Source organism: Fundulus heteroclitus, chromosome 21, assembly GCF_011125445.2.
Source record: "Fundulus heteroclitus isolate FHET01 chromosome 21, MU-UCD_Fhet_4.1, whole genome shotgun sequence".
NCBI lineage: Eukaryota > Metazoa > Chordata > Actinopteri > Cyprinodontiformes > Fundulidae > Fundulus > Fundulus heteroclitus.
In genome coordinates this window covers 24,801,179-24,923,074 of record NC_046381.1, presented here as the reverse complement: position 1 = coordinate 24,923,074, position 121,896 = coordinate 24,801,179, and the positions used below count along the sequence as shown (strand labels likewise).

At 43.0% G+C, this 121,896-nt stretch overlaps 1 protein-coding gene and 1 long non-coding RNA gene across 4 annotated transcripts; one reads left to right on the top strand and one right to left on the bottom strand.

The window, feature by feature from the left end:
- Positions 1-291: 291 nt before the first annotated feature.
- lancl2 (LanC lantibiotic synthetase component C-like 2 (bacterial)) lies at positions 292-65,484 on the bottom strand. Of its 3 annotated transcripts, XM_036125437.1 has the most exons (11): positions 65,090-65,483; positions 63,993-64,010; positions 58,762-58,966; positions 53,197-53,314; positions 33,480-33,687; positions 31,264-31,411; positions 30,113-30,259; positions 20,578-20,760; positions 10,084-10,260; positions 9,918-9,990; positions 292-4,308 (listed from the first exon to the last, which is right to left on the bottom strand). In XM_036125437.1, exons 3-11 carry the CDS (start codon positions 58,924-58,926, stop codon positions 4,232-4,234), a joined length of 1,296 nt encoding a protein of 431 aa, XP_035981330.1. In that variant the 5' UTR covers positions 58,927-58,966; positions 63,993-64,010; positions 65,090-65,483; the 3' UTR covers positions 292-4,231. The 3 variants fall into 3 exon arrangements, with proteins under 3 accessions (XP_035981330.1, XP_012712550.1, XP_035981331.1); XM_012857096.3 differs by lacking the exon at positions 63,993-64,010; XM_036125438.1 differs by lacking the exons at positions 20,578-20,760; positions 63,993-64,010 and having other exon boundaries at positions 65,090-65,484.
- A 7,763-nt stretch (positions 65,485-73,247) lies between these two features.
- On the top strand, positions 73,248-75,373 carry LOC118556944. Its single transcript, XR_004927513.1, has 3 exons — positions 73,248-73,775; positions 73,949-74,113; positions 74,916-75,373. It is a non-coding gene; the product is annotated as an uncharacterized LOC118556944 (long non-coding RNA).
- The last annotated feature ends 46,523 nt before the right edge of the window (positions 75,374-121,896 follow it).

Sequence of the window (121,896 nt, the reverse complement as noted above, 5' to 3'; positions counted from 1 at the left end):
GCCACACGCAAGCTGGAAAACAGCGGTTTGAGAAAGCTAGACTTTGGCCTGAGTTTTCAGAACTATTCCCTTTTTAGAGACATACAACGGAGAAAAGCCAAACCGCATAATGTGTTCGTTTTCCAGCTATGTGTGGACTAAGCCTTGGTTTAACCAGCCGCTCAACTGACCAGACAACATGCAGCTTCTTCATGTCCTTTAAACCTTTACCAGCGTGTTAATTTGCTACAGTACAATCAGAGGTGTCGATGTTTAAAGAAATAAAAGGTCATTATAGTTTGGCATCAGAAATGTTAATAGTACATTTTATTTACATGCCCCTTTCATAACACTCACCGTACAATGAAAACTAAAAACAACGAAAACAATAAATATGGAGTAATTGTCGGGAACAGGTGGGTTTTAGGTCTGGATCTGAACAGGGGAAGACAACACACATGTCTGGTGGGAACGGGATCCAGAGTTTGGGAGCAAGTTCTGCTGATGAGCAGAGGGGCCGGTGAGGTGGATAGAGGAGGATCTGAGGAAGCGCAGCAGGGGGTGGTGACATGAAAACGATCAGATGAATAAGGGGGAGCAAGGGTCTGGATGATCTTGAATGTAAACAAGGATTTGGGATTTGGTTCTGGATCTGACTGGGAGCCAGTGGAGTTACTGGAGAAATGGACTGTGGTGAAATGAGCAGCTGAGTTCTGGACCATTAGAAACTTACAAAAAGTTTCTGAGGGAGACTTAAAAAGAGAATTTTAATAATCAGTGCAGATGACAAGGCTGTGAACAAGAACGGAGGTGGAGTTATGGGGAAGGGAGGGACGGAGACGACGAATGCTGCGTAGATGCAGCTCAGGTGATGTTAATAATGCCAGAGGTGAATGATAGGGAGCTGTCAAGGATGTCGCTCCTTATGCCCTCTGGTGGATCTTAAAATGAAGAAACTCCTTCAGCAAACAGCAGCAGAGGAGGGTGTACTGGCCCAAATCCTGGAGGGACAGTAGATGTTGAATATCTGCACTGTGCAGTTAACATGAGGCCACCTGAGAGTCCATTATGACCTTCACGTAGAACATGTTAGAATGGGAGCGAGATTTGGGTCACTCGTTTGGGTTGTAGATTACCCACACAATAGTCTTAGTGCAGTTTTATTTATATCAGAACTATGCAAACACAACATTAACCAACTGTTTGGTCCCCATTGTTAGCCTGTGTTCTTTCTTCTCCCTAAAATGGATCTCCTCTCTCTTTGATATCCACTGTGAGGCTTCCAGTTTAAGATTGTTAAATGTTGGGAAATGTGTTAATAAATGTCACTTCTGATAGAAGTATTTTTGTCACTCTTGCATTTCAACAGAATATGTTATGTTACTTTGCTGCATCCCAGCAGTTACTGCATATAAGAAGAGAATAGAAACATGGGAGGAATTCTATTTAGTTTATTTTTATCGCGAATTCACAACAAGGCCCAGTACTAAGTTATTTCAATCAAATCATACAGACAGAGCAGGTAAAGTTTCTATGTTCTGTCATTTTTCTGTTCATAGAAGATACACCTTTACACTTTTTGGCCAATCTGTATTGAATATGACTTCATCAAGTACCTTGAGATGCTGTGTTGTGAATTGGCCGCTATATAAATAAAATTGAATTGAATCACATTAAGGACACTGAAAGCATGTTGCAGTGCTTTAGCAGCCATTGAGGTGCTGTTTGGAGCTCTTTTACATTGGATTAATGTGTTGACCAAGGGTCTGGCAGCGCAGGAAGGAGCAAGAGCTTAATCCAACAGGGCCTTCAGTCAGAGGCTTCTCCAGATCAGTTGTAAGACAGACCACCACAGGAAATTCTTCCTGCCGGCAGCCATCCGCATCTACAACTCGTTGAACCCCCATCACATGAGTTACACCAGCACCTAATTTCCCTTTGGGATTAATAAGGTATGTTTGAATTGAATTGAATCCTCTAATGCTGCTGAGTTGTTAGCCCAGTATCACTTCGACAAAAACAACCTCTTCTCAGTCAGTACAGGTTTTATGTTGGGACTGGTCTTCAGACCTTACTCATCCAGTTTTCTTTTACAAATTTAGTTTCAAGTTTCACACATTGCATGAATTCCAACATTTTGTAATCAGACTTAAAGTTGCTTTCCATTTCATGTCTGCTCCTACTCTGTAGCCAATGGAGCAATAATACACAGCCACATCTTGACACAGCAGTTAGGTTGATCAGTTATACTCGGACATGAGCAAAGGTCAGAAACTGGTCTGTCTGTTGTAAGTAAAACCAAACACAACCGGCACATTAACAAGCTAAAGAAAGAATTTAGCTTTCAGTGTGATAACCCTGCAGTGAAATTCGTCTAGAAATCTCTGGCAGAGGATGAGGCATTTAATGTGCATTCAGGTGCTGTCGGGATTTCTGCAGGAACTGCAGGCGGATCTTTCGTTGGCGTTTGTCCGATGCAGGTCAAGATCCAGATCATATCAACAGCAGACTGACTTGATAGGAACCTCATTCCACCCAGTGCTGAGAGTAGTTACCAAATGAAGCTTAAGCAATAAAGGGAAAACAGTTATTTCTGCTGATGCTTCAGCAGCACTCAGTAGATTGAAATGCCTTGGAATCTATAATAGAGTGAGAGAGCAGCCAGAGACTGAAAGCAGCACATTTCTTTCCTGATCAGCTTTGATTGATGATTAGCTGGTCAAAAACAGGACAATTATTTTTCTACAAATTCATTAAACGCATCCAAATTTAACCCCCAACTTTTTAGTCAATAAATCCATTAGCCAACAGCTTGGACTTTGAAGCACTATATGCTTAGAAAAAGTTATTATAAAGGTGATAAACATAGTGCTTTGATGAATAATGGGAATAATCTTGTAATTCATTGATTTTAAAACTGATGTTTGTCATCTCTTTTGCATTACAGCATTTAGGGAAAAAAATCTGTCTAAATCGAAATCAGTCAGAGCTAAAAAATAAAAACAAAAAAACAACTTATCAGCCTGATCGGCACATCTCTGACTGGAATCTGTCCAAATTGGCTATACCTGCCCCAATGGGTACCAACACCAGCTGATCATCTGGATTTGTGCAACCTCCTGTGACATCATAGACACAAACACCCCCCAAACGGACTGGAAGTTTTTTCTGACCGGATTCAAAAAATTTTGTATTTGTGTGAATTCCTGCAGTGAAAATCCAAACTCCATTAATCAAGCAGGGATTTTTGTTTTGTTTTAGTAACACCAACAAACTAAATAAAACTGGCTAATAACTTTAATCCAACATTAACTATTTAAAAACCAACTTAAATTTAACTGTAAATTATGAGGCTGGAAAGGAGCTGGAATCTGTACTGTTAAATAATTTTGGGCTTTCCCTCAGATTTCTGCTGGGACATTACCATCAGCTATGGTCCTATACCACACCCTGAGCTGCCTCACTGTTATGACATAAGGGACTGATGGGACAGTTGCCAGTGGTGGGAACTTTGACAGCGGATTTATCACCAACACATGGTGCTGATCGTAGGACCTCTGTATGATGGTCTGCAGCAAGACAAGAAGACTCCTGCTAAAACTCCACTACTGCCAGGGGAACCTGTTCCCATTGCAGGATCATTACAGCATGCACAGAAAAAAAGAATTCACATCCATACATCGACCACTATATCTATCACAATTAAATAAAAGACGACAGAGGAACTGGAGCACAACACGACAGACATGGAGAAGTGAAACATTACAGACAGGACATGAGGCACCAAGAGCGAACAACATTGAGCATGCAGAGGTATTTAAACAGCTAAACAATATGAGACCCACACCTCCCTCTTAGGCCAGGTGCTCCAGTGTCAACAATTCACGGGTCAGGGTGCTTAGATCATTGTCTGCATAAGCAAAAAATTAATCTTAACGAATGAGAGGACTTCATGTATTCCTTTCTTCAGCTCAAACCACTGCTGGATGAGAGTACAAAGATACGGTTTCCATGAACTTCCTACTGTTGATCCAATAGGATGAAAATGTCCCCATTTAGCCCCCCCCCCCCCCACTGAGGCACCAACATTCATCCTGCCGTTAATCCATGAAACAAACTGATTTTACGGCAATTGACCCACCACCGGTCTGACTGTTCTGTTAAAAAATTTTGTCCAGCAACAACAAAGTCATCCAAACGATGTTCTTCTCCCCTTTAAGCCCCCTGGTCCTCAGCCTCATTAGTTGGTGGGTTATAGTTCAAAGGCAGGGAAGCAGGAAGCTTCAGGGTTTGCCATGTCTGACAGGTAGTGGATGGTTCCTGCCATACCTGAGAAGAGAACAACAAAATACAGCTTACTTACAACTTTGTTGCGCTCATTGCCTCACAGCAAAGAGAAAATAATTCAACTTAATGCATCTATTTATAGAAGAGAAAAAAAAACAATGGCTTCCTGCTGGGTTAAAAGCGATTTATTGGATTCTGATCTCCTGGATCCCGGGATTGTTTATATCCTTGATTTGTGATTTCATTGCTACCAATTGAGCAATGACGTCACCTACTAGCAGTCTGTTGAGCCAGATGCTAATGTGTTTTGGAATGTATCTTTAAGGTTATGACATTTCCAAATTTGCACATAACCTTATTAATTTGTCTGTGTGGTTATCTCATCTTAAAATTTTAAATCAGATGTTATGATCAAACAGTTACTACTTGAGTAGCCATTTTACCAAATAATTGAATTAATATAATAAATGTCAGTAATCAAGTTTGCTAAAATCCACCATTTACTTACTTTAACAAGCTACATTAAGCCGTTGGCTGCTGCACGGCCAATGTGCTTGGACTCCAGGTATCTTTACAATACATGTTGGCCCAGCTGTTTGATTTTGGTTCAATTCAGAGTTTCATTGAACTTGAGCCCGAACGGTCCAGTCACTTTAGAACTGAGTTCTCTCCTGATAAAATCCACTAGTCTAAACCGGGTTGTGTGAGCAATTTTTGACAGGACACGTGTTTTGGAGCCATTTGCACCGCACGAGTGACATTAATCAACTTGTGGACATTTAATTTTTATAAGCAGTAGTAGGCTTCTAAATTGCTGTTTTTAGCGGACTTACTGGTTGTTTTGCTGCAAAGTGTTGCTAAATTAGCATTTTCCCACAACAACAGCTGCACTACTGTTGTCGCACATGGACCATCAAGTGGAGTGATACGGACCGACCAATAACATGAAAGCTGATTGGCTGGCTGCGTGTTTTTAGTTGTAAATACATTTAATAAAGCACAATTCGGAGTCAAGGGAGCATTTTATTGTGCATTTGAGCAGGGACGTGCAGAGACCGTTGGAGGGAAGATGCTCAAAGTTAAAAGCAGGCACATGAGGCACGGATTTAAAACACGATACAGAAACATACCTTGCTATACAACCGGTTGAAATGTACCAACCGATACTATAAAAAATGTAACATGGAATAAAGGTCATAGGTTTGATTTGAACTTTAACCGTAGGGACACTATTGGCCCAAAGCTTCATTGGTCTGACATCACTGGTCCTACGCAATATGCATGCTCCTATTTCTTTATGCTTTACTTGAGCGTCATGACGCGTTTTGTGTGTCTAAAGAGAAAAGCAGTATTTCTTGCTACATTTCTACAAATTTTATAAGCATGACCCACACTAGATGCTTTTTGTTAATCTGGTGGCCCAGTGGTTAGAGGATTGAGCTTGGGTCCGAGAGGTTCTGAGTTCAACTCCCACAGACTACCACTCTGGGTCCCTGAGCAAGACCCTTAACCCCTGATTGCTCCGCTGGCACCGCACAGTGGCAGCCCACTGCTCCCCGAGGGGATGGGTAAAGATGCAGAAGTGAATTTCTCCATTGTGAGATCAATAAAGTTAAATTATTAATATAAATTATAAAACAGCTCCCAATCTGATGAATGTTGAATTGGGACTATTTTCCCCACTTTGAAAAAGTTTGCATTTGAACTTACCAGCAACAGAGCCAGATGGTAAAAACTTGTCAATTAAACCAAATATATTAAAAATATGTATGTTGTCTAGATATATCCTGTATTTTCTTTTGAAGATATGGAAATGAGGAGAGATAAACCCCACCCTTATTTTTTCAATCTAAGATACTCTGTCTGCATCATAAAACACAGCAAAATTATACATTCAAGGGACTGCAAATAAATTTCTTGTATTTACTCTGCACTGGAAGTAGAAATGTCACTGACAGCATTTAAAATATTAAATTCAAACTTCAACAAATGTACAACTGGGCTGTAGTGGCTATGTGTAGCCCATTACATGTAATTTATCTTAACATTCCAAACACATTTCTTACATCATATATCTGAAGTGTAGATAACAGCTTCTCCTTACCTACAACCTCCCTTTAGACAACTAATTATTTCCCTAACAATGGTGAGTTGTCAATGTTTAAATGTGCAGTAAATCTTAATACATAAGGAGCATGGAGGAGCCAATGCTGTACTTTGAGTAAGATGGGTGACACCAAGACTGATTGTTACATGAGTGGTTGTCCATTTCATCATTCAAATGAGAACAAATTAATATACTTTTGGTATATACTAGTACAATTATTAAAGAACAGTAGAATAAACTTTAAGATATGTAAAGGCCTATATTAAATAAATTTTACAACCCCATCAACAGATTAAATAATTGCTTACTTTTTTGGTGTACCAAATTACCCTCGTAATGAAGTAATATTTTATGGGCTAAGCCCCTGATGATGAGAATGTCTAACTCCGCCCCTGGTTTGCACTAATTTACTAATGGACAGTGTGGAAACCTTTGTACAATAAAAACAATGTGAATGGCGTTCCTCGGTTGTATTTGTCATAATTCAAATTCTAAAAGTAGAAATAGTAAAATAAATAGCACATTTTGTGGAATCCTAATTATGATATAAATACGCAAAAGTCTAAACAAAATATAGCAGTTGTTTAGGCAGCATTTAGTGTTGTTGTGCTGTATATTATGTAAAAGAAATATCACCTGCTATTTATACCTGAACTGCATCAAAGGGTCAACAAAAAATTAAGCAATAATAGCAACGAAATATTGGTAAAAGGGAATCCCTCACCTTTTCTTTTTTTAGGCATCTGTGGCTAAGAATCTGAATTTTTAATAGCCTACAGTCTTTGCTTTTCCATCTTTCCAGCAGTCTTCAGAAGTCCTGTCTAACATAGAATATTTAGTTTTATAAAAGAGATCAGGTTTCTGTTGATAAATGCATTATACTTCGGAATTAGATGCTATTTTGAGATGCTAACATCGGTCACTTACATTTCTTAAGTTCCACAAATATACAGTCTCTCCTGCTTCTTTACAGAACTGTACTCAGCGGCGTTCACCTGTTTTAGTGCAGATAATATTTAGTTTCTTAACTGGGACTAGTTTCGTAGCCTAGTATTAATTGTGGTAACCGCAGTATCCCAGTATGAATCAAAACATCTCGCTATCCAAGCAAGCACGCATGCACTAGAAAATAGCCAATCAGAAAGAGGGAAGGCGTAATTTAAAGCAGTATAACCAATGACAGTGGAGTTAAACAGCACAGAGCACATTCCCATGTGCTGCAGATTTAAAGGGGCAGGACAGACCGTGCAGAGCAGTAGTAGCAGCGCGAGGCAGCAGAGCTGCGGGCTGTGAGAAGAAAAGAAGGGCAGAGTGAGGGCAGGTTATGTGGATCATGTAACAGGCCACGGTTACCATGGCATGGTAGATCTAAATTATTATTACTTTTGGATATGCACACACACAGACACACACACATAAAAAAAAAAAAAAAAAAAAAAAAAAAAACACTGACAAAAGGGCACTTTGGGCATCAAGGGGCAAAGGGGCACCCTCCACCCTCCCCTCTGCACGTCCCTGCATTTGAGGTAGCGTTAAATCGCCAGGAGATATTTAAAACCTATAAAAAATTTAAGATTTGAACATTAAAATTCTATGAATTAAAGAATATTTAAAGCCTTAAATTTTGATCTTCAAATTCAAGACTTTTTAAGACCCCGCTGAACCCTGTATATGTATCTCTTGCCTGGCCAGGGCTCCTTTTGCATGAATTACAGCATCAATGCAGTGAAGCATGGAGATGGAGCCTGTGGGTCTCTCGAGGTGTGGAGGCACCCAAGCCACTCTAACAGCAGCCTTTCACTTGTCTACACTGCTGGTTCTGGTGACTCTACTCAGTCTGGGGTTGGGTCAGGCTAGTCAGGCTAGTTATCAAGCACAGCAATACCGTGATCATTAGAGCAGGTGTTGGTACTCTTGGCAGTGTGGGGTCAGAACCAAGTCCTGCTGGAAAACAAAATCTACATCTCCATAAAAGCAGAGGAAAGAATAAAGAGCTCTAACATTTGCTGGTAGATGGCTGAGCTTATTTGTGCCTAGAAAATAGCAGAGGACCTGGCTCCTTGGATGATCTTGAATTGTGGAAAATTAAAACAGAGGCCATCAAACAAGTTGGATTCTGTGCCGCTCCACTCTTACCCCAGACCCTGGGATTGATTTTCAAACAAAATGCGAGTCCAGGTCATTCTGCCCTAAGCCCAGATAAGTTGCTTTTGATGTTGTCCGTAGCTAAGGAGTGCTTCAACAGTTGGAACCCTTGATATACAGATTGGTCAAAAAATGTCCTATCTAAGGCAACCCAGTAGATTGCATTGAATTTAATTGAATCTGTATCATATCCAAGTTTCCCTAACTTACCGAGATGAACTTGCGCAAGTACAACTTAGATTTATTAGACATAAGTGTCTGCTATCACCCTCACCACTAATGCTTAATCTGAACACACTAAATTTATTGATCAGGTACACTTCATATTCTAAACATGCAGCCCAACAGTTGTCTGATTTAATTTTTTGTAATTTCAATGTTTACTTTTAAACTGTTTGGATTTAGTCCAATAATTAAGTATTTGTGTTCAATAGTTCAATTAATGTTGCATAAAATAAAAAACAAAACATGCACAACACATGTTTGCCTAATGTGACCGTCCTAAAAACCTACTATAGCAGATTATTGTCCAGCATCAGGCCCCTAGCTGCTACTGTGTGGACCCTCAGAGAAGCCCCTGTCAATGATGAAGGCAGAGAGAAACAGGCCAGTTTCATCAGACTGCCAGTAACAGAATATTACTAATCTGTGGGTAGCCAGGAAGCTGAACCTCTGAGGAACCATAAACCAAAAAACTGGTCCGACCCAAATCTCTAGCACCCATTTAGGGCTTCTTATTGTCAAGTGTTCGACTTTCTGGTGGAAAATCAACAAATGGGGAGTCTTTTTCATGGTCTGGCTGGTTAGTCACCTTGGGTCTGTCCCGATACAGTCAGTTTTTCTTGCTCAGAGTTTCTCAGTCAGTTCTACACTTCAGGGAGTGAATGATCAAATGTTGACTCCAGCGAGCTAAGCCTACATCCACACAAAGCCAAATACTGTGTCCACACAGAGATCTTTGAGTGTAAAGATGAAACCGCATGAAGCAGCGGGAATAATAGGTTTTGTAGTAGCCATTATAGCACGCCAGTGAGTGATGCAGTGACGATGACACAGAAGTAAAGAAGGGTGAAGAGCTAACACAACAAAAACAGGACAGAGAAAAAAGTAGAGGAGCAAAATGTGTTTATGTAAAATCTACAACGGTTTCACTGCTGCTTCGTCTGGACGGGACGAAGCAGCAGTAACAAGAAGTTTGGCGGATCCAGCTAAACCGGGCTTTATGTGGCCGCTGGAGATTTATGTGGCCTAAAAGGCAACAGTTAGTGAGGCAGCTGGATAACAGGGGAGCCAGTGTTACCAACTACATCATATTGATTAATAAGATGTGACCGTAGCAAAGCAGGAACAACCCCAAAGCAGAGCAGCTGAGCAGGACACCAGGAGAGTCATTTTGTACCTTCAAACAGAGAGTACGGTCTGTCCGGGATGCGACAGCCATGAGTCCCATAGTCCAAACACCACTCAGCAAACTAGAGAAAGGTGATCGCAGCACTAGGTCAAACACTGGTACAAGTCAAGTCACTATAATGCAGCTGGGTTCTGTTCCTGAATCGCTGCCTTACCTTGCATGCTCGGTACAAGTACTTCTTCTCCTGGGTGATCTTATAAAGGGTTAAGAAGGCATAGCCGTTGCCGGCCGTGCCATGACAGATACCGTAGCCTTTTCTCAGCAAGCCCCGCTGCCAGATGACCTCAGCACAGTCTACTGCCTCCTTCAGATACTTCTCCTCTTTGAACACCTGCCAGGACACAGTCAGGGATTCATTCAATTCAGTTAAATTTCATTTATATAGCGCATGATACATGTCATCTCAAGGCACTTTCCATCAGATTATACAGATTGGTCAAAAAGTTTCCTATCTAAGGAAACCCAGTAGATTGCATCAAGTCTTGACAAGCAGCATTCACGCCTTCTGAAAGAGCGTAGAGCCACAGGGACAGTTGCCTTCATTGTCCATGGCTTTGCAGCAATCCCTCATACTGAGCAAGGATGAAGCGACAGTGGAGAGGAAAACTCCCCATTAACAGGGAGCAAAACCTCCAGCAGAACCAGGCTCAGAGTGAACGGTCATCCGCCTCGAACAACTTGGGGTTAGAGAAGACAGAGCAGAGACACAATAAGAGAGACAAAAAAAACACAGAAGCACACATTGATCCAGTAATCTGTTCTACATTATATGGTAATAGCGGGTGATCTGTATTCCCTGGATGATGTCACAGCTAACAGAACGCCAAACCAGGTGTACCTACTATGAAGAAAAAAAGAGACAGAACAAAAAGGTAAAAGATGAAAAAATCAAGCAATGCAAATTGGAGAACAGTAGGAGAACTCAGCATAGTGACAAAAATAGACCCTGATGTCCTCCAGTAGCCTCAGCCTATAGCAGCATAACTATAGAGGTAGCTCAGGGTAACATGAGCCACTCTAACTATAAGCTTTGCCAAAAAGGAAAGCTTTAAGCTTAGTCTTCAAAGTAGACGGGGTGTCTGCGGACCAAAACTGGGAGTTGGTTCCACAGGAGACGAGCCTGTTAACTAAAAGATCTGCCTCCCATTCTGCTTTTAGAGACTCTAGGAACCACCAGCAGACTTGCAGTCTGAGAGCAAAGTGCTCTGTTAGTAACATATGGGGTAATCAGAGCTCTGATATATGATGGAGCTTGATTATTAAGGGCTTTATACGTTAGAAGAAGAATTTAAAATTATATTCTTGATTTAACAGGACGCCAATGATGGGAAGCTAAAATTTGTTGATTTTCATCAGAACTCTTGCTGCAGCATTTTGGATCAGCTGCAGACTTTGAACTGCATTTTGTGAACTTCCTGATAGTAAAGAATTACAATAGTCCAGCCTTGAAGTAACAAATGCATGGACTGGTTTTTCAGCATCACCCCTGGACAGAATGTTTCTAATTTTGGCGATATTCCAGAGGTGAAAAAAGGAAACTCTGGAAATCTGTTTAATATGGGATTTAAATGACATGTCTTGGTCAAAAATAACACCAAGATTTTTTACTTTATTACCAAAGGCCAAGTTAATGCCATCCAGATTAAGTGATTGATTAAGAAGTTTATTTTTTGAGGACAACGGAGACGACAGCTTCTGTCTTGTCAGAATTTAAAAGCAGGACATTTAAAGTCATCCAGGTTTTGATATCATCAAGACATGCCTGTAGTCGAACATCAGTTCCTACTGATGGGTTCAACCCAAAGCAGAAAAAGCAATCGTTTGATTGATTTAGCCGTTTAATATAAAAGCGTCTTCCTGACAGGCCGCCAGCATGTACCACCTAGACGTATGTCAAAAAATTAGAAGGGTGTGAAAAAGCTCAATATTTCTATCTAGAATAATTATCCGCAGAGTGAAATATTTCAAGCCTTAATCTCTTGTCATTTTCGTGATCATGGCTTACAGAAAATTCATTGTCTGAGAATATTAAGAATATCCCATAAGATCAATAGAAAAGGATATTTAAAAACAGAACTGTCAGCGTTCTGAAGAGTGTGTTTATTCTTTGTGGACCACAACCAACAGATGACATGGCACATCAAGCCATCACTGACTGTGGAAACTTCCCGCTGGACTTCCAGCAACATGAATTCTGGGTCTCTCCTCTCTACTCCAGACTCTGGGACCTTGATTTCCAGAAGTGCAAACTTTACTTTAATCTGAAGAGAGGACTTTGGACCATTGAGCAACGATCCAGGGTCTCTGGATTAGAAGTGCCTTGATATGAGGAATGCGTTCTAGTCCATGTGTAGGAGTCATCTGTGTGTAGCGGTTCTTGCTGCACCGATTTTAGCCTGTGTGAGCAACCAGCTTCTTTAGCAATGAGGCCTTGATCATCAAAATGACAAGAAATAATGGGTTGAAATATTTAATTTCTTGTGTAATGAAGCAATTAGTTTCACTTGCAGCAATGAATGACAAAACAAACTGAACATTATATTTTTTTAAATGTACCTGTCTCTCTAGAGGACTGAAAACAATGATATCCCACTAAACACTAAATGCTCCAGTGGTTGGCACAGCTAACCCAAAACTTAGCTTCACAAACTCATAGTCCACAAACAGAAAAAGGAGCTTCACTACAGTTAAACCGAAGATAAATAAGGACATATGAAGAAGCTAACGCTAGCCACTGACTCACAACCAACAACTGTCAGTCTGTGTCACACGTCTTCAGACGAATGTGAGCAGCGCTGTATGTTTGAGGGGATAGCAAACAGAGTTCTTTGATGAAACATTAAAAAGCCTAAATGCAAATAACTGCACAAGCATAACCTTAGAACCTGCGACTACTACTTGTTATCCATAATCAAAATCCAGTCATATAATCGAAGACCTTTGTTATTTGCAACTCAGAAGCAAAATATAGAGACAGAGACATTAAAGCTAAAACTCCAGAGATTGCTTCACACACCCTCTCCATTTCTATCTGGGCTGCAGGTGAATTCAGAGGAATGCAAACTGCTAATATGTTTTAGAAAGCCGGGCTAAATTTTAATAGACCTGTATCCACACCCTTTACGGTGCAGAGGAGCAACTCCAATATGAGCTGAACTAGTCAGTTTACATGTTAGCAGATGCTGCCAGAGCAAGACTGTATTCATAAAACAATACCAGACTTGTAATAACTCAAATAATAAATTGACTTTCATCTAAGCCATTTTTTAAATAATAACTAACTGTGCTGCAGGTCTTTTATTTGTATTGAACATTAAAGCAGTAGATATGTGCGTTCCTCTATAACACACACTTCTATAACACACACACACACAAGACCAGAACAGGTGATGTATTTCTTACGTAAAACATCTTTGAACCTCATTCTTTCACCCATGCATTGTTGCCAAAATAAGGAAAATAACCCTTTAGTCTAGCAGTGTCAGAACAGAGACTTTATTTGTCCATATTAGGCTATTACCTGTTTTCATCAGAAGTCCAAACAATGAATGACACTTAAATAACACAGACATAAATATAAAGCAATTAATGACCAAGTTTCAGCTTATATTAATGATCTGGACGGTGAATATTTTTCTAACAGAGCACTTTGCTCTCAGACTGCAGGTTTAAGAGGCAGATCTGTTATCAGGCTCCCTTCCTGTGGAAAACTAGCCTAAAGCTCTTCTATGACATCTTATCGTTACAGTGGTTTATATAGTCCTGATCCATACTTATACTGCTATAAGTTTAGGCTTGGGATTTTTTTGTTACTTTCTATTTATGCATTAATTGCAAAATATGTTTTACATTTCCATTCAAAATATTTTGGCCAACTGCTTGTTTTTTCTTGACCAAGGCGGTCATGCTGAGCCGGGTTCTCCTAGAGGTGCCTTCTTGTTCTTCCTCTCCACAGCTGCCGTGTGGTTGATCAGGGGATTGCATCAAAGGAAGTCTGAATGCAATTTGCAGGATTCTTTGGATCGATGTCAGTAGAACTTTACTGAAATAACACTGACTGCTGTGGATTCTATAAAATTGGATTTCAATTGAAACTGTTCACCTTGCTAAGTGCTTCTTATACAAATGAAACCTGAATTAAAACTGAGCTGGACTGTCACAGATTTTTTAAGTTTCCTCTGAGTGGAAACTGCACTAAACAAAATATTAACTAAAACACAACTGACTGAAAGAAATTGGAAGGTTTACATGGATAAGGCACCTAAGTTGATGTCACTGTTAATCCATACAGTCTCCATACTAACAGGAAGGAACCCGTAGTGGTATCAAAGTGAAGTGTGTCAACATCGCTCAAACCCGCCCACTGAGCATCATTTGTGATAATGTTCGCATAGGAAAATGAATAATGTGTTGGCAAATTTTAAATCCACTTCTAATTCGCTGGCAGCCGGCGAGCGCCTGGTGGTCGAGCCTTGGCTCCTGGGGCTTGGCTAGGCTCAGCCCAAATAAGCTACTGGAGGCCCTCTCTTTGTGGGCCCACCACCTGCAGAGAGAAACATCAAGATCTGGTGCTATGCAAGTTGGGTAGCAGGCGAGGGCCTGGGTGTGCTTATCCCTGGCAGCATAAACTGTCTTTAGGTTGAATGGCACCTCATAGGTGGATAAGGAGCCGCAGCTTTTAAGATAAAAAAATTCTTTATTGTCTCACAATGGAGAAATTTGGGCATGGCGGGGGCAAAGAGAGTTACACAAAATGTATAGTACTGAAGGTTGTGTCAGGTTAAACAGTACTAGCTAGAAATAGTTGGACTCACATCAACACACAGCGTGGGCTTTGGAACCCAACTCCTGGAGAGGGGCTGGAGACTCTCAATTCAATTCAATTCAATTCAATTCAATTTTATTTATATAGCGCCAAATCATGAAACATGTCATCTCAAGGCACTTTACAAAGTCAAGTTCAATCATATTATACAGATTGGGTCAGATTATACAGATTGGTCAAAAATGTCCTATATAAGGAAACCAGTTGATTGCATCAAAGTCCCGACAAGCAGCATTCACTCCTGGGGAAGAGTCATCTGCATTGTACATGGCTTTGCTGCAATCCCTCATACTGAGCAAGCATGAAGCGACAGTGGGAAGAAAAACCACCCATTAACGGGAAGGAAAAACCTCCGGCAGAACCGGGCTCAGTATGAACGGTCATCTGCCTCGACCGACTGGGGGTTACAGAAGACAGAACAGAGACACAACAAGAGAAACAAAAAAGCACAGAAGCACACATTGATCTAGTAATCTGTTCTACATTAGATGGAAGTAGCGGGTGAGCCGTCTTCTCTGGATGATGTCACAGTTAACAGAACGCCAGACCAGGTGTACCTACTATGAAGAAAAAGAGAGAGAGCAAAGGTTAAAAGCTGAAATGACGACAGTCATTTCAATGTAATACAATGCAAAACTGGAGAACAGTAGACTGAAGAACAGTAGAAATCAGTAGAGTGAGAAAATTAGACCCTGATGTCCTCCAGCAGCCTAGGCCTATCACAGCACAACTATAGAGATAGCTCAGGGTATGAGCCACTCTAACTATAAGCTTTGTCAAAACGGAAAGTTTTAACATTAGTCTTAAAAATAGATAGGGTGTCTGACTCACGGACCAAAACTGGGAGTTGGTTCCACAGGAGAGGAGCCTGATAGCTAAAGGATCTGCCTCCCATTCTACTTTTAGAGACTCTAGGAACCACCAGCAGACCTGCAGTCTGAGAGCGAAGTGCTCTGTTAGGAACATACGGGGTAATCAGAGCTCTGATATATGATGGAGCTTGATTATTAAGGGCTTTATACGTTAGAAGGAGAATTTTAAATTCTATTCTTGATTTAACAGGAAGCCAATGAAGGGAAGCTAAAACAGGAGAAATATGATCCCTCTTGTTGATTTTCATCAGAACTCTTGCCGCAGCATTTTGAATCAGCTGAAGACTTCGAACTGCATTTTGTGGACTTCCTGATAGTAAATAATTACAATAGTCCAGCCTTGAAGTAACAAATGCATGGACTAGTTTTTCAGCATCACTCCTGGACAGAATGTTTCTAATTTTGGCGATATTCCGGAGGTGAAAAAAGGAAACTCTGGAAACCTGTTTAATATGAGATTTAAATGACATGTCTTGGTCGAAAACAACACCAAGATTTTTAACTTTATTACCAGAGGCCAAGTTAATGCCATCCAGATTAAGGGATTGATTAAGAACTTTATTTTTTGAAGACTCTGGCCCAAAGATTACAACTTCTGTCTTGTCAGAATTTAAATGCAGGAAATTTAAAGTCATCCAGCTTTTGATGTCATCAAGACATGACTGCAGTCGAAGTAACTGATTGGATTCATCAGGATTTATGGATAAATATAGCTGAGTGTCATCAGCATAACAGTGGAAATTAATCCCATGCTGTCTGATAATTTTGCCAATCGGAAGCATATATATAGTAAATAGAATTGGTCCAAGGACTGAACCCTGTGGTACTCCACAAGTGACCCTAGAGTTTGAGGAAGATTTATTATTAACATGAACAAACTGGAATCTGTCCAACAGATAAGATTTAAACCAGCCTAATGCTTTTCCCTTAATCCCTACAGTATGCTCAAGTCTTTGTAGGAGAATATTGTGATCAACTGTATCAAATGCAGCACTGAGATCTAACAGGACAAGTATAGACACAAGTCCATCTCCTACTGCGGAGTTGCAAGACGGAAAATTCTGGACAGTTGTCTGTACTTATGCACCAAACAGCAGTTCAGAATACCTGGCCTTCCTGGAGTCTCTGGAAGGGGGGGCCATCGGTGGATTCAGTAGTGCTCATGGGGGACTTTGCCATGCATGTGGCCAATGATGGAGATACCTTCAGGGGTGTGATTGGCAGAAATAGTCTCCCTGATCTGAAGCCAAATGGTGATTTGTTGTTGGACTTCTGTGCAAGGCAAGGAATGTCCATAACAAACACCATGTTCGAGCACATGGTGGTCCATAAGTACACTTGGTACCAAGCCACCTTGGGCCAAAGGTCGATGATCAATTTTGTAATCGTACAAATACCAGCGCTGGCTGCTCTTGTCTGCTGTGGTGAAGAAAGGGCTGAGGCAAAAAGCAAAGCACTCGACTTGATTGTCCATCTATGTTCAGACCCTCACCTATGGTCATCATGTATCATGGCCAAAAGAATGAGATCCCGGATAAAAGCAGCTGAAATAAGCTTCTCCAGGAGGGTAGCCGGGTCAGCCTTAGAGATAGGGCAGGAGCTCTGTTATCCAGGGGGAGCTTAAAGTAGAGCCACTGCTTCTTTGCATTGAAAGGAACCAGCTGAGGTGGTTTGGGCTTCTGATCAGGATGCCCCCTTCGAGTGTCCCTTTAGGGGTTTTCCAGGCCTGTCCCACTGGAAGAAGACCCTTGGAAAACTCAGAACTTAACGGAGGGTCCCCCAGAATGAGCAGGAGGATGTAGCTGAGGAGAGGGATGACTAGGTTTCTCTCCTAGACCTGTTGCCCCAGTGAAACAATCTCAAATAAGAGGAAGATGATGGATTCATAATTACAATTCTGTACTAAATTATACCGGTGCCAACAGCAGCTGACCAGAAATGCTGCTCTGACAAAGCAGCTAGAGCTTTAAATTCTCCCAATATTAAAACAAAAGGCAGAATTGTAGTGCGGTGCTGTAGCAGAAGAATAGTGATGGGAGATCATGTCTGTTATGCGCTTTTTCCTTGTGCTGCAGAGATCTCGGCATTAGTGAAAGGCATGAGGATGCCAGAACAGCAGCACCTTCAGCTGCCAAGCAACCCCCCTTGTGGACCAACAAATAAAGAATCTAGCCTGCAGAAAGCTGCTGCACTGTGTTTGTCTGACTCAGCGTTAAGCCACAGAGAATTCAATCTCAGCCGAGACATTAACTGAAGAAGGTTCAGATGTTTAAGAAATTGAAAACATAAAGCTTTTTAAATGAGACTGTGTGCAACTAGGGATGGGTACCTTTCACATTTAAACTGATACGGTACCGATAGCTGGTGCCTATGAATCAGTACCGGTACTTAACTGTACCTATTTTCGGTACTTTTGAGTGTTCATGCAGTAATAAATGTTAGTTTGAGAATAAAATCTAAAAATTTTTCAATTTAACATATTTATTTCTCAATATACAAATTTGTTTGGATCTACAAATGAACCATATGAAAGCACATACAAATATTTTTTACCAAAACAACAGTTATCAGAGGCACACAGTGAACAAGGTGAATAAGGGATTGAAGCTGCGTTAGAGTAAAATTCATGGAATTATTTTAGTGCAACAGTTTAACAGAAGAAAAAAACTATATTAAAAACATATTTTTCTTTGTAATTCAGGGCGGGATACATTTGTGGTGAGGCTCTCTGCTCTCTTTGGTCTGACTACAGGTGTATGTGGGAAGGGCCTAACAGCAGCACTCGCCACTGCCACAAGACAGCAACTGCAGATCGATTGTTACTTTCACCAGAAGTCACCAATAACAGAAGAAAGTCGCTAGATTTTTCACTAGTCGCTTTTTTTAAAAAAACGTTGCTGGATGGGTTTGAAAAGTCGATAAATATAGGGTGAAATTTGCTAAACTGGCAGCAGTGACCACGTGCTTCATCAGATTAGAAGTATTCTCACTGCTGGCTTGCACTTGGCCTCACGAATGTTGCAGTGAGTGTGATCAGCTGCACATTTTGGAATGTGGAGGCATACTTTGGACCACTTTCTATGAGCCATGCCTGCTTTCTCTACTGGAGCAGAGGCTACTGACGTCATTACGCTCTTGAGCACGCCATGCTGTTTTCATGTTTGGCATGGAAAATCGCTCACTCTTCATCTCTCTCAGTGTCACAGTGATACATTTAGGTACCAAAACATGGAACTGTTTTCATTTTATGTAAATTAATCCTCCGTAGTACCGACAGGATTCGGTACCCAGCCCTATGTGTGAGCTTGCCAAGCAGAGCCAGCAAGGTCAGGTGTCAGTACTGTGTCTGAAACAGACAGAGAGGCTACTTTACTCTTCAGACTGTTATGCCAGAAGCTGATTGAATATGATTATTATTATTTATAATTTGATATTATAATTTTATTAATAAATCATTCAAACTCAAATAGTAGCTATAACAAATTATGATTCAAATGGTAGTGATGCTAGAGCTATAAGCTTGTAATGATTTATACTACTAATGCATTTATTAATTAGCTGTTATAAACTCAGTTGTGCTGGAACAAAATGATCTGATCGGGTTCTGACTGATTCGATTTATCCAGGAACGGTGATAACTCAACCTATAACTGCAATTAGAGTTTAAACCGTTACCCTTTTTATCACCAATACAATGAAAATATCTCTATGTTAATATCGGATGTTAACTCAAACAGGAGGTAATTCTGAATTCGGAATAACCATGCAACTCTGAATTGGAATAAACACAAACAATTACTATTCCACAACTTGGCTTTATTGAACCGAAGCAATTCCCTGTTACAGTAATTATTCTGATTCCACAACCTTGGAAACTCTTTTCGCTACTAAACTAAACATGCAAATATATGTGGAAATAAAAGTAAAAAATTGACTAAAATGAGAGGTAGCAAATCTTAGTTCAACTCACAGTTGTTTAATATCACATTCAAGACGTCGGCATTTGACGTCGCAGCATTGAAAGGCAGAAATAGCTCTGAGGACGGGGATGGGCGCTTCAGACGTTTTTTAGCAAGGTAGTTACAGCTTAACCACACTGTACCTTCCCAAGATGGCGACAATGAAGACACGTGACCCTTATGCATCACCTTGCGTGATGCGTAAGGGGAGGTCTTAATGACGTAACCACGCTTATGCTAATGGCTGAGGAGTTTAAACAAACCGCGAACTGAGTTTTAACACAAAGAGATTGAATCCGCTGATAAGAGAGAGCAACGAAAAGGGGGAAAAGATGGGAAAGAGTTGAAGAAGCGACCTGCGGCGGAGTCACTTATGAACCACAAAATCAGCACAGCCAAATTCACTTTCAAAATGCATGCATATACAACAGAAAATACTCAGCAAATAAAAACAACTCCGTCTTGGAGTAACAACAATTAAAAGTTCCTACTTCTGCCCAAGCACTAAAAGAATACCACCTTATAGGTGAAAAGAGAAATAAAAGGGGAAATTCCCGTTCACTTGTGTTGTCTCTGGCGAAAGTCGTTCAGACGCTTTGTTCGGCCAAAACAAAAGCGTGGTCCTCTTTCGATCACCGGGAGACCAAACAGCTCTCAGTCTTTGATCAGAGGGAATACAAAAGTACTTTTTAGTCGACCTCCTGTCCAATATAGGGATAGTTTTGCTTCGGTAATCTTCGGTCCAGCAAAGAGTTATCGAGCACGTGGCGTGTGGGGGTTGAAACCCACGGAGTGAAACAGCTGTGGTGTCTTCTCGAGATGGCGGCGTGCCAAAAGAAGACAGAACGCTTGTGCGGCTGGATTTTATACTTATCACCAAAGAAACCTTATCTCAGTCAGCGGCCACATTGCATCATGGGAAATGCAGTCTGTCACGTCTGAACGGGCGTAACAAGACATATGCTGCCATGCCTATTAAACATGCGTCTCACCTTATAGGCCATGATGAGCATGTGGATGACACCAGGAGCTCCATGACACCAGTGCACCAGCCGGTCACTCTCGTTGCTCAGTGATGAGGGGAAGTTCCCTGATCTAAATCTTTTGTGGCGGACGTAGTCGATGCTTGGGCGAACCAGCTCTGCCAGCAAGGTTGCGTTGACCCTCGCTCCGGGCTGAACAGAGAAACACACAGGTCACTTTCAAAACTCCTGCTCAGACATTTCTATGCTTATATAGGAAGGAGACAGGACTATCAGAACAGAAATTCAGGGTTTCCGCCAGAAAATTGTGTAATCCCGGCGGTAGGTGTCGTGGTGGGCTCGAATAAGGTGCATCATTCTTCTGTGGTGTGCAACAAGCTGATGATAGCTACTAGTGTAGCTTATTTTCACTTGGAGGTTTTCTCCCAGGTGGGAACTTTACTTACTGTGTTTTTTTTCTTAAAATAAACAAACAACACTTAGTCTGTGTGTGTGTGTGTGTTGGGGGGCGTGAGGGGTTGGGGGAAGCTGGGCTGGTGGGGGGGGGGGGTCGCCAACCATATAATATTTATAATCTCAATGCCAAATGTGGAACCAATTAAATCGTTTGACCTACAATTGTCACAAATCATGAGCATTGTGTCATCACACCCTCTTCTAAAGTGATGGATACTTTTTTATGAACCAGTAAATAAAAAACTCATTTGATTAAGCAAATTAAATAAAAAGCTCTCTAAAAGGAAATGAAGGAGCCATCTACTGAGGGGTGAGCAGCCACTCGATCTGGGCAGTGCCCGTTATTTATTAGCTGTAAAAAGGTCAATAAAGTCCACCTAAACTGAAAAATGGTTAAATTGTGATAGGTTTGTTACACTTAAATTACTGGACATGAATGGGAATCAACATGTGAATTCTCCAGCTGCTTGGTATAAAATTATTCATTTGAATCAGATTCTGCAGGAGGAGGTTTCTTTTAACGTCCACAAATGTCTCAAGCTTTCACTGTTTAACAAACAAAAACAGACGCCATTCAGTCAGGTCCGATTTAAAGGCAATTAGATGCAGTCCAGTTCCCACACAATATTACTTACCACATTCTAAAATGCTAATTGGTGAAACGTTGTCTCAGACAACCAGCATCACTGGGTTTTATCTCCTCTGGCCCGACTTTTAAGCTGTTGAGGACTCTGATACCTGCAACAATGTGCTTACTCTGCAGCCACTTGGTTCTGACAGCAGGCATCTTTTCACATGGTTCACAGCCTTTTGAGGAAAATCATCCAAACATTCGGCAACACATCAACTCTGAGATGCTGCCATGCTTGATAATTTAGAAGTTTTGCTACACTTTTTAATTTGCCAGCTTAGCATCAGAATTGCTTTCTTACAAATAAATGTAATATTAATCTAATTGTTATTGCACTATTTAGGCAAAAATATTTATGGAGTGCTGCACAAAATAAGCCTGTACTTATTTCCTGTACTGGAAAATACAGATAAATGGTAGGAAGTAAAGAATTGTTAAAGTCATAACTCCTGTTTAAAGGAGCCATGAAGGGGACATGGAAGATGTTCCTTGTTCTACCACATGCATCATGGTATACAGGGTTTATACAGGAATGAGTAACCCTAATTGAATGCTTTTTAATGCTATTTTATTGCTCATAGAAATAATTTTAATGCCATCAAAAAGTACCCATGTGTTATGCCAGAAAACTGTTTGAATATGCTTATTATTATTTATTATAATTTGCTTTTTTAATTTTAATAATAGGTCATTCAAACTCAAATGGTAGCTATAACAAAATATGGTTCAAATGGTGGTGATCCCAGGGCTATAAGCTTGTAATGATTAATACCAATAATGCATTTATTAATTAGCTGTTATGAACTCATTTATGCTGGAACAAGGTGATCAGATTGGTTTCTGACCGATGAGATTTATCCAGCAAGCGTTGATAACTCAAATTATAACTGCAATTAGAGTCTAATCTTACTCCTTTATCACCAATCCAATGAAAATGTCTCTATATTAATCTCAGATGTTAACTCAAAAGAGGTAGCTCTGTATCCTGAAGACCATGCAAACTCTGGATCGAAATAAACACAAACAATTACTATTCCACACGTTATTATTTATTGAACCAAAACAACTTCCTGTCACAGTAATTATTCTAATTCAATAACCTAGGAACTCTACTCACTACTAAAATAAACATGCAAAAATATATGAAAATAAACAAGTCAAAAATGGATTAAAATGAGAGGTAGCAAATCTTAGTTCAACTCAGTTGTTTAGCCTCACATTCAAGACGTCGGCACTTGATATAGCAGTATTGAAAGACAAAACAGCTGTTAGAAACTGGATGGACGCTTCAATGTTTTCAACAATCTAGCTATCAGCTCAGCTATGCTGCACCTTCCCAAGATGGCACCTATGACGACACCCAACCTACGACCTTGCGTGATGCGCGAGGAGGAGGTCCTAATGACGTCTTCAGTGCACAGCTAGTGTATAGGGCGAGCTTTGGAAAAGGAGCGGTCTTACTCCTAGACAAAGGATTGTTGAAGGGGCATTCGCAGGGGTCAAAGTTCACCTACTCGCCACAAAAAATAAAACTGTTATATCTCCTACACAGAAACACACAGAGGCACCAAACTTTCTGTGATTGATCATCATCGTGTCTTCTTTAATATCCAATGGTCAAATGATGACATCACTTAGGCCACGCCCCTTGACAACAGGAAGTGTCATGTTTTATTGTTAACAGTCGCTATGTTACCCCTCTGAGCTAATCAACATGAAACTGTGTCCACAGACAGAAGACATGTTGCTGTGTTGTGGATTCCAGGCCCAACTGGATTTCATGTAGCAGTGCGGCGTGGTGGCGTGGCGAAGTCACCTGAAACGCTGCTGCCATATGTCCAGACTTCCATAAGATATTGACAAATTTAATAAAAAGTAACTTAAAATTACCTTAAAAGGACAACATTTTTAAAAGTCAAAAGGCTTATTTAATGCTTTGAGAACATCTCTTCTATTCGGCTACAAAATCAACCAAAACAGGATGATCTTTTAACCTATAAGACCATTTTTAAGATGTCAATACATAGATTTTAAGCTGGTGGGTCACCACTGCCTCCGGTGGCCAAATGCATCGCTGCATCAACTGATCTGCACCAGTTTAATCTCGTCATGGCAAAATTATTTTTTCTCTTCATGTGTGGCACTAATACTCCATCGTAAGAACACCGCTGTCGTTACCGCGGGTCCTGGAAAAAAAAAACGCTGCTCCTGGGGGGAATTTTTGATTATGCTCACGCATAGATGTGTAATACTTCTCATTGCAATTCAGACAGGCGCAGACTGCACCGTGCAGTTCATTTTAAAGAGGCAGTTTTGGCGCATATTCCGATAGAAATGGGCTGCGGGGAGCCTAAGTGTGTTGTCGTGGGCGTGTTTACCCGCTGCAGGTAACCGCTGTGAAACAATCAGAAAGATTTCCCTAATTAATAACATCTTTATGGAGCGCTAGACTTATTGTTACTATGTGCTGCTTTATCAGTTCTCTCTCTCTCGCTCGCTCGCTCGTCATCGGACAAAAATCAAACTGCTTCGTGTTTGTATTTGAAATTGTGCGTCAGACTCAGATTTAGAAGTGTTGTTACGACGTTTGAGCTGTAACTGCAACCGTTATATATATCTTGTAACTTTACTGAATTTGCAACTTAAGAAGATTGGGTTTGACAGACAACACCAACTGTCCCCTAAATCCAGTGCGCACAATACCACAACAGACCTCATCACACTCTACAGTACATCAAGAAAACTAAATCAACTAAAACAAGTTCACGAGTGCACTTGAAATGAAGTTAATCCATATTTGTGTGTCAGGGTGTCTAAGCACTCTCCAGAATTTGACATCTCAGCAGAACCTGTAATAATTATAGAAAGTAACGTTATAGTTGTTCTGCCTTTTGTTAAGACAGCAAGGAATTCATGTCGTGAATACATTACATAAATAAGATATTAATTAATTCTTAGTCAGAGGAAATCCACGGTAAAAACAGTTAGAAACGTTTTGGGTTCATATTTAATCAGAGTGAGACATCACAACTTTGTTAGATCTCTATTTGAATTACGTGAGATAGTGAGTGCTCTCACCTTAAAAAAAGATCTTTGACGTATTTTGCTCCGGTTGAAAGCTGCTTTTCAGCTATGAAGCTAGGGAAACTGCTAATGTTGAAGTTGAATTTGTTCTACACGCTTCTGCCTTGGAAAAATATTTGTCTTTTTACAAAAACAATGTTTAAAGCCAGATTTGGGAACAAAGGTTATTCAGACAACGCAAGAAAAGGAAGCTTTGTGTGGGGAACTTTTGTCCTAGCTGTCTAGCTGCATATGGCCCCAGGACAGCACAATAGTTTTCTTGAAGTATAATTTTGGAGAAGTAGAAACAAGTATTAATTTCAAAAGGTAGGTAAAAAAGAAAAAAAGTTTTTACAAAATCTTAAAATGTTGGATAGTCGTTATTTCAATCTTGCTGTGAAAATTGGTGAAATATTATCATTTTTAATGCTTAGATATAAAATTGCAAGGCAATTACTAAAATTGCCTTTTGTTGAAAATGTTTTTTGGCATGCCATACTTTATATTTATAGGTAGCCTAGATGTGCATAATAAAAGAGTGGAACTAAAAGCTGGTCTAAAATTTTTATGGAGCTTTAACTTGCTAAGAGTAATAACGATAGATGATTATATCTTTAAAATGAGATAACTGTCTCATAAAATGTGATAGTTTACGTGGTCTAAAGAGATGATTAAATTCAATGTTATTTATATAGCGCCAATTCATGAAATATGTCATCTCAAGGCACTTTCTTTACAAAGTCAAAATCAATCAGATTATACAGATTGGGTCAGATTATACACATTGGTCAAAAAAATTCCTATATAATGGAACCAGTTCATTGCATCAAAGTCTTGACAAGTAGAATTCTCTCTTGAAGAAGCGTAGAGCCACAGGGAGAGTCGTCTGCATTGTCCATGGCTTTGCAGCAGTCCCTCATACTGAGCAAGCATGAAGCGACAGCAGGAAAAAAAACTCCCCATTAACGGGAAGGAAAAACCTCCAGCAGAACCAGGCTCAGTATGAACGGTCATCTGCCTCGACAGATTGGGGGTTAAAGAAGACAGAGCAGAGACACAACAAGAGAGACAAAAAAGCACAGAAGTTCTACATTAGATGGTAGTAGCGGGTGATCTGTTTTCCCTGGATGATGCCACAGCTAACAGAACGCCAGACCAGGTGTACCTACTATGAAGAAAAAAGAAAAATCAAAAAGTTAAAAGCTGAAATTAAACCAGTCATTCAAAATTGAAGAACAATAGACCCTGATGTCCTGCAGTAGCCTAAACGTATAGCAGCATAACTATAGAGGTAGCTCAGGGTAACATGAGCCACTCTAACTAGAAGCTTTTTAAAAAAGGAAAGTCCAAAGAGCCAGCTTCTAGTGGAGAAGTTCAAGTATCTTGGGGTCTTGTTCACGAATGAGGGGAAGATGGAGCGGGACATCGACAGGCGGATTGGTGCGGTGTCTGCTGTGAAGCGGGCGCTGTACCGATCCGTTGTGGTGAAGAGAGAGCTGAGCCAAAAGGCGAAGCTCTCGATTTACCGGTCGATCTACGTTCCTACCCTCATCTATGGTCACGAGCTTTGGGTCGTGACCGAAAGAACGAGATCCCGGATACAAGCGGCTGAAATGAGTTTTCTCCGTAGTGTGTCTGGGCTCTCCCTTAGAGATAGGGTGAGGAGCTCTGTCATCCGGGGAGGACTCAGAGTAGAGCCGCTGCTCCTCCACGTCGAGAGGAGCCAGTTGAGGTGGCTTGTGCATCTGGTTAGGATGCCTCCTGGACACCTCCCTGGAGAGGTGTTCTGGGCACGTCCCACCGGGAGGAGGCCCAGGGGAAGACCCAGGACACACTGGAGGGACTATGTCTCTCGGCTGGCCTGCGAACGCCTTGGGATTCCCCCAGAGAAGCTGGCCCAAGTGGCCGGGGAGAGGGACGTCTGGGCCTCCTTTATAAAGCTGCTACCCCCGCGATATTGCTAAAGTGTTCCTTTAGCAATAGTCCAATTGCTACAGTGTTACTTTTACATTACTTTTGGGTGTGTATCCACAAATTTAGATGCTAAACTTTTATAAAAGCTGTCTTAATGCAAGAAACAAAATCCTTAAACACATGAAATAGCAAGTAACTTTAAAAAACTAAAATGGTTTTGTTAACTTTTCACATTAAGCTGGATTAACAGCTAGTAAGATACCTTTGATTAAATTGGTATACTAATGTTTAAACCAGGGGTGTCAAAGCTACGGCCCGCCTTCCGAATTCGGCCCGCCGAACGATTTAGTCCGGTCCGGTGGCCAAATGCATTTTTATTATTCAACGGCTGTATCTCCTCGCTGCATCGAGCGATCTGCACCAGATTTTTTGTGAGTCGTGGGGGAGCGCTGCCGAACACGTTCATGTGAATCGCCCAGTGGACGGGCGGGCAAAATGCGTGACAGCATCTGTGGTGGCGGGCGGTCGGCGGTGCGCAAATCCCAGCGTTGGCCAATAGGCCAGAGCGGCGCTTTGCTGCGAGGGCCGATCATCACCGCTTGCGGTTTTAATTCTCTTTATCTCTGAATCGGTCAGTCTTCACTCAGATGTCTGCAGCTGGTTCAAACGCTGCTGCACACCTTTTAATGGAAAAACATAAAATAAAGCACATTACCCGATCCTGGCCTCCCTTCACCGGTTGCCTGTTTATCTTAGAGTTCAGTTTAAAGAACTTCTGTTTGTTTTTAAGGATTTAAACAGCTTATTATTGTTGTTGTTGTTTTAAACTGTTGAGTTGACCCAAGCAATTTTATTAGATGTTATTTTGTTTTATCTCCTGTTAAAGTGCTATTTAAATAATGATGACAATGATGATGGCTATTATAACAAGAAACTTTTGCATCATCAGAAGCTGGAAAGAAAAGAGACAAACTGTTTATTGGTTGTTGATTTTTCTTCAATCCCACCTTTATGTTTATTAATTCTGCCAAAAGCTGCAGCATTTTCATTTAATCCATCTGAATGGAGTATTTGCAAGCCATACTCTTATTGGATGGAAAGAAACCTGTCTGTGATTGGCTGGTGAGGTGGACAGTTTTTGAAGTCACGAGCGCACCGACAGAATCCAGCAAGCGCACAGTTGGTATTGAGCGTGGAAGTAGCAGGTCACGGGCAGACACGGAACCAAAGGCGAGGATAGTGGATTGAGAAAAGTTAATCAGAGTTGAGCGCGCGGCAAACAGGTTTTGAGTGCACGCGCGTGATGTTTAAACACTGAATACCTGTCTCACTGCGCGCTCAAACAAAAGACACAAATATCGCTCCAGAAGTGGGTATATGTAATTCTGACTGAAAAATAAGTGGGTATACGCCGTATACCCGCATATACCCTGGACTACACTGTCCGACAAAATCCTTCGTCATCTTTACCGTTGACAGGCTGCAGCCTATCCCGAATTCCTCGTTTTCCATCCACTTTTGTTGAAATTTGCATTTTCTCATTCTCTAGCTCTTTCTCCGCGTCAAGCTCCTTTTCTGAACTTTGTAGTTTGCAGTTCCACGCAAACCCTGTTATATGTGACTCTGAAGTAACATATCATCCTATGTGCACATCCCCAATGTGATACATGATTTTTGGCAGCATCATCCTGTAGCAATGCTCCAGCAGGGAAAGGAAAGCTGTTCATAATTGACCGAAACCTTTTGGAGCTAAATACAGGTGTTATGCCATAAGTACGCCATGATGAATAATTGATCTCAGATTGGATCCTGAACAGTGGGGAAGAGGTGACAAAAATAATTCACTCCTGCTGCAACATGAGACCCTCAAGGCTTGGACGGCCCCTCCTTCTCTCACCAGGGGTCCTGCTGTGATAACACCTTCCTCCTAGATCTCTTCAGCATTCTTCAGCTCTCTTCTCTTCAGCCTTCTTCACTTCTCGGACTCCAAGCTGCTCAGATCACCTCCAGCTCAGACCAGGAGACAGCTGCTTCGGACCATGGGCCCTGCACGGGCCTGACCGACGCACATCCAGCATCTGGAGAGGTCTCTTATCGCCTGGGGAACATGTCCGGGCAAATACAGAGCTAAGTTGCTGTCTTAACCCCATAACAGTTTTGTTGCATTTCTCCTCAGCACACAGGGAAGAGAACCCCAGAATTCGCTGAAAGCCAGCAGCAGAGCCCATGCTGTATACTGAGAAAAACCCCTGCTCAAATCGGACTGCATCCCGATCAAAGAACGTGGCCTCCAAGCTATCCAGACCACGCGTCGACAAGCTGCCCGACCAGGCTGTTTGGTTAGCTCTTAGCTACAGAGCTAAACGCTAGTCTGCCAAGAAGAAACCGATGGTTCTCCCTCCTTCAACGCTTCTTCCGCGAATAGCCAAAACTGGACAGAACTGACACGAGACGAAGGACAGGTTTTCGGCAGCGAGCTGAGGGTGGAGTTAAAAGGTTTATTGGGAAATGTTTGTAAACCATGGTGTTTAGAACAAAAGGGCTAACCGGTAGCTTGCGCTAGCCAAACTGCTATTAGCCTTGCTAACATCCGGTTTCGGACATTTCAAAAGGAGTTTGTTTTAAAGCATAAAGCGTAACTGTTCTGCTCCGCCATCCTCCGATGGTGTTATGAGCCTTTTTCCCGCATCAATATGGTATATTAATGCCGGTTTTCAAGGCAATTTTGGTAACTTTATGTTGTAACCTCTTAGCCACCAAGTTGTTACAGCGACCCCTAGTGCCCGGAGGTAGAATCGCATAAACAAAGGCAAGCGATTCCGAATTAAATGATTTTACAGGACAAACCGGTCCTAAGAATGTTATTTTCTCAAAATAATGTTCTGGTTAACTTGTGCTTTGCATTGTGAATGAGTTGAAACACATTTCAAATGAATTAGTTAAGCAAATTTAACCACAATTCACATTCTTTAAAGTGAACTTCGATTCTTTAACTGAAGAACTGTTAAGGTTGGTGAACATTTTGGACAGAGAAGACAGAGGGGGGTGTGAAGGAAGCCATCTATGTCAAGAGAGAGGTTAGGTTCCAACTCTCAAAAACTTACAACACAGCTATAGGGTTAATTACATTTGTTTTAAATGAGGACAAATCAAGTGGTTGAATAACACAATATGGAAAAGGCCTTCGTGATGGATCTTTAAACTTGCACCCATTAATAATCTGGTGTTGACAATGCATAATGGCCTCAAATATTGTGAATTGACAACTGTAGCAACTAATAAGGCAACTTCACTATATGAATGTATCAAAATCTTCTCTCATCTATCAACAACCAGCTCTTCAGAAGGGCCATTCTGTTATCTACACCTACAGGGTGAGAGCAGGTCAATGGTTTTCAGACTTTACCACTTGATTTGAACATTTTCTGATAATGTGCAGCTGAACCAGCAGAGCAGCTCTGGGTTAAGTTTTTTTCCTACCTGCATTAACATGTAATAGATGCCAGCGAGGCCATGGGCAGCGCCGATGTACTGCTTCTTGTGCCATTCATAGATGAGAGGGCAGCGATCTGTCTTCTTCTCCTCTGCAGACAGTCTCTTTCCGGATTCCACAATGGCCGTCACCAACTACGGTTAGGAGAAAATGGACAACCATAAAACACTGGCAACGGAATACACATGCTCTGGGCTCCGCAATCGCTCTTCGCGCGTGAATGATCCCCTGACAGATGTGACGAGCCTCATGCTGGTCCTTGTCGTGAAGCCAGAAGCTGTACCAGAGGACAGGGACGAATTAACCGCTGCTTCACTTGTGTTAGCTTTATGCTCATCCCAAACAACGAAAGTCAGATCGGAATACTGGAAGTTGGTGCTTCGTGGACAGACACGCCTACCAGCAGGCAGCAGTGGCTAAACTCCAACAAAAGCAGGTAAACTAACTTCAAGTAGCCTAAAAAAAAAAACACAAAGCTAACCAGCAGCAGCTAGCTAAGCTGACTCCAGGTGAACAGCGTAAGAGCGGAGCAATGACGGCGATGACAGAGATACATAGCGCATGGGAGGTTTGTCACTTGTCAACTTGTCATTTGCCTGGGACACACAGAGACATCCCATACTGGTGTTGAGCTGAGTAAATCGACTGACAGAGGACACCAGATTCCACATTGATAGCCCAAATCATTACCTGTAGTGACTTGTTCTTAACAAAACAAAAACGAACCTAAGCCACAGTGAGGCTGCTGACTGGCACTGAATTAACTTCATGTATGATTGAAGAGCTTTTATTGAGCCAACGCTCTCACAATAATGCAACTTCCAATGGTGCCCATTGGCTTACAACCAAAGGATCTATCATTTGTCGCAACGCAGTGATCAATAACAAAACAGCAAAACCGACGACAACAACGGTCAAAAACTGTTTGTTTCTGCTGCAATCAGCACACCTGCCATGCTGTGAATACCTGTGACTCCATTTAAAACAGATGAAGCCACCCACTGTCCATTTTAGGTATTACAGCAAACAGGAAAACAAACATGAAACTCAGATATATGGCTCTAATATTACCTCTGCACCCCTGTGCTTGGCAGTAAATTTTAAGCTATTGACCATGTCATTATTGAGCGGGTCTCACCTGTGTGATTGTACCTTCATCCACAGTATCAGCTCCGATCTCTTTGTTAACAAAGAGCAGCGCAAAAAGGTATCCAGCTCGACCATACAGCAGTTCATCTGGCATCTCGGCATCTCGATTTAGGACTGAGCGCTGCAGCTGGAGGAGCCTGAAGGACACCCAAAAGCTTTGTTTAAGGATGTTTCATTTAGGACCAAACTAATTAACAAACCACAGACCTTCATTTGTCATTGAATATGAAGGACTAGAAGAAGATATTCTACAGTTTACATATGAACTAAGACAGGGGTCAGCAACCTGCAGCCGCAGAGCCAGATGTAGCTTTCGGTCCCTTCAAAGTGGCTCTTATAAAACTAAATGCTTAATTATAAAAAGATAAAGGATGGTTTTAGCAGTAATTCTGCATCTGCCTAGTACATCTACAACAGATGGGCACCAATGGCAAAAGGCTTTTAAAGTAATTCATCTTTAGCTATGTGCTGTTTAGGTAGCCTACCTTAGGCTTCATTTGAGGGAAAGGCCTCACTTAGCTGGCCTCATTCCACAAAATTATTTTCTTTTCTTTGCAAAAGGAAAATAATCTGGTTTGTTCTAAAACTTGAAAATAAAAATTATTTTAGTTTCTCCAATTCTAATTGTAATTTCTTTAGATTTCAAAATAAAATGTTTCATCTGGTCATCATTTTTCAAAATGAATATTCTTTGTAGCTCTGGACAAATCTTATTTTGTACGAGCAGGGACAGAAGTGTTAACCTGACTCTCGCCAGATGGATGTCGTTCCGCCGAGGCCTACACGGCTGCACGCGTACATCTGGGATTGCTTGATTGGAGATGTATTTCAGAAGAAAAAGAAACTCCTTGCATATGATTGGATGAACCACTTGTCCGCCATCTTTACTCACGTGGCACACGTGCTACAAGCTTTTGCCAAACCCGGTCAGGAGAAGGGAGAAAACATTGTTTCCACTAACAAAAGCCTTCAAAGCCATTCTCTGGTGTTCTTTTAAATAATTAAGATTCAGTAGATTATACAACACCGACGAAATAGCATCAATGTTACCAGTTGCTTCCTCGCAACGAGCCGCCATTGTTGTCTGAATCAAAACAGTCGCTTTTTTGATACATTACATCTACGAAAATCCCACTTGGCTCGTCCAGTCTATGTGGCATTGTAATCCCCCCGGTGGCAGCGATTCCAGATGGATGTGTGTACGGTGTGTGGAGCTCGGCGGAAATATGTCCATCTGGTGACAGTCAGGTTACAGAAGTGGCTCTTTGAACTGCAAAGGTTGCTGACCTCTGAACCAGGGCTATCCAGAGATCAGAGCCGACTCTAGTCATTTGGGGCCCTAAGTGAAATCATGTTGTTTTTTTTTACCATCAGTTGGGTGAATTATACAGGCCAGCTAGTCTAGTTTTAATATGTCGTGTATACATTTTCAACAAAATTCCAACCAATTGTTATTTGATATTTCATCACAACTTTTACCTTAACAATAGGAGTGTCTGAGGTAGTGTTTAATAATAGCTACTGATGAGTTTCTTAAAATGTGATTAGATATGTAGCAAATTCTTTCTGGTCATAGTAAAGATAGACCCCAGACAATAAACAGCCTTTGAAACTACTCGGGGAGAAAAAAATCATTATTTCCATCTTAACAACATGGTTTTATCGAAAAAAGTTGTTTCAGGCTGGCTTCTGCTGTTTTGGCAATGCAACAACTTCAGCTGGGGGCGTGACTGAAAGACTGGGGACAGCTATGATCTCATGGCATAACAATAGTAGACTGTTAGATGGACCAGTCTGCTTCACAACCACAAACAAATGCAGTACTCTCATTACTGGAAGCAAAGCCACGTTTTGCATAAAGCCTTGTTTGTCCATCTTTTGCGTCATTCTCACATCACTTGGTATTGTTTTGAAACCATGAAAGAATGTGGTGTGTGGACTAGTCCTGCTCCACTATGAAACAAGGGCTATCATGCACAGAGGGCGTCTTTGTGGCAAACCCAAGTGTCAGAAATGTAAGGATTGGCCACTGCAGCTGTATTCAGTGTTTTCCACCTGCTCTTCTCAGCTCTTTGTGGTTTTCCACAAAAATCAAGAAAGAAAACTGAATTCCTTTAGAGTGTAAAACGGACACAGTGAACTAGAAGCATTAAGACGCTCGCTGATGTCACAACATGGTGAACAGCCTCATAGTTCACCACTCACCTGGACACGCAGTCTTTACTCTCTGCACTGTTGCTCAGCTTGTGGTGGACCACAGCACCAACAGCCAGAGGCCCTGCATCGCCACACAGAAAAGTCACTTTGCGACCGTTCAAAATTCTCATGGCCCTCTTCACATAGTCCAGCGCCCTCTGCAGGTGGGAGGCCTCACAGGAGACTCGGTGAAGATGAAGGTACAGCAAGGCAATGCCTGCAGAGAAAGGGAATATTTTTGACATGTTATATATATTCAGAAGATATATACATGGTTACACACTACTAAAATCATAGAGTACAGGTGATAGTAATGTCAGAGAGAAAAACGTGACAAAAAACGTTCAATGTCTCGAGAATTTTATTTTAATTTTATTTTTTAACATGTCCTGTACGGCAACGTAACGCTTAGAATTGTTTTCTTAGTGCCAAGGAGACTTTGACAAGTGGAGCATTACGGCTTCAGCTATAGTGGGAGAGAAGTCAGGCAGAAAGTTAAAATGGAGAGAAGGAGATAAGAATAGAGAGACAGAAGAATAAAGTAAATAGAAGATAACATCCTAGGATTCTGCTTCTATGCCGAGAGAGAGAGAGCAAGCAGAAAAAGTATCACCTATATAACAACAGTGAAAAACACAGAATTTTATTTAAATGCAAGAATTTTACTTTACTAGTAAAATGAGCAAATGACCCCACAAGGGATAGACATGTTAGAAAATGGATGGATGGATGTTCTCACTCAGCTGCAAGCACAAGAACACACCAGTGACATGCAGTCAGGGGAGGTAAGTGAGGCCAGGCCTCACTTGTCATCATGGAAAAAAAGAAAATATATAACTAGAAAAATTTCTGAAGAAATTTAGCAAGGCGCTTGCCTCTTGGTGCGTACCGTACCGTCAAAAATACTAACAGGAAGTAACACTGCGAATTTCAGGTTCCTACGGTCTTCACACCCCTCGCAGCGGACGTTGAAAGGTGCCATGTTAAGTCAATGGACCTCCTAGGAGCCTCTTGCTAGCAGCGTTGTCATGGAGACTCACTGACAGCTGCAGCCCTGCCCTCTCTGTCTGTAAAGGCAGAAGAACTCTGGCTAAGCAGCAGTTGGTAGGACCTTCCTAAAGCTATTTCCGGTTAGCAACATGCTAACGGTTAGCCGCTAGCATGGCTGTGTTCAGTATCACCGGGTGATGTTACTCTGTTAGTTTGGTTGAAATCATGTACTGAGAAGTGCCTAAAAAGGGAGAAAATACTAAAATTCACCAAATCTTTCAAGCAGAAGTTTGTACAGGCTTCCTAGAGCTACTTCCGGTTAGCAACATGCTAACCGTTAGCCGCTAACATGGTTGTGTTTGGTATCACTGAGTGAGTGTACTCTGTTAGTTTGGTCCAAATCCTGTACTGGGATGAGCCTCAAATAGGGAGAAAATACGTCATTTATAACGTTGCCATGGTAACTCAAAATGGTGGGTGGTACAAAAAAATACTTCATGGGATCAGCACACATGTTTTAATATACACACTGTGGGGATTATAACACAAAAATCTTAGTCTCCCACGCCGGGTTTCGATCCAACGACCTCTTGCATGCAAAGCCTGCACTTTCCATCTGAGCTATACTGTAGCGCCATATATGGGTATGCATTATTGGGACCATAAGGGGTTTGGTCCCCCATTGAAAAGCATTGGATGTTTGACGCCTCATAGCTTGGAGCCTAGAACTCAACATTTGACCAAAATGGTGTGTAGTGCCATTTCCCACATGTGGGTGGTGCTGTATTGGCCAATTGGGTCGTGTCTGGGCATCATGCCAGGTCCTGTTGGAAGCAAAGGCCCAATAGGAAAGCATGTAAAATCCAAAATGGGACAGAAAACTGACACATGGCTGAAAGTCACATGAAAGTTTTAAAATGTTAAGAGGAAGTGACTGTGCGAATTTCAGATTTCTACATTAATCACAGCCACTGCAGTGAGCGATGAAAGTTGCCATTGTATCTCAATGGAGCGTCTCCCTCTGGCCCTCAGAGTTCCGTCGTCATGGAAACTCACACACCTGCAGCGGCCGTCTACAGAAGTGCAGACACTTTGGTCACAAAAAGTCCCATTGGATTATAATGGAGAACTTTGCCCCGAACAACGCTTCATATCTCCTGATCCATAAACGGTAGAGACGTAATTTTTTCTGCGTTTAGCTCGTAAACGGATAGGGGAAGAAGAAAAGCTATCGTTTTTTGCTAGAAAAGGTTTAATAAAGGCGTAAAAATTTATGATCTAAATGGGATTTTTATGGAATTTCAGAAATCCTCTAAAAAGGGTCCCGAACAAATCGCTGTAACTCAAAAAGTATAAGAGATATCAAAATAATTCTTTCACCATAAGTATCAGCACGCTTTTGAGGACCAAGAAGCTCATTTTTATGTTTGTACAAAAATCGGTGTAGACACAGCGACGATGTAAAAAAGCGGTTGATGTGAGAAAATGCAGCTCCAAAGTGTTTTTTAGGATTTTGCACATTCGCTACTCCCGAACAAATTGTTCCTGCAGAAAAACCGTAACAGCTATCCACAAAATTCCTTTTTTATGAGTGCCCGAAGGATTGGGACATTCATGTGTGAAAGTCTCATGTCTGGACATAAAACGGTTGAGGAGTAGCGACGATGCTAAAACATGTGACGTTTTGGATTTTTAGACGTCATTTTTCAAAACCGCTCCATTGAAGAATTCCGTCATTGACTTTCATTATAAACAATGATTTCATTGATTTTCAGACATGAGCTTTGAGGAGTACTTGTGAGGAGACGATAACAGATATCCACATCCCGTTTTCACTTCTGAGTAGTTCACAGATATATCTACAAACTGGAAGTTAAACGGTGTTCATAGGTGAAAGCATGGCGACACAGTACAGCTTTGAAAATGGTCATTTTGAGGCTTTTTTGAGGCTTTCTTTCTACCCGACTCCATTGATTATTATGGGTTTTTTGGGGGTTGGTTTTTCGCTAATTTTGTTGCCATGGTAACTCGAAATCCCAATAAAAGTAGTAGCGCACTATTCCCGACCGAGCCGCACGTTTTGATACCTATATTGTGGGGGTGCACACTATGGTTCGGGCCGCATTAAGCGTCAAACAATTAAGAATATTAATAAGATAGAGACACGTTTAGAGGTGCATAGTAATAGGTGCCTCCATGCATTTGCATGGGAGGCAGTGGTGTGCTTCGCACAGCACTGCCTCCTCATTGCACATGCAAGGCAGGCACCTAATAAAGAAGTCAGTTTAGAGGTGAATAGTAATAGGTGCCTCCATGCATTTGCATGGGAGGCAGTGCTGTGCGAAGCGTCGTCACTATTCACCTCTAAACTGAGGTGAATAGTGAGGTGAATAGTGAGGCAGGTGAAATGCAAATGCATTTCACCTGCCTCCCAGAGGTGAGACAGCCTTATGCCATCAAACAAACCAGGAGCTCAACCCTTTTCATTAAAGACACCCAGAAGGATTCCACTTCCTTTGATGGACAAAGTCAAGCAAGAACTGTCCCGTATGGAAAGTTTGGGTGTGATCAGCAGAATTGAGGAGCCAACTGAGTGGTGTTCAGGAATGGTGGTTGTTTCCAAAAAGACAGGTGCTGTACGCATATGTGTTGACCTCACAAAGCTGAATGAGTCTGTTTGCAGAGAGAAGTATATTTTTCCTTCGGTAGACGAAACACTCGGTAAGCTAGCAGGGGCTTCGCACAGCACTGCCTCCTCATTGCAAACGCTATGGCCTAATGATTGTGGTGTTAATGTTACACATGGTTAGAAACTACAAATGGCCACCTGTGATGACATCATAAAAGAGCGTCAGACTCAGGTATTCCAGGTGACACTGATTGCTATCAGGAGGCCATGCTGGAAGTTTGTTGATCTGGGAATAAACCAAGAACGATGACAGGAGTGTCAGGAGTGCTGTAAGTCATCGTCAGGGTGCAACTCTTTTCGGCTACTGGAGACATGGCTGATGACAACACACAGAGAGTCGCTTCTGCTGGTCCATGTGCAACGTTCAGCATCCAGCCACCAGAGTCTTTCAACTTTACAAAGCCGCAGGAGTGGGCCAAGTGGATACGAAGATTTGAACGGTTTCGTCTGGCAAGTAACTTGAACTCTAGCTCTGAGGAGAACCAAGTTAACACGCTCATTTATTGCATGGGAGATGAGGCAGATGATATTCTGCGAGGACTAGTGTTACCAGATGACCAAAGAAACACTTATCAAGGATTTCGTGATGGTTTCCAAGCTTTCTTTGTTGTCAAGAAAATTTTTATTTATGAGCGAGCCAGGTTCAACATGCGCAAACAAGAGGAGCATGAAACCGTAGACGCCTTTGTTACTTCACTGTATGCGCTAGCAGAGCATTGCAGTTATGGAGCGCTACATGATGAACTGATTCGTGACAGACTGGTGGTGGGACTGCAGGATAAAAGATTATCTGAACATATGCAGCAATCCTGTCTGCGTAGTGATACCAGATCAGAGACAGAAAAAGGAAAATCTGTCGACAGGGTGTACAAAAGCAGTGTTAAAGCATGCCACAGCTAAATATCGACCTAAGTTGCACACTACGACAACTAATAAAAGGGAGGTTTCTCAGTGTTATAAGTGTGGCAGCTCTCCATACCATTCCAAACGTGACTGCCCAGCCAATGGGGAAAAATGTCATTTATGTGGGAAAAAGGGACACTATAAGCGGGTGTTTAGAAAGCTCAAGAGTGTATATGCTGTTGAAGAAGATGATTCTTTGTTTTTAGGCAGCATTACGAATGGAGATGAACCTTGGAGGGTGGATGTTGAAATAAATAACAGAAACATCTCATTCAAGATTGACACTGGTGCTGATGTTACGGTTCTGCCATACGCCATGTACAAAGACATCTACAGAGACAAGAGTCCCCCCCTTCTGAAAAAAGCCACCAGGCAGCTGCTGGGACCAGGGAGAAATGCACTGGATATTGTGGGAGTTGCTGAGATGTTAATGAAAAAAGGAGAAAAGGAGATACAAGAAAGTGTGTACATTATGAAACACCTGCAAACTGCACTTTTGGGTAGACCAGCTATTCAGAAGCTGGGGCTGGTAGCTAGATTAAATGAGATAACTGCTGAAACATTAAAAAATAGCTATCCAAAGCTATGCAGTGGTCTGGGAGAGGTGAGACAGCCTTATGCCATCAAACTGAAACCAGGAGCTCAACCCTTTTCATTAAAGACACCCAGAAGGATTCCACTTCCTTTGATGGACAAAGTCAAGCAAGAACTGTCCCGTATGGAAAGTTTGGGTGTGATCAGCAGAATTGAGGAGCCAACTGAGTGGTGTTCAGGAATGGTGGTTGTTTCCAAAAAGACAGGTGCTGTACGCATATGTGTTGACCTCACAAAGCTGAATGAGTCTGTTTGCAGAGAGAAGTATATTCTTCCTTCGGTAGACGAAACACTCGGTAAGCTAGCAGGGGCTTAAGTTTTCAGTAAATTAGATGCTAATATGGGGTTCTGGCAGATCCCTTTAACTGAAGATAATGCAAAATATACGACTTTTATTACACCTTTTGGTCGTTATTATTTTAAACGCCTACCCATTGGTATAGCCTCTGCTCCTGAGCATTTCCAGAACAGAATGGTAACAGAGGTTACATAGGGACTAGATGGTGTCGTTTGCCACATGGACGATGTGTTAGTGTGGGGAAGAACACAGAAGGAGCATGATGTTCGTCTGCATGCCATTCTTGGAAAAATTCAAGAAGCCGGTATTACACTAAACATTGATAAATGTGATCTTTCAAGGCAGAGTGTAACATTTTTGGGCCACATTATCTCCGTTAATGGAGTTAGTCCAGATCCAAATAAAACAGAAGCTGTGAGAAAGATGAAGGAACCAAGAAACGTGAGTGAACTACGAAGCTTCCTTGGAATGGTTAACCAGCTGGGGAAGTTTATTCCACAGTTAGCAGAGCGAGACAAGCCTTTGAGGGATCTCTTGTCAAAGAAAAACTGTTGGATATGGGGAGTTGGTCAGGCCAGAGCATTTAAAGAACTGAAAGAGATGCTTTCATCCCCGCCAGTGTTAGCCATGTATGACACTAACCGGGAATGTAAAGTTTCAGCAGATGCGTCAGCTAATGGTCTGGGGAGCGTGCTGCTTCAAAAATGGGGTCAGGAATGGAGACCTGCGCATATGTGTCACGATCTCTAACACAGACTGAGCAGAGATACGCACAAGTGGAAAAAGAAGCTTTGAGTCTTACCTGGGCTTGTGAAAGGTTCAGTAATTATCTCATTGGCAAACATTTCCAAATGGAGACTAATCATAAACCACTTCTGAGTCTGTTGAGTTCCCAGATGTTAGATGCTCTTCCACCACGTATTCAGCGCTTTAGAATGCGTCTTATGAGATATTCCTATTCCATCTCATATGTGCCAGGAAAACATCTGTGGACAGCTGACACACTGTCACGTAGCCCCATGACAGAAAACTTAACAAAAACTGAAAAAAAGTTGGCAGAAGACTCAAATATTTAAGTGGATAGTGTGATACAAAACTTGCCTGCAAGCACTGGCTACCTTTAAGAGCTGAGAGAGGAGCTAAAAAGGGACAGCATATGTGCCCGGGTGATGCAGCTGTGTGAGGAAGGATGGCCTACACACTTTAACAGTGAACCAGCACTCAGACTGTATTGGGCTGAAAAGGCATTTATTACAGTGAATGATGGTCTTTTGTTAAAAGGAGAAAGACTTGTTATTCCTTCAACGATGAGAAATTATGTGCTCATGAGATTACATGAGGGACATCAGGGAGTAGAGAAATGTCGAGAACGAGCGCAACAGTCAGTGTGGTGGCCTGGACTGAGCCAGCAGCTAAAAGAACTGGTTCTAAAATGCCACACCTGCAACAAGGAGAGAGAAAATCACACTGAGCCACTGATGCCATCACAGTATCCAGACAGACCATGGCAAAAACTTGGGGCTGATCTGTTTACTTTGCAAGGGAAAAATTATATTCTGGTTGTGGATTATGCATCAAGATTTGTGGAAATCGCTCAACTAACTCCCACAAGATCATCAGATGTGATTCCTCACCTGAAATCTGTGTTTGCACGTCACGGCATTCCAGAAGTAATGATCACAGATAATGGTCCTCAGTTTTCCTGTGCTGCTTTTGCTACATTTGCAAAGTTATATGGATTTCGCCATATTACAAGTAGCCCAAGATATCCACAAAGTAACGGGGAAGCTGAACATGCTGTTAAAACAATAAAGAACTTGTTGAAGAAGGCAGCTGATCCATATCTCGCCTTACTCGCCTACAGAGCAACACCACTTTGGAATGGGTACAGTCCAGCAGAGCTCCTTATGGGAAGAAGACTTCGCACAACGGTGCCAACACTTCCATCTTTGTTGAGGCCAGTTCTTCCAAACAGTAAGATTGTTGCTCAAAAAGAAAAGGAGAGAAGAATGAGAGGTGCACAGAGATATGATTCGCGACACAGAGCAAGAGTTCTTAGCAAACTTATTCCAGGACAAGGTGTGTGGATTAAAGACCAAGGTACAAGTGGAGCAGTTTTTACCAGCTATTCTACTCCACGCTCATACATTGTGGAAGGACCCCATGGATCCATTAGATGAAATCGTCGTCATCTGGTTGCCATGGAACCTTCGACAGAGCCAGATGTACCGGAAGGGGATGTTGCTGCAGAACAAATTCAACCGAGTTCTGAAGAACCTCTACAGCAGAGCATTCCTGAACTTTCACCTACTCCTAGAACCAGGTTTGGGAGACGGGTTGTGAAACTAGATAGACTGAACTTGTAGCTAAAGGAAGTAAAATAATTTCTGTAAATATTATGCTAAAAGTTCAAGAATGATTAAATATGTATTTCTGTTTATATTGTTTTTCTAGCTCTAGGTAGAAACAGACCTTCCAGCTATAGAGGCAGAATAATCCTCTAAGGTCTGTTGAATCAATGGTAGTCCACCCATTGATTCTAGAGAGGGGAGATGTGGTGTTAATGTTACACATGGTTAGAAACTACAAATGGCCACCTGTGATGACATCATAAAAGAGCGTCAGACTCAGGTATTCCAGGTGACACTGATTGCTATCAGGAGGCCTAGCTGGAAGTTTGTTGATCTGGGAATAAATCAAGAACGATGACACAGTTTGACTCAGCGCACTCTTTTTAATAATACGACAATGATAACATAATTTAAATTGTGCTTCGCTCAGTCAATTGTAAAAAAGTTATTTTTTATCTAATTTCCTCATTTCTAATCATATTCTCTTATTAAAATCGCAGACTTTTCCCTATTTTTCATGCAAATCCTTGGTGGCGCTTGATAGCGAAGCCAGTGAGGCCGCAGCAAGCGCTGGCTTCCATTCTGTGAATGCATCTTCCTGTCTCTAAATCATAATTCCAATTGTTCAAACAGTTATGAACTGATTTTCCATAACTTAATGTATGTGGATTACGAATTGTTTTTTGGTCATCAAACTGTGTGCAGGTAACATGTTTTCGTATGCTGCTGGGCATAAACGGCAAAGAACTGGTTGTAGGTGTTGCCGGCAGTTCCTTGGCCTCTAGGGGGAGCTCAAGGGGCACCGCTCGTGATCCCAAAACTGTCGAGTGACAGCAAGTTATGGATGTAGTTATGCTAAACAAGTAAAGCACTAAAAATACTCTAAACATACAGCCGGAACAGGACTGATCAAGGAAGGCTTTTCCTCCCTGGCAGTGAGTTTTAAAACTGAAGAAGATAAAGAGAACCTTTACCGGAAAGTGACTGATATTTCTGTGCTGAAAGAGGACTTAATTTATAAGTAGAGGTAAGACAGCGCTAATTATTCATGGTTTGTTTTTCAAATGAAATGTGCGTAATGTGTGTTTTAGTTTTTGAATGAGTTACAAATGCAGAAATCCATCATAACTCATAAACTGTTACCCATCAAATGACAAATAATTTAGTAATTTTTCATCAAAGAATCAATATTTTTTCCATGTCTCTTGGTGAATTGATTTGGCTTTGCCAGTCTCCTTCAGCACTTTGCAATGAGTCTACTCTGTAGAGTGTATATATTTGTAAATCTGACTCTGATGACGTCATTGCCTCACCAGCTATGAACCCTACCGCACGTCACTGGAACACACACACTACACTCCCAGGCACGACCCAGGAGGTGATGCACTTCATTCCTGGGCGCTTAAAAGAATCTGAGACCAGGGCTAGGAACCACCCAAACCCCAGCAAACAAGAGCCCAAGCCCAGCGAGAATTTACGCTTCACTTTTAAGTAAGTTGAACGGACACAGCACTACAATCAGTGTCGCCACATCTGACAGAAAGTTTCCAGCCTAGACACAATGTAAAACACGCCCAAATCTCAACCTCTCTTGAACTCCAGTTAAAAGCAGCATAGATTAGACACAAGACCCGACTGGTAAAATGATCAGACAGCACAGGATTACTTTTTGACTAATCGGTCTGGATGATATAATTGAAATGGAGCTTAAGCGAAAATTCAGACTGAAGAAACTCTATTGCCTACCTCCATCAGTCAGAGACTCATCTGCCTCCGACGCAAGCCAATCAGCTTTGAACTGCTCCTCAAAGCCAATCAGCATCCTGGGTTCATCTTAAAAGAACTCCACATCCTTGTCTCGGCCTTCTCCTCAGCGAGCAAGCGATGGCTGCGCGTGTCTGGTTTGGACTCTGATGACCGGATTCAAGAGACAATAACTTATCCTGAAATCCTCCTGCCATAGGAATACGTCTGGCCGCACATCTTCCTTTCCAACCTCTGTTTTCGTCAGCTCCGATTCCTGGCGCAATGAACTCGCAAGCGACGCAGACACGTCCCAACTCTGCCTAAGTTCCGGTCAGCTTCGCTTCATAGCGCGCCGGGGTCTTTCTCAAACTGATCCCGTGGGGCTGGCTCTTGGTTCGCGGATCCGCCGTCTCATCCGGGACCTTCTCTGGTTTTGATCGGCTTTGCGGCACCACCTTGCCGCTCGTCCCGGCCGCAACTTTTCAGCCAGATCTACTCTCTCATTCACTCGCTAATGTGTTCGGAGCCAGCTCAGGTAATATGTATTCACCCATGTTCGTCCTCTATTCAGGCGAACGTATTTCATTTTACTGTTTGTTTTCGTTTTCTTCTTCTTCTGGTGTTGCCGGTAGCCAGCGGGCTTATGGTGGCATTGCTGCCACCTACTGGTTGGAGTATGAAGTGCATTTTAAATTCAGCAATTGATACCAATCGTTATTAAACCGCTGCAACTCTGGTGCAATTTGGCATCGCTTGGACTGGTCTGTATTGGGTTCAGACTTCTCATTCATGCTGACCAGGCCACTTCTGTGGGGATGGTTTGAGTATTGGGCGATCTTTAACAGCAACTTGCTCATGTATTTAGGGATTGTTTATTTCTTCTTTTAGGTTCAAGAATTCATTCAAGATGAATATCCTGAGAGCATCACTGAAGGTGCTGTTGTCTGGTTGATACCATTTTCAATTACGGATCCTCTCTGCAGGCGTGAGGCTAACTAAAGCTACTAAGCAATGAGATCATCAGTTAGCAGGATGCAGTGCAGAATCTGAATTAAATTATTAAATTTATCCAAACAACATGGAATAAGCTAAATAAGCTAATCGATTCATAACAGCATTTGGTATGCGTTTGGCATTCTACGCATTTATGAGCCAAGCAAACATTATCGATTATGTTTTAAGAAGTGTTACCCGTGTTTAATGGTCCTTCATTTTCTGGTTGTTTTCTTCTTATAGATATTCTTTTCACTATTCCCAGTTGTTTTTCTCAAACCAAACCTGTCAGCCTGCAATTGAATTCTACGTATTGATCTCAACCTAGTTCCAGGATGGCTTTTTGCCTGCAGACAAGCTCTTGAATTCTCGAGATATCAGTTTAATTCTCATATCAGTTATTTCTGAGCGTCAGCTGCTCTCCTCGCTCGGTCACCTCAATCTCGCAGGTGCATCATTTCAAGAGTCACGTTTTTATTTCCAGGCAGCTTGAGCTCACTAATTCCATTCCCTTCCCTCCTTGAACAGGATACTCTGGTTAAGAGTTGCTGTTCTGAACTTTCCTTCTGGTCTGGCATGCTTCTCGTCCGGATTTGAAATATACTTTCTATAATGATGTCTTTTGTCTGTAGATACGTTTAATTTTACGGATGTGCATCCGTAAGTTTTGGGGGATTCTAAAAACAGTTGGTTTGCAGATTTGTGAAATTGTCAAAGAAATCATTAATCTTGTGGCCTTTCATCTAGAGTTATTTCAGCATTCAGGATGTGAGCTGCGCAACAGCCAGTGTTGTAGTACTCGAGTCCGAGACTCGAACTCGAGTCCGAGTCATTAGCTAAATTTAAAGACTCGTGACTTGACTTGGACTTGAGCACTGATGACTCGAACTTGGACTCGGACTCCTACATTCAGATCATTCTGACTCGGAGATTGAGAAAAAGACTCGACTTTTTTTATATCATTAGGCTATAATTTTAATATGTCATTAGAATATTATTTGGTGTATGATTTTAATATCTAAATGTCGTACCGCGCACGTGACGTCACCATCTCATGAGCAACGCCCCTTGCCGCTAAGGTTGGGCAAACAGTGTGAGAGCGCAAGTAGCAACCAGCCATTACACATGCAACAGATACAAGGATATGACCGACTTTACAGCTGTTAAACTTTCACAAAAGGATGTCCAGGCGCCCAGTTTACTGGTAGAACTGTGGAACAACATACCAACGTTCAGCTCAAACGATGGATTGAGTGTCGAGGTCTTAGAAAGACTGGGAAACGGGCCGAGTTGATAGAAAGGTAAGTCGTTGTTTTTCTCCTGCTCGGCGTTCATCTGCCATTTTTTTTTCTGTTTGTAGTCACCGTCCAGGAATCGGTATAAATTTTCCGGCCCGCCGAACAATTTAGTCCGGTCCGGTGGCAAAATGCATTATCATTATCCAACGGCTGTATCTCCTCGCTGCATCGACCGATCTGCTCCAGATTTGTTGTGAGTCATGGGGGAACGCTGCCGAACGCATTTGTGGGAATCGCCCGGTGGACGGACGAGGAAAATGCATGACAGCATCTGCGGTGGCGGCCGGCCGGCGGTGCGCGAACCCAGCCCGCCGGCCGGCACCGCGGCGGTGTGCGAACCCCGCCGGCCGCCCGGAGCCGCGGCGGTGTGCGAACCCCGCCCGCCGGCCGGCACCGCGGTGGTGGCCAATAGGCCGTAGTGCGCTTGGCTGCGAGGGCCGATCGACGCCGCTTGCGGCTTTAACATCCTTCATATGCGGCCTATCAGCATACCTCGAGTCGCTGTTGCACGTTCCATAACAACAATATTTAAAAACCATGGTTAGGAGACGTCTTAGACTTGGAAAAAGCAGTCGTTTTACCGAGTAAAACCAGGGTAACTACAGCGAAAGAGTTATTAGTGCAATGGACTGTTACTGATTCATGTCATACATCACACGTCACGGCATGTTCCTACAACGAACTTGGATCAATAAGTGACTCGACTTGGACTTGACTCGGATGAGTAGTGGACTCGACTCGGACTCGACTCGGATTTTTTTTTTAATGACTTGGACTTGACTCGGACTTGAACACTGGTGACTCGAACCTGGACTCGGACTCGAGGCATAGTGACTTGACTACAACACTGGCAACAGCAGACGCTCGTGGAGCCCAATCGCTGGGCGATGGTTATCATCAGCATGCCTCACATATCTGCTCTGACTTTTCATTCATCTTAGCCGCCTAATGCTCATCTTCAAGGTAATCTAACTGCGAATACTGGTGGTGGATTCAAATCTCATTCAAGTCTCATTAAGCCCGCGTCCTGTCCTGTTCATTCCTTCTTGGTCACTTATTCATTTATGTGCATCATCCCTAAGCATCCTCTGTCATTTATCCTGTCATCCAGGCGTCCCGCCATGCAGTTGTCCTATCATCCTGTTCATTCTTTCATGGTCATTCATTTATTCATTCATTCATGTGCATCACCTATAGGCAACTTCTGTCATTCATCCTGTCAATCGTCTTGTCATTGGTTCTGTTGACAAGGCATCCTGTCCATTGTCCTCTCCTTTGTCATGTCATATGCCATGTTCGTTCCCCGCATACTCCTTGCCATGCTTCCTGCAATGTTCCCTTCTATGCTTCCTGCATGCTCCCTGTGTGTTCCCTGCCATATTTCCCGCCATGCAGCCTTCCCTGCCATACTCCCTGCCATGCCCTCTGCCATGCAGCCTGCCCTGACATGCCCTCTGCCATGTTTCCTTCTATGCTCCTTGGCATGTTTCCTTCTATGCTCCTTGCTATTTTCCCTTCTATGCAGCCTGCAATGCCTCTGCCCTGCCATGCCATGCCCTCTGCACTGCCATGCGGCCCGCTCTGCCATGTTCCCTGCGTTCTCTGCCATGCTCCCTGCCATATTTCCCGCCATGCGGCTTGCCCTGCCATGCGGCCTGCCCTGCCATGTTCCCTGTGTGTTCCCTGCGTTCTCTGTCATACTCCCTGCGTTCTCTGCCATGCTCCCTGCGTTCTCTGCCATGCTCCCTGTGTGTGTTTCCTGCGTTCTGTGCCATACCCCCTGCGTTCTGTGCCATACCCCCTGCGTTCTGTGCCATACCCCCGGCGTTCTCTGCCATACCCCCGGCGTTCTCTGCCATACCCCCGGCGTTCTCTGCCATACCCCCGGCGTTCTCTGCCATGCCCCCGGCGTTCTCTGCCATGCCCCCTGCGTTCTCTGCCATGCTCCCTGTGCGTTCTCTCCAATGCTCCCTGCGTTCTCTGCCATGCTCCCTGCGTTCTCTGCCATGCTCCCTGCGTTCTCTGCCATGCTCCCAGTGTGTTCCTTGCGTTCTCTGCCATACCCCCTGCATTCTCTGCCATGCTCCCAGTGTGTTCCCTGCGTTCTCTGCCATACCCCCTGCGTTCTCTGCCATACCCCCTGCGTTCTCTGCCATACCCCCTGCGTTCTCTGCCATACCCCCTGCGTTCTCTGCCATACCCCCTGCGTTCTCTGCCATACCCCCTGCGTTCTCTGCCATACCCCCTGCGTTCTCTGCCATACCCCCTGCGTTCTCTGCCATACCCCCTGCGTTCTCTGCCATACTCTCAGTGTGTTCCCTGCCATGCTCCCAGTGTGTTCCCTGCGTTCTCTGCCATACCCCCTGCGTTCTGCCATGCTCCCTGCGTTCTCTGCCATGCTCCCTGTGTGTTCCTTGCGTTCCCTGCCATGCTCCCTGTGTGTTCCCTGCGTTCTCTGCCATGCTCCCTGCGTTCTCTGCCATGGTCCCTGCGTTCTCTGCCATGCTCCCTGCGTTCTCTGCCATGCTCCCAGTGTGTTCCCTGCGTTCTCTGCCATACTCCCTGCGTTCTCTGCCATGCTCCCAGTGTGTTCCCTGCGTTCTCTGCCATGCTCCCTGCGTTCTCTGCCATGCTCCCTGCATTCTCTATCAGTGGCGGCTGGTACTAAAAAAACTGAGGGGGGCGCACACAAACAAACAAATGAAAAACAAACAAAACAAATCTTAAAAAATAGCACTATTTGAACATGAGTTTCGCCCTCCTTTCCTTCTGCCCAGCAAATTTCTCAATTATATTCTTGTTAAAGTCAGTCATCTCTGTGACTAGTCTTTTCTCCATTGACAACATGGCCAATGCATTCAGCCTGTCCTGAGTCATTGAGTTTCTCAGAAAAGTCTTGATTCTTTTCAGAGTTGAAAAGCACCTTTCAGCTTCTGCTGTGGTCATGGGTGTGGTGATGAGGATCTTCAAGAGCGTGACAGTTTCTGAAAAGACTTCTTCTAGATTGTTTTCCTGATTTTAATAACATTTGCTGCCATTTTTTAAGGCTGTTTTATGAAATGTGTTACAGCATTTTTGTGGGACAAGATTATACAAAATTCAGTAACCAAATGTTTTATTCCCCATTACCCATAAACTTCAGTATAACTTAAATAATAAAATATCTTGCTGACAAACATTATATCAACATACCTACACAGCATAGACACAACTAAAGGTATTTCTAACTACAAAGCACATCTTCCTAATATATTAAATAACATTACTATAAACCAGTGTAACAGTGATTTTCCACAACAACTCACCTCTGCAGCAATCCTTTCATGGTTTTCTACACTGAGTATCCAACGCTTCTTCACTGGCTGACTACTACCTACACTGCTTTTTACAACCATGGAGTGGGAGAGATCACTTGCCTGCTGCTGAATTTGTAAATTAAGACGATCCGGTCCATGCTTTGTGGATCTGGAGAAGGCATTCGACCGTGTCCCCCGGGGGATCCTGTGGGGGGTACTCCGGGAGTATGGAGTACTGGACCCTTTAATAAGGGCTGTCAGGTCTCTGTACGACCGGTGTCAGAGTCTGGTCCGCATTGCCGGCAGTAAGTCGGACTCGTTTCCGGTGAGAGTTGGACTCCGCCAAGGTTGCCCTTTGTCACCGATTCTGTTCATAACTTTTATGGACAGAATTTCTAGGCGCAGCCAAGGTGTTGAGGGGATCCGTTTTGGTGGCCTTAGGATTGCGTCTCTGCTATTCGCGGATGACGTGGTCCTATTGGCCTCATCAGGGCATGATCTACAGCTCTCACTGGAGCGGTTCGCAGCCGAGTGTGAAGCGGCCGGGATGAAAATCAGTGCCTCCAAATCCGAGACCATGGTCTTGAACCGGAAAAGGGTAGAGTGCCTTCTCCGGGTTGGGGAGAATGTGCTGCCCCTAGTGGAGGAGTTCAAGTATCTTGGGGTCTTGTTCACGAATGAGGGGAAGATGGAGCGGGAGATCGACAGGCGGATTGGTGCAGCGTCTGCTGTGAAGCGGGCGCTGTACCGATCCGTTGTGGTGAAGAGAGAGCTGAGCCAAAAGGCGAAGCTCTCGATTTACCGGTCGATCTACGTTCCTACCCTCATCTATGGTCACGAGCTTTGGGTCGTGACCGAAAGAACGAGATCCCGGATACAAGCGGCTGAAATGAGTTTTCTCCGTAGTGTGTCTGGGCTCTCCCTTAGAGATAGGGTGAGGAGCTCAGTCATCCGGGGAGGACTCAGAGTAGAGCTGCTGCTCCTCCACGTCGAGAGGAGCCAGTTGAGGTGGCTCGGGCATCTGGTCAGGATGCGTCCTGGACGCCTCCCTGGAGGGGTGTTCCGGGCACGTCCCACCGGGAGGAGACCCAGGGGAAGACCCAGGACACGCTGGAGGGACTATGTCTCCCGGCTGGCCTGGGAACGCCTTGGGATTCCTCCTGAGGAGCTGGCCCAAGTGGCTGGGGAGAGGGACGTCTGGGCCTCCCTACTGAAGCTGCTACCCCCGCGACCCGACCCCGGATAAGCGGAAGAAGACGGACGGACGGACGGTCCAAGCTCCTTTATCCTGTTTTTTTTCTTCAAGTGAACGCTTTGTAAAAGCATTTTTTGTAAAGACAAAACAGAATTTTCTCTCATTTTAAAACTACTCCACTTTGCAAACGTAACCGTGAATCAACCTAACGAACTGCAGCTGCGCTGAGTCGAATTGGGGATTGTCCAATCACACAATGTTTTTAAAAAAATTAGCCAGTACTGACACTCTACCAGTAATGACACAACAGAATGGGTGTGTCCGGGACTCAGAGCTATGCGCCCTGTGCAAAAACCCTAGATAACCAATTAAAAGTCAGCCTCAGATCGCGTGCTTGCCCAAGTTGCTGCGCCTACATTCACTCCCATTAGACCGGCGCCCTGCACATAGGAAAGGAAGTGTGCACAATGTGAGCAATTAAATAGAATTATGTATTTACTATTTTAATAAGTTCTAACATGTCTATTGGACACACAGTATGAATAAATACATTTTTAAGTACTTTGCAGTTCAGAAATCATTTATTATCTAAACGATTTAAAGGGGGCGGCGCCCGAGCGCCCCCTACTGGCCAGCCGCCACTGTCTACCATGCTCCCTGCGTTCTCTGCCATGCTCCCTGCGTTCTCTGCCATGCTCCCTGCGTTCTCTGCCATGCTCCCTGCATATTCTATAACATGCTCCCTGTGTGTTCCCTGCCATGCTCCCTGTGGTTCCCTGCCATATTTCCGGCCATGCTCCCTGTGTGTTCCCTCCCATGTCCCCTGCATGCTTCCCGCCTTGCTCCCTGCCATGATTATTCATTCATCACGTGCATCAGCCCGAAACTGACCATTCACCTCACCTTCCACCTCTCCATTAACTTCACCTCATCTTTCCATTCATCTTGTTTAAATTTTGGTTAGCCTTTGCGGCAATGGCCCTCTTTGCTAAGCTTTCACATCTTTTCTCCTTCATTACTCATCCTTCTCCTTCTCTCTGCCTTCTGAACTTGCTGATGCTCTGGCCTGGACCTCGGCATTTTTGGGGGGGAAAATTTCCCTATTCTCATACATCTGCTTATCTACGGTTAAGTATAAATCACTGTTTATGTTCCTGCCGAGGTCCGAGCGCCAAAGTTTAAACTATTGTATCAATAAATTCTTCTAATCGCTTTTCTCTCTTTGTGAGTCTTTAGTTTGAATGATGCGAAAGGCAGAAATACAACCGAAGAACTCTTGCTTACTTCCATTCAATCAGAGGCTTGTTTGCCTCCAATGGAGCAATCGCTTCGAGCCACACCTCCTCGAAGCCCAATCATCATCCAGTGTTCACCTTAAACAGCAACTCCAAATCATCTCTCGGCCTGCTTTTTGGCAAGCGCAAAAACCATTGCACTAATGTCGTATTTCGATTCAGACGTTCCCCTTTGCAAGCCTTTCAGTTCCAAGTATCATCCTGAGACTGACCATCTCTATTCATGCACCTTACCATACACCTCACCTCATCTCCCCATTCATCTCACTCAACTTTGGTAGGCCTTCACGGCAACCGGCCCTGTTTTGGTAGGCCTTCGCTGCAACCGGCCCTGTTTTGGTAAGCCTTCGCAGCTCTTCGCCTTCACAGCACGTTTCCTCTATAGCTCATCCTACTTGTCTCTGTTTTTAGTTTTAATCCAAGTCTCATTGTCTTTCGACCATACAGACGCACCGGCCTCGACCTCGGCAATTTTTAGGGGGAAATATCCCTATTCTCATATGCCTGCTTATGCATATTGAAGTATAATTCAGCGTGAATTTTTCCTGCCGAGGTCTGAGCGGCAAACTCTTAAAATATTGTATCAATAAAATTCTTCTAATTGCCTTTTCTTTCTGTGTGAGTTTTTCAGATTGAATTTGACTTTGTAAAGTGCCTTGAGATGACGTGTTGTGAATTAGTGCTATATAAATAAAATGTATTATGAATTGAATAAAGACCACACCATTAGCGCACAACTGGACTAAAGTAGAGAGAAAACATTACACATGCAGGCTTCCCACCATAACTACCATAACAACTAAACTAGCTTTACAGTCTCTGGTTCTTTCACAGCTTGACTATTGCTCCATTATCTGGTCAAGTGCATCAAAAAAAGTTAATCCGGAACAGAGTGGCTCGCCTTGCACTGGGCTGCCCATTTAGGACCAGGGTAAGTGTGATGCATGAGAGACTGTCGTGGTTTAGAGTGAAGGAAAGACTTTCATGTAGTCTTACGTTATTTTTAAAGAATGTTTTTGACATCTCAAAAACCTGCAAGTCTGTTTACTCAGCTTTTAGCCACCAGTACCTGACATGTATTCAAAACAAGACAAGCTTCACAGAGACATTTTATACCTCCTTTGCCCAGGACTAATGCTTTTATAGTCCAATGTGTACTTTGTAATGTTGAACTGTATGTTTTATAATATATGTTGTACATACAAATGTTTCTGAATTCAAAAATGTATTTTATGGTATGTAATTTAGTATGGATGTACTGGTGGACCTCAAAAAGAGCAGTCTTTTCTATGGTAAAGACTAATGGGGATCCACATTACACAATAAACAAAATATGCAATCAGGCAACCATAGCAACCTTGAGCTGACCAGTAGAACTCAACCCCATTTCGGGTGTTTACAATTAACATTAACAAATACTATTTCACAGTGACAGTTACTATTAATCATTGATGATGGCAGGCTCAACACATTCCACATCTTTCAAAATAAATTAAAATGAGTGCAAGGATTCAGCATTTTCTTAAAATGTAGATTTCTTTTCCTTTTTCTACACAATGACAACTATTTTGATATAAGTTTCTTATTAATTTGTTCTAGACACCTGCCAAATGTTGTGAAAAGCTGGCTCAATGTGTTAAAAAGAAGCCCAGTTAGGTGAAAACCCATCCAAACTGGAAATTCAGACTACACTTCTTTTTTGTTTTTTAGATTTTGGGATTTTACTGATATAATTTTTTTCGTCAGCACTGTAGGAGTGGTCACATGCTCTGCAGAGCCACTGTTCAGCCTGAAGCAAATATAATGTTGGCTGAAATAGTGTGTGTCCCTGTTAAAACAGAATGTCCCTCCTTTAATTTCTTCCTGCTGGGTCTGAATCAACGGCTTTGTCGACCAGGCGACTGCATCCTTCAGCATCTGAACACCGATTACATCACAGCTTCGCCACAAAGGGCATCCCAATTTGAAGAATCCTCCATATGGAGCATTCAAATATACCAGTTCTGGGTCAGCAACGGCACCGAGCCTGGGTCAGCACTGGTATTACTTTGATATAAGAAAATCCTTCTAGAACAGACCTGTCCAGCCGGTGTAAGTGGTGAAGTCATGAGGGTCGGCGGTCTTCAGTCCCTCTTCCATCTGCTGGAGAAGATCTTTGATCTTACTCTGGACCTTCTTCTGAAATGCTGCATGAACCTGAACAGAATAAAGGAAAAACTGCTAGCAACCATGAACTACAACTTCAGTCAGGAGTTAAAAATGGCCATGAGTTTCACTACGTTCAGGCTTTCATCGCGTTATTCGCACCAGTTTGTCCCCAAGGTGGAATGATTAGAATGAGTAAACCTTGTGCACAGTTACTAGACCAGTGAGCATTTTGGCTATATTCTTATTTTATGCACATTTTCAATAAAACAATGAATCTACATCAATGCTTATTAGATTTAAGCTTACCAGGTGATGTATATTTATGTAATGATAGAGGTGAATTAAGGTGTGCATTATTACTATTATTGATACTACTAGGCAGCTTACATTTATTAGAAAAATAGTCACAAAAAAAGAGATTTACCGTAAGCCAAAAATGGTTAGAAGTCCTTGAGAGAGGTGCAACACTCTTGAATTGTGGCAGATTTAAGATTTAAGGACATTATCACTGTAATGCCCGTTCAGACGTGACAAACTGCATGGGAAAATGAGGCAATGTGGTCAAAATGGCCACTAACTCCCATCATGCAACACCGCCAAACGGCCGCCGATCGAGATAAGGTTGCTATGGTGATAACTATAAAACACAGCCGCGCACGGCAATCATCCTTCTTCTTGGCGTTCTGCCAGTCCGAGAAGGAACACAGCTGTTATACTCCGTTGGGATTACCCCCCCACGGCACGTGCTCGATAACTCTTTGCTGGACCGAAGATTACCGAAGCAAAACTTTCCCTGTATTGCTGATACAGGAGGTCGACTTAAAAGTACTTTTACTTTAAAGTCGATTCTTATGAAGACATTTTGAACCCCTTCATGCTTCCAACTGTGTGGAGACAGTCCAACATGACAGTTTCCATAAAGACATGGATCAGCAGGTTTGCTGTGGAAGAACATCCCAGAACACATCTGGGATAAATTAAAGTGGAGGCCTTCTTTTCCAACATCAGTGTGATCACCTTGCAAATGCTCCTGTAGAAGAATGGTGCAAAATCCTTTAAACACCCCCAGAACCTTGCGGACAGCCTTCTCAGCAGAGTTGAAGCTGTGGGCAAGCTGTGGGCATGATGTGGGCATCATGGATTCAAAATGTGACGTCATTTAACTCCAAAAAAATGTTTATTGGTTCTTTGGGAGCCAGTATGGAATCTAAAGTTGAAAGATGAAAAAATGGTGAAAGAGGTTTTTGGAACTAATGATTTACTGGGAAAAAGGGTAGAAAATGGCTGCAATACAGCCAGCTGAACATTCAGCACCTTTTCCTGAATGAGCAGCTTTCTTTTGTAGACAGACAGAACCAAAGCAGACCAGCTCGTCATCACCTGCGGTCTCATTTAATAAAGCTTGCTTACGCACAAAATGGGGCCTGAAACTTGGGTACATCACTCTCCACGAAAAAGTTGGGATCAATAAAAATAAAAAACTTGACGGGAACATGTGCGGTCCTCATGGCAAATCTGACCCAGGCGTACGCTCATTTTGGAGACTGGGGAAACTAAGCTGTCTGCAATCTGAAAAAAAACTATGCTCATTTCATCTGGGTTTTCTACTATCCCATTGCTCTCCCCGGTGATCACCAGGGTGAGATTAATAGATAAATTGTAACAAGATTTATCTTGCAATTACTGTAATTGCATTCAAATACACTCCTGCGTAATGCTGCGTGGAGCGTTGGCACTGCTGGAGGACCTGCAAAAGGGAGCGTTAGGGAACGTGGTGTCAGAGCCCAAAGATTTTCTGATCAATGATGATGACTGGCTAATGAGCCTCTTTAGACTGTATGCATTGCATTCTTCTACAACATACACTCACCGGCCACTTTATTAGGTACCCCATGCTAGTAACGGGTTGGACCCCCTTTTGCCTTCAGAACTGCCTCAATTCTTCGTGGCATAGATTCAACAAGGTGCTGGAAGCATTCCTCAGGGAGTTTGGTCCATATTGATATTATGGCATCACACAGTTGCCGCAGATTTGTCGGCTGCACATCCATGATGCGAATCTCCCATTCCACCACATCCCAAAGATGCTCTATTGGATTGAGATCTGGTGACTGTGGAGGCCATTTGAGTACAGCGAACTCATTGTCATGTTCAAGAAACCAGTCTGAGATGATTCCAGCTTTATGACATGGCGCATTATCCTGCTGAAAGTAGCCATCAGAAGTTGGGTACATTGTGGTCATAAAGGGATGGACATGGTCAGCAACAATACTCAGGTAGGCTGTGGCGTTGCAACGATGCTCATTTGGTACCAAGGGGCCCAAAGAGTGCCAAGAAAATATTCCCCACACCATGACACCACCAACACCAGCCTGACCCGTTGATACAAGGCAGGATGGATCCATGCTTTCATGTTGTAGACGCCAAATTCTGACCCTACCATCCGACTGTCGCAGCAGAAATCGAGACTCATCAGACCAGGCAACGTTTTTCCAATCTTCTATTGTCCAATTTCGATGAGCTTGTGCAAATTGTAGCCTCAGTTTCCTGTTCTTAGCTGAAAGGAGTGGCACCCGATGTGGTCTTCTGCTGCTGTAGCCCATCTGCCTCAAAGTTTGACGTACTGTGCGTTCAGAGATGCTCTTCTGCCCACCTTGGTTGTAACGGGTGGTTATTTGAGTCACTGTTGCCCTTCTATCAGCTCGAACCAGTCTGGCCATTCTCCTCTGACCTCTGGCATCAACAAGGCATTTCTGCCCACAGAACTGCCGCTCACTGGATGTTTTTTCTTTTTCGGACCATTCTCTGTAAACCCTAGAGATGGTTGTGCGTGAAAATCCCAGTAGATTAGCAGTTTCTGAAATACTCAGACCAGCCCTTCTGGCACCAACAATCATACCACGTTCAAAGTCACTCAAATCACCTTTCTTCCCCATACTGATGTTTGGTTTGAACTGCAGGAGATTCTCTTGACCATGTCTACATGCCTAAATGCACTGAGTTGCCGCCATGTGATTGGCTGCTTAGAAATTAAGTGTTAACGAGCAGTTGGACAGGTGTACCTAATAAAGTGGCCGGTGAGTGTACATGGGAAAGTGGCAACAACACCCCAGTTTCTGGATCCAAACCCCAGAGTGCAGAGAAAGCGTGAGCTCACAATGCAGCGCTTGGCTGAACATCCTGTCAGTTTCAAATTGCTTTTTGCTGTGTTTTTGTTTGTTTTGTTATGGGGGGGGGGGGACTCTCTCATCCTTTCCTCTCTGAATGTTGATCTGAACGCACAGACTCAGGGGTATTTCCACACAGAGTAAAGCAGTCATCCAGCTCTTAAAACGGCAATGAAGTTTACTTTTTAACAAGTTCTTTTAATGTGGACACCATCTTTGCTTTTACCTCTGATTTTCACATTTAATAAACTCCTCTCTGTGATTTTTTTTCACTGTTTCTTTACTTTTTCACCGCAGTTGCCACTTCACCATGAAAGAAAAAGGATCAGCTGACCCATTTTTAATACACACTAGTGTTCATAAAGTGCCTTACGTTGTGTATTAATGGTTGAATTTGGGTGTGAGGGCAGAACATGAGGCGGAACCTGACATGCAAATGTTCAAGTACAGCTGTGATCTGTAAAGGGAAATTGTGGATGAGGAGGAAGGTGGTGGGTCAGACCAGCTGTTGGGAGCTGCAACTGCTCAGTTGGAGAGGCTGTGCAGAGTTAATTCATAAATTTCACCGAAAGGACCAACTTGTGGAAAGACCTTGCCTGGGGTATGTGAATGGAACAGAAAGACAACTCAGGTAGATGAGGAGGAGGAGGAAAAATGGAAAACCGTTTTGTATGGGAAAGGAAGAGGTAGTGGTCGAGAAGAAAAGAAAAGAAAAAAGGGTAGGAGGTGGTTTGACAGGGACGTAAACAGGACTTATAGGAAAGTAGCTCAGATGAAGAAAGAGTTGTTCTTTGGAAGGCTGTGAGGGAAGAGCTCAAAAATAATAATAATAATAATAATAATAATAACAACAATAATAATAACAACAATAGTAATAATAATAAGAAGAAGAACAGGGTCACATGAGCCCCATTATGATTCCCAGAGAAATAAAAAAATAAGGCAGGAGAAGTTGAAATAGTGAAAGTGTTGAGAGATGGAAACTTGTTGATAATTTATAAAACCGAGGTTTAAAAAAACCGAGCCATTACATGTTGGGCACAGGGGAAAAAGTGATATAGAGAAAAGTCAGAGGAGAGAACAAAACAGTTAAAGGAGTGATTACAGGAATACCAACTAATGAGGCTCTAGATAGTTAAAAATTAACATGGATGGAGGCAAGGTTAACAATATACAGAGATACTATAAAAACATACAAGGAAAAAGTGTCAAGCATGTCACTTCTCATACAGTTTTCAGAGCAAGCTTTGCCAGAAAGACTTAAAATAGGATATATGAGCTTCCCAGTCAGGCCTTTCATTCTGCCTCCACTCAAATGCTACAGGTGTCAGCGCTATGCAAATGTGGCGGCAGTTTGCAGAGGAAAGGTGCTCAAAATGTGGTGAAGAACACAGAATGGAGGAGTGCAAGGAAGAGGAAGAAGAAAGGGGTTGCAACTGTGGAGGCCAGCACAAAGTTAACTATGGAGGATGTGAGGAAAAAGCACTGGAAACACAACAAATTAAAAACAACCAAAAATATAAGCTGCCTAAAAGCAATGAGGAGCGTTCAAGGACAAATGACATGATAAATAAATCAGGTAGAAAAGCAAGTAAAGTGGAAACAGAAGAAAACTTCACTCCAACACTGGAGAAACCCATTTTATTCACATTCACCCGTTATGCCATCAACTGCACTGATCAAACCAAGCATAAGACAGAAAAAAATAGGAATTATTGCAAGAGGAGCTGAAAAGTTTTTTTGGACTTCAAGAAGTAACTTGGGAAAAGATTGTTAAGAGGTTGGAGAAAGTTGGAAGACCAGGAACGTCTGGTATTTAAACCAGATGTTAATTATTCAAAAGAATGTTTAATAGCTAATGCATAGAGAATATAATGATAGAAAAAAATTAATTGATAGATAAAAAGGGATAATAGTGGTATATGTATTAAATAAGAAAGTAAACAAACATTTAGGAAAGGGAATAGTATTAGACTAAATAGTAATTAAAATATTAGAGCGAGAATAAGATAACTATTATTATCAGTGTAAAACAGTATAGCAAATAAATCTATTAGATAGAATAAAGCCATTTCCACATTTCATACAGTAGGTGGCGGTAATGCACATTTAAGTGTTTTGCCAACCACCGTTAAACATCACAAAGAACCTTTTTTATTTATTTAGTTATTTTGGCGTACATCGTTTTCTTTTTCTTGGCGTACGTACACTTTTAGTAAGGATTCTACGCAACGTTTTACAAATGAGACCCTGGCAACCACGCTAGCAGCAGCTACCGTTAGCCGGCAGAAAAAGCATCAAACATGTAGAAACATGGTGTCACGTGACCTTTCCTTCAGCGTCCAGCGGCTCGTCAGGATCCCGCTCAGCTCCGGCATTCGAGGCGGGCCCTCCCTGCTCCCAGTCCGGGTAGTGGTTGGGGAAAGAGCGCTCCTCCATCTCTGCCTCTGTAGCCGACAGCAGCTTCAGCCGCTTTGACATGTTCTCTCCCATGGCTACGGCGGCTCGGCAGGCCCACTAATCCTCGGCGACGCTGTAGGAGGGGACAGTTTTCATTGCTGGGTGTCAGTTCTTTAACAGGTCATTCTTGGCAATTAAAAAAAAGGAAAACATTAAACCTAAACAGCTGATATTCTCAACAAAAAGGATTTTACTTCCAGCAGCTGGTGGGCAGCAGTTGTAAGACAGTTAGTTGATATAACTAATGGCCCATTATTGTATTTGTTTATAATCATAAACACAAAACCTAGTTTATCTTGATTTAAAATGCAACATTTAAGCAAAACAAACACACGACTGGTGAGTTAGTGGTGTTGTTTATTGGGTAAGAGCGCTTCCATAATAAACTTGCACATAAAAGGATAGTTGTATCCATATTAGTCAGAAGTTGTGCATAACAAACATTTGTAAACTCATAATAATTTAAATCACATTCAAAAGATACAACATACAGTTTAAAGTTACAACTTCAATAACTAATAAATACAAATTTCAAGTTTAAATTTGTGTTTTACTCTTTATGAACACAAACAGCAGCGGCTGCTTGAGAATACGGATTTTTTCTTTGAGAATACAAATTCACAACAGTGGTCTGACGTCACGGTTTCCAAGGCTGGTTAATGGAGCACAGAGTGCGAAGATAGGAGCCGCGCATGCGTTCTTCAGACTGACCGTCTCTGAATGCACCACGGTTGCAGCTTGATTCCAGACAGCGCAGAGCTCACAGTGGTAAGTTAAACACTCCCTTTTCTGCTGCTGTTGTTCTTAAAAAGTACGTTTTCAGATCGTTTGAATCGAGAACATTATACTTTTAAGCTTCCCTATGTGGCCTGTTCACAGAGTTAGTGCGTAATTAATTTTAATAAAAAGTCCGACGTTGAGCGTCTGTGCCAACTGGTAGGTTTTTTAAGATTGACAGCCTATTTCTTACTTTTATCTTTAAAAAACAACAACATTGAGGATGGTAATAAACATGTGATCACGTTGAAATTGTGACTATTTCTGTACAGAATTAAAATGAACACATCATTTTTATATATTAGTAACAGTAAAGGGAGTAGGGTTAAGCTACTTTGTTGCACTTACTAACCTTCACAGCATTGTTCATTAAGGAAAAGTTTTTTTCTGTCTGCCCATCTTTACAGTGATTAATCTATAAATTATGTGCAGTTAGTTCAGTTAATTATTTCAGTTAAATGGTAGAAACACCAGAGAAGGGAAGCCATTTGTTACATTTACTACTATACATTTTACCTTTTCTTTCTTGAGAACTATAATAATCTGCATGTTAACCACATATAGTTTTATGGTGTGAAAAGGTGAGAATTGAAAAAACAATTATGGTAACATTTGGCATGTTTTATTTACAGGAAGAAACAGAAACAAAATATGTGAGGATAAACACTTCTGTGCCGATCCTCCAAATATTTTTTAATGAAGGGGACCTGAAACCAGCCGTCAGGCTAAACAGGGCAACCATCGTCCTCCTCCTTCAGCTGCTGCCCATCAGAAGGTCCATGGATGGCCACTGGCTGGCCTGCAGTGCATCCTATAGGGCAGGGTTCTGCAACCTGTGGCTCTGGAGCCGCAAGTGGCTCTTTGGACCGTCCACAGTGGCCCTTAATAACTTTGGCTATAAATTATGTTTTTATTATGGCATTTAAAAGTAGTAATGATAATAAATGCGTGTTTTGGCAGTTTTTTTTCTTGGAATAATTGTGTTTAATTTTCACAACTGAATGATGCTAAAAGTGTCAGTAATATTTAATTTTAAATCAATGTTTCTTCATTATGTTGGAAACTATTTTTTTTTTACATCATTAGCCAGAAATAACATCCCGCCTATCTTCTTTGTTTAAACCTCAAAATAGACATAAAAGGGCGTTTCTTTAACAATGAAAACACATTTCCTACAGTAGATCTTTATCAAAAATTAGAACTTGTCTTTTTTCAAAAGGCTAAGCAACATTTGCAGCTCTGAGTTAGTTTAATTCCAGTGGACTATAGGCAAAATGGCTCTTTAGACTGTAAAGGTTGCAGGCCCCTGCTATAGGGAAACAGCTTGCCAGTAAGATCTCTTACCTTCTTGTCCTTAAATAGAGCTTACAATGACACACAATTGATACATAGATTATATCAATTGGATAGAAGATTAAGACATATCAGCATATTACCTAAATTACAAGTTAATTTTATATTTGGTACAGGTCAAGTGGAGGCACGCTACAACAGGCACCATGCCAAGGCGAGAAACATCATTGGGCGTGCCTTTGGTGGTCTGAAGACACGGTGGCGTTCCACCTTCTTAAGGGCGCTGAAGGTCCGCCTGACGTTTTCCTCAAAAGTAATCGCCGCCTGCTGCATCCTCCACAATATTTGTATAAAGGCAGGGGACCTTGATGTGGAGGACGAGGAGGTTGATCTAGAGGATGACCATCCGGCGGTTGAAGACAGGAAGCTGCTCCAGCTGGCTGCATGTTTAAGTGAACATGACTACATGCGACCTAACGTAAATCAGTTGTAGTAGTCATGTTCACATGCTGCTTCATTTAATTTTTTTTCACTACCTGTAAAAATACATAAAATAATCAGTAAATTAATTTCCATTCCAACTATTTTTAATTGTAAGTTTGTAGGTGTTGTCTATTTGTATAAGATGTTAATAGAAGTTATTTCTTTGTTTTAAACCACGATAGTAACTTAATTTGTTGAATATGTTACACCTTCATTCTGTTCCAAAGTTAAAACATTTGTCTAAAATAAATCTGTATTTTTTTCAAATATTGTTACTATTGTTTTCTTTCCCTCTTTCTTCTCTCAATTCTTCGTGTCCTCACTCAGAGGAAACTCACTTAGATAGGAAAAACATTTATAGAATTTATTTATTTATAGATTTTATATTAGGGCTGGACGATATAGAAAAAAGCATATTGATAAAATAATGTATATTGATCGATAGATAATAAAAAGATTTAAAACCTGGCTCTTATAATATTGATAAATGACTTACTTTTAATATATCACACACAAACAATCACTATTAAATTCCTATTTAACCAACATTTTTAACCATAACTGATTTTTTTTTTTTATGAAAAATGACTCAACTTAAGAGACCTGGGTGATGTTATTAAATACTGACAAAGAATAAACTAAAGTGACCGGCGCTGTTAGGGAGCGCTGTTAGAGAAAAACTTGCAGCCCGGAACTTTGTATCGCGGATCAAGAGTGGGGAATAATTCTTTGAAGCCAGGTTTTTCATGTCCATCACTATAAAGCATGTTACTGCATGCGTGATGTCCTTACGCCGCCAGGACGCTTTGTCATTTTAACACAAAGAAGGGAGCCCAGTTTAGCTGCTATACCTGCTTTGTTTTGGAAGAACTTCCAGAAGATTCCTAAGAAGATGACGCGGAGTCGCGCAGGGCTAAAACGGCTCACGCTGCTGCGGGTGTGAGCGGCTTACGTGATGAAACAAGTTGGTTGCGTTACCAGACTTTGTTTTTACCGGTTCCTTGCAAGTTTTACAAATCACTGTAGTTTATTTCTGTCAGACTGGCAAACTAGTAAAACCCCGTTTTGGGACAATTTCCCCCACCGCTCCTTGCTGCGACATATTCACGTGCTCTGTGTTGTGGTTTGAGAGGGCGGGGCTTTGTGACGGCGTGCCTGGGTCCGCGATTACGATTGGTTGAGAGGAAGCAGTGACTGCAGCATCAACTAAGAGGAAGGAAGGAAAACAGTCTCTATAATAACTTTTATCGACCCTTTTTCCCCCTTATTGTGCCACACGTCTTTCGATTGATATATATTGTTATTAAATTATCGTCCAGCCCCATTTTATATGCTGCTGTCATCCTTGGGAGACATTTACAATTTATTCCAGCAATTATTGAGTTAATAAAGCAGCACGCGTCAGCCTGATAAACACAAAACTAATAAATCAGACTCTTTTTTTAAATTACGCACCAACTCTGTAAATAGGGAAGCTTAAAAGTATAATGTTCTCGCCTCAAACGATCTGAAAACGTACTTTTGAAGAACAACAACAGCAGAAGAGGGAATGTTTAACTTACCACTGTGATCTCTGCGCTGCCTTCTTCTTCTTCTTCTCTTTTTTTAATGGCGGTTGGCAAACAACTTATAGGTGCATTACCGCCACCTTCCAGAATGGAGTATGGATCAGACACTCTGCGCTGTCTGGAATGAAGCTGCGACCACGGTGCATTCAGAGATGGTGAGTCTGAAGAACGCATGCACGGCTCCTATCTTCGCACTCTGTGCTCCATTAACCAGCCTTGGAAACCGTGACGTCAGACCACTGTTGTGAATTTGTATAGGGTAGTTCACGCGTGACGTCAGCGCTACATCCGGGTCCCGCGGGTAGGCAAAAAGCAGTACTGTTCTCGTCTACTACATGACAAAACGGGTGATTTAGAGCGTACTTTTAGTTCGTTTATTTTTGGAATCTAAGCAATGCCTACGACTTGTGCTCCCGGTTGCATAGAGAGGCATTCCAAATCGTCGGATGTACGTTTCTGTCGTTTACCGAAGGAGGAAGGACGAAGAAAGAAATGGATATTTTCAATGAAAAGAGCGCAGGCAGACACTCCCAATGGACTGGGGGAGCCATCATACTACAACAGAATTTGCAGTCTACACTTCATCTCCGGTATATACAACTTAATTCTGCACTAGTCATTGTTCTACTTAAATAGCGGCGGAGGGGAGGTGGCGATCGCTACACGGGCAACTGTATGTTGTATCTTTTGAATGTGATTTAAATTATTATGAGTTTACAAATGTTTGTTATGCACAACTTCTGACTAATATGGACACAACTATCCTTTTATGTACAAGTTTATTATGGAAGCGCTCTTACCCCATAGTTGTTCTCCACTTGCTATAGAAATTGCAGCTCAGATCTGACAGTAGTAATACCGCCAATGACAGACCGTCATTGACAGTCTATCTAGTTCCTGTCTCCAGTGGTCATTGGAGGCAGGGTACACCTTGGACAGGTCACCAGTTCATCAGGGGAACCAAAGCACAAGTCCTACCTGGGAGCTTTAGAGAGCCTGATACAGAGCAGGGGAGAACATGCAAGAAAGTCAGGCCAGGATTCAAACCCAGGACCTCCTTACAGGGCAACAGTGCTAAGAATTGTGCCACCGTTTAAAAACAAATAGTATTCATCTTCTTGTACTTTCCTATATAAATTATGTGATGCATTTTCGATATTTATGTCCATTATTTACTTCAATTGGGTCATTCATTTTTCTGAAAACAACATACAGAATTCCCTTTAAGAAAACTAAAAAGTAACAGAAAAAACAGTTCAACACACAAAAAGTGGATTGATTAGTTCCAAATGGGCAATAATATGATAATAATATGATAATAATTACTATAACCGGGTTTATGACGCTGTGCTGTTCAGTGTTGGGCAAGTTACTTTGAAAAAGTAATTAGTTATAGTTACTAGTTACTTCTCCCAAAAAGTAACTGAGTTACTAACTGAGTTACTCAACTATAAAAGTAACTAGTTACCAGTAAAAGTAACTATTGCGTTACTTTTTCGTTTCTGGCTTTTTTATTTATTTTTTTACAAATTTTTAGCTGCCATGTCATTTCAATGCAACCGCCCCCCCCCCCCCCCCCCCACACACACACACACACACACACACACATACTCCCCTTTTTGTGTTGAACAGTGAAGTGTGGTGAAAGCAGCTTTAATTCTCCATCACATAACTTTCATATTGTGCATGCGCTATATATAATTGAATTGAATGACAATTTGAAAAAAGATTTTGGGGTTTATTGTTGCCATACTTTTACTTTTGATGACTACAGGAGAAGCAAAGCTTTAGGAAAAAGAACTTCTATGAACATCTCTAAATAATAAAATGGGTTGGTGATCTAAAGGCACTTTAGTTCTCATTCTGGAAAACCACATAAAGTCAGTTAAAGTCACCTTCGATCCATTCGGTTTTAAATGAAAAACGATTGATGAATGTGTTGTTTTTGTTTAGATGTGAGAACAAAGTCAGAATGTGGAAGATGCTCAGTGAAAGGATGCTACAGTGAGATTAGGCAGGCTGCAGGCTGGGATCATAATGCAGGTACTGACAGGCGGAGCTAGAATAGAGCTTACCCGAGCCAACGTGTTCGGCTGTATTTTTTCAGTCCTGACAGCTTCCAAGTGACAGTTTGTCCGGATCGCTGCTTTTCAGCAGCCAGCCTCTGAGCTGGCTCCCTCGGTGTCCCGCTGCAAGCCTCCCCTTGTGCCCGTGGAGTGGAGGGTAGGGACCGCGGTCAGAGCATCACCGTGTCGCTCCCTCCTCCGCATTTTTCCAGCTCCTCGCTGAGCGAACGGAGCAACCTGAGAGCTTAGATCCGCTTAGTAGAATCAGTCCCACCCACCCCAGCTATAAAGACAGGCGCGGCTGGAATAAAGAGCCAAGGCTGTGGAAGGGAGCTCAGCCTCCTGACCGGTCCAGTGTGACAAAAACCCACATCGGTACCCGTCCCTCCCTCCCTCCTCAGCATGAATGGTGACAGATGGCGTTAGTGTGTGATGCTGCGCTTGCTGGATTAGGAGCAAACAAGTTCCTGATCTCCAGCCTTTTCACTCATCGCACCGCCCCCAGGCTCTGCCGTCCTCCTGCCCCTGTTCTCGGACTTTCTCTTCCGCCATCAGTCTAGTCTGCATCCACCTTCTGTCTGTCAGACGCATTCCCCCATTAACAAGCATTATCAGGAAAAACGAACAAAAATAATGTGGTCTCAAAATAAACTTAGATGAAGAAGATCACGTGATATCCATGTATTGGAATTTGTTGAGCAATATTTAATCATAATGCAGATAAAGCAAGAGGAAAAAACTGAGACCACTAAAGCTTAGAATGACTTGGAGCTGCAGTTACTGTAAATATGTGTTTTCTTGTTTTAATGGATGCTAATTTTTCTTTCAGTGTGATGAAATGATGTCTTTCAATAGGGCTCTTGGCCCTTGAATTTTTCCACATTACCAAAACCTTTAATGTAATTTCTTGATATTTTACAAGATAGACCATCATAAGTATTGGATGTGAAGGGCCAATGCTTTGTAGTGCAGCCTTTGAATGCTACTGCAGCTAAAGGTCTTGGGAAGGTTTTATTGAGAGTGGCTGGGGAAAATCTTGGATTTCAATTAATTTGTAGGCTGGTCTTTGACAGGGCAGTTGTAACAGCTCAATGTGCTTTGGCAGAAACCATCCCACAGTAGCTCCAGTGGCGCCTCCAGAAAATAAGCTTTCATAGGGGTGGCCAGAAGGAGCCACTTAAACTTTTGGGGTGGCACACTGAAACGAAAAGCCATCATTCAGGATTTTATTCTACGGTTGTAGTAAAGCTGCCTGTAGAAAACTATCAGAAAGACTTAAGTAAACACCTATTAATATATTTTGTTTTATTGTGTGATTTTTAATGTTACTAATGATCTAATGTGCATAGACACAGACTAATAACAGTACAGTTAACATTTTGAGTTGAATAATAATTGCTTTGTATTGTGTAGTCATGTAGGATTACAGGAAGGTATAAATGTATTCATTTATTTAAAACTACTGGGGAAAAGCAGATACTGGCAGATAAAAAAAAAAACAAGAACAGAAATGATATCTTTATTTATGCAACAGGAATTTCAGGGAAAACAGGGAACAGCAGTTCTATTTTGATTACAAGGTTATACTGTATGTGTAAGAACAGTTATACCTTTACTTAGTCTGAAGCAAAAATAATAATTACTTTTACAAAAATAACTTCCCAGAAAAGATCCATATAGTCCGTGGGCCAGAATCTGTAGGACGCTTCCTTAAGAAGTTTCGTATGAACTGTCAGGGGGCAACTTTCTTCCACCGGGAAAAGTTGCTACACATAGCAGTGATCTCAAAACACCAATGTTCCCACGTTTTCACTTGCACATTAATAAGTTATAGCCGATAAAAAATCTAAACTGTGGCGCTCCGGTCCAAGAGGCCACGTGATTCGATTTTTGCTGTTCAGCCAATCAAATCGCTGTATTGTCAGCTGAGCGAGTTTACTACGTCATCATGGCTGCGCCCGTAAGATGTTTGTATGCATCTGTTTCCAGACGAAGAAAGCCCAATAATAGCATTTTGTGGCGCCAGCTGGCAGTGATCTTGATGGCAAGAAAAAATAAATAGCCCAGAACATCCGTCCATCATCCATTTTCTAACACGCTTATCCCTGCGTTCGCAAGGTGCCGGTCCCTATCTCCAGCTGTCAATGGGCGAGAGGCGTTGTATAAACTGGACAGGTCGCCAGTCCATCGCAGGGCAGAAATAGTCCAGACCTTTGCCCAATTTACAGTGATATCACCAAGACCTGCTGCGCCAGAATAGTACAGGTGTTGTGCCAAACAACTTATCCCCGCCAGAATTTGTATTCCCTGCGCCGAGAGCGCATTCAACTGGAAGAATGAATCCAGTCAACTCCGCCTCATTTCCAATCTATTAGGCGTGGAAATGAATATGTTTTACTTTTCTTAAAGAAATATAGCAATGGTGTCGTTACATTATCGTTCAGTTAGTGGGTTAAAACTGAAATTGTAACACTTGTTAGTGCGATCGAAAGGGATTGCTATGTCAGTTAAACCTCGACTGATCACTCAGTATAACACGTTCTGAGAAAGTAAACGGCTCAGTGGTCATTTCCAGATGTGTCACGAAAATATTAGCTTTATGTTATTAGATTGTCGCATGTCTGTCTGCTTAAACCAAAAATCCACCTTCCTGAGTCCATCGCAGCTGTTTACTGGTTTTTCTTTTTTCCTTTTTCTTTTCTTTTTGACCCGCATGAATGGATCATATAGAGCGGATTTCATGTGTGATCAAATAAACACTGGTAAAGCCAAAATGATCAGATTTAATAAGATTTTAATTCAACCAAGAACCATATAGAGATATTAACCATATTAAGAAAACGAGATATGTCTCTTTTAAAAATAGAACAATGTATTAGGAGTTTAAAAAAATCAATTTCATTTTATTAGAATGTGATGTTTGAAATATTTAGACTTCACAAAGTGGAGGTTAAAAGTTTTATTGATTTCAAAAATACAGTACAAAATTCTACAAATTCCGAAGGGGACAACTCGTTTGGCACAACGAGTTTATACAACGCGTCTCGCCCATTGACAGCTGGAGATCTGCACCAGCACATCGCGAACCCAGCTGGGATAAGCGTGTTAGAAAATGAATGGATGGATGGACTGGGCTATTTCTTTTTTCTTGCCATCAAGATCTCTGCCAGCTGGCACCAGAAAGTGCTATTATTGGGCTTTCTTCGTCTGGAAACAAATGCATACAAACACCTTACGAGCGCAGCCATGATGAACTGGTGAACGCGCACAGCTGACAATACAGCGACCTGATTGGCTGCACAGCAAAAATCGAATCACGTGACCTCTTGGTCCGGAGCGCCACAGTTTAGATTTTTTATCGGCTATAACTTATTAACGTGCAAGTGAAAACGTGGGAACATTGGTGTTTTGAGATCACTGCTATGTGTAGCAACTTTTCCCAGTGGAGGAAAGTTGCCCCCTGACAGTTCATACGAAAAGTCGCCCTACAGATTCTGGCCTACGGCCTAATAGTCTCCAACTCTGGTTACCAGGCTCAATGTGTTGTACCAGTCTTTAGAAAAGCATCCTCTGTCTCCTTGACAGGTTCGAGAGAAGATTTTCAGTTGTGGCTGCCTTGGCCGCTCTAGTCTTGACTGGGATGTATCTATAATGAAACAGGAGCAAAAGTCTGTTATTCGGACATTAAAATGATGATGACAATAATAATAAATAATACCAGCCTCTCCATAGTAATGATCGATTCTAGCTGTATTAATGGCCTATCTGCATTTCGATTCAGACATATAAAACACACATACACACAGATGATATATATATATATATATATATATATATATATATATATATATATATATATATATATATATATATATATATATATATGTTGGTCATGCAAACACTAAGAATTACGGCAGAGGCGGCTGAGACTACTTTTCAAAATCAAAGCAGTATGTTTGTGGTGTATCGACCACGTGTTTCAAAAATTTTCCATGCTTAATGCAATACTTTATGTGACACTCTTTAGCCTAAAAAAAATCTCAAAACACTTTTTTCTTTTACAGCTGACTACTTTCACTTACAGATGACAGATTATGATGAAGTTATTCATCAAACTCCATCTACATGATTTGTGCTTTAAAAATAAAGGCATTTAAAAATCTCTACATTGACTCAATTTTTGCTGTTATTTGTTGTAAATGTTGCTATAGAATTGGGCTTCTGCAAATACTATAACATCAGCATGACAATAGAAAACCTTCAGATATCGCTCAACCACTTTCATCCAAATGTTTTTTTGGATATTGATATTCAAGTAATTTGGACCATAGTTGCTGTCACTATATTAATTAAACCATAGATAATCAATCGATGGAACCACATCAGCATTACAGTAGACCTCCAGATGTGGCTCAACAAGTTACAGACATTTCTGAGGTGGAATTTCAAAATAAGAGCCACTTGAAATCTGTATATATTAACTAATTTAGAACAAAGTTGCTGTCACTCTAGCAACTAAACCGTAGATAATCAATCGATGATTCCACTTCAGCATGATAGTAGAACACACCCAGATGTGGCTCAACAAGTTTCAGCCAATTCTGATGTGGCATTTCAAAATAAGAGCCATTTGAAATCTGTATATAGTAACTAATTTAGAACAAAGTTGTCGTCACTCTAGCAACTAAACCGTAGATAATCAATCAATGATTCCACTTCATCATGATAGTAGAACACCCCCAGATGTGGCTCAATAAGCTTCTTCCAATGGCGTACCGCGAGCGAGCTATTTTTAGAATGTGACGTCACGAGACATCATATCACGTGGTAAGCGGTAGGGCAAGCTTGCTCTGTCCTCCGCTGTTTCGCTGTAAAAGAGCTGTGCGTTACCCTTGGTTTTACTCGTAAAACGACTGCTTTTTCCAAGTCTAAGACAATAGTTTTTAAACATTGTGGCTATGGAACGTGCAACAGCGACTTGAGGTACGCTGATCGGCCGCATATGAAGGATGTTTTCTTCAAGACTGCCAAGGAGAAATGTGTGCGCTGGGTATACCGGCGCGGTCGGCCTACACAACAGTTCAACCCGGAAAAAGATACCAAATTCCCGTACATATGTAGCAAGCATTTTGTTGGAGGAAAGGGCCCAACCGAAGAACATCCTGACCCAATTCCAGCGACATCATGTAGTGAACAGGTAAGAGTTTTTTGAATACCATTTACCTTTGTCAACCGAGCGCCTGCTACCATGATAGCATATAGGCTATCATGGCAGCTGAGATGTAAACTGTTGTTTTGTAGCTACCTATTGGCAACATCGATTCCTGGACGGTGATTACAAAGAGAAAAAAAACGGCCGACGATATCATGAACGCCGAGCAGGGAAAAAAAACAACGACTTACCGTTCGATCAGCTCGGCCCGTTTTCCGGTCTTTTTAAGCCCTCGACACTCAAACCATCGTTTGAGCTCAAGGTTGGTGTGTTCTTCGACAGTTCGACCAGTAAACCGTGCGCCTGGGACATCGTCTTGCGAAAGTTTAACGGCTATAAAGTCGGTCATATCGCTGTTTCTGTTGCACGTGTAATGGCTGGTGGCTACGGGCGCTCTCTACCTGTTTGCCCTACCAAAGCGGCAAGGGGCGTTGCTCTTGAGGTGGTGACGTCACGTGCGCGGTACGCCATTCTGATGTAGAATGTCAAAATAAGAGCTACATGAAATCTCTACATATTAACTAATTTTGACCAAAATTGCTGTCACTACAGCAACTAAATAGTAGATAATCAGTCGATGGTGCCACTTCAGCAGGACAGTACAACACCTCCAGATGTGGCTCAGCAAGTTTCAGACAATTCTGATGTGGAATTTCAAAATAAGAGCCATTTGAAATCTCTACATATCAACTGATTTTGACCAAAGTTGCTGTCACTCCAGCAACTAAATAGTAGATAATCAATCGATGATGTCACTTCAGCATGACAGTAGAACCACTCCAGATGTGGCTCAATAAGTTTCAGCCAATTCTGATGTGGAATTTCAAAATAAGAGCCAATCAAAATCTCTACATATTAACTAATTTTGACGCAAGTTGCTTTCAATGTAGCAACTAAACCATAGATAATCAATCGATCGATACTGTCACTTCAGTATGACACTAGAATACCTCCAGATGTGGCTCAACAAAGCTCATTAAGATTTGATTTGTAATTTAAAAATAAAAGACTGTAAAAACATTAAGTGCATTAGCCATACACTATATTGCCAAAAATATTTTCTCACCCATCCAGATTATTGGAATCAGGTGTATGGAATCAAATCACTTCCATAGCCACAGTTGTATAAAATCAAGCATCTGTGCAAACAGACTGTTTTAACAATCATTTGTGAAAGACTGGGTCACTCCCAGGAGCTCAGTGAATTCCAGCATGGAACTGTGATAGGATGCTACCTGGGCAAAAAATACAGTCATGAAATGTCCTCACTCCTAAATATTCTTGAGTCAGTGTCAGCTGTAAGAAAATGAAAGCGTTTGGGAATGACAGCAACTCAGCCACGAAGTGTTAGAATGCGTAAACTTTCGGAGCGGGGTCAGTGGATCCATCCATCCATCCAACTTCTGTCATGCTTGTCCCTATTGGGGGCAAGCGTGACAGAAGTAACAATCTGCAATCTACTGTACCAATCTGTTGTATACAAACGTTTACTGTTATTTTTCCTTATGTTCCCTATGAACATAAAATATATCTTTTGTGGCAACTGTTACACCCCTGAAAAGTGGAATAATGAAAAAACCAACACGGACACGGTGTTACTTCTGTCGTTTCCAATGCTGTAATGTTATTTTAAAAAAAAAAATTTACATGGACAAATAAAGAAATAATAATACAACAAGGAAAAAATACAGCATGTAAGCTACTCAAAATGTCCTTGTGCCTCACAGTAAGACTTGTACATATTTTCATATTTACACAAAATTATATGACAACAATACCATATACAGGCCATGTGTATATATAGGCCGGTAGCTGAAAACTGTAGCGTTCACTTTCGTTCCTGTATCCGTGGAACTACTCTATTATTGTCTTAAATGATAGATCATATATTCAAATGCCTAGAAAAAAAAAGTTCTCCACACAAAACCGCACACAAGGCAAGTTACAGGCAGTTTAAGACGAGAAAATGTCGCAATATTTAGGTTGCGACCAGCCGCTGCTCAGCCAATCAGGTGACTTAAGTAGGTCGTGACGTCAGCAAACAACATGGCGGCGCTCGTAGTAAACAAAGACATTTATTCGGGATAGAAAGACAATCCAGCGGAAACATTGTAACTATGGAATGTGAATGCCTTATGCACGTTGCCGGGAATGAAGGAGAACACACAGAACCATTTACCCAAACGAGGTGGGAAACTTTTCGTAGTTTTTGCCGTGTTTGGGCTGATTTAGCCCGTGATGAACGGACGATTGCCGATAACGCGCTTCCCCTCCTCTCCTTCGAATATGATGATATACCAAGCCACATTGGCTACCACCCGACCTGTTATCGCCGATTTACCGACAGGAAGCGAATAAATGCTGCCCAGAAATGAAAGCACAAGCCCATATCTGATGAACAGGACATTAATAAGTTTCCCTATATCCAATCACCAAAACGTCTGAGATCAAGAGAAGACATCGCCATCGGATTTGCCCCTCCTCAACAAGACAATCCAAAAGCTGGTCATAGCCAGTGTTGAGAATTAAAAATATATCTTAGTTGGGGTTACTGAGGAAAGCAGAGGGGGGGTCTGCCCTTCCTGCTCCAGCGTAAGATAAACATAGAGTTTTATTGCCCTGAGGGGGGTGGTCAGAAGGAGAGGAGATCAGTCATCCTCCCACTGAGCCATGCAGGAGGAGTTTAAAGTTGATAAAAGGAATGTCTTGGTAAAACTTACTTCAGACAGACAGACAGACTTATCCACCGCGGTGAGAACAACATCTTGTAATGGTATGTACTCTGTCTCCATATTTAATTTCTATGAATTAAATATGTATTTAAACCGTTCTACCTCTGATCAATGATTCCTCATTTATTGTCAAATCCTAAACCGGGGTAAAAATGGGCCTTTAGTAGCGAAGCAGGATTAGGCCAATAATACATAAATCACACCAGCCAAGAAAACATGTGCTGCCAGCTGTCTGCATTATATGCAAAAAAAGAGAAAAGTTTGAGACTGTCAGGAATTCTCGCCAGAGAGTGAAACTTGTCAAGGCAGAGACTGTTGATGGTGGTAAGTTAATACTTTCTCTGTAATCTATTGTTAAAATTTTCCTTAAGCTAAGTGGATGTATGCCTTGTCTATATCTTTAGCCATGCGGACAGAAACATATTTAGGCCTATAGGAAAAAGGTTTAATAATGTCATCATAATGTTTATGTTTGTTTGGCTCAGCTATGTTGATAAATGCAATTTTCTTGGAATGATGCCCCATGGTATACATTTTTTTGGAAATATGTACCATGATTCGGTTTATATCGACATGTCTATAATAAATCTTTTATATTTCTAGGATTGCTGCGAAAAGCAGCAGAAGCAAAAAAGGATGAGAGTGTGCTTGTACACATAAGAGATAAGGACTGTGTAGCTCTTGAGGTCTCCTATCACAGAACCTGCAATGGATCATACACCAAATTCTTGACAAGATCTAAATCAGAAAGGTATATTATGAAATTTCTCTCATTGTTACTGACAAGTTTTGAAATTAGGATTTGTTACGTTTGATATAGACCTACCCTGATGATAAATAACTGGCACATAACATGGCCAGCCGTATGTGAGTTTTGTTGTGCCTCTCTATTTACTAATATTTAATTTCACTTTATAATTCCAGTCAGACACCAGATGGAAGATTGTCTGCAAGTTACAAAAAGTTTTGCAGAACTGTTGTTCAACAGAGACTGATAAGTAACCAGGAAGTTCTACAAATGTCAAAATTGGTAAACATCTTTAAAAGGACTGTCAAAGAAAAAGAAGGGATCTCAATTGAACAATACAGGTACAACACACATTTTTATTTTGATCCTTGACAACATCTCTCAGTGAATTGTTATTAAGCAAATATTTTGGGGTTTATGTTCGGCTTTCGTACCACTCTAGATGGGGGCGGATTTAGGAAATTTTCCTTTTTCATGTTGTCTTTATTTTTACTCCTTGTCGTCCCCTCCCTTTTTACTTTTGTTTTATTGTCTTCCTGTCGTTTTCTCAGTCTTTGAATTTCTCTTCCTCTTGTCCTGGATTTTTATGTTATTCTTCTGTTCCTTTTACTCATAGCCTCTAATTTTTTTCCCTTTTTGCTCTTCCTGTCCCCTTTTCGTGTTGTTTTCCTCTCTATGTTTTCATTTTGTCCCTTTTTCTAGTAGTTGCATTTTCTTTCTTTTGTCCCTAAAATTTCATTTTGTGAACCTTGGCCTCAGCTAATCTTGCAGTGAGGTGTCTTCCTTCATCAAGCCCATTCGAGAGACACTTAATATAAAAAGCATTCTGATGGCATTTTAGCGAAATGATTTAAATCAAAAACATAATTAATGTGCACAAATGAGTAATAACTGCATTAACCATACATGTATAAGGAATTGTATGGGGCCCCCTCGAGCCTAGTTTTGCCTAATTGTAAATCCGCACCTGACCCTAGAGCTCGGTAAACTGGCAGGTTAGAAGTGTGGTACAAGCCACTGTAATGCATGTTCCCAATTTTGGAATAGAGCTCTAAATTTGTCAGCCATCAAATAGGTAGTAAAATTGATTGTAGTAATTTTATCACATGATTTTGAGATTTTTTATTTCCACACCTCTTCCAGGGCTGACTACTTGAAGGACAAATTGAAAAAGGACTTTCCCCAACTTCAATTTCACTGGCCATCCAGGAAAAACCTGAGTGAAATTGTCTTCAGACTGCTTATCTGTCATGGATGATATGGTCCCAGAGTCTGAAACAGACAGTGTACAGACAGAATCAACTGAGCAAGCTGAAGATGATGAAGGACTGGGTAAAACATCAACTGCTGTTACTGACATGGAGACAACCAGGATATTGTACAGTGCAGGTATGATTATAAGAGGTATTCTTAAAAATTCTCCTCAGATGCTGTCTGTGTGGCCACCAACAGCATCTGATCTGAATAGCAAAAGTTGTCATGCCAGGGTTCCCCTTGAACTGCACTATTTGATGGCCTGGTTGCTTGGTGTCTCAGATGACCCTACCCTTTCAGCAAAGGTTGAAGTGCCTGATGATATAAACCCTAAATTGGTCTCAATATGTCAAGACATAGTTTGTTGTGCTTCAAAGGGCAGGAAACAGACTCCAAAAAGTCTTGCTCTTGGATTAACTGTCAGACATTTAACTGGATCATCCCAAGTTGTGACATTACTGAATAGGCTCGGTCATTCTGCATCCAGGCATACGGTTCTCGGTCTTGAAACAAGTTTAGCAGAGTTGGAGTTAAAAGCAGACAGTGAAATCCCCTGTGGCTTCACTGAAGGTGAGCCTACTATGTTAGTGTGGGACAATATAGACTTTGGAGAAGAGACATTGTCAGGCCGTGGAACCACCCACCACACCAATGGAATAATGGTACAAGGACAAGTATCTGAGACCTCCAGTAGACCGAGAACAACTTTGACTAAGAAAGGTAGCAGGTCATTGAAATCAATGAAGGCAAATATACCATCTTATGTTCACGGAACAAAAGAGGGACCTAGAGCTATAGGTTCAGAGACTCAAGCAACAAAGGACCAATATAACTTGGAGTTACTTCAGCCAACTAAAGTGGACACTGCTTATGTATGTCTCAAATGGCATTGTGAAAATGAAGGCATTTTACTTCCTGGCTGGACTGGATTTAATACAGTACTAGATTCCAGTTCTACTCTCCAGAAATCAGCTGTGTACTACCTCCCCGTCATTGAAGCTTCGCCAACTGACTTAGCTACTGTAAAGGAAATATTTTGCCGAAGTATAGAAATGGCTGACAAACTCAAGTTGGAACAAATAGTCTTAGTCTTCGACCAGGCCATCTATGCAAAAGCACAGATGATACGATGGAAAGATGAAGTCCTATGCAGTCGTACAGTCATTCGGTTAGGTGACTTCCACAGTGTCATGTGTTACCTGTCTATGATAGGTAACTCAACAGCAAAACCTGCTAGAAAAACTTCAAGCAGGACACAGCAATAACATGTTTGAGACTGTTATTTCATCTGATGAGTTTGCATCTTTGTTGTCAGAGTATGAACAATTTGCTCTTACTAAGGCCAAAGACAACCCAACCTTCCAGCTTTGGAGTTCCTATACTGACATTGTTCAAAACCTCTTGTTGTTTGTACGAGCTACCAGGGTGTCTGACTGGGATTTGCATCTAGCTTCGATACGGGCAATGTTACCATGGTTATTTGCATATGACCGAACAAATTATGCAAGATATATGCCTGCTGGAGATGATTAACTTGCCTTCAACCCATCCTCAGTGCCATCAACAAATATCCACCTCAGGACAATGGACTGTCCAACGAAGGGACAAAAACTGTTTCTCTTCCATTGCTGCTGACCAAGCCATTGAGCAGACTTGTAATAGAGACTCTAAGACAAGGGGTGGCTGTACAGGTATAACCATGAATTCTGGTGCTGTACAGAGGTGGATTTTGTCTCAGCCACACCGGTCAGCCATAACAAGACAATGTGAACTAATGGCTGGTATTGAACATGATACTAGAAGGAGAAAGGACTTGGACACCACACGGATGATGAAGGATGAAGAGGATGTAAAAGCCATCATATCTACGATTGAAAATATGATCAACCCCTTCTTGGATAGAGAGGAAATGGTGTCTCTTAGCACAGGTGTCATAGCTCCAGAGCAAATAAAGCAAGACTTACAACAAGCTCATGACAAAGGCGAAGGTGCCCTTGTCTCGTTTATGAAAACAAGGTTGATAACTAAAGATGTTGACTTCTTCTCACCTACACCTATGAAGGCCATGAGACTGAAAACCTTCGATGATATAACCAAGAAGAAAGCATCAAAAACCAAAAGTGGAAAAGTGTGTGTCTTGAAACATGATAGACAAATCTTCTCAACGCTCCTTGTGATTGCTCAAAATCGTAAAGTCGATCTTCGAGATGTGTTAAAGTACTCACTTGGTCCTGTGTCCTACCCACTCTCTAACGATAGTGGTTGTCTTTCAAAGACTAACAAGTCAGTTCTACTTGGCTTAATGGAAGACAAAGCAGGTGATTGCCTCGTTGAAGGGGTACCACAAGGAGGAGCTCTCATAATCGATGGGATGGCACTCATCCAGAGTTTGCAAAATATCCCAGCAACCTTTGGGGAGCTTGGTGGTCTGATACTAACCCGGGTCATCCAACAAGCACAGAAGTTAGGCTGCAGCAGATTGGATTATGTTACAGACCGTTATCCGGCCATCAGTATAAAAAACACTGAGAGAATGAGAAGAGCATCTGATGGTTCTCAAAAGATTCAGATCCATAGTAAGCAGCAAAGGACTCCAAAACAATGGAAAAAGTTTCTGTCTAGTGGGGACAACAAGGAGGCACTTGCAGAATTTCTGTACTCAGCTTGGGCAGAGGGAGACTTCAGAAGTGTGAAAAAACCAATAGATGTCTATGTGACACATGGATCAATGTGTCACCTCATAAGAGTAACAGCAGGTTCTTCACATATCAGTGTCAGTGATGAGCTCTGTTGTGATCACGAGGACGCAGACACTCGGCTCTTGCTTCATGCTCGACATGCATCAGATCAGCTGTATGAGACTATAGTGATTAAAAGTCCTGATACTGATGTAGCTGTAATGTCAGTAGGGTTACAGTCTCAGATTGGTGGACACTTGTACTTTGCCACTGGTGTTAAGAACAGGACTCGGATAATTGATGTTCAGAAGATAGCATCATCTCTTGGACCTGCTGTTTGTGATGCACTCATTGGCTTCCATGTTTTCACTGGATGTGACTCCACAAGCTCTTTTCATGGAAAAGGCAAAACAAAAACATTCAAGACTGCTGTGGAAAGTGAAACATTCCTCACAGCATTTGCGAAGCTTGGTGAGAACTTTGACCCAAATTTTGACACTTTCAAAGATCTTGAAGTGTATGTGTGCTCCCTGTATGGACAGAAAATGAGTAGTGGAGTGGATGAAGCAAGGTACAGGATTTTCTGCACTAACCCAAGCGAAACAAGTATGCCACCAACCAGTGATGCATTAAAGTTACACTTCAGACGTGCCAATTACCAAGCGGCTATACGTAGACTTTCGTTGTCTGCTACAATTGGAGCCCCATCACCAACCGATCATGGCTGGGAGATGATAAATGCAGAACTCTGTATAAAGTGGATGACTAAACAGGCAGCACCAGATTCCGTTCTTGAATTTGTGCATTGTGCTTGTAAAACTAACAAATGTCAGGCTGGGAGATGCTCCTGTCTAAAAGTTAATCTGGCATGTACTGACTTGTGCAAATGTACTGACTGTGACAATGATAAAGAAGTCGGAGTTGACAATGATGCCTCTGACGATGACTCTGAAATAGAGTAGACTCAATTTGATACCCATCAGTTTCATCAATATTGCCATATTGTCTTTTTCATAATATAAATTGGTTACCTGTGCTCTGAAATTAAAATTTGATCATTAAAATCTAATGATAAATATGTACATCTAAGTGTCTGTCATTGTTGTTGGGGCTGATATTTAATTTCCTATTTTAGTGAACATAAACATGTTACCTGTGTTCTGAAATTGAAATATGATGATTAAAATCTAATGATAAGTATGTACATCTAAGTGTCTGTCATTGTTGTTGAGGCTGATATTTAATTTCCTATTTTATTGAATATAAATATGTTACCTGTGTTCTGAAATTGAAATATGATGATTAAAATCTAATGATAAGTATGTACATCTAAGTGTCTGTCATTGTTGTTTGGGCTGATATTTAATTTCCTATTTTAGTGAATAATTGCTGGAATGGTAAAGAAGTGCCTAATAAACAATTTTAATACTGGATTCAATGTAAAATTTCAATAGGCCTACTTTTAAATGTGAAATAAAAAGCCATGGGTGCAGCTCAGCCTAAGGCCTTATTTTCTTGAAAACAGGCAGTTTTCATATCACTTTAACTCATAAGTCATTTGAGCGAGCTATTCAAAGCCTGTAATGTTTGCAGAAAGTATTTAGATACACCAGATAAAAGAAACTTGGTTTTCATTCTTCTCTTCTGAAAAAAATGGGAAGCACTTAAAATGAAGGGAAAACCCTGATTTGTCACGTTTTTCTAAAAGTTGTCTCTTTCAACACCTTGTAAACTTGTGAATGTGTAGGTTTCACGTGAAGAACTTTTAATTATGAGTTTAGACCCTAGTAATGATTGAAAAAATGCAGAAATAGTTTAGTTCCAGAGTCACAGGAACGAAACTCAATTTAGAGCAACCCTACAGATTACAGCTACCGGCCTAATATGCTACATTGGAAAAATACATCAGTCATGTCAATTGGGACTGTTTTCTGACAAAAATTACAGTCATTAACATTTCTGTTTTAATCAAAACAATATAAGGTCCTCATAAATCACAACATGCATCCTCCCTGAATGCCCCACATTGCACCCAAACATTTATGCCCTGCAACAGTGGCAGCAACTATGACCTGGGACACAGCTAACCAGGAAGCTAAACTATGTATAACTTTTTAAGCAAAGCCATATTTACTCAAGCTGTTCCAGTCATTACAAACATTCTCTGCTCACCTTCCAAACTTAGTAAACACACATATAGTTAGTAAAACTTGTAACAGCCAAAACTCTTACCTGAAAAGGGGAATAATGAAAAAACCGACACGGACACGGTGTTACTTCTGTCGTTTCCAATGCCGTAATGAACGAGCAGAAGTAACGCGCTTCCACAGATCAAGACAGAAATGGTTAGAAGAAGGAGAAAAAAACTCTTCTTATTTTTTTAGATTAGAAAAAAAACACCAAATATCTAACAGTATTATGAAACTTCAAATCAATAATAACATCTGTGAAGACCCTGTTCAAATCTCTTCTTATTGTGAGACTTTTTTCCAAGAACTTTATCATTCAAAATGTTCTGATGAAACTATCACACAATATATTAACTCTCTGAATAAAATGCAAAAAATTAGCAAAAATAATAAAGAACAATGTGATTCCTTGATTACGCTTGAAGACATCCAAAAATCCATCAATAAATTAAAATTAAATAAATCACCGGGGACTGATGGCCTTAATACAGAATTTTATAGAAAGTTTTCAGAACATCTATCGCCATTTTTACATCAAGTTTATCTTGAAAGTTTGAATTCTGGATCACTCCCACCAACAATGACCCAAGGTCTGATTACACTGATCCCTAAACCACAAAAAGACAAGCTTCTTCTGGATAACTGGCGACCAATTACATTACTACAAAATGACTATAAAATTATTGCAGGCTGTATTGCTACAAAAATTAAGAATACTCTTGAAGAAGTGGTTGATGAAACTCAGTCTGGATTCATACCAGGCAGACATATAACTAATAATATCAGACTTATATTGGATCTGCTAGATTATTCAGATTTAATAGAGGGGGATGGTCTCATATTATTTCTAGATTTCTTTAAAGCCTTTGACACAGTTGAACATACATTTTTGTTTAAAGCATTAGAAGTATTCGGATACGGACAAGTCTTAATTAAAAGTTGTCAAATGTTATACAGGAATTGTAATGCATCTGTAAAATTGTCACATGGCTGCTCTAAAAGATTTTATTTGAAAAGAGGTCTTAGACAAGGGTGTCCAGTCTCCCCATATCTATTTATTCTGGCCATGCAAATCCTTTCATTTAAAATCAAGGAAAAAATTACAGGGATGAATGTTGCAAACAGAAATATCGTAATTTCCCAGCTTGCGGATGACACTGCACTTTTTTTTAAAGAATAAATGTGAAATAAAAAACTCTATTGAAATCATCAACTCCTTCTCCAAAGCTTCTGGTTTGACTCTAAATCTAAGCAAATGTGAAATACTTTCCATTAAATCAGATCTAAAAGGTACATTCCTCAACATTCCTATAAAAGACAAAGTTAAATATCTTGGAATCACAATAATTAAAGATCAAAATATAAGATCAATTGAAAATTTTAACCCCATAATTAAAATAGTTGAACAAAGATTTAATCTATGGCTCCAGAGAGATCTTTCTCTTTTAGGTCGCTCATTATTAGTCAAAGCTGATGGTATATCTAGACTTATCTATCCGGCCCTTGCTCTTGATGTTCCCAAACAGATCAGTACCAACATTAATAAAATAAACTTTAACTTTATATGGAAAAAGAAATGCCATCTCATCAAGAAAAATCTTCTAATGAACAAAGTTGAAAAAGGAGGAATTGAAGCCCTTGATTTCACATCTTTAAACAATTCATTCAAAATTAAATATTTAAAAAATCTTCTAAAAAACCCAACCTCTATATGGAATGCTATTCCCATTTACAACTTTGACAAAATTGGAGGATTACCCTTTCTTCTCAGATGCAATTACAGTATACCCAAAATACCCTTAAAATTATCTACATTTCATAAACAAATGCTGTTAAGCTGGTCACTATTGTACAAACACAATTTTTCTCCTCATAAATATTATATCTGGAATAATGAAGACATTAAATACAAAAATAAGAAAATATTTTACAGAAAATGGTATGATAGGGGAATATTACTTGTAAACCAATTACTAAATCCAAATGGTCATTTATTGTCTTATTCTGACTTTATGTTACTTTTCCAATTTCCTGTTACCCCTAAAGAATATGCTGTTGTGTTTGACACAATCCCCAGTGGATCATTAAAGCTTTTATCATCTTTCCCCACACATCAAATTCACTCAATGCCAAATTTTGATCCAAACTCCATTTATATTGATTACGATTGTCCTTTTATAAGTAAGAAAACAACCAACAAAAGATTAAGAAATATTCTATTACGAGATGTTGTTTTTTCACCAGCTTGTGTTTTTTATTGGTCCAACACTTTTGAAAATATAAATTGGAAGTGGACTTGGTTGCTCCTTAAAAAATACTTAATAAACAACAAAGTAAGAGAAATTTCTTATAAAATTATTCATAATGTTTATCCTGTTAATGCATTTTTGATAAAAAGATATAAATGGGATTTGGACCCAAAGTGTACTTTTTGTAAAAATAATGAAGAAAAGCCTATTCATCTTTTTTGGGATTGTAATTATACAAAAGTATTTTGGAGAGATATGTCACTTTTTTTTCATCAAAGAAATCTCAATATTACTTTAACAGATAAGGATGTTTTATTTGGGATGGAGAAATGTCAACTTGTCAAAACAGAATTCTTATATGTTGTTAATTTTTTTATTATTTATGGTAAATATCATATACACACCTCCAAATATTTACAACAAAAACCTAATTTCCAGATTTTATTATCTTCTATTAATATCTATATAGAATCCTTAAAATTCAGTTCAAATGCTAAAGCCATTCAAATCATAACTGCCCTTAAAGAATTGCAACCCTCGAGCACAGACTTGATTTTGACATTGTAAGATAATTGCTCTGTTCTGTAAAGCCCTTTGATATTGTATCTGTTTGTAATTACTATTGTTCTATATTGTTCTTGTTTGTTCTTTTTTGCAATAAAAAAAAAAAAAGTAACGCGCTTCCCCTTTTTCAGTTCAGACTTAACCAATCGAGACAAGATCTATAAATAAACGCTTAAAACATAAATTCTGAAAAGGCAACACTCTTCAAATGCTAAACACAACCATAGCTACAAAAGTAACATTACATAAAATGCATTTTAAAGTGGTTTTAACCTATGCATGTTTTAACTGCATCATTATGTGGCTTTTGAGTTGCCAGACCGGAATAATCGATCACAGAATCACAGATCTCCCGATCAACAGTGCATCTGATTCCCATTAATCTTACTCCATTAGAGACATTAAGTACGGTGTTCTTTCAAATATACATCTTCCATGTGCTAAAAGCATCAAAGAATATGAAATTTCCAAATGATAATACTATAATATACTTTTGCTAAAAAATGTCTCACTTTCTGAATCTTTTTTTATAACCATTACACAACCACTATTAAGTTTGTTATTAAGAGTAACTGTATTGCACGACCCCTCCCCTGGGCTGCCACCTTATCATGGTGGAGGAGTTTGAGTCCCTCAGTGACCCTAGGAGCTATGCTGTCGGGGGCTTCACGACACAAGTAGGGTCAACCAAGGCAGAGAGGTCCTAGACCAGACAAAGAGCAGCCCAAAGACCCCTTATGATGAATGAAACTAATAAACGCAATGTAACCCTTGCCCAGTGGCAGGTCATAGGGGCCCCACTCTGTGTGTCACTCTGGTGGACACTGGTGATGAGGAAAGCGGTCAAGCTGAAGGAGTCCTACGTAGCTTTCTGGCCTGTGGGACTCTGGAAGCAGCTGATAGGTACCAGCAGTCCAAGCGGCAGGCGCCCGGCTTGTTGCTGAGGCAAAAACTCAGTACCAAAACTGTTTATAGAGGGGGTGATGTGCTGGCTGACCTACCCAGCGCGGATCTCAATGGTTGCTTTTATTTTAAAATTTTCTCTGAAAACGTACACAATAGTAGCAACATTGACAACAACTTGGTTCAGAGTGACGAAATGTAGAGATTTTGATTGGCTCTTATTTTGAAATTCTACATCAAAATTGCCTGAAACTTGCTGAGCCACATCTGGGGGTGTTCCACTATCCCGCTGAAGTGGCAGCATCGACTGATTATCTACTATTTAGTTGCTAGAGTGACAGCAACTTTGGTCAAAATGAGTTAATATATACAGATTTCATGTGGCTCTTATTTTGAAATTACACATCAGATTTGGCTGAAACTTATTGAGCCACATCTGGAGGGGTTCTACTGCTGAAGTGGTTGCATCCATTGATTATCTACGGTTTAGTTGCTAGAGTGACGGCAACTTTGGTCTAAATTAGTTAATATATGTAGAGATTTCAAATGGCTCTTATTTTGAAATGCCAAATCAGAATTGGCTGAAACTGGTTGAGCCACATCTGGGGGTGTCCTACTATCATGCTGAAGTGGAATCATCGATTGATTATCTACGGTTTAGTTGCTAGAGTGACAGCAACTTTGTTAATAATTAGTTAATATATCCAGATTTCAAATTGCTCTTATTTTGAAATTCCACATCAGAAATGTCTGAAACGTTCTGAGCCACACCTGGAGGTGTTGTACTGTCATGCTGGAGTGGTTGCATCGATTGATTATCTACTATTTAGTTGCTAGAGTGACAGCGACTTTGATCAAAATTAGTTAATCAATAGAGATTTCAAATAGCTCTTATTTTGAAATTCCACATCAGAAATGTCTGAAACTTTCTGAGACACATCTGGAGGTGTTGTACTCTCATGCTGAAGTGGTTGCATCAATTGATTTTCTACGGTTTTAGTTACTGTCTATAGAGACAGCAACTTTGTTCAAAATTAGTTAATACATAGAGTTCCTATTTTGAAATTACACATCACATTTGGATGTAAGTTGTTGAGCAACATCAGGAGTAGGTATTAAAACTGTAGGTATTAAATTAGGTTTGGGTATTAAATCCACTACCCTTACCTTTCTCTCGGTCTCCACATATTATCCAAGACTTCCAATGTAAACTTCTGCCATTGACTGTAAAAAAATGCAGCACCCTCTGACGGCAGTAGGGTTTTAATTCAGTAGAAGTGTGGACATTTAACTTTTTCAGTCCTGCCTCAATTCTTCTCTTTCATACCCATTTTCATTTGAGAACATTGTGATGTCTCATGATCTAATTTAGGTCAAACATCAGCTCTCAGACAGATGACCTCACATCTCATCATAGAACACCTTGTATGGTGTAGTATCTGGAGCAGTTTATGGCCAAGTCATTGACTCCAAGGTGCGCTGATCCTTGGCAGTCAGAATTATGTGTTTGAACATGATGTGTTTTCTCCAAACATGTTATCATAAAATCCAAGAGCTTCTTGCCTTTGTGGTTGTGGTTCTCCAAGCTTATTTAGAGTTTAATTTATGGGTAGTTATATTTACAGATGAGGTTATAGATCCAGATAGGCTTTTTAACTTAATGTCAAGATAATACTTAATTCGGCCTCATTTGTAAAACATTGAAAGTTGAAAAATGGACTTCATAGTTTTTATCACAAAAGACCTTCTTTTTTTTTTTTACCTCAGAATGTAAAACTAGACCTGAGAGAGTATACTTGATTGTTAGCAGTTTGTATACAACCAAATGAGACATGCTTTCAGCACGACATTAAGAGAGCATAATCAAAGTTTCTGTAAATGCTTTCCAAGAAGCTGCCCACCCGCCATGGCAGATGGTTTAATTAGAGCACTAATGACACATTGATTTAACACTTTTTCATCCAGTCTTGTTCTTTCAGTATGCATCTCAGTTAAGCAGAATTACTGAAGAAGCAGTATACTATTATAGCTCACAAACAATGTTTGTTTGTTTTACTGCCATCTGGTCTCCCAGTTCTGATATCCCACCCTACATTTAAACAATTAGAGGAGATCTCAATAAATGAAGGACAAGAGCTACTTTTTTTACATACACATGCACAGAGATTTAAAATTAATTTTCTCTCTCTAGTCTCTCAGATCTCGGTCTGCAGTTTAGAACAGATGGGCAACTGAGCTTGGTGTGTTTCCATCTTCCTGTAACTAGTTTGTGTTGCTTTTAAGCCAGTAAAAAAGTGTCTTTTTGAGTTAGAAATTAATCATGTGGCTGTAAATATAGGCAGAGCCCAGGATAATATCTGTAGCAGCTGGACAGGAATCTGGAGTCCTGATTCCTGTTCGGATTCCTGTCCAGAACAGTTTGAAAACTATTTAAAGAGAACCAAAAAAACTTGGAAACCTAGTGTCAATTGTTTGGGTGGAAGGAAAGAAGCTATGCATTGCTCAGGGTAAACTGCATTCTGTTTTAAGGTAGACATGTCTAGGCAGTAGGAAGCACAGTATTTCAGTCATTGTGGACCTTACCTAATTACTTATGAGGAAAGAATTCTGTAGCAAAATGCATATAGAAGCTCAGTTTAAATTCCTTTAGTTTATAAATTTGAAGGATTAGAATTCATGAGAGGCATGTTATTTTAATGAAGACTCACTCAGAACTTCAATTTGCTTCAGGATGACCTCAAACCTTAAGTAATCTCACAACATTTAGATTCAAAAATAATATAGATGATTAAAGGGTCCTTTCTAGACTGACAGTCCATCCATCCCTTCCTTCCTTTCCCAAGCCAGGAATACAGAGAGATATATACAGTCCCACCATTGAGTTCTGTATCTCCCTGAAGGCCTCCTCTCAGTTTGACATCCCTGGTACACCTCCAAAGGGGGGCATCGAGAAAGCATCTTATTCAGATGCCAGAACCCCATCAGTGAATTCTTTATTGTTGCAGAGAAGCAGTGGCTCTGCTTCATCTTCCCCTTCCAGCTGGTTAGTATGGTGGAACGTTCCCATCCAATGAAGAAAGCTTATTTTGGTCATTTGTATGAAGGCTATTTTCCTTTAGGCCAACATTTATTTCAATGCTTACCTCTGACATTTGCGGTGCTCTTTCTGAGGCTGAGGCATGTGCACTTGGACACCTTCAACAGAGAACTCTGGAACACCGGGTGGATCAGTTTGGGCCCTGGAATCAGAATCAGAATCTGACATACTTTAATAATCCCAGAGGGAAATTACTTTTGTTACATGCTCCAGATATACACACATTTATATATAAATATATATATATATATATATATATATATATTTTTTTTTTTTACAACATTCCACACAAAGTAATATAAATACTTACATATATAAGTCAATATATATATATATATATATATATATATATATATATATATATATATATATATATATAAAACCTGGGTGCGATTTGCCGGGGGGGGATGGGGGGGATTTACCCCCCCTCTGTTTGATCAGAGGGGGGTAATCATCATTAATCAGCAGAAGGTCCACGGAGGTGGGAGTACTTTCATGTGTTCCACTTACATTTAAGGTTAGTAAAGATAAAATTGCAATTTGCCAGGGAACGTGTCTTTCCTGGGCTGTGTTATTTTCCGCAGGAACAACCAATGTGTCCTCCAATAACAAGCAAAGCGTTCTAACAATCCCAAACTACAGCGCATGGAAGATACATTATAGTTTTGGAACTAAATGGCTGCTGTCACAACTACATGGTGGGTACGTTGATCTTACGCAACCTTTGTGGGACCTCGGGAAAATATCAGGTATGATAAAGTTGAATAAGATTTTGATTTGGATTCAGGATTCGAGGAAGTTGTTTTTTTTCTTCCTACTTCACCAAAGATTACCCTATGCAGTTGAATTGACTATTATTGATGGCTTCTTATGTAATGATGGGTGTGGAGCAGAACCCGATATTCTGCAGAACACAGTTATTCCTTTAAACTGGATTTAATGGAAGACAGGTGAACATAAACAATCTAATTCAATTCAATTCAATTTTATTTATATAGCGCCAAATCATGAAACATGTCATCTCAAGGCACTTTACAAAATCAAGTTCAATCATATTATACAGATTGGGTCAGATTATACAGATTGGTAAAAAATGTCCTATATAAGGAAACCAGTTGATTGCATCAAAGTCCCGACAAGCAGCATTCACTCCTGGGGAAGCGTAGAGCCACAGGGAGAGTCGTCTGCATTGTACATGGCTTTGCTGCAATCCCTCATACTGAGCAAGCATGAAGCGACAGTGGGAAGAAAAACTCCCCATTAATGGGAAGGAAAACCTCCGGCAGAACCGGGCTCAGTATGAACGGTCATCTGCCTCGACCGACTGGGGTTACAGAAGACAGAGCAGAGACACAACAAGAGAGACAAAAAAACACAGAAGCACACATTGATCTAGTAATCTGTTTTACATTAGATGGTAGTAGCGGGTGAGCTGTCTTCTCTGGATGATGTCACAGTTAACAGAACGCCAGACCAGGTGTACCTACTATGAAGAAAAAGAGAGAGAGCAAAAAGTTAAAAGCTGAAATGACGACAGTCATTTCAATGTAATACAATGCAAAACTGGAGAACAGTAGACTGAAGAACAGTAGAAATCAGTAGAGTGAGAAAATTAGACCCTGATGTCCTCCAGCAGCCTAGGCCTATCACAGCACAACTATAGAGATAGCTCAGCGTAACATGAGCCACTCTAACTATAAGCTTTGTCAAAAAGGAAAGTTTTAAGATTAGTCATAAAAATAGATAGGGTGTCTGCCTCACGGACCAAAACTGGGAGTTGGTTCCACAAGAGAGGAGCCTGATAGCTAAAGGATCTGCCTCCCATTCTACTTTTAGAGACTCTAGGAACCACCAGCAGACCTGCAGTCTGAGAGCGAAGTGCTCTGTTAGGAACATACGGGGTAATCAGAGCTCTGATATATGATGGAGCTTGATTATTAAGGGAGAAATATGATCCCTCTTGTTGATTTTCATCAGAACTCTTGCCGCAGCATTTTGGATCAGCTGAAGACTTCAAACTGCATTTCGTGGACTTCCTGATAGTAAAGAATTACAATAGTCCAGCCTTGAAGTAACAAATGCATCGACTAGTTTTTCAGCATCACCCCTGGACAGAATGTTTCTAATTTTGGCGATATTCCGGAGGTGAAAAAAGGAAACTCTGGAAACCTGTTTAATATGGGATTTAAATGACATGTCTTGGTCGAAATCAACACCAAGATTTTTAACTTTATTACCAGAGGCCAAGTTAATGGCATCCAGATTAAGTGATTGATTAAGAACTTTATTTTTTGAAGACTCTGGCCCAAAGATTACAACTTCTGTCTTGTCAGAATTTAAATGCAGGAAATTTAAAGTCATCCAGCTTTTGATGTCATCAAGACATGACTGCAGTCGAAGTAACTGATTGGATTCATCAGGATTTATGGATAAATATAGCTGAGTGTCATCAGCATAACAGTGGAAATTAATCCCATGCTGTCTGATAATTTTGCCAATCGGAAGCATATATATAGTAAATAGAATTGGTCCAAGGACTGAACCCTGTGGTACTCCACAAGTGTCCCTAGAGTTTGAGGAAGATTTATTATTAACATGGACAAACTGGAATCTGTCCGACAGATAAGATTTAAACCAGCCTAATGCTTTTCCCTTAATCCCTACAGTATGCTCAAGTCTTTGTAGGAGAATATTGTGATCAACTGTATCAAATGCAGCACTGAGATCTAACAGGACAAGTATAGACACAAGTCCATTATCTGAGGCCATGAGAATATCATTGGTGACCTTCACCAGAGCTGTTTCAGTGCTATGATGAGCTCTAAAGCCTGACTGAAACTCCTCAAGTAGGTCATTACTTTGTAAATGTTCACATAGTTGATTAGCAACTACTTTCTCAAGAATTTTAGATAAGAAAAGAAGATTAGATATAGGTCTGTAATTTACTAACTCATCTTGATCAAGAGATGGTTTCTTAAGTAAAGGTTTAATAACAGCTACTTTAAAAGCCTGTGGTACATATCCATTTACCAAGGATAGATTAATCATGTCTAAAATAGGACCACTGATCAGAGGGAATACCTCTTTAAACAACTTGGTTGGGATTGGGTCTAACATACAGGTAGAAGGTTTAGATGAAGCTAAAATTTTAGATAGCTCAGAAAGCTCTACTGCTTTTAAATAGTTCAGGCACTGCGCAGGTTCTAAAGATTCCTCCAATGCTGCCTCACTTACTGAGGATGAGGTAATCATGTTTGGGAGGATGCCAATTATTTTATTTTTAATGGAATCAATTTTATTTATGAAGAATCCCATAAAATCATTACTGCTAAGAGCTAAGGGAATGGATGGATCAACAGAGCTGTGGCTCTGGGTAAGTTTGGCAACTGTACTGAAGAGAAATCTAGGATTATTCTTATTCTCCTCAATTAATGATGAAAAATATGCTGCTCTAACTCTGCGAACGGCCTTGTTATACAACAATAGACTGTCCCTCCAGATTAGGTAGGATTCCTCTTGGTGTGTAGAGCGCCATTTTCTCTCCAATTTCCTAACATTGTGCTTCAAGGAACGCAGCTCTGAATTAAACCAAGGAGCCAGCTTCCTGTGAATAATCACCTTCTTTTTCAAGGGAGCTACATTGTCTAATGCAGAACGCAATGACGAAGTCATACCCGTTACAAAGACATCTATTTGTGAATTGGAAGAAACAACATTGCTGCCATCTACAGGGTATTTCTGCAATACAGAGGATATTAAAAAGGGGACAGACTCTTTACGTTTTGATACAGCATTATCCGATAAAGATCTACTATAATGGAACCCTCTTTTGGGGGTGGAGAACTCAGTTAGATTAAACTCAAATGTTATTAAAAAATGATCAGATAGGACAGGGTTGTGAGGAAATACTGTTAATTCTTCACGATCAATGCCATATGTCAGCACAAGGTCTAAAGTATGGAGCCAAGAGTGCGTCGGTTTATGCACATTTTGAGCAAAACCAATTGAATCTAGGATAGTTTTAAAGGCTACACTAAGGTTATCACATTCTGTGTCAACATGGATGTTAAAATCACCCACTATAATAACCTTATCAGTATATAACACCAAATCAGATAAGAAATCTGACAACTCATCTAAAAACTGAGAGTAAGGGCCTGGTGGACGATACAAAACAACAAACAGAAGAGGTTTTATTGCTTTGCAGTTTGGATGAGGGAAACTGAGGGTTAAATGTTCAAAAGAACTGTAGTTATTAATTGGCCTGGGACTAATTAATAAATCAGACTGAAAGATGGTTGCCACTCCTCCTCCTCTTCCCACAGATCTGGGAATGTGGAAATTTGAATAATTGCCTAAATAGAGGTAAGGCAGACATCCAAACAAGCTGGACTGGAACTGGAAAACACACTGGGCAGAGTAAACAGAAACAGGTAATCCAAAACAGAATCAAGGTGCCGGGGCTCTTACCAAAACAGAGAATGAAAACAAGGAGGAACAGGAGCACGGGCATGTGAGTGTGACGGACCAACAAATAACTGAGGAGCAAGTGAGGCTTAAATAAACAGGCGAACAGGTGAGCAGAGGGAACTAATTAACCATAAGACGATGGAAGCAATAACGATGCTGACAGAAGAATAAACCTAAGACTGAGGATAACACAAAGCACAGAACACAGATAAGGACTAATACAAAGACCAGAAAACTTAAAACCATACACAGACTAAACAGGAACCTAAAACAAGACAGAACCTACAAAAGAAATAAAACCAGAGGCAGGAGAGAACTAACTTCTCCAAACAATAAACCTAGACCAAAACAGAACGTTACATTTACTGTTGTTTCTGGAATAAAACTAGTTTGATTCCAAAAGGGGATGTACATATCAGTTAATGTTAGATAAAATAGAAAAACATAAAATAGAAAAACAGGGTCCAGGATTTTTGACATGAGAATGGCATCTACTGAAGAGGAACTGAGAGAGGAACTAGAAAAAGCTGTTCCTGCGTAACAGCGAGTGAGAAAGCTAATCTGCAGAATGATCGAGCAGAAGATGTAGAAAACATTGAAATCAGATTTGAAGAATTAAAAAAAAAAAATAAGAATTTGAAGGAACTTGAAGCAATTTGCATTGATTTCAATGGGAACAGCCAAAAAAAAAAAAAAAAAAATCGCACAAAAAGTGAAATATTTTAAAAAGTGTAAAAGTTAGCATAACCATGAGACATAGCAGGCAGGCCGGGAACGAGCCAAACGTTTTGACACCAAAATTGTTGAAATTGTTTGAAGTATGCAGGAGTAGTTAGACGCCAACGGAATAATAATAATAAAGAAAAACAGTAAAACAATTAATTACAAGAAGAGTATAGGTGGAGCAGTGCAGCTTCAGAGGTGAGTAGAACGGGTGCTGTAAAACTACCTGATGGTGTTTCCTCCAGGATTAAAACAGGAACTTTTTCTGAAGCACCCAGAGTAGAACATCTGGGGTTATAGAGGTTACAGCAATGTCGTGTGTAAAGTAGTGTGTGCGCGATGTGTGGTCATTTTAATCCAAGGAAGATTCGGACATCGTTATAGGAAAAAATGTACTTTGATTTCAATCCACAATTAACTAACGTTTGATTCCACAGACACAGTGATCCACATCCGAGGTTTTAAGTGTTTGTGTGTGCGTGCATGGATTCTTTTACAGGACGACCAGAGCCCTGTTAAAGGAGAGAACAGAGAAACTATGATAAAATGTTTCATTAACTATCACATTTCTAAAAATAGGTTTTCTGACAGGATGAAGAGTGAACAATAAAAGGTGGTAAGGATTAATTAGTATCTGAAAAAATAATTGGCTGAAATCTGTGCCCAGACTAAATTGATATGGGGTAAAGTTTTGTTTCTTGTTGGAGTGTTCAGTTAATTTCATTACAGGATGCATTCTCTGACTGGAAGGAGTTATTCGGGGGTGCGACGGCAACCTCCCAGGATTCACAGGTAGCACACGAAATTTGACATCTAAAGATTGTTGTGTAGTTTCAGATTATATTGGAGATTCCTAAGGAATGTGAAGGAGGGTCCACCAACCCCCAGACCTCTGCTGAGTGTGCGCTAAGGTCAACGAAGGACAGAGGTGGGGGTTGTGATTTAGGGTGCTCTGACCAGAGTGCGAAGCCGTGAAGTCCCACCACAGGGTGCCAAAGGAAACACTGAGACCAGTGTAGAACCAGAGTGGGAACTCCAGAAAGTGGTCAGAACCAAGGTGGACCAGCCCGTACCAGATGGTGGAACGCACTTCGCACGCAGTCAGGCTCAAAGGAAAAGGCGACACCTGGTATCATTGGAGTCAGTGTGCAGCCACTGAGGAACCCCAGCGCTCTCAAACATCACGTGCGCCAGGATTTACAGGATAACACCACAACGCCGTGAAAGGGAGCATACCGGTGAATCCTCTACTCTCATAATAATGCCCGTAGAGAGATTCAGTGAGCTAAAGCTTACTCACAAAAATTGCGCAAAGGAGACAGAGCAGAAGAACAAAGAAGAAGAGGCGGAAGAAGTGGGCAGTGAGCTGCTCTCCTGCTCCAGAAAAAAAGAAAGAAAGAAAAATGCATTAAACAGAAGAGGCGGAAGTAGTGGTTTTTATCTGACCACATGGTGTTGTAGCAACTCTTACACTCAGAGAGAAGAAGAAAACCAAAAAGAGACTCAGAGAACTAAAAAAATAAAAAAAATTTAAATATGTATTTTTGCATTTCTTGTTGAAATTTGTGTGTTTCTCCACAGGTGTTTTTCCACAGGGGCACTAACATAGCATTAACCGAACCCCCTAAGGGTTGTGTTGCAGGAGGTTTATTATTATCAGTTGTTATTGTTACAGGTATATTGTGGTATTTTTGCGACTTTCCATTCCTAAACATGTCCAGCTGATCCACCTAGGAAGACCACAAAGATGCGCTATTTCAGCAGCATCCAATGACTGGTGCTTAGAACAATATGGCGGAGTGGAATTAAATGACAGTCGGAGGGCGACAACTACCTTTCAGGTCCACCTTTGTGATATTACAAAATGCGGTAGTAAAATTTATTATAGACAGTGGAGCAGATAAATAACAAAAAATTAGTTGGCAGACACACCTTCTGCATTTCACTTCAGATTTTCCTGTACACAAAAAAACACATTAGAAACAAACACATTGGCGGATGCGATTAGGAGAAAACTTTCAGATTAAAAACAATCAGAGAGATGAGTGGCTGAGATCTCGCGAGAGCTGTGAGCTGTGCGTAAGTAAAATGGCGGCATACATGTAGTTCAAAATTAAATCCACTCAGGTAAGTAATAACCAATAACTGAAAATTAAACAAAGTAAAGTTTAAACATTAGCAATTGTCTCATTTTCACGAGGGAACAAACTGGAAGAAGAGACCTTGACGAGCCTGGAGAGCTACCTGGACGAGTGTTTTGACAACATCGTGATGGGGAAGAAAAAAAATCCCGCAGCCACAAACACACCTTCACTCGAACGAACCTGGTCTAGCTCTACCGGTGCCTCAACTTCCACTTTGTCTCCCGACAGGAGCTACAGCGACGTCCTGGAATCCATCGACAAAAAGCTTACCAGCCTGGACGCTCGCCTCGCCTTGGTAGAGGTGCTCCACAAAGAGTTCCAGGCTTTGAGGGAAGCGGTCGAATTTAGCCAAGCCCAGCTAGCTTCTGTTGCCGTGGAAAATGACGCGCTGAGGGGGAAAGTCACGGAGCTAACCGAGGGGTTGACGCGGCTGACCGGCGAAAATAAGAAGATGAAAGAATCCATTCTGGACATACAGTCGCAAAGTATGAGAGACAACCTCGTCTTTGCAGGCATCCCGGAGCGGCAAGAAGAGGACCCTGAGTTTGCTATACGTGAGTTTCTCCAGCAGAAGCTGAAAATACTGGCGGATCAGGTAAAAAACATCACCTTTCATCACGTTCACCGGCTCGGAGGTAAGAAACCCGATAAAGTCCGCCCTCGTCCGATTGTAGCCAAATTTGAGCATTATAAACAAAAAGTGTTTGTTAAAAGCTATGGCCGCGAATTGAGAGGAACGGATTTCAGTGTTAATGACCAGTTTCCTAAGGAAATCCTAGACCGTAGGCGAGTGTTATTTTCAATCATGAAAAAATACATTAATGATGGTGTCAGAGCTAACGTTGCAGTTGACAAACTTTATATCAATGGTCAGTTGTTCAGGGATCAGAAGATCACTCCTTGGCTTTATTAGATGCACAAAGGGTGGATTTATAGCTTGTCACGCTTGGAAAAAAAAAAAAAAACGTGTTCGGAATACAGTGATAAAAAAAAATAAACGCACAGCTCAAGAGCACGTTGGCACGGTATGGTTGTTAGTCACGGTTGGGTACACGAGGCATGGGTGATGGTTATTACTCTTTCATCTTTTCTCACTCTTTGCACTTTCTTAATTCTCTGTCTTTCTTTATATTATTCATCTGCTCCTTTCCTGCTGACCAGGAAATCACAAGCACGTCAGATGATGCTACCTGGGTCTTTGTATAACTATTCTTCTGAGGACATGCACTTTTCAAGTTCTCACTTTCACCTATGATGAATGTAAAGTTTGTATCATGGAATGTGCATGGAGCAGGCACCAGGGAAAAACAGCTAAAGATCTCTAACCAGCTTACAAGATTAAAGGCAGATGTTGTCTTATTGCAAGAAACCCATAAATCAGATACAACTGTAAGTGATCTTAACTCACCTGAGTTCCCCAATGTGTTTGCTGCCTGCTATAACTCTAGACAGAGAGGAGTAGCAATTTTAATCCACAAAAACGTTAGTTTTAAAATATTAGACAAAATTATTGATCCCAAAGGTAGATTCATAATAATTAAAACATCTATTCATAACCAGAAGTTATGTATTGTTAGTGTATATGGTCCAAATGTTGATGAACCCTCATTCTTCCACAAACTCTTCCATGCACTTTCAAAACACGGGGATTGTTCTCTAATTATTGGGGGTGACCTCAACTTTGGTCTAAATGAGGAAATAGACAGGCTGAATACAACAGGGGCTCAGCGTAGTTGGCAGTCATTAAATATAGTCAAACAATACATGAGTGATTTTGGTCTTTGCGATGCATGGCGTTCTCTTCATCCTAATAGTAAGCAATATACTTTTTTTTCAAATGTTCACCACTCGTATTCTCGTTTGGACTATTTCTTAATCAGCAGTTCGCTGCTGTGGGACGTTTCAGATGCTGTAATTCATCCTATCGCTATTAGTGATCATGCTCCTGTTACTTTAACCCTAACAAATAAAAACATAACCCCACAAAACAAGAGCTGGAGATTTAATACATCGCTGCTTAAAGATGAAGATTTTAATACATTTTTCAAAGAAGAGTGGGCTTCATACTTAGAACACAATGATCTGCCAGGCACTTCAGCATCTATACTTTGGGAAGCAGGGAAAGCAGTGATGAGAGGCAAAATAATTTCATTCTCATCTCACAAAAAGAAGTTGAAAAATAAGAAGATTCAGGAATTAGAAGAAAAACTTAAGTTACTAGAAACTTCCCTGGAAGAGGGAAAGTTGGGTAAAATCCGTAAAATAAAACTAGAATTAAACCAGTATATTGAAAAGCAAAACAAATTTCTAATAGAAAAACTTCGATTAGAAAATTTTGAACATGGCAATAAGTCAGGAAGCTTCTTAGCTAATCAGTTAAAAATAAATAAAGAGAAAACGACTATATTTGCAGTTACAGATTCCAATGGGAATACATTACATGATCCAGAATGTATAAATAACACCTTCCGTGATTTCTACAAAACTTTATACACATCACAGATAAATCCATCAGACAATGTCATCAAGCAGTTTCTGGATAAAATTACACTTCCTAAACTATCAGATAACCAAAGAACGACACTGGACTCACCGCTGACAACAGTTGAAGTTCAGGAAGCTTTAACAAGCATGCCCAATAAAAAGGCTCCAGGCCCAGATGGATTCCCTACTGAGTTTTATAAGGAGTTCTGGAGTATTCTGGCACTAACGTTTCACAGAATGTTGCAAGAAATTCAGGAAAATGGCAGATTTCCAGCTAATATGAACTCTGCCACCATCAGTCTTCTGCTTAAGCAAGGCAAAGATCCTATGTTGCCCATCAGCTATCGTCCCATATCCTTAATCAACGTGGATATTAAAATAATATGTAAAGCTTTTGCAAAACTATTAGATAAAGTCACTCCTTTCATAATCCACCCAGACCAAACTGTCTTTATCAGAGGAAGGCAGTCATCCACAAATACATGCAGATTACTTAATTTAATAGATTATTCCTACAGTACAAATAATAAATCTATTATAATGTCTTTAGGTGCAGAAAAAGCATTTGATACAGTAAATTGGAATTTTTTATTCGCTACTCTGCATAAATTTGGTTTTGGCAATTTTTTTTATAAATTGGTTAAAAATTTTATACAGCTCTCCTACAGCCTGTGTCAGGACAAATAATCAAACATCTTCCAGCTTTTGTCCCCAGAGGGGCACTAGGCAAGGATGCCCACTTTCCCCCTCACTTTTTGCCATTTTTATTGAACCTCTAGCAGCAACAATTAGACAAACAAAGGTTATTAAAGGTATAAAATGCATGAATATAGAGCATAAGATTAGTCTTTATGCTGATGATGTACTACTCTATCTTCAGCACTCAAACTCTTCCCTTTCTCAAGTAATTAGATTACTAGAATCCTTCTCAAAGGTTTCTGATTACTCTATAAACTGGTCTAAATCTACGGTACTGCCAATTAATTGCTCTTTCCAAAACCCCCTAGATTTACATTTGCTCTCAGGAAACATCACATATTTGGGTATCACTGTGTCGTCTAAACTTGCGGATTTAGTAAAATCTAATCACATCCCACTTTTAAAAAAGATAGAAGATGACCTGGATAGATGGAAATCGCTTCCAATTTCACTCATGGGTAGGGTAGCTTCGATTAAAATGATGGTCTTACATAGAATTAATTACTTATTTTCAATGATCCCCAATAAACCATCATCTGACTGGTTTAAATCTCTAGACTCTTCAATCTCTAAATTTCTTTGGAAAGATAAACCGCCCCGTATCAGCTTAAAGACGCTACAGAAAACTAAAGACAGAGGGGGACTAGATCTGCCTAACTTCCATAAGTACTACTTGGCAAATAGACTACAATATATCACTAAATGGATAAAGCATAATCCTTTAGACGAGCCCTGGGTAGATATAGAACAGAAAATATGCAATAATATCATGATTTCAGATTTGCCGTTTATTAGCTCAAATATAAAACAGCATACATGCTTTAAAAATATCAATATCAGCTCTACTCTGACAGCATGGTGGGAGTTTCTTAAAATGACAAAGTCGTCACTTATCCCATGCAGTCGTACACCCATCTGGAACAACCCTGACATCCTACAAAATAATAATATGATAAACTTTACATACTGGAAGAATAAAGGTATTGAATATCTGGAACATTTACTTGATGGAACCGAGTTCATAAATTTTTCCAAACTAAATATGCAATATGGCATTAGTAAAAATAAATTTTTGAAATATGAACAACTTAAATCTATAATTAGAAAAAAATGTAAACATATTAAAGGTGGTTTACAAATTCCAAGTAATATATTAGAGTTCCTAGATTTAAACCCCCCCAAACTACTGTCTAAATCATACAGGACACTGACTAAAATAGATGATTCAATATCTCTTCCTATTATGAAATGGGAAGAGGATCTATCAGTCAGCTTTGAACAAAACTTCTGGGCTCAGATATGTCTAAGAACTTTCAAATTGACTAGAAACACCAACTTACAACTAATACAATACAAAATCCTTCACATAGTACACTACACAGGACAAAGATTATTCAAGATGGGTCTGGCACAATCTAATATCTGTCCACACTGCACAGGCAATCATCCTGATAATTATATTCATGCGTTATGGTTATGCACATCAGTCTAGAGGTTCTGGACACAGATATGTAAGGACTTATCAAAGTGCTTGAGCTGTAAAATTACACCTTCCCCATCAGTTTGCTTGCTTGGTAATTTTGAGGAAAGCCCTCTGGGGAATAAAATAGTTTACATGGTTTTCACTGCACTATGTATCGCAAAGAAAACTATCCTCATGAATTGGAAAAGTAAGGAGAATCTCAGTATCAATCAGTATAGAGATCTTTTGTTGGATCATAATAATCTTGAGACAGCATCTGCATCCACATCTGTTCGATCTCTTTGGGCTCCTTTGATTAGCACTATCACTTAGTGGAATGGGGGGCGGTGGGTTGCTTCCTGCAGGGCGCAGTGGTTGGGTGGAGGGGTTCCTGGGACTCTGGGGGCACTTGGAGTGGGGCGCTTGGTGGGTCTGACTCCAGGGTCTGTTGCCCCCATCTGGGAGGAGCTAGGGAGACCTACGGGTGGCCCACAGCACCGCTTGCGGCGCTCTTGGGGAGCTACGCGGTGACGGACGTGGGTTACTGACCTGGTAGCTGTGCTGTCGCTGGGTGGGTCCTGGGTGGGTCTGGGGGCCTGGGGTCCCTGGGGCGCGCCGCCCTCGGGCGGGGGCCCCGGCGGGGGTTCCGGTTCTGGGGGGGGTGCCGCTTGGGGTCTGGGCCGGCGTGCGCCCGGGTGTCCGCCCCTGCACGGGGCCTCTGGTGCGCTGGGGGGCCTCGGGGCCTGTTGAGCTGGTAGGGGGGCATGGTCATTAACATCTCAGGGCAGATGCTCTTCCCCTTCTTTGGGTTGGCATTCTGCTAGTGGGGGGAGGGGAGGGAGGGGGAGTAGTGACTGGTAAGCTGGGTACAGCCTGGATGTCTAGTGTTGAATGGTGAGATGTTTGAATGTTAGTGTTGGGGAGGGGTTAAATCTACGGGTGGGGTGGGGGGTTGGTGGACATTCTGGTGGGCTTGTGTCCGGCCCCCTGTCCCGGTCCTGGTCCGTGTAGTCTCCCAGTGCGGGTTTCACCTGGGGGGTGGGGTTTGGGATGGCTCGTGCGGGCTGGCTGGCCAGGGTCCCCCATCTTATTAACTTATTTTTTTATTTTTTTATTTATATATATATATATATATATATATATATATATATATATATATATATATATATATATTATTATTATCATTATTATTAATTTTTTTGTGGGGGGGGGGGTTAAATACAGTAGGCTTGGGGGGTGGGCTGGGGGAGGTAGAGGTGTTGGTCCTGGTGGGTGGTTGGCTGGCGGGCCCTGCGGCCTCTCCCCGGCCCCCGGGCTATGGTGGTGCCGCTGGAGGGGCCCCTTTCTCCGGGTGGAGCTTTCGGGGAGCGGGGGTGCCTATTGGAGTCAGTAGGGGAGCTGGCTCCCTGGGTTGGCTCCCCAGTCCTTTGCTCCCCATCCCCGGACTCCTCCCTCTGCCTGCTCCATCACGCCGCCACACATGTAGGTCCTTGGGGAGAGGGCGTTACTGGAGGTTGCCACCTTTTGGTGACGTCCCTCTCCCCAATTTTATCATGCATTTTAGACACTTTCACTCGAAACGTTTTCACAACGCACATTCATGTAGGCCACGATATGGGGGGTGGGGGGAAGACATCTGGGGGGGGGGCTTATGTTGTGTGAGCCTCGCCTCGGGCGGCTCCCTTCACCCCCTCTCGCATTTAGACATTGAGGGTTCTGGGTAGTTGCTTGGAGGGGGGGCGCTGGCACCAGTTTCCTTCCGGAGGGGGGGTGGGCTGTGCCGTGCACCTCCTTCGGTGCTCCCAGTTTTAAACACACCTGAGATCAACATGCAACAACACAACATCTGAGCGGGCGTAGGGAGGATCGGGGGTCTTTTGCACACCCCCGATCTCCAATCGCGGCACGGAGTCTGGGGCCTGGAGGAGGTGCGGGCCACTGGGTCCGGGGTCTTGGCGGGGGGCTGCTGCGGCTAGCCAGCGGATTACCGGGTCTGGGGCTGACGCCTCTGCTCTCCCCAGGAAGGGGTGGGGGGCAGGGGTGGCTAGGGTAAGGTCGGGGTGGGAGGGGGTTTATTAGGTATATAGTGGGTGAGGGGGGCTCTGGTTGGGTGGCCCGTACGGGTCGTGTCGGCCCCCCCTCTTTGGGGGGCCTGGTCCGGGGGGCGTCTGGTCCGGGGGCGGGCACAGGCAGTCGTATTGTTGAATTGTGGTGACCCCCCCCCCCACTTGGGATTTTTGGATGTGAATGCTATGTGGGAATGTGTGTACAGCGTCCCTTTTTTTTTTTTTTTTTTGTCTGTGTGTGGCGAGTGGGGCACAAGGGGGGGATGGTGTGAATGAGTTTTTTTTTTTTTTTCCAGGTTCGGGTGCGGTCCGCTCCCTAACCCAAGATCATCTCAAGTCTCAAGTCTAGGTGCGGAGCCCATCCCCCCACGTCCTGCCCTCCTCCGCTGCGTTGGCAGGCGCCTTGGCCCTCTGGCGCGTTGACGGTCCTCGGGTTTGGGCCGGGTTCCCGCGTGGGCGCCGGCCCATTCCCGGCGGTGGGTTCGCGGGGCCTGGCCCCCCGGGGGGCGGCCGGGGCCCCTGCCGCGGGGGCGGGGCGCCCCTGGGGCCTCTGGCCCCCAGGGCCCATGGCCAGGACCACTTCAGCGTGGCCGGCTGCCGGCGGAGCCCATGGGCCCTTCCCCAGGCTCCTGGGGGCGTCGGCATTGCGGTGGCTGGGGGATTTCCTCGGGGTCGTCTCTCCTCTTTCCTCGGGGGGGGGGGGGGGGGGGGTTGCAGATTTCCTGTGAAGGCCCCTCTCGGGCGCACTGCTTTGGGGGCCCCTTTGGGAGTCCGGGGTTACGGGTCCCCTGACTCCTGCCTCTGTGCTCGGGGAAGGTGTGTCTTCGGTTCTCCACAATCACTATCGAACTATTTCCTTCTGGATAAATTTTCACCTAAACTAGTGCACTCTCACAAACTCCCACAGGTGCTGGGTCCCAGGTATTAAATGTTCACTTATATACAGAAGGGCTATAATTTATTTATTTACTTTCTTTTACTTTCTTTTTTAGGTATCACATTACACATGTCAGCTTAAATAATAATACATATGATTGAGCAATGGTATCAAGGTGTTACATGATTGTATCTGTTGCTTTATGTCTGTTGGTTGTGCTGTTCTTTTTGTGTCTCTTTCCAGGTGATGGAGCAGACAGAGGACGTTTTATCATTCTCTTCCTTTTATCTCTTCTTTCTTTCACCTCTTCTTTTTTTTCTCTTCTTGTTTCTCTTTTACTCTCCTACTTTCCCATTGTAGTGTCCATATAATTAGAAATTCTCCCTGCAGGAATCACAATAAAGCTATTTACACGCACAAATCAAGCGGAGCATTATGGCGAAAGCTGTTTGCTCCACTTGTGAAAGTAAAATCTGTCGAGCTCTATTTGGCATTAAGATATCAATTCTTATTGCCACATTGCTAGACAGGACACTGGGGAAAAAAAAACAAACAATCAAGATTATTAGTAAACCCCTAGGATATTAATTGTTTTATGTCAGAGCTGTTATTAGTGAGCTATAAGAGGGTCAAATGCATTCGGACAAGAGTTTCTGGTCTGAAAACATTTGGGATTTGGCTCCTAATATGAGGGATTTTACTTTTTACTTATCTCATCTAATACATATATAGATATGTTTTGAAGTTTAATAAACCCACAAAGGGTTTAATAAGATTCAAAGAGGTACCTCTAAGATACAATAAGCTTCGCAAAATACAACATGCATGAGAAGAAATAGGGGACGCTGCTAAAAGAAATTCATTTTGCACCAAAATGTAAATATACGTGATGTAAGCATAGAGCATCTTAAGAAATTATTCAAATGGCTATATCTGGATTATACTAATATTGTGGTGACCATAGGCAGTAATAAAAGCATTAGAAGGATTGCGCACGCTCTCAGAAACCATGCATGAGTACTCCGGAATCTCTAACCCGTTCGAGGGGTGGATGACTGGTGAGTTTGGCAAGTGAAAAAGTCTGATCATTTCTTTTTATCTCTCTTGCAGCATTTGTAGCAATATTGATTACGTGTGGTTGTTGTTGCATGCAATGCATTTGCTCATTGACGGTCCGCCTCATATCCTCCACCATTGAAACAGAACCCCAGTGTCATGATGCCTTTGTTAGTCACAGTACCTGAGGAGGAGAACGAGGACACTGGGTTTGAGCTGATGCATGTATAAGATTTAACCAGAAGTATTACTGTTTTTTTGGGAAAATATGTGTTTTTCTTTTATTACTTATTACCATTACAATATAATCAAGTATTTACCAAAGGTGTCATAACAAACCAGTAAATTTAGGGGTTTCTACTGCAATAGTTTATGGGTGAACTCTTTAAAGAGTTCAAAAGGGGCAATTGTGGAATGTATTAACTTTGATTCATTTTTTAGTACACATTTATGAAGGTATAACATGCTTTTAATTTGCAATATATTTGCTTTGAGACCTGTCTGTTTATCAGAAGAAGAGAATGTGAATAGGTTCTGTGTATGAGTATCAGGAGAACTTTCAAGGCCAGTCCGAGGCAGTGGGAAAGAACAGAAACTCCGGTTCACATGCAGCTGGAGAAAATAACAATGAGAAGATAGTTATTAGGGAGTTGTCATGATTCAGCCTGTCTGCTGCATCATGCACAGACTCAAGACACTTGCCACCTTCCATACAGCTCCAGTCTCCAGTTCAGTAATCATCCACACCTATCAGCTACTAATCAGCCAGCATTCAGCACACCTGTCAGCCTCACTACTTAAGCTCACTGCAGTCTGTCATTCCTCGTCGGTTCGTTCTGTTTTCCTGCTTACGTCTGTTTCTGCTGCTCACCTCATCCAGTCTCGTCCAGTCCCGAAGTTCCTCCATTCTCCGCCAGCCTGCTGTAGTTCTGGTTCCTATTCTTCATTCTGTCGTGCTGTGAGTCCAACCTGGTTCCAAGTCTCCTTTCTGTCGTGCTGCTGGTCAAGCCTGGTTCCAAGTCTCCATTCTGTCATGCTGCTGGCCCAGCCTGGTTCCAAGTCTCCATTCTGTCATGCTGCTGGTCAAGCCTGGGTCCAAGTCTCCATTCTGCTGTGCTTCTGGTTCTGCTGCCTCCATGCCCTGGTTCCAACCTGCTTGCCAGTTCCTGCCTTCACCATCCTCCTGCTTCAGCTCAGTACAGACTCTTGGTTCCTTCCTCCACTATCCACAAATTTCAATAAACTGTTAAACTTAACTCTGTTGTGGTTGTGTTCGGGTTCAATAACAAAACATGACAGAACGAACCGACCACATGAACCCGACACCCACACTGAGCCTCCATGCAGGAGCTGGTGGGAGAGATCTTGCTCCGCTCTCAGCCAACAGCGCAGCGGAAAAGCTCATAGCCCAGTCCCGGGATTGTTTGGAGATCCTCGCCTCTGTCATGCCAGAAGCTGTGTGAATATGCTTATTATTATTATTAATTATAATTTTGTATTATAATTTAAATAATAAATCATTCAACTCAAAATTCCGCTATAACAAAATATAGTTCAAATGGTGGTGATGTTAGCAAAAAGCTTGTAAGTATTTATACCACTAATGCATTAGTTAATTTGCTGTTATGAACTCATTTATACTGGAATAAATGATTAGGTCGGACTTTTAACCGACGAGGTTTATCCGGCAGGCTGTGAGAACCCCAATGTAACCACAATTAGAGTTTAAATCCTTATTCCTTATCACCATCCAATGATATTGTCTCTGTATTAATATCAGATGTTAACTCCAAAGGAGGTTAGCTCTGAATTCTGAATACCCAGGCAACTGTGAATTAGATTGAACACAAAACAATGTGTTCAATCTAACGGATAACGGAGACTGAACACATTGAACAATGGATACAAGCGGCTGAAATGAGTTTTCTCCGTGGTGTGTCTGGGCTCTCCCTTAGAGATAGGGTGAGGAGCTCAGTCATCCGGGGAGGACTCAGAGTAGAGCCGCTGCTCCTCCACGTCGAGAGGAGCCAGCTGAGGTGGCTCGGGCATCTGGTTAGGATGCCTCCTGGACGCCTCCCTGGTGAGGTGTTCCGGGCACGTCCCACCGGGAGGAGGCCCAGGGGAAGACCCAGGACACGCTGGAGGGACTATGGCCTGGGAACGCCTTGGGATTCCTCCTGAGGAGCTGGCCCAAGTGGCCGGGGAGAGGGACGTCTGGGCCTCCCTACTGAAGCTGCTACCCCCGCGACCTGACCCCGGATAAGCGGAAGAAGACGGACGGACTGACGGACGGACAAAACAATGTCTATTCCGCAGTGGTTGTTTATTAAACCAAAAGCAATTCCCTGTTACAGTAATTCTCTGATTCAACGACTTTGGAAATCTTACTCATTACTAAAACTACACATGCAAAATATAGGTGGACATAAAAGAACAAAAAAAATAAACAATGGATTAACATGAGCGATTAGCGAATCTAAGTTCAGCTCACGGTTGTTTAAACCACACTCAGAGACGTCGGCATTTGACGTCGCAGCGTTGGGGAGCAGACACCCGCTCTGAGACATTCGCAAGATTGCAACTATGATGACGTAGGCTCTACAACCTTGCGTGATGCATGAGGGGAGGTCCTAATGATGTCACCACGCTTACGCTAATGTGAGGCTGTACCTCGCTCCGAGAGGGAGTGGTTCACGGGTGAGTTTAAAGAACAACCGCAAACTAAGATTCAAACAAAGTGATCAATTTTACTGATAAGGAGAAGCGAAAAGAAAGGGGGGAAAAGCATGGAAGGAGATGGAAAAGAACTGAAGCAGTGACCCATGGCGGAGTTATTGATAAACCACAAATCAACACAGCAAAATCAATTATAAAATGCATGCACATACAAAGAAAATATTCAGCAAAATAATTCCAACTTCATCGTGGAATAAAAAGCATTAACCTACACCTACAAAGTTCCTACACCTTCCCAGGCACTTCTAGACACCCTGTGGTGTGGGTGAAAAAAAAAATAAAAAGGGAGTGAAGTCCCGGAGGGGTCCGTGAGCGCTCCGGGTAACGCGGCGTCCTGAATGCCTCTCAACGGGAACGAGCAGCAGCAGGGACAGGATGAAGATGACCTTCGGCTCTTCCTCCTGGCTCACAGTCGCTTTGCTCGGCCCAGCAAAAGCGTAGTCCTCTTTCGATCACTGGGAGATAAGGCGGCTTCCAGTATTTGATCAGAGGGAATTAAAAGTACCTTTTTAAGTCGACCTCCTGCTATAATTAATGCAGGGATAAGTTTGCTTCAAAAAATCTCGGTCCAGCGAGAAACTCGAGCATGTGGCGTGGGATTGCCCCAACGGAGTGAAACAGCTGTGTGTCTTCTCGGGTTGGCAGCGCGCCAGGGAAGAAGGCAGATTTTCGTGCGTGAACGAGTTTTATCAACTTTGCCTAGCAACGTTATCTCTCCGCTCCGTTGTTAGAGTGGCGGCCATTTTGGGCCGCGTTGCATGATGGGAGTTGGTGGCCATTTTTGACCACAATTGCATCATGGGAAACGCAGTCCGTCATGTCCTGAATTAATGCAGTCTCGTCACGTTTGAACTGGCACTACACCTCGCTCAGTCCACCTTCGAGGCAGCTGGGCATGGTGGCTCAGGTTCGGAAGCTGTGGAAGAGTCAGGCTGAGCTCCTTCCCCTCTTCAAAACAACGGGGCTAATGGAGGAGCTGGAGTGGATACACAAGGCTGCTTTCGCTCAGGTGTTCGGCAGAACGCCTCCTCCCCGACCCTCCACTCCTGCCGCTTCCACCGCTGCTGCTGCCGAGTCTGCCTCAGCTCCCGCCATGGATCCAGCCCCAGCTCATCTCGCTCCTGCCGCTGCAACGGTTGCTGCCGCTGCTGTAGCTCCTGCCGATGCTGCCCCCACAACCTCATCACTAGCAGCAGCCACTCTCTCGCCGCCCAGCTCCTCTCGACGGAGACGCCAGGCTCGTCGATGCCGGAACACACCCACTGCTCAACCTGAGGCTAAGCTGGTTTGCACAGCTGTGATCCCTCTGCTTGGAGCTGACATCACCTCCACGTCCCTGGTGAGTCAGTCCGACGGCGTTGCGGCTGCCCCAGCGAGCCAGAGCTGAAGCCGTCTCGTTCCCCGTCGTCTCTGCCACCACCTTCACGATACTCAGCTGGCTCCTCGGGTGAAGCCTTTAGCTGCTGCTCCCAGCGCTGCTGCCTTTGTCTCCTCCACATCAGTTGCTCCTGCTGCGTCTTCTGATCTGACCGCTGCTGCTGCTAAGCCCGCCGTACTCTCTGCCTCAGCTCCCGTTGCCTCATTGTCGGCGGAAACCTGAACCTTGCCACCCGGCTCCTCCCAGCGCAGACGGCGAGCATGCCGGCATAGGATTTCCACCACAGCGCTCCCTGAGATCCTGCCTGAGGCAGCCACCGCAGTCACTCTGACTGGGACCGAAGCCACCTTAGTTCCCTTGGTGGTTCGTACGGGTGTGGTTGCGGTGATTGTTGATCAGGAGAGTCTGGCCAAAGCTCCTCGAGTCCACGAGTCTCAGGTGTGGGATTTTTTCTATGGGGACAGGGATGACCTGTTCTTCGGTTGACCTACCGCAGCCAAAGACCCAGATCCTGCTCAACCACAGCCTTAAGACTCTGTTTCTGCTCAGCCCGCAGCCAAAGTTTCTGTTCCTGCTCAGACCGTAGCCAAAGACCCAGATCCTGCTCAGCTCTCAGCCAAACATCCAGATCCTGCTCAGCTCGCAGCCAAAGACCCAGATACTGCTCAGCTCGCAGCAAAAGACCCAGATCCTGCTCAACTCGCAGCCAAAGACCCAGATCCTGCTCAGCCGGCAGCAAAAGACTCTGTTCCTGCCCAGCCGGCAGCAAAAGACTCTGTTCCTGCTCAGCCTGAAGCCCAGGACCCAGTTTCTGCCCAGCCGGCCACAGAAGACTCTGCTCCAGCTTCGCCAACTACATCAGGGGTTCTGGCACTGCTTTCCGTCTCGGGACTCCCTGTTGCCGTGGTTGCAGAGCACGCCAGCCCGGCATCCGACGTGGGTGCAGAGCACGCCAGCCCGGTGTCCGACGTGGGTGCAGAGCATGCCAGCCCGGCGTCCGACGTAGGTGGAGAGCATGCCAGCCCGGCGTCCGACGTGGATGCTGAGCATGCCATTTCGGTGTCCGACGGGGTGATCCAGGCGGGTCCTCCGTCCACCGTTGACGCAGGGACCCAGGCGGGTCCACCGTCCGCCATCGACGCGAGGACCTAGGCGGGTCCACCGCCTGTCAAAGATGCGGGGACCCAGGCGGGTCCATTGCCTGTCAGAGACGTGGGGACACAGGAGGGTCCACCGCCTACCAGGGATGTGGGGACCCAGGAGGGTCCACCGCCTACCAGAGACGTGGGGACCCAGGAGGCTCCACTGCCTATCAGAGACGCTGGGACCCTGGGGGGTCCACTGCTTCCTGAAGCCTGTAGCCAGGCGTTTCCTGTAGCATGTAGCCAGGCGTTTCCTGTAGCCTGTAGTCCGGCGTTTCCTGTAGCCTGTAGTCCGGCGTTTCCTGTAGCCTGTAGCCCGGGGCCTCCTGAAGCCTGTAGCCCGGGGCCTCCTGAAGCCTGTAGCCCGGGGCCTCCTGGAGCCCGGGGCCTCCTGAAGCCTGGAGCCCGGGGCCTCCTGAAGCCTGCAGCCCTGTGGCCGCTGTAGCCTGTAATCCTGTGACCTCTGTAGCCCCTAGTCTCGTGACCTCTGTAGCCCCTAGTCTTGTGACCTCCGTAGCCTCTAGCCTTGTGACCTCCGTAGCCTTTAGTCCTGTGACCTACGTAGCCTCTAGTCCTGTGACCTCTGTAGCCTCTAGTCCTGTGACCTATGTAGCCTTTAGTCCTGTGACCTCTGTAGCCTCTAGTCTTGGAACCTCAGTAGCTTCTAGTCCTGCGACCTCCGTAGCCTCTAGTCCTGCGACCTCTGTAGCCTCTAGTCTGGCGACCTCTGTAGTCTCTAGTCCTGTGACACCTGTGTCCTGTGGCCCTGCTTCGCCCTTAGTGGATAGCCGCTTGTCCTCCAGGGTACTTTTCGACCGCTGGCCACATCAAACTCTGTCTCGTCGGGGTTGCCCACCTAGGACCTTTTTGTCCCATGCCTTCCTTCGCTCACCTCGTTGGGGTAGATTTGTGTTTTTCAAATCAACAGGAGCCAGGTATTTTTCTGGGAGTACCCTGTAGCTAATTGCAGCTGTTGTGAGTATGAAATCTTGGTGCTATCAAAAGCCCACACACGGGCTGTCTGTACCGGGTCCCTAGCTCGATAATTTGGACGAGGTGAGTCCAACAGATTAAAACGTATGAGCCCTTTAGTATCTATGCCTGTGGCAACCACCCCCAAAATAAGGTAAAAACCTTTATCCCCCTGTTTCTGACAGCTATTGAGCTGGTGCCTGCCGCAGTAATACATATTCTTCCTAAGGTCCGTCACACTGAGTAGCAAGGGATTTAACCCCATGTCTTCCCCCCCAATAGAGGTTGTGGTCAGTTGCCCTCTCATTAGCCCAATTTTCTTCTCCTGTAGTTCTTTCAAGTCTCCTGATTGTGGCGCTACATACCCCCCCGGGCCAGTGTTCCAGCCCACATAACTCCATTGGGGACACCATGTGCCCCCAACAGGAGCGCCATACAGGAAGTGACACATGTAAACGTCATAACCCCTCCAGGATGTAGGGTCCTCCCCACAGTCAATGACGTCACAGAGATCGAATTGGAAAGTTACTGAGCTACCCAGAGTTTAGTTTAACTCTAAGCCACCGTAATATTTGATGCAGGGATCCGACGATCTTTTCCAGACCGGCGCATCGCGCTTGGCCCTGTGCACAAACGATCCAGAATCGTTCATGCGGGAGGTTGTGGTATCAAAATGAATTTGTTCAGCATAGATTAAACCAGAAACAAAGAAAAATAAAATCAAACTGGACCATCCTCCCCTCAGTGTTTTGCTGCAGCACAGCAACATTCTTACTCCTCAATGTTTTCTCCAATATCCCTCAGGTGCTTTCTGATTTCTCTGAGGTTCCTCTCTGTGGAAGGTGTGCCCTTTCTACAGTGTGATTTGTGCCAAGATCTGCTTACCTTGGTTTCAGCTTCGTCGAGCCAAACCTTCAAACTGTAAGTGGTTGAGCTTACCACCTTAAAGGGTCCAATCCACCTGGGGTCTTTCCAAGTTCTGTGGAACACTTTTCTGTATATCCACTCCCCAGGGGCAATCTGCTCCGGAGTCTCTCCCTTTGGCTCTCCGGTCAGGGCTTCCTGTGTGTTGTGAGACAAAAACTTCCCAGCAGACTGCAATTGTTGGACATAATGTGTTAGCTCCTCTTGTTGTAGATCCAGACTGGGTTCACAGCCCTGTTGGAGAGAGGAAGTGAAAGGACAGGGCATTGTCCTTCCCGTCAAAAGTTCATGGGGAGACAGCCCCATGCGATCAGTGGGTGATGATCTAATTGAGAACATCACCAAGGGCAGCGCATTCAGCCATGTCATTCCAGTATCAGCACAAACTTTAGCCAATTGCTCTTTGATTGTGCGATTTGTCCTCTCTACAAGTCCTTGAGAGGCTGGATGATATGCTGAGCCAAACTTGTGTTTGATCCCAAAGTACTCCTCCACTTGTTTTACCTTGCTTCCACGGTGTGCCATGTGTCCCTTGAAAAAAGGTTGAGATCGACAGCATTGCAGATAACAGCATAGGAGGCCACGATACCCCCTGTTGGGGTAGCGTGGCTGTGACCATCTGTATAAATGTCAATGACACCTGAAATGGGTTCTGTTAAAACAGAAGGGAAGACGTTCATCTCATCTCTCACCAGTGCTTCGCAAACGTGGGGTGAGTGGTCCGATGTGAGAGCTGCCATGTTAGATTCGGTCCCTATGTAGAAAACATTGGGTTGGAGCAGGATGTCCTGGAGCTTACCCGTTCGCTGCCTTCCTAGTGTGAATCTGCTGCTTGAAATGTAGCTTTCTACAGTGTGATTAGTATGAACTCTGACATCTCGACGACGAGTGACGTAGGCTGTTCCTTTTAACGCTTTAGCAATTGCACACGGAGCCCTGGTGCATGTTGGATGTCCCATCTCCACTGGTTCCAACTTCGTACTATAGTAACACAACACTCTCCTGCCCATAGTACTGGGTTGCCACAAAACTGATGAAACAAAACCATTTTCCTCCTTCACATCTAGCTCAAACATTTTTGTTAGATCAGGGGATGCTAGTTCCGCAGCCTCGTTCAGGTGTTGTTTTAGAAGAACAAATGCCTGCTCTGCCTCACTTGTCCACACTAATGGTGCTTTCAGATGACCGTGCCCTGTGTTGTGCAATTATACACTGTTAAAAGTTATTTAATGTTTCATAAATAACTCTCTGTCTGTTAAGTATTGTCTGGTGATGATCAGCTCTTAAGCTGATATCAAGACAACGGTTGAAAGGGATGAATTCGAGCACTAGCGATCTTTTAACAGCAAAACCTGCACACACATAGAATAAAGGAGTGACAGCTTCTTTTCAAGTTCAAGAATTTAATAACAGAAATAAAATGAACATCCAGAGAACATCACTATGTAATGCTGTTTACCTGAATTAACACAATATTTCGATTAATAAATCCTCTCTACTAGGCTAGTGAAACTTAACTAAACTGCTAAGCAAAATGAAAAAAAAAAGAAGCTAAGCTAAGGAACTATTTACATGCAAAACAAACAAAAGACAAACAAAAGTGGTTGATCATAATCAGAATACTTCAGTGACTCCTGGTTCACTGCAGATCTGATTAACAAAAACATGGAATGGAGTTAAAACATTTGCCATGTATTTCAATCCATTCACAATGCAAAGCCCAAGTCAAACAAAACATTATTTGTTGAAATAATATTCTGAGGACCGTTTGTCCTGTAAAATCATTTAATTCAGAAACGACCGCGTTTGTTAATGCGATTCTCCCTCCGGGCGCATGGGGTCGCTGTGGCAACTCGGTGGCTAAGAGGTTACAACATAATGTTGCCGAAATTGCCTTGAAAACCGGCATTAATATACCATATTGATGCGGGAATAAGGCTCATAACACCATCGGAGGATGGCAGAGCAGAGTAGTTACGCTTTACGCTTTAAAACAAACTCTTTGAAATGTCCGAGACCGGATCTTAGCAAGGCTAATAGCATGTTTGGCTAGCGCGAGCTACCGGTTAGCTCTTTGTTCTAAACACCACGGTTTACTAACATTTTCCCAATAAACCTTTTACTTCACCCTCAGCCCGCTGCCCAAACCTGTCCTTTTCAGTTCTGTTCAGTTTGGCCATTCACGGAAGGGGCGTTGAAGGAGGAAGTTGTTGGTTAGCGCTAGCGGGCTAGCGCTTGGATCTTGGCAGGCTAGCGTTAGCCTTGCAGCAGTATGTGGCTAACGGCGTGGTCGGGTCGGAGGCCTGGTCCTCCAGGCAGACTCTGACCCCGGTTGTAGTCACAAATTAAGCAGATCTCTCCTCGGCATGGGGACGTTGCTTCTGTGCCGGCTTTTCAGCTCTGCGTTGCCTGGAACCAGCTCCGTCTGTGGTGCGCTGAGAAAGCAGAACAAAGCTGGCATAGACGGATTCCTTCACTTCGGCGTCTGTTTTAAGCAGAAGTGAGAGACTTATCTTTGAATCGGCTGGCAGTTTCTCCCTATGCCGGGGAGGAACTGAGTTTCGGAAGGGTTCATTCTCACCCAGCTCGGGGCCTGCTCCAGGCCCCATGCATGGCTCCTGAGGGAGGAGGGGCCCCCCAGAGGAGTGCTGGTCCTCAGTGTGTCTCAGCAGCTTGGAGTCAGGAGAAGAGAGTGAAGAGAAGAGAACGGGCAGAGGTGTGCTGTGTCTTTTATCTGTGAGGAGGTGGTCACAGCTGACCTCCTGCCGAGAAGAAGGGACGAGCAACAGAGGGGGAGAGGAAGGCTTCTCCTGGCCCCCCCCTTATCCTTTGCAGCAGGAGTGGACTTTCTTTGTTGAATCATCCACTGTTCAGGATTCAATCTGAGATCACTATCATGGCATAACACCTGCCTCTGTGAGAAGTTTGCGCATGGGAGCTACAAGTGCAGTGAAGTCAGGAACATAGTTCTTGCTGTAGTTTGCTAAGCCCAAAAAGGACATCATTTCACATACCGTGTGTGGTTTTGGGTGGGCAAGGATGCTCTGCTTGTGACTGTCTGTGATCCCCACCCCCGCTGCTGTGATAATTCTCCCCAGAAAAACGACCCTGGCACGACAGCACTGCAGCTTCTCCCTGGAGACCTTGAACCCTTTAGAGTTTAACCAGGTCAAAAATCTGCACTCAGCTGACTGACCTCTTGTTCCGTGGGGCCTGCCAAAAGGATGTCATCCACGTATTGCAGGATGCTGCACCTATCCAACAAGGGATGGTCAAAATCCTGCATCAGCCTCTGGAGCACATGATTGAAAAGCGAGGGGCTGTCCGTCAAACCTTGCCGCAACCTGGTATAGGTATACTGCTGACCCTCAAAGGTAAACGCAAACAGCTTCTGGGAGTCTGGATGGATCGGAACACAGAAAAAAGCGTTAGAGAGATCCATAACAGTGAACCATTTGAAGTCCCGCTCAAGGTCTGAAAGCATTATGTAGGGGTTGGGCGTATCATAATCAGTTGATTTCAGTCCAGAGTTGATCTTTCTCAGATCATGCACCAAGCGATAGGTTTGTTTGCCATGTTTCGTAACAGGTGTGATCGGGGTGTTGTAGGGAGAGTCACAGGGAACCAAGACACCAGACGACAACAAACCAGAGATAGTACCTCTGATGCCGTCAACCTTCTCAGGCGAAAGCGGGTACTGCGGCTGGTTCACAACATCAGCCGTGGCCATCTGTAAATGGATGGGTGAAACATCACAGCACAACCCAACATCAAATGGTCCTCTGGACCAAACAGTGTCTGGAACAGATTTCAAAAGCTGCAATGCAATCTCTGAATCTCTGTTTTCCCTTCCGTGACTTCTGCTCCTTTTCACTCTCTGTAATTTAACACATACCTTACCCTCATAAATGAGTTTGTAGGTGTTGCAATTGGGGCTGTATTCCATGTGAGGAGTGCCCTCCACCTTCTGCCAATCTGTCGCTTCGACTGCTTTTTTCACCATGGGCCCCAGGTTTTTTTGCCTGTTCCCCGTTTGCAACCTTTAAGGTGAAGTGGGGATGCATGTCTGGAGCTAGCTGATACAGCATCTGCAACTCCTCGGGTAGTTCAGCTGCAGTGGCGACCCCTTGTGGTCCTACGAAAATGTTGCACCAACTCACCCACAGCAATGGTTCGTCAGAGCTGTACATGTCCTGCAGCAGCTTCATGGTCATTTCCCATGCATCCTGATATTTGTCGATGTCAAACACCTGTTCTGGGGATCTCAGATAGTTCAGCGTAACATGAAGGGGATCTGCTGGGGGAGAGTAGGGGCGGAGAGAAGTTATCCAACCGTCCCAGCGTTCTGCAACTTCCGACAGAGAATTGTCAGAACAATGCAGCACATTTCCCCACCACACACAAGCATTTTGTTCTTCAATACACGGAGTCTGGTTCATTTGATTTTGTCAGGTTTGTTTATCGATGAACTCAGAGCACACACACACAGGACAAAAGTTTGAGAGGTTTATTGTAAGGTGAATGATTGATGGATGAAGTAACCAGAGGTGCAGGAATACAGGGGCTCAGGGGTGCAGGTGAAGGCAGGAGCTGACGGCTTGGAGAGAGAGTTCAGCTAAGCTGGAAGGCTTGGCACTGAACCAAGTCTTCTCAGAGTGGCTAGTCAGGTTAGCAGAACTTGAGAGACACCAGGGCACAGAGCTGAGGTTCTCCAGGGCGGCTAGTCAGGTTAGCAGAACTTGAGAGACACCAGGGCACAGAGCTGAGTTTCTCCAGGGCGGCTAGTCAGGTTAGCAGAACTTGAGAGACACCAGGGCACAGAGCTGAGCTTCTCCAGGGCGGCTAGTCAGGTTAGCAGAACTCTGGAGACACCAGGACATAGAGCAGAACCTCTCCAGGAGCAAACAGTGAACAAATAGTCTTTAGAGTGACTGGCAGGACTAACCTTTACAACAGGAGCAAAACAAAGCTTCCAAGGCAAAACGGGAACTGGCATGGAGAGGTGTAGAATGATGATGGACCAGCACTAAAGTGAGGCAGAGGGAGGTTTAAATAGAAAGACTAACAGGTGAAATGCATCTGACTGAATAATTACTAACAGGTGTGACTGACTGCAAGGAGAGTGGAGTGAAGGCTGAGTGGAAGGGAAGGAGGAAACTAAAATTTAACAAATTAAAACCCAAACAAGGTGGAAAAACTGAGAATAATAGTAAACCAAAGCCGAATCAAAACTAAACCATGACATTACCCCCCCCCTCAAGGCCGGTCTCCGGACGGCCTAACAGATTAAACAACCACCAGGGTGGGTGGAGGGAGGTACGGATGGTGGGCTAGAGTCAAATCAAACTGATCGGACCAGGGTGGGTGGAGGGTGGTACGGATGGCGGGCTAAAAATCAAACAAAAACTACCCACTCAGGGCGATCCAAGACAAAGTAAAAACGAAAGCGGACTAAAGGGGTTTCTAACAACCCCTGGTAGGCAAAAACAACGCGTCTAACAGATGCTGACAAGCGAGCATCGCCACCAGGCTAACGGGCAAGATTAGACGCACAAATGCTAGAGGGAAGGAACGGGCGCACGAAAACGCCAGAGGGAAGGAACGGGCGCACGACAGCACCAAAGGGAAGGAACGGGCGCAGCGCCAAAGGGAAGGAACGGGCGCAGCGCCAAAGGGAAGGAACGGGCGCAGCGCCAAAGGGAAGGAACGGGCGCAGCGCCAAAGGGAAGGAACGGGCGCAGCGCCAAAGGGAAGGAACGGGCGCAGCGCCAAAGGGAAGGAACGGGCGTACGACAGCGCCAAAGGGAAGGAACGGGCGTACGACAACGCCAGAGGGAAGAACGGGCGTACGACAACGCCAGAGGGAAGAACGGGCGTACGACAACGCCAGAGGGAAGAACGGGCGTACGACAACGCCAGAGGGAAGCACGGGCGTACGACAACGCCAGAGGGAAGAACGGGCGTACGACAACGCCAGAGGGAAGAACAGGCGTACGACAACGCCAGAGGGAAGAACAGGCGTACGACAACGCCAGAGGGAAGAACACGCCGGGGCGTGAGGGAAACGCCGGGGCTTGGGGAAGAGAACGCCGGGGCGTGAGGGAAACGCCGGGGCACAAGGGAAGCAGGAACATCTAAAATGCCAAGGAACAAGAACGGAGGGCGTACTAACACGCCGGGGAACCGAGGGCGTCCTAAGACGCTGGGGAACCACAAATCAGAGGGCATCCTAACATGCCGGGGAACCAAGAATCAGAGGGCGTCCCAACACGCCGGGGAACCGAGAATCAGAGGGCGTCCTAACACGCCGGGGAACCGAGAATCAGAGGGCGTCCTAACACGCCGGGGAACCGAGAATCAGAGGGCATCCTAACACGCCGGGGAACCGAGAATCAGAGGGCGTCCTAACACGCCAGAGAGCCAAGAATCAGTGGGCGTCCTAACACGCCAGAGAACCGAGAAACAGAGAGCGTCCTAATACGCCGGGGAACCGAGAAACAGAGGGCGTCCTAACACGCCAGGGGACTAAGGAACTAAGAGGCCAAAACAAAAACCAAGGAAGCTCGAACCAGCCAAAGCTAAGGAGCATGAAACAGCTCAGGGCCAGGGGTCAGAAATCTAAGCGAGCGCTAAGACCTAAGGAGCGCTGGAAACTAAGAGCGCAGGACAAAAATAAAGAATCAAACCAAGAACTAGAAAATAAGGCAAAACTAGAGCAGGGATAACACCACAAAAGAAAAACTAAGGCAAAACATAAAATCAAAACACTAAAGCAGAAAATGAAACTAAAGCTAACTACAAATAAAGGAAAAAACAAGAAAAACTAGGACTTGAACAAGTACACTAACGTGACAACCAGAGAGCTAAAGCTAAAATGACAAAGCTAAGCAAACCTAGAAAACTAAGGCAAAATCTAGACTCCTAAAACAGAGCAGGGAAAACAAAAGCAAACAAAGACTAAGAACTCTAAGAAAACGAAGAACCCCCTAACTAATTCCAAAACTGAGGAATACTAAATAACTCTAAACTAAGGCCGAGCTATAACAAAATAAACAGAAGGCACTGGCCTTAAGGGCGCTGGCAAAAACGGCTGCTAAGCAAAAGAAACGTCTTGGTGGAGGTCGTCCTGGACGAGGCAGGCGGCGGAGCAGCATCGCCCGACTAAACCCTCGAGGAGGGCGGCCCCGACAGGGCAAAGTCAAGCGGCCCGGAGACCGCGGTCGGCGGCTCCGGCCGAACAGAAAAGTCAAAAGCGGGCACCGTGGTGGACGGCCCCGACGAGGCAAAGTCAAGCGGCCCGGAGACCGCGGTCGGCGGCTCCGGCCGAACAGAAAAGTCAAAAGCGGGCGCCGTGGTGGACGGCCCCGACGAGGCAAAGTCAAGCGGCCCGGAGACCGCGGTCGGCGGCTCCGGCCGAACAGAAAAGACAAAAGCGGGCGCCGTGGTGGACGGCCCCGACGAGGCAAAGTCAAGCGGCCCGGAGACCGCGGTCGGCGGCTCCGGCCGAACAGAAAAGTCAAAAGCGGGCGCCGTGGTGGACGGCCCCGACGAGGCAAAGTCAAGCGGCCTGGAGACCGCGGTCGGCGGCTCCGGCCGAACAGGAAAGTCTGGTGCGGGCGTCGTGGAGGACGACACCGGCATGACGAACCCGAAACAGGTGTAGCACCAACTAAGGCCTCGGCCTGAGGCGAAACTACTCCCTTGGAGGCCTCGGCCTGAGGCAAAACTACTCCCTCGGAGGCCTCGGCCTGAGGCAAAACTACTCCCTCGGAGGCCTCGGCCTGAGGCAAAACTACTCCCTCGGAGGCCTCGGCCTGAGGCAAAACTGCTCCCTCGGAGGCCTCGGCCTGAGGCAAAACTGCTCCCTCGGAGGCCTCGGCCTGAGGCAAAACTGCTCCCTCGGAGGCCTGAGGCAAAACTGCTCCCTCGGAGGCCTGAGGCAAAACTGCTCCCTCGGAGGCCTCGGCCTGAGGCAAAACTGCTCCCACGGAGGCCTCGGCCTGAGGCAAAACTGCTCCCACGGAGGCCTCAGCCTGAGGCAAGGCGGCTCCCTCGGAGGCCTCGGCCTGAGGCAAGGCGGCTCCCTCGGAGGCCTCGGCCTGAGGCAGGGCGGCTCCCTCGGAGGCCTCGGCCTGAGGCAGGGCGGCTCCCTCGGAGGCCTCGGCCTGAGGCAGGGCGGCTGCCCCGGAGGCCTCGGGCTGAGGCTCGTCGGCCGGCGGATTTATTCTCTTGGCGGCTGGCAGAGCGGGGCCTTCGGCGGCCGGCAGAGCGGAGCTTTCGGCGGCCGGCAGGGCCTGACGGGGTTCTCTGGCGGCTGGCAGAGCGGGGCTTTCGGGTGGAGGCGGAACCATCTCCTCGGCTACCTTGGGCGCTGCCGGGCTACAGGCTTCAGAGGGCGGGTCCTCCCGAACCCCCTCACGGGACTTGAGCGGCAGCGGGTCCTCGAAGGCCTTAACGCGTCGGAGTGCCCGACGTCTTAGCCGGGAGGAGCCAGACGGGGAGACAGAGTCTGTCAGGGGGGTGGCAGCAGGCCCACGGGGAAGAAGGTCGTCCCGGTCTCCGTAATAAAAACTCCACAGCTAGTCCTCCTCGACGTGTGGGGCTCTGTTGGATGGAACATCGAGCTTTACTCGGGGGGCCAGCTGCGAGTCATAGAGGTGGTGACCAAGGCGATGAATGGATCTCCGGCTTCTCTTCTCGTGCTCCGGGGTAGCGGTGACAACACCCACGTAAAACACCTGGGGAGTGGGGTCGGCCTTGATCGGCGGCGCAGGGTCCCGGGCAGAAGCCATCCTGGCATACCTCTCTCTCCTCAGGCGTTCGCACATGTCCAGGTAAGCGCGGACCTCCGGGGTGTCAGCCCCTGCAGGTAAGTCCTATGTGGTGTCTGAGTTCATCTTTGGCTGGTCCATACTGTCAGGTTTGTTTATCGATGAACTCAGAGCACACACACACAGGACAAAAGTTTGAGAGGTTTATTGTAAGGTGAATGATTGATGGATGAAGTAACCAGAGGTGCAGGAATACAGGGGCTCAGGGGTGCAGGTGAAGGCAGGAGCTGACGGCTTGGAGAGAGAGTTCAGCTAAGCTGGAAGGCTTGGCACTGAACCAAGTCTTCTCAGAGTGGCTAGTCAGGTTAGCAGAACTTGAGAGACACCAGGGCACAGAGCTGAGGTTCTCCAGGGCGGCTAGTCAGGTTAGCAGAACTTGAGAGACACCAGGGCACAGAGCCTGAGTTTCTCCAGGGCGGCTAGTCAGGTTAGCAGAACTTGAGAGACACCAGGGCACAGAGCTGAGCTTCTCCAGGGCGGCTAGTCAGGTTAGCAGAACTCTGGAGACACCAGGACATAGAGCAGAACCTCTCCAGGAGCAAACAGTGAACAAATAGTCTTTAGAGTGACTGGCAGGACTAACCTTTACAACAGGAGCAAAACAAAGCTTCCAAGGCAAAACGGGAACTGGCATGGAGAGGTGTAGAATGATGATGGACCAGCACTAAAGTGAGGCAGAGGGAGGTTTAAATAGAAAGACTAACAGGTGAAATGCATCTGACTGAATAATTACTAACAGGTGTGACTGACTGCAAGGAGAGTGGAGTGAAGGCTGAGTGGAAGGGAAGGAGGAAACTAAAATTTAACAAATTAAAACCCAAACTAGGTGGAAAAACTGAGAATAATAGTAAACCAAAGCCGAATCAAAACTAAACCATGACAGATTTGTGTTACGAGTTTTGAGTTCTAACGATCCTGCCATTTGGGAAAATCACATCAGTGTATGAGAAGGAGCAAACCACTGCGGCCCTTAGAGCTGCAATCAAATCACGAGCCAGCAAGTTTATAGGGCATTGTTTTTTTCAATAAGAAACTCATGCAAAAACACCATGTCAGAGTCATCAAAAGGAAGCACACATTCAACTGGTTTTGAAAAATAACATGTCTGGCTGTTACTGGAAAATCCCATCACTTCAGTGAATCTGCTCGAGGTTGGGAGATCAAAGTTTACAGTGCTGTAACGTGCCCCAGTGTCAAGCATAAAAGATTAACTTTCACCCTGAATAATAATGTCAAAAATCGGGGCAGGAAACTCCTCTAAGACTACTTCTGTAATGGAACCCCGGCACCATCAGTACTGTGGCATCTGATCGCAATTGGGTGCCTGATGTCCATATGACTGCTGTGGGGGTGGGTTCTGAGATGTTCGCTTTTGATGGGGTGAGTGCATTGGTTTCTGCTGCCGTTGCGGACGGCCAGGGCCAGGGCACTGTCTTTCAAAATGTCCCGGCATCCGCAACTCCAGCACACCTCATCTTCTTGCCAATATTGGGGGCTTCTATTCGGCCTTCTTCTGCTATATCTGTCCCGCTGTGTACCATTTCCAGGCATTTGTCCCCGCTGAGCCCTGATACATCCGATATGAGACATCTGTAGGAGAGAGCTCATCCTGCTGCCCTAGGGGTTTGGAATCAGTAACCATCTGAGTTTTCACCGCCTTAATTTCCTTCCTCTTGTCATTGTTTTTTTCTTTTTGTTCCCACAGCTGTTCAGTTAGGAGCTGTTGTTTAAGTTTTTTTATCTCATTAGTACCTTGCTTCTCACCCTTATCCGCCCTCTCCAGGTGATGTATCAAGGTGGCCATCCACTGATCTAATGCCATAACTTCACCCGCAACCAGCCTCTCCATTTCTTCTTTAACAGTTCCTGTCTGGCCCTTTATCAAGGCCTCCTTAAACAATTTTTGCAGCGTACTTGATAACGGACAAGATCCTGTTTGTTCTTCTCATGCCTTCAACATTCTGTTTACATGCTTCAGCTGCCTCTCCTGTAAGGCGTGTGGTGTCATTTAAAAGGTTAGAATCTGTTCTTACCGGGTAAAACATCCTCAGAGTGTCCCATAGTCGATGCGCCACCGGATCCAACGGGGCAGCTTCTCCTAGGTTGCTGGTTTTGGCACAGTCCTCAATGGCGTGTATTTCATGTGGTTCCAAGTAAGCTGATAGACCATTTCTTGCATCCCCATTAGCTAACATGTCCGCTAAAGATCTTCAAGAACTCCATTATCCAAACATTTCCCCCTTTCCTTGGATCAGGCAGCATTCTCCTCATTACCACACCATCAGCACATGATAAAGGGTTGTATGTGACTGTCTGCACCTGACCTGCAGCATTATAGGTTTGGACCAACGGCATCTGAAGCTTGTTGCTTGTAGCAGATTTCGAAGGACCCTCTTTCTTGCCGGAACGCAGATCGCATCTGGGACCCGATGTATCCAGTGGCTGGGAGTAGGCTGCCTTTTTCTGCAGTAGCGCGTTTGCAGGGTACATTTTATACCCTTCCCCCTTACCTTGTTCTGGTTTCTGTGTGTGGTCTCCTTCTGTGGACACAAGTAGTTGGTCAATCAATTCTGAGCACTCCTGTATTCTACACGCCATGTTAGTCTCTTGCTCAGCTGCTTCCCCAAAGTCGAGCAGTGTATCTGATCCTATCTGCTGTGATACACTTACCCGTTCTTCCTCCTTTAACCCCCTTTTTTTCTGCTGTTTGTTTTATTTGTTTGCTTTCAACATCTAGTTTTTGTAGTTGCAACTGTAGCTCCAACCTTTTTCTCTCTATTTCTATCAGCTCCTCTTGTGTTGCGTTATCGCTTTTATCTGCCTTGTATGTACGTTTGCTACAGTGTGTCCCGTCGGTTTCTATGTCATCTGTGTCATCTGATACTGTAGTTTTTAGGACGTTTCTTACCGCTTGTTCTATCGTGTCACGCAGCAGGTCCTGTTTGCGTTTATCTTACCTCTTTTCTTCATACGTCGGTTTTACGTCGCAGTTTATCTGTCCCCCGCGCAGTTCTACGATAGGCATTTGCACAGTAGGGGCCGATGGAGTCACAACATGCCTAGCTTTGTACAACAATTCAGATTGTATTGTATCAACAGCACCCTTGGCAGACATATGTGTATCAAAACAGGGAGGCTCGTGCTTACCCTTTTTCATGAAGGATGGTGGGTCCTCAACCCCCCGCAGTTGTGTGCCCTTTTCTTGTTGTTGGTCGTATCCTGAAAA

Excerpts from the sequence above, each read along its gene's own strand:
- lancl2 (XM_036125437.1), bottom strand. The coding sequence starts at position 58,926 with ATGGGAGAGAACATGTCAAAGCGGCTGAAGCTGCTGTCGGCTACAGAG. Across the intron at positions 33,688-53,196 it reads CACTTACACCGGCTGGACAG|GCATTGCCTTGCTGTACCTT; the intron begins GTCTGTTCTAGA and ends CTTTCTCTGCAG. Across the intron at positions 31,412-33,479 it reads AGTAAAGACTGCGTGTCCAG|GCTCCTCCAGCTGCAGCGCT; the intron begins GTGAGTGGTGAA and ends GGTGTCCTTCAG.